The 144,179-nt window shown below is 47.0% G+C and overlaps 1 protein-coding gene across 1 annotated transcript; it reads right to left on the bottom strand.

The window, feature by feature from the left end:
• Positions 1-27,608: 27,608 nt before the first annotated feature.
• Positions 27,609-143,369, bottom strand: LOC144106654 (uncharacterized). Its single transcript, XM_077639494.1, has 3 exons — positions 143,142-143,369; positions 84,029-84,140; positions 27,609-27,802 (listed from the first exon to the last, which is right to left on the bottom strand). Exons 1-3 carry the CDS (start codon positions 143,251-143,253, stop codon positions 27,700-27,702), a joined length of 327 nt encoding a protein of 108 aa, XP_077495620.1. The 5' UTR covers positions 143,254-143,369; the 3' UTR covers positions 27,609-27,699.
• Between the last annotated feature and the right edge of the window lie 810 nt (positions 143,370-144,179).

Below are 144,179 nucleotides of genomic sequence, written 5' to 3'. Positions count from 1 at the left end.
CTTCAAATTTATCGACCCAGACATGTCGGCGAAAAAGGTGGCGGAGAATGCGGCGGGCGATGCAGAAGACAGACGTGCAAAGACAGCCAGACAGCTAAAGAGGAGAGGCTTCGCGCGGTGCCCAACGCAATGCAGTCTTTCCTGCGGTTTGTGCGGTGCTCCACCCCCCCAACCCCCACCCCACGCAGACGGGGTCGTTTGTGCGTTTGTTTGTGCAGGCCGACAGGCAGCCTTACTTGCAGCAGACACGACAGACTGCGTAACGGCTCGAGGTGGCGGGGGAGGTCGGCGGATGGCACGAGACAGGCTGCCAGCAGAGGAGGCGAGACTGACTGCAGAGAAGCGTTGCCTTCCGAGGGAAACCTGATCCCCTTCGACCCAACACCAACGAGGCCATCGCCCTTCCCGTCGTAGTGAACGCGGGTTCCTAGAATTTTTGCGGGTGCCCTTGGTCGGCTGCATGAGCCGCGACGATGAAAAATTGTTGGGCGAAGATCACCCAGGGAGAGAGAGAGAAAGGGAATCTCCGGAGAGACGCGGCACGGGCAGCGGAGCTAAATAGGAGTCGAGCAGAGACGGGCGAGGCGAACAGATGCACGATCGCGCTGGTTGATAGTCAGCGAGGCCGGATCTCAGCATCAGCAGCAAACTGACCGGTAGCCGAAACGCCCAAGAGTCCTATGGCCTCGACCCGTCCCAGCACCGCCAGCCGAGACGCCGGGAAGAGAGACAGACCACGGGAGAGCCGAGGCAGCTGCGGCCCGCAGACGCAAGATGAGCGGAGTGAAGCCCCGACCTACCGGATGGACAACCAGTTCTGCTAAAAGCCAGCGGTGAGCGGACCCCAATTTTGCCTTCGGGCAGAGAAATAAATAATGTTTTGCCGGGTTACCGCCTTGTTGGCTCAATTCGCCTCGCTTCAACAGGACCCGTAGAGAGCAACAAATTAGGTTGCTTTGTGAATGACCCCCCCCCCCCCCCCGGGAAGGCGGCGAGAAAGTCGCAAGTGGTGGCAGCGGTTGGATTTGCTGAAGTTGTGGCGCTAGACATTTACCCTTGAACCCGAGGAGAAAGGGGCCAACATGTCGCTACCGCAATCACAGAATGCTCACTACGGACCGTTGGGAGCTAGTGCACTAATGCTGGGCGGTATGATTCCGACGTTCACGGGAGACGACACGGGTCCTAACCTCAGGGACTTTCTTCAATTTTTAAAACAGGTGGCTAACTTGGGAGGATGGCAGGAAAAATCAAACGATTGTGATGGCGTGATGAAAAATGGTCGCGAGGGCTCAGGATTTCGCATTGAGAGATGAAGAGGTGGCTAGCGGTGTCACATACAAATCTTTCAAAGCGCTCGCATTGAAGCGTTTTGATAACGAAACGGCGAGCACAAAAGTTGAAAATTTCTTGAACGCGCGTCAGAAATTTAGTGAAGGTGTACGCTCTGTCGCGAGCCGTTTGAAGAGAGTCGGGGCGGAGACCTTGAGGGACGCTGGTGGCGAAGACACGTCAAAGAAAAGTGCAAAAAACGAGATCCTAAATGAACAACTTCTCTCCGAATTCCTTACTGGCCTTCTTGATCCAGTCCGGCGGTTCGCTCTGTCGCGAGACCCCAAAAACTTTTCCGATGCTGTTGAAGTGGCGGCCATGAAGGAGGAAATTGAGAAGGCTTCCCGTACACGCGCTGCGGCTGTCAGGCAGCTTGAAGACTCGGGGGAGCAGGCTGGACTCGGCTTGCGTTTGGAACGTCTAGAAAGACTCGTAGACGAAAGCCTCCAAATACGCAACCAGCCCGAATTGAATGGCGAGTTCCGCCAGCGCGATAACTTCGGCGTTTGCTTTTTTTGCGGCAGGCCGGGACATTTCGCTCGCTTCTGTCGGACACGTCACACGCCTCGCTGGTCCAGGTAAGTGTCGAGGACCCAGTTTAATAACCGTCGCGACAAGGACTAGACGGCAGCAAAGATTTAGAGAAACTGAGTACGGCCTCTGTCGTCAACCAGGGCGAACAGAGGCAGTGCGAAGCAGTGGTGAATCTGTGCCGGGAGAAGAGCCCGATAGTCGAGTGCAAGGTGGCAGGCAGCTCTGTGAAGTGTCTCGTCGACACAGTATCCAAACTCAGCCTGTTAAAGCACAGCGCACTAGGAGGTATAAACTCAAACTGGGAGAATCTGTTCGAAAGGTGCGAAAGCCAGGTAATTCTTATCGGCATCACCGGAGACCGCATAGGCACGTTCGGCGTCTACCGCATACCTTTGGCACATGAAAGCCACTCGTTCATTACCAGTTTTTTTTGTGTGCGAGGACAGTGTCATGCTTCCTCTGGCCGGCATCATCGGACAGGACATCTTAAGAGACCAACGGATCAACATGTTGTTCAGCCAGGGTATGATTCGTGTAGCCGGAGCTTATATCCCGATCGATAACTGGGCGCGTGGTGGGCGCGCGATACGGAATAACACGTTCGGTGAGCCCGAAGGGACCATATCCCTCGCACTGATCGAGACTACAGTGCTTCCGGCGATGAGTGAGTGCCTTCTGGCCTTTAGACCTTTGTCGCCCGTATCAAGCGGACAGATCAAATAGAGGTGTCTCGACTGGAGGTAAATGGACTTGTGGGAGCGCCCGCCCTAAGTACAACACGCGAAAATGAGGCTATATGCGTCAGGGAGGCCAACCTAACCATTCAGGCCATACGCCTTGGGAAACACTATCTAGTCGGGAATTTGTTAGGCTTGGAGGTGGGGGAGCCTATTCTAAACGTTAACTCTAAAGAAACAGCAGGTGCAAGGCAAAATCTGCTGAGGATGCTTGAGCTCTCGTACATTGGTCGAAAGTATGATTTTGGAGAATACCTCAATATTCTCAACCAGCAGAACCGACCTCGGGTTTTGCCAGGCCATTAAGTAGCGGATACCCACTGGGGACGCTCCCCCTGTCTACCGTCGAGAATATAGGATCCCTTTCGCAAAAAGGGAGGAGATGGAAACAAAGAAGACTTGCTTGGGGCCGGCGTCATCGAGCATTCTATGTAACCGTGTGGCGCACCAGTCTGTCACAAAATTCGGCGCATGTTCGAAAAAAACCGGCACTGCGCCTAAGCAATCGCGCCCGCGCGCGGTAAAGTAAAACAAAAAAAAGCAGCGGGGATGCGCCACCGGAGCGCACGGTGCTTTTCACTCAGCTCGCCGTCGGGGCGCGGAGAAAACATAGACACGCGCGGCGTCGATTTTTCTCGAATGTTGAAGAAGTTTTTGCTTGTTGTCGACGGAAAGGGGGTAACCTTTCGCGCCAAAGGATACCCTCCCCACTTCCCTTCGCTCCGGCACCGATGACTCAGCATGCCGCGAATGACCTAGATTGTTCTAGAAGGTGGTTTCCGCGCTCGACCAATGGGGTCGCGCGCCCGGTGCAAGAAGGAGAAGGAGTTTGTGCGGTTAAAGCTGCGTGTATGTGCGCGCCTGCCTTGTCGCGAAGAACAAACAGACGCGGTCCGCGCCTATAAATGAGGGGCTGCAACCGCCGTCTGTTAGCCCGAGCCACTGTTTAAGCTTCCGAGAAGCGCTCTCGGTAGACTCCCGGGAGAACACCACTCGACCAGCCGCGGACGGACCAGCGAGGCAACGTGCGCCAGTCTGCGGTTCGGCCCTGTCGTGCTCCTCAAGTCGTCGGACTGTCGCAATGTCCGGTGATTAAATTGTGTTTTATTTTTATTTGAAATACTGCCAGTCTCTAGTTGAGACCTTAGCAGGTGGGCATAACACGTATCACAGCAGAGGATAACATTTCTAAAAGCGGCTGTGCGAAAGACAGCTATAAATTAGACAGTTCATATCACAGAAAAAAAAACTCAAAAGAAGTTGACATATTTGCTCAAGTAACTGAAGAAAAAAACATGCTCGTTCGAAAACATGAACATTAACATGGGCACAACAAACATGAACATCAACATGGGCACAACACGTCGTGTACTCCTTAAAATAGACAAAAATGCAGAAAAAATCTTTCTAACCACTCCTCTAGTTTTAAAACACGGCTTCTAGTTCGGTACACAAATTTGGAAATGAATCGGCGTTAGTTATGGATTCGTCTAGATGGTTCCATTCTCTTGTTACTAGCGGGAAGAAAGAATTTTTGAAGGTGTCACTGTGATAAGGATATTCGGTTAGCCTATACGCGTGCTGGTTTCTTAATGCACGTTTTAGTGACAGTGAAATGTACTTTGATGAATCGATCTTAAAATTGTTATTAAGGAGCTGATAAAGAAATTTTAGTCGCGCGCGCTTTGCCCTTGTTGACAGCATTTCAAGCCTGGAGATTTCAGCTAGTTGTGTTGGTGAGTCCTTTTTTTGTATCTGTTGTGAATAAACCTCACTGCTTTACGTTGAATTCTTTCAAGTCGCGAAATATTGGTTACAGACTGAGGAAACCAAACAGTGTTAGCATATTCTAGTACAGGCCTAACAAACGTTTTATAAGCTAAAAGTTTAGTTTGTGTTGGCGCAAGACGGAGACACCTTTTAAGAAAGAACAGTTTTCGTAATGCAGTTGAAGTAATGTTGTCAATGTGTTTGCCCCATCTAAGATCGTTAGTTAATGTAACTCCTAAAAATTTGTGTTCATTGACGAAGGCCAGTGGATTACCATTGATTTTGTACAAGAAATTTGATGGTTGCTTTTTTCTAGTCACTGCAATTGCTACCGATTTCACTTTGTTAATTGACATTTGTCAATCACTACACCAGTCCGAAAGTTTTTGCAATGATCTGTTAAGTATGGCATGATCTTGATGGCTTCTGATTTCTCTGTAAATTATGCAATCGTCTGCAAAGAGTTTGATTTTACAGGTAATTTCGGTGGTAATGTCAATAATAAATAGAAGAAACAGCAGTCTCTCTGTGTGTTAGTGCACTTTAGGTGCAGGTGTTTGTTAATTTGTAATCTCTCTTCATTGTGACTTTGCATGAGTTGCATTGTATTTGTGAATCTCTTTGTATGTGCTCCTATGAGTGAGTGTGAGATCTCTGTATCGTCTCTTAACTGTATAAACTGTTTTGTTGTGTGAACATTTGGCTCCGACCCATTCTCTGGCTTGCGACCGGCAAAGCTGGGCACCAAACGACCAATCCCCTTGTCACTTGGTCGCTGGTCTTCGGCTGAGCTTGCCACGCTGAGTCTAGGGCATCTTCTTTGTGACCGAGACCGCTACCCCCACACGCTCTAAGGGTGTCTGGGAGCGCACGCAAAAGTGCGCAAAGTGGTGACACAGCCTTACTGGTAGCGAAGCCCGATTAAAGCTACCGTTTCGTGGTAGACTATAAAGACCTTAATAAGGTCACTAGGGTGGACCACTATCCGTTGCCAAGCATCCACAAGACCCTGTCGCAGCTCGGGAAAGCGAAGTATTTCACTGTTGTGGGCATGGCGAGTGGATACTGAGAGATAGAGATGGATCCCCGAGACAAAGAAAAAACAGCTTTCAACACTCCTTTCGGGCACTACGATTGGAGCCTTATGCCGATGGCACTCGTAAACAGCGCGGCAGTATGGCAGAGAACGGCTGACGTCATACTCGCTGGGCTTCTGGGCAAGCTTTGTCATGTGTGCCTCGATGACATTATTATTTACAGCGAGTCCTTTGAGAGCCACTTGCGGTATGTGAAGCAGGTGTTCAGTCTTATTAGCGAGGCGGGCCTTAAGCCGAAAGCAACCAAGTGACAGTTCTTGAAACTACAGGTTAAGTACCTGGGACATGTTTCAGCCACAGGTGTCCGGCCTGATCCAGAAAATTTGGAATGCGTGAGGAGTTTTCCGCGACCGAACAGCAAAACCGAAGTCTGCCAGTTCCTTGGTCTTGCCACCTATTATAGGCGTCACATTCCCAATTTCGCTGCAGTAGCCAAGCCACTGACAGCACTAACGAGCAAACAACCTTTTATTTTCATTCTGATATAGCTTTTCAGGAACTAAAGGACAAACTTGTGGAAATACCTGTTCTTCGCTTCCCAAATTTCAGCAAACCATTCATACTAGCCACCGATGCATCTAAGCATGCCCTCGGCGCAGTCTTGTCACAGATGCACGACGCCGAGGAACTTCCGGTAGCTTACGCGAGTAGACAGCTTAACGCGGCTGAGCAGAACTACGGTGCGACCGAGCAAGAATGCCTAGCAGTGTTGTGGGGAGTGCGCCACTTTTGTTACTACCTCTTCGGACGCCCTTTCAAAATTATTACTGGCTGTCAACCGCTGTAGTGGCTAATGAATGTCATAGACCCGCACTCTAGACTGGCTCACTGGAACCTTCTGCTACAGGAATATAGCTTTGAAGTCCTTCATCACCCGGGGAAGACAAATCAGAACGCTGATGAGCTCAGCCGCTCTGCCGTAACTCGCTTAACCGAGTTTTTCCCTTCGGCGAAGTGGGCCTATATACACGATGAGCAAAGGAGGGACCCGTCAATTAGGAAAATTGTAGATAAGAGTGAGACCTAGGAGGGAAAGGAAGATGGCCGATATTGTCTTGAACAACAAGGTATTCTAAGGTTCAAGGAGAGGGCACACGACTGGTTGGTGCGTTGCTCGGTCCTCTATGAGGGCGGAAACCCTGCGACTGCATACGAGATACCCAGCGCGGGCCACCTATGCTTCCCGAAAACCCGTCAGAGGGTCAGCAAAGGGTATTTATGGCCTTGCACGAGGAAGGACATCGCTCAGTATTGTAGGAACTGCGAATACTGCATTCTTCGAAAAATCCCGAAAGGAAGTACACAGACCGTTCGAGAGGACTGCTATGAATATCATGGGGCCTTTGCCGAGCACGACTTCCGGCAAGCGCTACATTCTCGTATTTGTGGATCACCTAACGCGGTGTGCCGAAACGTTCGCTCTGGAGAACCAAAAGGTTGAGACTGTGGCGAGGGCATTTGTCGAAGGGGTGGTATTGCGTCACGAAGTTCGTTCACAGCTACTCGCGGACCAAGAGACTAATTTCACCGGGAAGCTAATGAAAAGTGTTTGCCGCTTGCTGGGCGTCTAAAAACTCCAGATGACAGCCTACTATCCTGAATGCAACGGGGTCGTCGATAGGTTGAACCAAACGCTGATTAACATCATTTCGCACTATGTGCATAAAGATCAGCGTGATTGGGATTTTTGGCTGCCATTCGCAACATCGGCATACAATTCTTCCGTGCACGATGGAGCTCAGGAAAGCCCCTTCCTTCTACTTTACGGAAGGCAACCAGTGCTCCCCGGAGCCGCATACGAGGAACCGAAAGGCCACTATGGCACCTTAGACGACTACCGGGCTGAGCTCGTGCAAAAATTGAGTGACGCACACAAGACGGCAAGAGAGGCCCTCCGGCCGGCCGCAGAGTCACGAATAAGGCGTCCGGAAAGCGCTAGCAGGGAGGCAGATTTAAAGACAGGCGATAGAGTGTATCTGCGCTCTGGGGTCCCAACAAAGGGGCTCACGAGAAAGCTGTCGCCACAGTGAGTCGGCCCATATCGAAAAGTGGAGGGCCTGTGCAACGTGACCGATCGCTTTCGCCACACCCAGCCTGGAGGCGAGAAGAAAGTCCATGTTAATAGGCTGCGTCATGCCGGAGGTGCCGAAGATTCTCAAAGTGCGCTAGGAAGTTCGGCGCGACCACGCCTGACAATGAATTCCGGGTCTCCGCCACTCGATGTCTTTGAAAATGGTTTGCAGAGCGTCGCACCAGAGGTATTGTTCCAAGATGAAACTCGCGTTTTGATGATACTCCCGCCAACACACGACTACGCCCTAAGAAGTCGCGGGCCGCCTATATACGCTCCATAATCACTTATGAACTCTCTATTAGGTTTTGGCAATCTGGCATATTCCTACGAGCTGCTGCGATTATATATTTTTTCATGCTAATAGAATGAGAAGAGCGTTTCCTTTCACCTGCTCCCGTGGCTGTCCTGTGGTTGCGTGTTTTACTTGAAGGGAAGAGTTGTCCACAGTGTGAAATTTACTCCTCTGCCTGGTGGGGACTGAGGGTCCGCCCACATTGTGTCGTGCCAGCCACCTAGTGCCACTTTTGCGCGAGGACGATGTTTAGCGGTTTTGCTGTACTCGCACTGTGACTGAAAAATTGAGTTGCGAACTTTGCTACGTACTGCCGGTTGTGAAAGGGAGGAGTCCAAAAATGTTTCGTTGAAAATTTCTTTCTAAGAAACGTGGGCTGTGAAGGGCCGAATACGGGAGGTCCAGGCAATGCTGAAAAGAACTAACCCGGCGAACAGTGCCCAAAACATTTTCCTGCCTTTAAATTTATCGATCCACACATGTCGGCGAAGATGGCGATGGTGAATGCGGCGGGCGATGCAGAAGACAGACGTGCAGAGACAGCCAGATGGCCAAAAAGGAGAGTCTGCGCGCGGTGCCCAACGCAACGCAGTCTACCCTGCGGTTTGTGCGGTGCCCCCCGGCGCGCGCTGACGGCATCGTTTGTGCGTTTGTGTGTGCAGGCCGACAGGCGGCCTTACTGGCAGCATACACGACAGTCTGCGTAACGGATCGAGGTGGCGGGGGAGGTCGGCGGATGGCACCAGACAGGCTGCCAGCAGAGAAGGCGAGACTGACTGCAGAGAAGCGTTGCCCTCCGAGGGAAACCTGATCCCCTTCGACCCAACGCCAACGAGGTCATCGCCCTTCTCGTCGTAGTGAGAGCGGGTTCCTAGAATTTTGGCGGGTGCCCTTGGTCGGCTGCATGAGCAGCGACGACGAAAACCCATTGGGCGGAGATTACCCAGAAAGAGAGAACGGGAATCTCCTGAGAGACGCGGCGGGGGCAGCGGAGCTAAAGAGGAGTCGAGCAGAGACGGGCAAGGCGAACAGATGCAAGATCGCGCTGGTTGATAGTCAGCGAGGCCGGATCTCAGCACCCGCAGCAAACTGACCGGTAGCAGAAACGCCCAAGAGTCCTATGGCCTCGACCCGTGACAGCGCCGCCAGCCGAGACGCCGGCAAGAGAGACAGACCACGGGAGAGCCGAGGCAGCCACGGCCCGCAGAAGGAAGATGAGCGGAGTGAAGCCCCGACCTGCCGGATGGACAACCAGTTCTCCTAAAAGCCAGTGGTGAGCGGACCCCCAATTTCGCCTTCGGGCAGAGAAATAAATAATGTTTTGCCAGGTTACCGCCTTGTTGGCTCAATTCTCCTCACTTCTGCATGACCCGTAGGTAGCAACAAATTAGATTGCTTTGTGAGTGATCCCCCCGCCCGAAAGCCGAGAACGTCAAACCAGTAAGCGAAAACTTTCTCAAAATGGCGGAAATAAGCCAAACATATTCCTTCTCACCTGTACATTTAGCACGAGAAATACATCATTGCTTTATTATCTACACGCTTACGTCATTGCAACTTTGCCAAATTCAGCTGAGCTTGAAAACGCTACCTTTGACATGACGTCATTTTTTATTTTATACTCATCTGAAATTTTAGCATTTTTAGAAAGCGGAATTCATGGTTGGGCTGCTGAAGAATGTGTGTATAATATATAAAAGAGTCAAGAAAATTAAATACTGAAATATTTAGGCAGTTTGATCTCTCGTGGAATCACCAAAAGCACGCTTTTTAACTAATAAAGTTAGGCATTTAGTTGCAATTAAGAAATTTGTAGCCGATCATTTGTAATAGTCATATAAGTTTTTAGAATTTTCAAAACGGTTTTACCCTTTGTGCTATGGCTCGACAAATTTGGCTTTTTTGACTAGCATAATGGACTGGAGCAGTTGGTTTTCCTCATGCTTTCAAAAGCACATGTATTTTCACACGATGCAGTCAAAATTTAATGAGCCTGAGTGACGAGGGCAATCGTGTTTTGTAAATTCTAAACACCGATATGGCTACTACAAACTACAGGCTACAAATTCTTATTGGAACCAGTAACTTAACTGTGTTAGTTAAAAGATTATTATCAGAAATTATTTAACCAGCTTATTAAATAAAATTCACTGGCTTTCCGGTCTCCGTAACACTGGCAATACTATGCTGCAAAAGCCATTTTTTAACACAAAAAGCGTATTTTTGAAAATTACTTCGTTCTCTCTGAAACACCTGGTGTATATACTATTACTGCTCACTTTCCTGTCGAACAGAGAAGTGAAATAATTTCTTCTGTTAAATTGAATGTTCCATGAGCCACACAACAAACCTTTGGAAAAAAACTCTGTTCATGCACACACATACACACACTGTGAAGCACTGTTGCTTAAACAATAAGAAATCAAGGCTGATTCTCTTTCAGCTTCCTGACATGCAAGTCAATGCAGAACAGCTGACGCAGCCAGAAAAACTCGTGACAAAATGAAAGATGTGAAACACCCAGTAGCGAGCTCGGAGTGCTGCAACTTAGAACTGCAGACGTGATTTGCTTTATGTAAGTAGATGTGGAATTTTACATTTGACAAGCGTCAAAGCTACGTGCTTTTTTTCAACACTTGACCGCACGACGATATGCACATTTAGACTCAATATTTCTAAGGTTATGATTGTTTACCTCTCTAAATACATAAAAAATCTTTCACAGTGAAACAGTACTTACACTTCTTAAGACTGACATTCAAGGCTGCGAACACTAGTGAATAAAAGTCCTGCTAAATACATGCTAAAAGTCCACAACCATGTAGATATAAAGCTTTGAGGTGATTTTAATAAACTTACATTATCACAAGGATACTGAAGTGACCTGCTTGGTCCACTATTTGGTGCGCCATCCTGTCACTTGTCCGCAATACAAGCTAGCCCACTTGTCGTTACTTGTCTGCATTACCAGCTGGAAGAGGTAGCGTCCTAGTCATGAGATGTGTGGATCAACAGCACCAATAGGTACCTTCCTCCATGGCGGAATGCAGCGTCAAGAGAACTGCTTAAGAAACAGATTCCAGGTATACAGTTATAGTGAATTCTTTCATAATGAAACCTTGCAGAATCAACAATCAGCTAAATGTGCACTAAAACGCAGCACTCATAGCATGTTTCATAGTGTTGCTGAGTACCGAGCACTAAAACGCAGCACACAGAGCAAGCTTGATAAGAGTGCTGAGTAACAGCACAAGCAGCAGACACAATAGAAATATATGCAATGCTTCCTTTAACAAGAAAAAGCAATAACATGCTGTTGTGCTCACTTATGCCCCCACATTTGAAGACTGATATACACAGGAAGTGATAATCACATGTTATGCCTATTTGGGCTATTATAAAGAGATATTTAGTTATTCCAGTCATTTGAAGATAACTTGCACACCACCACCAAATGTGAAAATGGTTTCATGTTTCTTCACTGGTAAATACCAAACTTCAGGCAGCTTTTGCTCTCAAAACGGTAGCTCAAACACACTGCATTGCAACTTGTGCACGTTTGTTTCTCTTAGAGAAGCTAGGAGAAAGTAAACCAACTTTACTTGCTGTTCAATTTATTTACCTCTCTGTAGATAATGTATCACCATTTGCTACTATAACAGGTGGGGGGTAAAATGTATGAACAAATAGTACGCAGGTGAGCAAGGTGGTCGGAGAACCAGAGTGGCCCCTTTTAAAGCAAATCAAAATATTAAGGCACACACTGTGTCAGATAGAATGCTTATAATTGAAGCTACACAGACCTACGAGCGAGGAAAGCCTCAGCAACGTGCCCCTAAGGGAGCAGCTGGACTGACAGTTCTTTACATGCCCCGCAACACATCACTCCAGTGCTAAGGTATGCTCAATACAAGGGAAACAAGAAAAGAAAAAATGGGTTCTAAAGAAGATAAAAATGAGCACCCAGATTGTTCTTTAGGCAATTACATGCCGCTAGTTGCAGCAATAAATGCCTCGTGGAAGTAACTGAAATAATTTGCACAGCTTATAGCAAAAGTTGATGGCTCAGGAGGGGGCAACGACAAATGTGTCGTTTCAAGTAAAGCTTGGGGCATGGTTAAGGTCATGGCAATAATTGTTGACGTAAGCTTAGCTAGTATAATGCAACCAGTAATAGGTTGGTATGAGTACAAACAAGAATGAACAAATATTCAAAAGATACCAAATGCATTTCAACTGTGCAGTGCAGTCAGTTGTGACAAACGGAGTGTGAAAGAAAAATAATCTCAACACCCGTGACATATCGAACAAATGCCTTCATTCTGTACAGCTTCAATATAAGCTTCACACGGTTTCATGTAATGCAAGGATAATCTCGTGCGGTACGAATTATTCATGCTGGCCGCAACTGAGCTTCTAAGGCGCAGTGTTCCACTTGAACGATAACATTCAATAATGTATTGCCCATTCTGCTATGTCTATCAGTTATCGCACCACTGGTTCACTTCAAACTTGCCGTGCCCTGTAACAGGTAGGTACTGGTGAAGTAACGCTGTGAAATTTAATTGGTGCTTTTACACTGCTGTTGAAAGGTCATGAAGCACATATATTTTTTTGTGTATACTGTGGGCAAGATTCCCAAGCAGGAGAGGCATGAGCATAAAAACTAAAAAAGCATTACACACTATAACACAATGCATTTGATTAGAGCGGTGCTCTCATGACGCCCACAATACCGTTATTCTTTCTTCTTGGTGCTCTTTCAAAAGATAAAAAAGAAACAAATGAAAGAGCGAGATATCCTGTACCAGAAGACTTTTGTCAGGATACAAGCAAAGACGACAAAAAACAAGTGTCTGTGATGCCCACACATGCCTACTCTTTTACAGCTGACATGCTTGATATCCGGTATCAATGACTGATAGATAGGCTGCACCAGCAGTTCAATGATGCCATTAACCTCAAGTTGATGTATCGTTGGCTCAATGACGGATGAAAGGAGGTGCAATAGCAGCATCATGATACCGGTTGGGTTGCTGTACAGTCCTTCACTGCGGACGCATTTGAAGAAAGGCTGAATTAGAGAGATGCTTTCGTAGCCATAATCAAAGAACCAACTTCCCATTATAGGCTCTAGCGGTTCATTCCAATGTGTTCAGGAATGGAGGCTAATGAGTAATTACCTATGTGCCCATTAGTTTGCAGAAAAATTGTTTACAAAGCCAGTCATATTTTTCTTAGAGCTATTATTCGCGAATCACGTTATACTTTGATCGCTTCAGACTGAGAATGGCGAACGACATTCAGTATATTGAACGTAATTCAAATAAAACACCAACAAAACTTCCAGGCTGCCATTACCTCAGCTGCACTGCAATGAAATGGTTCTGCTATTTTTAAACGTAGTATCGTTGACCAAAGGTATTAATAAACGTAACACTTCATGCGGCTGCGACGTAGAACGGGCAATGTTATATATCGAGTAAACTCAGGCAGCAGAATCAAAAGACGCACGCCGCTACAAGACCTTTTCGTTCTAATGGTCTACATTTTACGCCCTGCTCCTGCTCAGTCAGAATAACGAATCAAGCGGCACCTCAGAGTTCTCAGCGTGCAACCAAATTCTATCACATAACATTTTAGCAACGGTGCTGACGCAAATAGCGCTAGAGGGCGAATCTGAAAGCTGCATAGCTGGCTCGCGAGCGTGTGCATCGGGCGCCAGGCGCCGTAGCGGTGTTGGGTGTGGTACGCCGGAGCAGTTTTTGAGACCTCCATGCGCGTAAGGTTGTCTTCCGTAGCGCAAGGGCCATCTGTCAGCTTCCGAGTTCAGTCTAACTACCACAACACTAATAAGGCTGCACATTCCATAAAAACAAGCTGAAGAAAGCCACCACAACTACAACCGCCAGAACTCGACACAAAGACTGCGTTTCGGCGTACTAAAAAAGGTAGTGTAGCACACGGCCGATAGAACGCATGGGGCGCTCAACCCCGCCACCAGCGAACGAAAAGGCAGCGCTAAAGTTGCATAACGTTAAACGCTTTAAAAGAAAACTGGTAACGTTATGTTTGCCACATGCGTGGTGCAACAAACGACGCAAAATTTTGTTTTATTTACGAAGGCAGTCGAGCGTTAGTGATTTAGCCAAAACAATGCGACTACTCGCAACCAGCAGTTCCTGGCAGCGCTGCGAACGAAAGCTTTAGAAAGCGGGGCGCGAGGTAGCTGCAGGTGCCGCAGCTTGGCTCATGCGGAGAGCCGCGGTCGATGCACGGCGGCACAATCTATCTGAATCTAAGGCTTTAGTTGTTTCCCCGTAACTGCGTCGCAGAATTGAGAACGATGACGTTGGCCAGCTCCACTGGTTTCGGCTTTTAATTTTTGCATATTGCGTGGCTTACTCTACTCTGCACAGCTTGAAAATGAAAATTCGTTTTGAGGAAAGCAAATGGCGCAGTCAGTCTCACTTATCTCACTGGTCACCCGAACCGCGCCGTAAAGAAGGGATAATGAAGGGAGTGAAAAATAGGAAAGAAGAAAGAAATGTCATAGCGGAGGGCTCCGGAATAGCGCACTGGCGCCTTTTCCGTTTCGCCTCCGTCGAAACGCGACCGTCAGTGTCGTGCCTCATGCCATTTACTGTGCGTGTGTGTACCCTGAGAACGCGAGCGTCCGCGCGCCGTCCTAGAGCGACATGCGAAACATGATGCATGCCGGCGCTGCCGCATTGCCTCTGTTTTGTGCGCACGTGCATCATGCCATTGAGTACCTCGCACGCTTTTTGCTCGAGCGAGACCCGCTGGCACTCTCGCTACCGTAGTCTTTTGTGCGCTACCCTAATTATTGCCTCTCCCTTTCGTGGTCCTCAGCTCTGCGTCACGTCCGGCCCACAATATGCAGTATTTCTTGCTATTCGAATGAGTAATAATAATATTAATGGGTCTTTCGGGAAAGGAAATGGAGCAGTATCTGTCTCATATATCGCTGGACACCTAAACCACGCCGTAAGGGAAGGAATAAATCAGGGAGTGAGAGAAGAAAGGAAGAAATAGGTGCCGTAGTGGAGGGCTCCGGAATAATTTCGACCACCTGGGGATCTTTACGTGCGCTAACATCGCACAACACACGGGCGTCTGACCTTTTTGCCTCCATAAAAACGCAGCCGCCGCGGTCGGGTTCGAACCCGGGAACTCCAGATCAGTAGCCGAGTGCGCTAACCACTGAGCCACCGCGGCGGGGATTCGATGGAGTATAATCATGAATCAAGGGAAAGGAAGGCATTATTTAAGTAACGCTGCTTACCACGATGAGGGGGGGGAGTGCGGACATGCGCACAAAGTTAAACAAAACGCGCGCACGCATGCGCTTCACACACAGACACACGCACACACATATTCTTCGTGTGAAGGCACTACTTAACGGAGTGAAACCCTACTAAGGTTATCTTGTGTGAAGCCTCAGAGTGATTCGGGTAAGCGCGGTCAGGTTAGTTCGTTGGAGCGTCGAGCCAGGTATAGCCAATGGGAAGAGGACCTCACGCCCGCTGCTGGCGAGTGCAGAGGGTGTGATGATGAAGAGCGATGGAGAACCGCATTTGTATGCATATGCAGATGCCAGTAAGGAGAGGCGAAGAATGAACCCATGCTTTCGCACATCTACTCTGTTTAAACGTTAAAACTGCACACTTATTTTCCGGGTTCTTCAGAGTCATTGCAGTACGGGAAAATAGAAAATAGAACTATCACCGCATTTTCTCTCGCCACATCTTCGTACTGTGTATGCGTTGAAGGAGATGCTGCTGGAAAGGCAGAACACGTACTGCGCCGGTGCTTTAGCTGTGCTCAAAGCGGGTCCTGCAAACATTCTATATTATGGGACCGAAGCTCTTACAGCTTTTTCGATACTCGAAGCTCCTCTGTCGCTTTGAAACGCAAAAGGCGTCAGTGTGCTGTTCGATTTCAGTGCAGATTAAAGACCCCAGGAGGTCGAAATTCCTCCGGAGACCTCCACTAAGCCACCTCTTTCTTCATTTCTTCTTTCACTGCCTCCTTTATCCTTTCCCTTACGGCGGGTTTGGGTGTCCACCGAGACATATCAGCCAGTTACTGCGTCACTCTCTTTCGTCAAAAGCAATTTTTTCTAGTATATTTCTATTGACAGCAGTGTATAGAAAGCAGTAAAAAATTATATCAACTTCCTATCAACAAATATTAGTAGAATAAGCTCTGCTATGAGACTGTGACTGCTAATATTTGTTTCGTGTGCAAGGTTGCTTTAGTTGTTTGAAATGTTAGGCTGCAGTACTTAATGTAGGCATTTGTTTGCATGATAAAAACTTTCTCTTGGTATCTAGTATATTTCTGCTCACGACAGTACATAGAAAGCTGTAAGAAATTTGTACCAACTTCTTATCAACAAATGCTAATAGAATATGCTAGGCTAAGAGAATGTAATTGCAAATCTTTATTTCGTGTTCAGGGTTACTTTAATAGCTCTGGATTGTTCGGCTGTAGTACATGATTATTTTAGGCGTTTATTTGCATGACCAAACACGTTTTTTATTCGGTTTCTAGTATATGTTTTCTCAGAAGAGTGCATAGAAAGCATTAGGAAAAATTTGATAAATAAGAATATCTTCAGTTTTAAGACACTTTTGTATACCCTGATTTGAGTCCGAATGAATTTGCTGCGAAAAACGCTGGACGCTTTTCGATATAGGGAAATTGTTAACTAGCTGCAACAGATTTAACTAGGCACTCAAGTAAGATGTCACAGTTATGCGAACAAGAGTTTTAACCACCTTAAACCCCATGTAGTTTGTTCACTCATTTCCCTCGATGTGGCGAACTGTACCAGTATTTTCTAGTAACTTTCTATTGACATGAGTATATACAGAGAAGTAACGTTCTACTAACATTTTATTAACTAGGATGCAGAGAATGTGAACGTTATTTTCTAGAAACTTTCTACTGACAAGAGTACGTACAAAGAAGTAACTTTCTACCAAGTTTCTATCAACAATTGTTGATAGAATGTAAAAGTAACGGCAAGGTTTCTAGAGCGCATAGAAACTTAATACAAATTATAAAGAAAGTTGATAGCCATTTTTGTAAGGGGATTTTTTGAACGCGGTGCGTCAATGATGCGTCGGACAGCGGAGCTCTGCGCGTGCCAGCCCAGCGTTGCGCGTGTGCACATGCGAATGGTGTGTGCGAGGCGACGACTACAGCGAGCGTGCCGAACACGAGGAGCGGAGAGCTGACGTGTCACGAAACCGTGTTGTGAAGGGAGACAGCGCAGCGGAGGTCGTGGCCTTCAAGCGTGGAGGTGGCAGCCGTCGGACGTTGGGTCTGTGCTGCCGTGGACCTCCCTTGGATCACCGACGCAAGCCTCCTGCGTTGCTTGCAAGCGTGGAGGTGGCAGTCTTTGGACTGAGGGTCCGTGCTGCCGAAAGGCACTCTTGGTAGCCTGCTTTAAGCCTCCGGAGTTTCGTGACGCCGTCGACGGGACCGGGCTACGTTTTTCTGGCTGCTTACAAGTTCTTTGGGCTCTTGACGGGAGACCACCGGCGTCTCCCTGTGTTCCTCCCCGCTCCTACTACCACCTGGCTCCCTTCCGCCATTCCTTCGACGCAAGACCAGCGACGCGTCGCACTACAACAACCCGCGTCCGCCCTGTCACCCAGGCATCTCCGCCTCTGCTGGGACGCTCAGTACCCGGTGAACTGCTTCCTTTATTTTGTTGTGTTGTACGCGTGTTGAGTGTGTAGTTTTTTCTTTTTCATTTCGTATCGGCTCTTTTCTTTTAAATTATAAATAGGGCTTCGTTTTGTTTTGACTGTTCTCTTTGTTTCGTTCGAACCTGCACGCGATGGCGTTCCCCTTCGGAATGTCGGGGATGCGCTACCAATTTGCGACACCGTGGAAAGTGGAAGATGAAGATGCTGCAACCGCGCTCGAAGAGCACGAAGCCACGCAGCCACCGCATGGAAAGAGTGCGAAGCTGAGTGAGTAAGTGAAAACTTTTATTGATACAGTCAAGAGATTCGCGGATTCGAAAACTCCGTCGTCTTCGTTCTTGGCGCTGGCGATCGGAGTCTTCTCTTCAGCATAGGTGGGCCCCTATTCCAGGGCTCCACTGAGCATTGCTGCATTGCCCGCGTGCCTCACTAAGGCCCGTTGGGCCGTGAGCTCGCTGCTGGTGAGACGGCTCTCCCATTGCTCCGCACTCGGGTGTTCGTGTTTGTGGAATGCTTTGTTGCGTTCGCACTCCCAAGTAATGTGATAAAGTGTGGGTGTGGCTCCGGGGCAGGTGGCCCTTTATTGTGATGGGAACATTTTGTTGAGTATGTGTAGGTTGGAGAAGGTGTTTGTAGTCTACGCCAGATGGTGGCCTCCTCCTTTGTCAGAGCTTTGTGTGGTGGTAGATACTTGATTCTGATCTCCCTGTGTAAGTTTAAAAGTTCTGCGTATCCCCCCTCGCAGGCTTGCAGATGGAACTCAGGGGCGTTAGACTGTCCTGCTCGGATTGCTTCGCCTCGAGCTAGGCTGTCTGCCCTTTCGTTTCCCTCTACCCCCGCGTGGCCTGGGATCCAAATCAGATTGTGTCTAGGTTTGTTTAACTCGGTATGGGCTGCCCCGCTGATTATCCTGAGGGCCGTTTTGCTAATTCTGCCCTTCGTGTAGTTTTTGCACGTTTCTTTAGAATCTGTTAGAATATTTAGGGGGCGGCCGGTCCTATAGCCTTCTGCTTCCGCCAGCGCGACGGCAATTTTCTCGGCCTCCGCTGCGCCAGCGACTTTCGCCGTGGCGCTCGTCACTAGGTGTCCTTCGTTGTCTACTACCACCAATGCGGCTGCATGTTCTGCTCCGCATGGATAGACGGCAGCGTCTGCGTAGACAGTGTTGTCTTTTGGGACTAGCGTTCGTTCGACGTATTCTTCCCTAGCCTTGCGTCGGTTTGCGTGGAGATTACGGTCCATGTTCTTTGGCATAGGCCCTATGTTAAAGGATTTTCTGAGGTGGTCCGGAACCTCCGCGTATCTATCGACTAGTCCGCGCGTGTCCCGACCCAGCCTTTTCAGGAGCGCCCGTCCTGCGGAGGTGCCTCCGAGTCTGATGGTCTGTGCACCCAGCAGCGCTTCCGCGAGTTCGCTGAAGGTGTTGCTGACGCCCAACTGCAGGAGTTTCTCGATGGACGTGTTTCTGGGTAGGTGGAGGACTGTCTTGTAAGCCTTTCTGAGGATGGTGTCGGCTTGCTCCCTTTTCGTCTTGGTGGTTGCGTGGTACGGCAGGGAGTACGTGACTCGGCTGACGATGAGGCTGTGTACGAGTTTGAGGGTGTCTTCCTCTCTCATTCCGTGTCTTTTCTGGGAGACTCGGTTGATCATGCGGCCCACCTGTTCCGCTGCCTTGCTTAGCAGGCTGATGGTGTGGCTGCACTGAACAGCAGCCACCGTGTTGGAAGAGGATGAAGCCACGCAGTCTTCGCGTGAATAGGGGACGAAACTGATGGCGCGCGAAAGACGTTAAGTTGCCGGTGCTCTTCATTTCGGGCCCCTGACTGTACCCCTATTTTTCAGTGAGTTTTTGGCTATTCAGTTGGCCGTAATAAGGATTCACTGCAGTATCTCTCTGGTTAATATACTTTCAGACAGCCTTTCCGTCTTGACAGCGCCCTAAAAATCTAGGGGTACTCGTTTGAGCTATTCCCTTAATTAATTTTCTATTCTACTATATATTAAAGAAGCACGCTTTCACTGGGTCTCTGTGCACTATGGCATCTCTTCTAATGAAAGGGGTGATTTTTGCAAAGTGCGTCTTTGGTGGACCGCTTTTCTTGTAAGTCCCAAATAATGTCTGACTAGAGCACGCATTCAACTAATCGAGCGCTTCCGCTACTTGAGCTATGGGCCTCTCCTTGCTGCAGCTCTTCTTGCTTCAACACCTGGCTTTTCTTTGGAATGTGCGGGTGTGCAGTTCAAGGCAATGTGAGGTGTCCATGACCCTCTTGCGGTGCTGAATACGGCAACTTTATGTTTATTTACATCGATCGGGTTTACCTATGACCAACCTTTGTAAGTCTTGCGTTGAAATTGAGTCCATAGACCATTTTTCCTCTTCTTCTGGCGGTTCTCTTCTCACTACAGAATACACTTACAGATCTTCCATGCTCGAGTAGGGCTTTCTTTGTCTATTGCGATTCTCCTCTCTTTTGCGGAAAGCGCCACGGGGTATGCCCTTAACGCGTGTGCGATTATCTCCATGACTATATAATTACATCAGGCAGATTTCTCTGCTAGAATGAGACTTCGCTGCTTTTTCTACAAATTTTTATTTCTTTGCCCAAATTCCTGTCCAGTACACAATATTATCCAATTACTCAACTCCTTGCCGTTGAGTGCGTTTGTATCCGCAATGCACCCTGGCCATTCCCCTGCCGCGGGTATGTGCCATTAAGCCTGAAGTCATCACCGTCATATTCATACATTTGCCCCATTCCGCCCAGCCTTCACATGTAAATAAGCCCATTTCATCCACAGCAATAATTCGTGGCGGTCGGCTGGGTATGCCGTCTTGCATCCCCTGGCCGGAGCTTATCCGCATTGCCACGACTCCCGCCAGAAGTCAGCATCATGTCCACTCAGCAAGTTCAGACTCAACCTTCTGTTCCACGCAATGCTTGGCCACATCAGCAGGAACCTCGAACTTTTACGGGTGAATCTGACGACGACTTTGAAGACTGGCTGAGGCATTATCAATAAGTCTGCAAGTATAATCATTAAGAACCGACTGTTCAGCCGAGTGATGTATTCGTTCTCGCAGGGACCACCCTTCTGTGGTTTGAGAACTATGAGTACAACCTGACCATTTAGACCCAGTTGTGGACAAAGTCGCCAAGTGTGGCGGCGATACTGTAGCCGAGAATAAAAGAGCTGAACAGACCCTTTACAGAGAGCTCAGGTCACAGGAGACCACATGCAAGGAATAGATCGAAGAAGTCCTCCAACTCTGCCGGCTTGTAAACGGGAACAGGTATTATGTACGGGTACGACGGGAACGAACTACAACAGGCTAATTCTTTTACAAAATCGCTTTCTTCTTATGTACAGTAATTACCATGGCCGTGACACTGATCTTGCAACAGCTCCATTATTCAAGCGTTATTCACTTTTTTATGCACAAAAATATTATTATCAGAAGCTTCGGCTTACAGTACACAAGCAGAAATTGTTGTCTAAAACATCCGATCCACATACATCTCGGCACCTTGTACGGCGAAACATCAGACACATGAATAAAATAAGAAGAAATTACGGAAAGCAGACATTCTTATATAAGTCAACTGAAATATTAAGCATGGTTGAGGAACTGTTAGATTTTAGCGCTTTATGGGGTACTTTCAAAAAAGAACTTACTGCATTGCTACTAGCCGATGCTGTTTCCTTTTCTTGATCACTGTAATTCTGTTCCTTTTCTGTTTTTTGATATGTACAGGCGCAGCCAGAATAATACGGAGCGCAGGAACGGTCGCAGATCAACGGAGAACTGCTTATGCGCGCTACCTAGTATGAGCGCCGGGAACTATGCGTGTCGGCACGCGCAGAGGTGCGCCGGGGCACGGAACCACTTTTTTGCCGCAGGCCATTCACGTCACTGCTTAGCGTATGGTCTGCATGCCTGCAGCAAAGGAAAGGTTGCGCGCTTCGTAGCGCAACACAGCTTGGCACTCGGCGCACGACATCGACGATAAACTCAGCCCGCTTGGAGGAAGGCATCACCTGGCGGCATTGCTCGGAACAGCTCAGCATCTTCCGAGCAAAGATAACGCCAGGGTTGAAGCAAACAGTGGGGCTCGGTGGCCGGAACTCTCGCTGCGCGCGGAAAGCTGTGTTTCTTTCTGTCGTTGATAGGTGGTTCTTAGATGCAGTTTCTCCTAAAGTCACTGGAACGGGAAAAGTACCGCAACCAGCCGCCATATTTGGTCCAGCGCCGCTTGCTGTGCACGTTTATCTCGGCGCATACGAGCAAGTGCAACGTAATGCTCCGGATTATCCGTGTGCCGGCGGCCGCGAGAATGAACCGAGCGGACCATTTATGGCGGGCAATGACCGCGTCACCGCGGAGAACGAATCGGGAACGCGCGCGCGCTGGCCGGCCGGCGCGGTGGCGAGAGAAAACGAATGCGGTACTTTTCCCGTCCCAGTCACTTTAGTGTCTCCTTGATGCGTCGCCTGTCGCGTGCTCCGTATTATTCTGGCCATACCTGTATGTATATCCGTTCACAAAATGAATATATAGAGTCGAGTTGTGCTGTATGTGCATTGTGACTGGGCAATTTGTATTGCATACAAGTGTGATATTTGTTTACTTATGAAAATTTTATACTTTTGCCTTTTATACGTATTTTCTACTGTTATCACTGCTGTCGTAACCGTTTACTGTAGGGGGCTGGGACCTTTAGTCAGGTCCTTGGCACCTTTAGTCCCAGTCTCCACTCGCCATGATGAGAAATAAAGTTCATCCATTCATTCATTCTAGTGGACAAAATAGGCCACCTTTTAAAAGGGACTGTCGAAGACGTCTATAGGTTTCTCACTACAAAGAAAACCTTGCCTCTGCTGCGGACATGATGCAACATTGTCGTGCTTTTTAGGCACTGAAGTCGCGGCGGATTTCCCCCTAAGTTTATCGGCTATCCCATGTCACAAGTCTCGCGAGCGTCGACCTGTCTGGATCAGAAGATGTTGCCTCACTGGTTGGGCGGATCGTGCATGAGGAGCTGACGTCTTAACAGCAAAGTGTCACTCAAGATCATGCGTGCCACCCATGATCCCTGGTTGCGCCACATATGGAGAAGCCCACTCCCTGCCCTCGATGCGCCTAACGAGCCGCACAGCATTTATGGAACAGGAGATCGGGCTCTCTTTTCCGAACCCCGATATTGAACTTGCAAGTGCCGATCTGGTGGTCTACCTAAGACCGTGCCTTCTAAAACACCTCAACGTGCACATACAGGACATTCTAAGTCGACGCGCCCTCCTGTCTACTCCTACGACAATAGACAGGCGTCGGTCTGTTATAGTTGCAGCCTGAGCGGACACATCTCAGCTATTGTTCGCGCCGTCGATCTGCGCGCCCTTCCTAACGACGCGCTAACCCGCTTCCGAGACGACGCAATGTGGCAGCGCCTTGCTTCTCTTCACCAGCCGCCTTTTCCCGATGGCTCTGAGTCTCCCGTCTCCGAGAGCAAAGTGACTCAGCCCGCTCTGAGACCCGGCCATTCCCCGTCGCCCCGTCGCCGTTCTAGAACGTCGCCTCAGGGAAACCATCTGGTGCGACAGATAGAGGTAAAGTATTCGGACGGTCAACTTCGCCGATACCTCTTCCCGTTCTCATGCTGACGAACAAAGTGCCTGTTTGCGTGAACACTGTTAAATTAGTGCAGTTTCTTTGACAGACACTGGTGCCGCTGTGTCTGTGATGACACTTTCGTTTAGGCATCGCCTTGGGCAGAATTTTATGTCTGCCTAGGACCCAGCTGCCACTTTTTTTGGTGTGGGGGGGGGGGACTTTGGTCCCTGTGGACCTTTTCTCCGCCTCTGTAGTACTGTGTTGAGAACGTTTCAGGACATAATTTATTGCGTTAGAACGTGGTACACTTGATGTAAACAGGGGCTTCGACTTTTTGAGCGAGTGTCCGGCTACACTAGACATTCGGCACCCTCTCAAACACCAGAAATGCGGCGGCAAAGCTTTGATAGCTTGTTGGGGGGTTGGGTCCTCAACCCTGCAGCACAACCGGTGCCTCATCCGTCTGCCTTTAAGCTCATGATATATGACGACTATATTACCGACACTGTCTCGGCCGTTTCTGCATGTCCCCGAAGGGCTTCTGAGACGCCGGGCTATTCTGCTCAGTTGCGACACGCGATCATGCAGTCGCTGCCCTCTCCCGAGCAACGTGCATTTTAGGACGTTCTCGCGCTTCATGCCCACATGTTCCACTTTCAGAAAAGCATGTTGTCGGGCAAGTTGGCTTTGCAAAATATAAAAGAAGCGGGCCAAAAACCTGGACAAGGACAGAGAAGAAACACAAACGACTGACAAGCGCTACTACTACTGTTTAATGGGATGTGACACAAGGAATATGCCGCGAAAATACGAGCATACGTAAAGACAGTGGAGACACACACGTCAAACAACCACGTTACCATTATGGCAAAAAGGAAGTGAGATAAGCACATTCAGCGGTATATATCTGCAAAGATGCATCACTCACGCAGCGATCAGATGACGTTTTAATATGGAAGGCCTCCAGCACAAGCCGATCTTTTACAGCGGTGTTCCGGCCTAGGATCGTAATGTTCTCAAATCTAGCCCTGCACGTGCTGACACAGGAAGAAACATGCCGTACAAAATTTGAGGTTCTGCCGTTATTTTCTAAATTTTCCTCATAATCCCGTAGCCAATCATTAATGCAACGGCCAGGTCGGCCTGCATAAGACCCACAAGAAAAGGGTAAGCTGTACACAACTCCTGTAACGCATTTGACTTAAAAGATACAAGTCTCCTTTTTACAGCCACCCTCGCAAACGCCATAAATGCGGCGGCAAAGCTTTCATAGCTTGTTCGGGGCTGAGAAGACCAAAGGTACGTGATGCCTGCCGGGCACCTTCTTGATGTTGTGCGACACTCGGTGCATATATTGGGCAACCACCGGCTTTGAAGACAAGAGATCGGGTCTTATTTTTTGAGCGCCCTTTTGTTTTTGCAGGAGGGTTTCAGCGACAGCAGAACTAACCGGACCAGAGAAGCTTAACGTCGAGAGGCGGGAGTCCTGATTGTTGAGATTCTCCTGCATGCTTTGAAGTCGCGACTTTAGAAGGGCAGACTCCAGGCAGACGGACGCAGGGGCTCTTTTCACAACTTTGAAGTTTGATGCATTGTATCACAACAACTCTTTGTTGGCGCGGGTGAAGTACGTCCAGCAAACATGGCTGCCAAAGAACCTAAGCTCTAAGTCCAGGAACTGTAACTGTTGATGATCAGGTAGTGTATTTGTAAAAACCTGCCCTCATCCTAATTGATTAAAAGCAGTTGAAATCAGCAAAACAACAAGGTAAAATGACGTAAAGGTCCCAGCCTTTAAAATATTTTTAAAAATCCTCTACATATCCAAACACTTTTAAAACAGGACGGTCACGTAAGTTAATTTACAACAAACCCTGAAAGGCCTTCGTTGTTTCCTCAGCCTGTCGCCATATTTCAGCCTCTTTAATTCCCACGTTTTTGCACCCTGCACAACCCCTAACTTCTCTTCCGCATAATGATTCGCAGTTTGTGCGGACACTTGAATATGAATTGTCTTTCAAACGTCTTACATTATCTCTGACTTCAGCCCCCTTTTGCGTCACTTTGATCATACCGTGTTCACACCGCTGATGCAAGTGGTATCGGCCTTAGGGCGGTGCTTGTCCAGATCCAGATTGCAGTGGTGCCGAACACATTATTGCGGATTCTAGACGCCCATTAAGGAAATCCGAGATCCGAGATTACCTTCACTGTAATTATATTAGAATGCTTACCTGTTGTCTTTGTTGTCCAAATGTTCCGCGTGTACCTCTATGGACGTCCCTTTACGATCGTGGCCTATCACAATTCCCTATGCTGGCTCATAGGGCTGAGCGATCCATCTGATCGTCGGACGCATTGGGCACTGCGCCTTCAGGAATTCGACTTTTTTTGTCGCCTATAAAAAGTGGTCACACCTGCACTAATGCCGACTGCTTGCCGCGCCAACCGTTCCCGCCTACATCTCGTTTATGGTTTATGGGGGTAGAGCGTCCCAAAGCGACTCAGGCTTTTGGGGGACACCGTAGAGAAGGGCTCCCGAAATTTCGACCTCTGGAGTTCTCGTACGTGCACTGACGTCGCATAGCCCACGGACATCTATAATTTCGCCTCCATCGAAATTCGGCCACCACGGCCGGGATCTAACGCGCGTCTTCAGGGCAAGCAGCCGAGTGCCGTAACCACTCAGCTACCGTGGCAGCTCCGCCTACATCTAGCAAGGTGGAGGATTTCGGGGATGTTTGGCTTCGCCCACCCCATCGTTCCCAGACAGAGAAGCTATTCGGCGAGAACAACAGAAAGACCTAGCATTGCAACCTTTTCTGCTCCGGCTAACACGGAAGCACGGTCTGGTCCGCTCACGGTTCAAGACGGGATCCTGTGCACGAACTACTATGTAGATGGGGCCGCCATGATTTTGATTGCCCCAGAAAAGCCCCCCTGCAATGATGTGCTGCGCACGAAGTCCGACGACATCATATCAGGTCACCTTGGGCCCTCCCATACACTGTACAGACTTCGTCAGCTCTTCTATTGGCCCAACCTAAACAAGACAAATAGACAATACGTCATGAGCAGTCTCCAGTGTGCCAGTGTGATCCTATATAGCCTTGCCCACCTCCTTCTGCAGGCCTTCTACAGCCGGTCAAGCCACCATCGGCACCTTCTGAAAAAGTTGTCATTGATTTCGTTGGCCTTTTCCTCCAGTCTTTAAAAGGACGCCGCTGGGTTACAGTCTGTGTCGACTATTAGGCGAAGGCAACTGATGTGTTATCTTTTCTGCTGCACTCTAATATCCTACGCCATGGTGCTCCCCCTGTTATGTTGGTAGGTAGGTATGCCGCAAACAATGCTGGCACATACCCACCGCGGGGGAGTGTCCCTCCCCCCTGCTACCATCTGCACCCTTTACTTCGTCCTTTTCAAAGCGGGTGCTGCGAGGTGCGTCGCAATTTAGCAATTTGCACGTGCGCGCGAGCGCGCACACGCACACGCACACACCTGAGCGGGTTGCCACCTTCCCGCCGGAGGACCAGGACAAACGGCTTTTTCTCCGAATTTCGGCTTGAGTGCCAGCGCACTAAAAAATGTAAATCAGCCAACATGCCTGCAACTTTGGATACAAAATAATTATGTAATTTGCAGAACACAGCGCGAATAATTTAAAGCTGACGTCTCCAGTGATTTTCCTGTGCACCACGCAAACATAGATTTGTTCCTCAAAGCAAAAACATCCGCAATGTTGCTTCGTTCAGCTGGCTCAGAATAGTAGGTTTCTTTATTAGCTTAAATCATACCTATAAAAAATTAACACAAAACCCTCACTAAGCTGCTGTTGCAAATCGTTCAGATAACTTCCATATTTATTTAATGCCATTTCCACCTGACCTGCTGCGACAGAATAACGGTTTTACAGCACAGTCCTGCTGCTTTTGATACTTCAAACGTTTTTTTTTCAAAAATCATTGCAGTAAACGACATTCTAAGAACCTACAAAAATGCTGCTTTACAAAAAAAGTACAAATGAAAAGCCCTGTTAAGAAGCGGTAAAAAGTACATTTACTGTGTTATTGCAACATCTCTCGCATCATCTTCATAAGTGCGAAAATAAGTTGTTCTCTTCTGTTGGTTCTTAGCCTCTCTGGGAACATGTATATTCTGTGACTGCGCTGAAGCAATGTATAGGTCGGCGCTCAACGCTGGATTCCGAGTAACAGTGATAAACAAGACAGTCTCAAGTGGATATCGGCCCAACTTTTTGCATCGTGGCTCATTCATGACAGATAAAAAGTGTGTCGACAAGTTCCTGCGAACTATTCACACCTTTCGTTTACGAAAATTTTTGCACCGTCTTATCGAACATAAATAATACGCCTTTTTAAGAAAGCCTTTTATATCGTATTCAAGGCGCAGCGTTTATTTCTTTTTACATTTTATTTTAATGTCTTTGAAATCGGTGCAAGGTTCGATGACAATCCGTGTCTACGAACTAATTTTTCTTTGCTTCTATATCAGCGGGTCCCAGCAGCAAGCAGGAAAAGCAACACCACCAACTCGAGCTTTCTTGCCGCGAACATTTTCTGCCAGTCCCAAGTTGGAAGAGCCGCACCTGAAAAGCAGGAAGAGCCACCAGTGCTTATCAGGACACCTGCTGAAGGGCTGAATTGTAATATTTGTCGTAATTCGTGCACTTTGACTCCAACATTTATGATTTCTGGTATCAGGTTTGTATAGCTCAAGCATCGTCTCTTCCTCTGAAGCTTGTTCACTCGATGCTCCCATTACTCTGTTTTTCGCCATCTCTCCTGCACCCTCTCACCGCCAACATTGTATAGTCGGCAATGAAAAAATATTACGCTGTTTCCGCAGTCACATTCAGCACTTTTGCTGCAAAAGTATTACTAGTGTGAGCATGCCAAATAGCCGACGTCTGTCTTAGCGTCGGGATGGGAAGCATGCGCGGTCCAAAAGCCCTCGTTTCGATCCACCTTCCACAAGGCCCGCTGGAAGCCCTCGCCGCAGCAGAACGAAACTGCAAGGATGAAATGAAATTCAAACAAAAGCCAGCTCCTGCCCACTACCCACACCCTCGACCCCTCCCCGTCGGCCTATAAATATCCATTTGCGTCTGTGAAGCCTCCGCTTAGACGAAAATCATCCATTAGCGTAAAAGCATCAAAGGAATCGTCGACAGTAAATGCAATTGCTTTCGCAGAATTGTCGCAGTCCCCTGTCTCTTCATCTTTTATTTCCTCTCTCTCGCTTGGTAGAAAAGCAATGTTTCCTGTTCAAATCCGCGATAAGTATAAACTGCCTTACAATGCAGTAAAAAAAGCAGAAGATTGTCCTCTAGCATACTTCCATTTAGACGCAGAGTATGCTGTCCAAGTCACACAGTGATTTTAGGTCACTAAATACAAAGAATGCTTGCTATTGGAAACTGAAGCATATTCCCACCTAAAAGGGAAGGAAGGAACTCTTTTAAAAGCGGCACCGGAGGTATGAATTTAGCAGTTGGAGGAGATTAAAACCATGGTTTAAAGCCTCGTAACTGCTAAGTCGTCTTTATATTTGAAGAGGGAGGGTGGCTAGTCCGGCTTGTTTGTAATTCATGACAGCTGTAAATGCAAGGCAACACATCTTTTAGACAAGTACAAAGACGGGACACCTGCAAGCCGACTTGCAAAGTTTCTTTATATCGGGAAGGAAGAGCATATGTAGGCAGAAAGGGCGAGGAGGCACGTGCACAACTACTCAGTTTTCCTACGCAGCACAAGATGGCAAAAGGCAACATCAACAGAAAGGAGATAACAATGCCAGAATATCTCATAAACTTAATCAATGAACAGAAGTCTTGCTCACACACTTCTCACCGGCTTCTTTTGCGTGAAGGAGTTCCAGGGTTTCCCTTCTTTCGTTTGTGCTCATCCTTCCCAATGTTACAGTATGTTTCCATTCAGGTATGCACAATGGTTTGTAAGGGCACCGCCTAAAATGTTCAGCCTGGCGGCCATCCACAGCAATGCCTGAAACCTTCATCTGGTGCTCCTGCAGTCTTTCATTGAGAAAACGGGCAGTTTGTATCAGATAGCGTTTGCCGCATTGAAAGGGGGTTTTATAAGCGACGCCCTTCTCACAATTGACGGCTTTGGCTGGGTGTCTTATGGTGCAGGCACTGCCGTCCTTCTTACCGTCGTTGAAGGCCCGGCATAGCCTGCCCAGATTGTTTGGTGTCGTCTTCAGAACCGAGGAGCAGTTTCTTTCCACAACTTCTGTATTTCGGTGCGACAATATCTGCATGTACGCAAAGGCTACCCCCCGTTTGATCGGCTTGGTCTTTTCGTTGTCTTTGGAGCATTCCCCGTTGTCGACCTCTTTTACAATTTCCTCGGCTATGGAGGCTACAACATCAATAGGGTAGCCAGATTTTCTCAGCCGTGCTACCCCCTCATTGAGGCTGTCTTTAATCTAGTGAGAAAAAGACTTATTGAGAGCACGACACATACAGTTCCAAACAATGCTCTATTTTTTACTAACTTTGAATGGGCCGAGTAATAGGGTAATTTTTTTATGGAGCCGATACATCCCAAAGATGAGGTTTATGAAGGAAACTGTGCATATCAAAGAATTTCAAACAGCCATCGAGGGAGAGAGCGCGCGTCAACTTTATTCCCCCTGCACCCTTGAGAAACACATTGATCACTTTCTCTTTGTTAAACAGGGAGCGGATGCTATTGACTTCAACAAGTTGATTTCGCTGATTTAAATGAGAATTGAGTGCCTCTAATACTATTCCGCGAATTACTCTAGCTTCTTGAATAAAAGCTGATGACTAATATAGTCAAACGCTTCACTGAAATCAATTAGAATTGCTAGCGTGAGCAGCATTTTTTTCGAAATCTTCAATATCAGTTCTTTTCATTTCATTTCATTTCATTTCATTTTAATACCTTAAAGACCCACTGGGGGTATTACATAAGGGGTGGGTACATACAGTCAAATGAACAAGTGTTATGTTGAAAAATGGTTGGTAACAGCTTCGGCGAATGTGGATGGGCATGAGATGGTAGCGATGTCATTGGAGAGGTCGTTCCAGTCTACAGAAACACGGTGAAAAAAAGAAGCGGCACAGGTAACAGTACGGGCACGGGGGCGAAACACTTGGAAAGGATGACGAATGTGGTGGGATATGCCGGCTGGCGGGGCAATGTAGGGAGCGCAGCGCAGCGAACTATGGAAAAATTTATGGTATAGGCAGAGGCTAGAAATACGACGACGAAGTGAAAGGGGCGCTAAACTGGATTCCGCTTTTAAAGATGTTACACTGATATCGTACGAATAGGAGGAATGAATGAATCTGGCTGCTCTGTTTTGAAGTGACTGGAGCGCATTGATAAGGTAAACTTGATGAGGGTTCCAAACTGGCGATGCGTACTCTAACTTTGACCTGACAAGAGTTTTATATGCTAGTAATTTTACCTGTTGTGGGGCGTGGCGAAGATGACGTCGTAAGAATCCGAGAGTTTTATTAGCCGAGGAAATGACGTTAGTAACGTGTGTAGCCCATGATAAGTTGTTACACAGTGTGACGCCTAGGTATTTGTATGATGAAACGGACTGCAGGTGAACGTTAGCGACTACATATCGGAAATCAAGCGGGTTACGGCGGCGGTGGAAGGACAAACGTTTACATTTATGAGGGTTCAGTTCCATTAGCCAACGGTCGCACCATTCCTGTATGCGGTTTAGGTCATCTTGAAGGTATGTTGGGTCGGAGGCGTTAGTAACTGTGCGATAAACGACGCAGTCGTCCGCAAACATGCGAATATTATAGCACACATTGGTCGGTAAGTCATTAATATAAATTAGGAATAGAAGCGGGCCTAGTACAGAACCTTGAGGGACGCCTGATGTTACTGGTAGCGGATTGGAATTTTGATTGTTAACAACGACAAACTGTGAGCGATTAGTCAGGAATTCTTCTATCCATTTTACTATGTCGGGGGGCAAGTTCAAACGGGAAAGTTTTAGGATTAAGCGTTTATGAGGTACCTTGTCAAATGCTTTTGCAAAATCCAGGAAAATGGCGTCGGTCTGTAGGTTAGAATCGAGATTAGCATGTAAATCATGAATGAATAGGGCTAGCTGCGTTTCACAAGAAAAACCTTTCCGAAAACCGTGTTGAGACGAATGGAAAAAATTGTTCGAGTCGAGGAAGTTTATAATATGAGTATAGATGACGTGTTCTATTAGTTTGCAGGGCACACTAGTAAGAGAAATGGGTCGGTAATTTAACGGCGAATCTTTGTTACCTGATTTGTAGACTGGAACGACCTTTCCAGTTTTCCAATCGTCCGGTAGTTGTCCTGTTGAGAGTGACTGGGTAAAAAGTAAGCATAAGAACTCGGCACAAATATCATTAGTGTTCTTTAGAAGTTTCGAGTTAATATTGTCTACACCAGATGAAGATGAGATTTCCATGTTTCTAATTAAGGACGCAATACCCAGTGAGGAAAGTGCGACTACCGGCATAGCATGCTCAAAGAGTAAATTAGATGTATGAAGTTGCGTATCGATTTCATTAGTTAAGACGGATGAGAACGCTGCGTTGAATAAAGTAGCGCACTCAGAGTCGGTCATAGCCATGCCTGATTCGTCTTTGAGGGTAATCGTGTGTTCATGATGAGGGTTAACGGCTTGGCAGAACTTCCTGGGGTTATCGCTGAGCATATTAGGAAGGTCTTGATGAAAAAAGTTGTGCTTGGCGTTATGGATAGCAGATTGATACGATTTTTCCGCAGCGCGGTACTTCGCCCATGCGCTTTGCGCTCCATGGGCTCTTGCTGAGCGGAACAGGCGTTTCTTTTTATTTTCCAACCTTTTAAGACTTTTAGTAAACCATGGTTTGTGTGGATTAGCGTGGAAAGTTATTTGGGGAATGAATTCATTGACTAGGGCATCAAGTTTATTCTTAAATGCTAGCCAGTTCTCATGAATACTTCGTGAATGAAAACTTGAGGAAAAACTTACGAAAAACGTTGTCAGTTCGGCATTCATTATATCATAATTACCTTTGTTGTAAAGTCGCATTGTTTTATTGTATTTTGGGCGCCTAATTGCTTTAAGGTCGATGTTGACATGCATAGTTTTGTGATCACTAATCTCAAGGAGGTACGTAATGGGCTGAACGCTATCTGGGCAATTAGTCAGTAATAGGTCTAAAATGTTCGCACAGTTTTGTGTTACGCGCGTAGGTTTGGATATTACTTGAGTAAGGTTTAAATTGTAGCAGAAATCTAGAAATTCCCTTGCTTCGCCATTATTAGTTGTCGGTGCGGGCTGGTGCTGCCAATCAATATTAGGAAAATTAAAGTCGCCAAAGAGGAAGATGTGTGCGTTAGGGTGCTTCGTGATAAGTTTACTTACGGAATTATTAAGCTGACAGGAAAAATCACGAGAGTTATGTGGAGCCCTATAACAGACACCGAGTAAAATCGTGTGTGGTACAGCGTGGCAGTGGAGCCATAAGATTTCCAGGTCGGACGAGTCGTCAATTATCGACATTGATAACTGCTGGCTCACCGCTATCAGTACTCCCCCTCCTCGTGAGTCCTGGTGGTCTTTCCGAAAGACTTGGAAGTCTGGCAAGTCAGTTAGTACTTCGCTATCTGCAATGGCACTGTTCAACCAGGTTTCGGTTAGTATCAGTAGATTGCTGCTAGATGACAAGACAATATTGGAAATAAGTTCGCGCTTGGAAAGGAAACTACGTATGTTGGTGAACACAGCGGACAGGGGAATATTTTTGGGGCGGGTTTTTAGTTGTTTGCGAAGAGATGATTGCTAATCTGATTGTGGTGTAGCAATTGTTATTTCTTTCACAGTTTGCCAGATCTCATCAAAAATGTAGCGCCTGGGACCGATATGTAAGGTTTTGTAGCGTAGGGCAAATTTGTCGGAATTAGCTTTAGCAAAGGTGACTCTGCTTGCGGACGCTACGAACTCTGTGGGAGAAGTCTTCGCCGACACTGAATTTCGTTCCTTTAAATTTGCGGCCGTTAGAGAGTATTGTGTCTTATTTTGTACGAATTAAATTTGACTATTATTGGTCGAGAGCGGTTGGGTTCATGGCGGCCGAGTCGGTGGGCACGTTCTACTTCCTCAGGATGAATGGTTAAGCTCAAGTGTTGAGCGCAGTGACGAATGACCTCTCCCTCAGAGTCCGCAAACGTTTCGGAGGGGTTAGAATCCGGAATTCCATAAAATATGAGGTTGTTACGGCGAGATCTATTTTCACTATCGTCAATGCGGGTCTCAAGGGTTTCAATCTGACGAGATAGCCGAGTATTTTCAGATTTTATTATTTCTAACTCAGATTTTATGGCTGTCATGGCTTCCAAATGTGTCTCAATATCGGTCATGCGCTTACTTAAACCAGCTATAGCACCGTCAGTGGATATAAGCTGGTTTTTGAGACCTTGCACTTCGGAGATTAGTTGAGTTTGACCGGCGGATAACTTTTTTAGTTCTGCGAATACAGCCTCGAGATTGTTAGGTCCTGGGTTAGTTTCAATATCGCCTGCCAAGATCAGCAAGCAGCGAACAACATGAGCGCATTCAAGCACAAGAAAAATGCAGCATTGCGGGCTCGGCAGCTGCACTAGGAAATAATTGCCACTCTTTTAGCATACAAGGAATGCGGATAACTAACCTGCATAATGTAGACAAACGGATTAGTGGTGTGCACGCTTGCACAGCCACCGAGCCCACAAAGCGGCGAAGGCGGTCGATCGCTGCTTATATATCCCGTGGCTGATGTTGCTGGTGATGAGGCTTTCCAGGATGGGCCGGGGAAATGGTATCCAGGGGGAGGCGCTGCCGGGCATGATGAAGTGATGACGTCGGGTTGGGGCCATGCGAAGATGCGATCGTCACTGCAGTAAACTGCAGTGGATGACGTGCTTGCTGGGGGAAGGGCCAACAACGCCGGAAGCGGGGCATTAGCGACGAAGGCGAACACCTGCATGATGTAGACAAACGGATTAGTGGTGTGCACGCTTCCACAGCCACCGAGCCCACAAAGCGGCGAAGGCGGTCGATCGCTGCTTATATATCCCGTGGCTGATGTTGCTGGTGATGAGGCTTTCCAGGATGGGCCGGGGAAATGGTATCCAGGGGGAGGCGCTGCCGGGCATGATGAAGTGATGACGTCGGGTTGGGGCCATGCGAAGATGTGATCGTCACTGCAGTAAACTGCAGTGGATGACGTGCTTGCTGGGGGAAGGGCCAACAACGCCGGAAGCAGGGCATTAGTGACGAAGGCGAACACCTGCATGATGTAGACAAACGGATTAGTGGTGTGCACGCAGAAAGCATAGTGACAGTAACTTAGGAGATTGCTTTTTTTCTAAGATATCAGATATTTGCCGCGTAGAGAACTATAATGAACGCGCCTTCTGTTGCCTCAATGGCAGACGAAGAAGTTAAAGACGAAAAGCAGGCGCGCGGCTCCAGATCTCTGGCTGTTTAATTTCATGAGGCGCAACAAGGCGATTCCCCCGGCTGCCAACATTGAATCCCTCGTTCAGTCCCCTGCTGACATCGCAAAGGCCTTAGAGGATATTGCGTGTGGCCTAGAGCTTCGCTTTACATCTGCTCTACCTTCTCCTGCTATATTCACATGCACCTCAATTGGTTTCACTGAGGTCTCTATGCCTGAGCTGTCGCAAATTGTTCTGCGCTTATCCCCAGCGGCTCCTGGCCCCGATTAGGTCACTTCATCTATGATCAAAATTTTGTTCAATGAATCTCATGCAGACCTGTTGGCTCCAGTTAACCATTCTATTAAAGGTCCTTGGACACCTCATGAGTGGCGTCTTGCTGAAATAGTTCCATTGCTTAAAAAGCAAGGGGAGGGCTTACCTTTAGACAACATATGCCCTATTTCATTAACATCGAACCTAGTGAAATTGCTAGAAAGGGTCCTTCTCAGCCGTGTCATGTCATTCATTTCGAAAAATGCTCTCTTGAATCCATGTCAAATTGGTTTCAGGCCGGGTTGTTCAATTTGGTGTGCTCACACTGACCTTGAGAGCCGTATTAAATTAGCTCGCAATAGAAAACAGTTTGCTGCGCTTGTCAGCTTGGATGTCAGTAAAGCATACGACAGCGTTGAGCACTCGACTCTGTTACTAAGATTACAGGAACTGAACTTCCCAAGCTATTTTGCAGCCTGTATTCCTGTTTTATTGGAAAATAGAGAATTTTACTGCTGCCAAAATGGTGTTTCCTCAAGGAGATTCGCACAGACAAGAGGTGTACCGCAATGATCAGTTCTCTCACCTGTTCTTTTTGAGATTTTTCTAAGCTCCATTCCATGCATTCAAAATGTGAAAACTTATGTGTGCGCCGATGATATTGAATTTTTTGCATCAGCAGGTGACATTCACACTCTTTATCGAACCCTGCAAAATTACCACAATGTTCTTGACAACTGGTTAGGAAGAATTCATCTGTCCCTCAATGTGAAGAAATGCGCATTATTAGTATTTCCGGTTTCTGTTCCTGTAAATAACTGCCTGGTCTATAGAAAGAACATAATACCTCAACTTCAGATGGTGAAGTATCTCGGAGTAATATACGACTCTACTGTATCCTTGCGGCCTCACATTGAGCAACTTTCTGCAAAAGGAGTTCGGGCCATTGGCATCCTATGCAGGCTTTGTAGTGCTAGGCCAGGCATGAGAAGGCGTACACTTCTGATGATTTATAAAATGTACGTCCGCCCAATTTTGGAGTTCGGGTGTGTTTTATTCTCAGGAGCTCCTGCCTATACACTTCGCCCTCTTGTGCTGTTCGAGCGGGAGGCGTTGCTCCTTTGTCTGGGGCTTCCAAAATATGTCGCCAATGCTGTTCTGCATCTTGAGGCGCGAATCCCATCGTTATCAGCTAGGTTTCGCCTTTTAACACTTCAAACATTTTTAAAATTGTGCAACTCACCTCTTCACGCTTCCATTATAATATTCCTTAGTCAACCTTCCGGCTTTTTTAGTGCCGCCTGCGCTCGTTTTCATACTCCGCAGTTATGTCACGTGCAGAAACTCCTTAATCCCATAAATATTCATTTCACAGATGTCCAACAAATGTATAACAACTCATCATCTGTCCAGATTGAATTCGATGACATTTTCCATCGAATTCAAAGCTGCAGCCCTTCCCGCTTCTTCAGGCTTTGTTGCAGATTCACCTAAGGTCATTTCCCTCTCATGTTCTTAATGCTACCGATGCCTCGCAGGATCGCGAAAAGGCAGGTCTGGGAATTTTTTCGCCTTCACTGGATTGGTCTTTTTATCTCTGTCTTCCTGTCTTCACTCCAATTTTTCTGGCTGAATTATTAGCAGTAATCTTAGCCTTACGAAAATTAGAAACTACCGTTTCCAAGGTCGTGGTTATGACAGACTCTCTGTCCATTTGCTCTTCATTATGTTCACCCACTGAGTCTCGGGCATAACGCCTCTTTAAGTTCCTGATTCCGCTCTATCTAAATTAGATAAGGTTGCTTTGGGTACCAGGTCACATGCACTTTCACTTAAATGAGGTTGCAGATTCCTTAGCAAGAGCCTCTCTCTGCGGCCCAATTGTTGCTGTCCTGCCAACGAGTGCATATACAGCGGCGGTGAGGTTTCGCAGCTACACGATACTTCAGGAATTTGCTGCCTCGGCTCTTACATCATCTCCCGAATATCAGCATCTTCTGCATCCTTGGAGTAGCAAACACTGGCGCTGGCGCTGACTAGAAGTCTCTTTCACGCGTTTGCGTTGTTGGGGTCCCCTTCTAAATTTCTACCTTCACAGATCTGACCTGGCGGCTTCCCTATTGTGCCCTTTTTGTGCCGAACCTGAGACAAAAGATCACTTCCTGCTGTTATGCCGCCGCTTCTCTCATTTGAGGAAGCATCTTTTGCAAATTCCATTTCATCAACTGGGCTTGCCTGTGTCCTCCGCGGTTGTTCTTTCCATTGGCGCTTCTTTGCTTGGACGAAGCGACAGGAGTGTGCGCTCTACTGTGCTGCCGACCGCTCAGCTCTTTATGAACTGTATCGCCTGATTCACTGGTGCACGAACCTCCTTTCATCTGGTGGAGGTTGCGATCATCTGAAGCCCTTGAGCTTCGCAGCCGTATTGTCCCGCCGATCGCCATGCCTAAGGACTCCATGCCCAGCCTTACCCCACTCACCACGACCGCTCTCTGCGCTGGAGCGTTGCGCCAGCGTGACCCCTCGCTCACTGTCAGCAATGCGCCGTTGCCCTCCCTTCGTTGAAGAAGGAAACTAAGCTTCGCAGTTCCGGGGGCAAGAACAGCGTGCTGTTCAAAAAGCTCAAGGCCTCCGTTTTCTCCACGCAGCGTTCTTCAGGTCATCGTCGACGGACTGCCGGTACATGGGCTAATTGACACGGGTGCCTCGGTATAAAGGATTCACGAAAAGCCCTGCCGCCGCTTGCGTAAAGCCACGCCGTCATTTCCGGGTCTCTCGCTCCACACCGCAAGGGACACCGCATTGCCCCTCTTGCAAAGCGCGGGTCATCATTGACGATATATTAGATACAGTCGAATTCTTGATCCTGTCCTCATGCTCCCATGATGTGATTCTCGGGTAGGACTTCCTGTCACAAAGCAACACCGTCATCGATTGGGCCCCGCTGAAGTGGAATTTTATGCTTTGTCTGACGAGCTTACTACTGAAACCTCTGCCCCCTAGCCACTCAAGATCACCATCGTTGAAGATGTCGAAGTTGCGCCGGAAGCATCTGCCCTTGTTTCCCTGTCATGCCGTGACACGTCAGATGACACCCTTTTATATACGCTGTCTGCTTCCTTTGTACGTCGCAAGAACCCGCCGCTACCTTCTGCTGTCTACGATGTCCGCCAGGGTGTCACAAAGCGGCTGCTGTACAGTCGTCCCCATATCCCCTTACCCTGCTCCATGGTAACTCCCCTGGAGTTCAACCTGTCTGCCTTCTCTCTGGCATCAATGTCCAAGAGGTTGCCAGCAGTCCTTCAGTAAACTCTACGCACTCAGAGCCCGCTAGTGACCCTGAGCCTGAAGAACTTTTCCGCGCTGCAATCGACGAAAATCTTCCGTCTACCTACCGTGAGCAGCCCTCAGGCCTTCTCCACACGTTCCGCTACGCTTTCAATGCAGCCCATCAACATTTAGGCCGTACATTAACCGTATGTCAACACATTGAGACCGGCTTTCACCTGCCTTTTCTTCAGCGGCTGTATCGCGTGTCTGCGGCTCAGCGTCAAGTAATAAGCCAGCAAGCTTAGGACATTCTGCACCATGGCGTCACCCGTCCCTCTCACAACCCTTGGTCTTCTCCGGTAGTGCTGGTCAGGAGGAATGACGGTTCCATCAGATTTTGCCTCGATTACAGGAGTTACAAAATTCGGCGCATATAAGAAAGCGAGGGCGCTGCCCGTAAGCAATCGCGCCCGCGCACAGTAAAAGAAAACTAAAAAACAGCGGAGAAGGACCCCCGGAGAGCGCGTAAACCTTGCGTGGGCTTTTCACTCAGCTCGCCGGCGTGGCGCCAAAGTAAACATAGCCACGCACAGCGTCGATTTCTCTAGAATGTCTGAGTAGTTTCTACTCATCGTCGACGGAGAGGCCGTGACCCTTACCGCGCTAAAGTGATACCCTCTCCCCTTTGCTGTCGCGCCGGCGTCTTCGCATGCGAGAAGGAACCAGAAATTTCTCGAAGGTGGTCTCCGCGTTCGACCAATGGGGTCGGGCACCAGGCGCGAGAAGGAGTTTGTACAATTGAAGCTGCGTGTATTTGCGCGCCTGCATTGGCACGAAGAACAAACAGACGCGCTCCACGCCTATAAATGAGGGGCTTCAACCGCTGTCGGTGAGCCCGAGCCGCCGTTTAAGCTTCTGAGAAGCCGCCCGGGAGAACACAACTCGCCCAGCCGCAGACCAGCCAGGCAACGTGCGCCAGTCTGCGGATCGGCCCCGTCGTGCTCCTCAGGTCGTCAGACTGTCGCAGTGCCCGGTGAACAAATTGTGTTTTGTTTGTTTGTCTCTGTGTTAGTGCAGTTTAGGTGCAAAGATTCTGCTGTATTGTAATCTCTCTCGGTTGTTACTTTGCACGAGTTGCATTGTATTTGTAAATCATTTTGTATTCGCTCGTACGAGTGATTGCGAAATCCTCTGTATCGTCTGTACGCTGCATAAAATTTGTTTTGTTTTGAGAGCCTTTCGAACCTTTATAAACACTGTCTGGCTTGCGACCAGCGAAAGCTGGGCAGCAAACGACCATCCCCCTTGTCACTTGGTAGCTGGTCTCCGGCTGAGCGTGCCACGCTGAGTCGAGGACATCTTTTTTGTGACCGAGACCGCTACCCCCACATGCTCTAAGGGTGTCTGGGAGCGCACGCAAAATTGCGCGAAGTAGTGACATATTCTGGCGTCCGCGACAGGACGTTTGGTGCTTTGTACGCGCAGAGAGCGGAGAAAGATTTGGAAGGAGTTTACGAAGAGGTTGTAAACTAGTGTTCAGCAGCAAAGCGATATTGTGAGGTGCCGCGCTGAAGCGGTTAATGAGGTTCACAGTGTCCAGGGAATCTTTGTCTTGAGGAGTTTTCTCCAAATATGAGCTTGAAGGAGCTAGTTGAGATCGGCATCCAGATGTGGATGACCGGAGCCGAATTTACGAATATGGGTGCACGAGGAGAGAGATAGAGAGAAAAGAAGTGTGCTAGAGAAGCCGCTGAGAAAGAGGGACAAAAAAATCAACGAGAACAAAGAGAAATAAAATTTCAAAGAGTATGCAATCCTTGAGAGGAAGCTCGCTGAGGTTCGGCGTTTGAAAAACGTCAGGGAGCCAGTGAGCTCAATCACGGTGAGGCCGGGTGGAAGACTAACGAGTCTAATTTATTGGAAACCACAAAAGAGGTTGTAGCTAACTCCACAAGTCAGTTTGGTTAAGGAACAGCGAGTTCCTGCTGCCGAAATTAAAGAGGCTGAGGACCAGACCACAGTGTCGCTTCCTCAGGAAAGTGATAGTGTAGCTACTACCGAGGTAGTAGGCACTGAAGAGACGGCCAGCCTGGCGCTTCACTCAGAGGGCGCCTTAGGGCAGTCGCCTAAAGATGGAGAAGAAAGCAGGAGCTTCACCGAGAAGTCAGAGTGCTGCACGCCAGATTGTTGCAGTAGTGACCATCAGGCAGAATGTTCGAATGTCAAAAAGGACGAAAGCTTCGGCGCACTTGCCGCTGAGGAGAGCACCCTCAGTGAATAACCGGAATCTGTTCTGACTGACCCCTCGAGCAGCGAGGAGGCCTTTCCCGGTGAGGAAAGCGAGGTAAATCTCTCCTGTGGGGAAGCCGAATGGGCAGTGGAACGATAGCCTTTCTGTGACTGCACTGAAAGTGACCATCTGAACGAAATAATTGAAGAACGGAGTGCAAGTCAGGAGAATGCGTCTCCAACTTCTGGTGAGCCGTGCCCTCAGCACGCTACACGAGGCAAAGTCAATAAAGGACCACAATAAAAACATCTGGCCGAGAAGAAATTTCAATCCTCGAAGAACAAAACCGGACTGAACCAGTGGCTTCATCACGAGAACTAGTCTCGAATGATGCAAATCTAGAAAGTAATGGGCTTGCCCCGAAAAAGAATGAGGAAGGAAGTAGGACGAAAGAGAACCAAGCTGAAGACAGCTCAGTCGGGAGCAAGAAAGCTGCACGAATGTTGCAGCAAGGTGAAAAAGAAGCTGAGACGATCGAGCCCAACATTCAGAACGGACTCAGCGTGGAAGCGGAGCGCAAACACAAGAGCGCACTCCAGCAAGAGAACAACGACAAATGGAGCCGTCATGAGCGAACTGGCGTTAAATATGTTCGAAACAGACGCGCTAACAGAAGGAAAAGAGGAAGGGCTCGAATTTCGAGCAGAAACACACAGTGGAGTACGAGTAGAAAACGGAGTCAAAGCCGCGTTCGCAAGAGAAGTCTCAGTAAAATGCTTCGGAAGAAGAGCAGAGCTCGCGACAGGAGGAACGGCCAGAGTCGCGTGCGAAAGAGAATCAAAACCGCGACCGAAAGCTTGAGGGAAGCAGTGCAGAGCCCACTGTGTAGGCCGAATCTGGAAGTATAGGTGCAAGCCTGCCTCGAACTTGAATGCTCCCTGTTTGTATTGTGTTAATCTTTTGCCCTGTGGCGGCTTGTATTAAATTTTACCAAATCTCAAGTGTTGTGTGTGCGCAGACACCATTGTAGTGATGTGTGTATTTTGGCATTCGCCATTAAGTTTGTGAGAGCATGCATGTGCGCGCGAATTTTGTGTTTTGTGAATATTGTTGCACAATATTCTTAAAGGAAGGGCCAGTGTCACAAAATTTGGCGCATATTAGAAAGGGCGTTGCGCGTAAGCAATCGCGCCCGCGCGCGGTAAAATAAAAAAAAACAGCGGGGAAGGACCCCCGGAGAGCGCGTAAACCTTGCGTGGGCTTTCCATTCAGCTCGCCGGAGAGGGCGTGACCATGACCGGGCTAGAGTGATACCCTCTCCTCTTCGTTCTCGCGCCGGCGTCTTCGCATGCGAGAAGGAACCAGAAATTTCTCGAAGGTGGTCTCCGCGCTCGACCAATGGGGTCGGGCGCCCGGCGCGAGGAGTTTGCGCAGTTGAAGTTGCGTGTATGTGCGCGATGCCTTGGCACGAAGAACAACACACGTGGTCCACGCCTATGAAGGGCTTCAACCGCTGTTTGTGAGCCCGAGCCGCCGTTTAAGCTTCTCAGAAGCACGCCCGCTTGACTCCCGGGAGAACAACACTCGCCCAGCCACGGACCAGCGAGGTAACGTGCGCCAGTCTGCGGATCAGCCCCGTCGTGCTCCTCAGGTCGCCGGACTGTCGCAGTGCCCGGTGAACAAATTGTGTTTTGTTTGTTTGTCTCTCTCTGTGTTAGTGCACTTTAAGTGCAAAGATTTTGCTAAATTGTTATCTCTCCCTACGGTTACTTTGAACGAGTTGCATTGTATTTTTAAATCACTTCTTCTCTGCTCATACGAATGATTTTGAAATCCTCTGTACCGTCTCATTGCTGTATAAACTTTGTTTTGTTTTGTGAACTTTTGGCTCCGACCCATTCTCTGGCTTGCGACCGGCGAAAGCTTGGCACCTAACGACCAACCCCCTTGTCACTTGGTAGCTGGTCTCCGGATGAGCTTGCCACGCTGAGTCGAGGGCATCTCCTTTGTGACCGAGACCGCTACCCCATAAGCTCTCAGGGTGTCTGGGAGCGCACGCAAAAGTGCGCGAATTGGCGACAACCGGCGACTGAACAAAATTACTCACAAAGACAATTATCCCCTCTCACGCATCAACGCCGCTCTTGATTGTCTCTAAGGCGTAGAGTACTTATCATCCTTTGACTTGCGTTCTGGCTTCTGGCAGGTACCGATGGCCGCCGCTGATCGAGATAAGACCGCATTCGTTACCTCTGAAGGCCTTTGCGAGTTCACCGTTATGCCATCCGGCCTGTGCAAAGCACCAGCTACATTTGAAAGAAAGGTGGATAACGTCTTGCGCAAGCTAAAGTGGCACACGTGCCTCTGTTACTTGGACGACATCGTTGTTTTTTCGCTCTATTTCTCGGCTAACCTCACGCGCCTGCAGCAGGTTCTAACTTGGCTCACCGACGCTGGCCTACAACTTAATCTCAAGAAGTGTCGCTTTGGCGCCCAGCAGTCAACCATCATCGGTCATACTGCTTCCAAGGAAGGCGTTCTCCTTGACCCGGCCAAACTCCGCGCGGTTGCGAAGTTTCTTAAGCCGACCTCAATCAATCGGCTTCGGAGCTTTATCAGTGCCTGCTCCTACTTCGAGTGCTTCGTCCGCAATTTTGCGTCGATCATTGCGTCAGTCACGACACTACTTGTAACAGACAACCTTGTAACAGACAAGAGTGAAATCACTTATTTCAGGGAAATTGTACCACGGCAGCAGTGAACATCGCCTTCGAGCAATGTTTGGCAATATGTCCAGTATGCCGAGGTTCTGGCACATCTCTTCAAATCGCTATAGCAGTGGCTGAATAGCTAGTGGTTTAATGTTAAAGGTTATTCTGGATGGGCAATTTGTGACAATTTGGGAGAGATGTGTTTAGGTCGTGAACGCATTTAGAAGGTAGGAACACGTGAGCATCGTTCTTTCTGTAAGTGTTGGTTCGTTCGTTTCTACATACAGACTGTTTATGGACGACGTCCTCTACGCACCAGTGGAAAGACGCAAACCTATATTATGCACCGGATGCAGTCGTATACGATACGTTGGTCTCGCTGACTCGTTAAATATACCTCCATAATCTAAGGTAGAGCGTATTACAGAGCAATAAATTTCCAGAAGGCATGTCCTATCATAACGCCAGTGTTTTCAAAAAAAGTACTTTGAATATGCTCAGGGTTATAGAGGCTTTCTTTTTCAACGCATGAGCCTGAGGCAGGAAAGTTACCTTTCTGTCAAATGTAATACCTGGAAATGTATGTTCATTTTCCGCGGGTAACTCTATTTCATTCAGGTGTAGGGTTGGATCTATATGCATGCCTCGTTTTAGTGAGATAAGAATTGTCACCGATTTTTGTGAGGAAAACCGGAAACCATTTTTGTCCTCCCATGTTGCCAGTTTATTTATTGTTATTTGTATTTGACTTGCACATGTTGCTATATTGGAGGATGTACAAGCTATTTGAAGGTCGTCTACATAGATTGAGTACGTAGAGGACCTTGGAATTATCTTTCTAAGAGAGTTCATTTTTACAACACAGATAGTAGTGCCTAAAATACACCTCTCAGGTACTCCATCATCCAGGCTTAAGCTCGAAAGGCACCTAGGCGCACTTGCAATGAACGGTTGGATAAGAAGTCTTTTAAGCAATTCAACATTCTTCCTCACATGCCAATCTCGGCAAGGTCATGAAGAATCCTGAACCGCCAGGCCGTGTCATATGCCCCTCCAAATTGAAAAAAAAAACAGCAATGCAGTGTTGTTTATGAGCAAAAGCCTCTCCGACAGCATTTCCCACATGAACTATGTGATCTGTTTTGGAGCATCCTTTTTTAAAACCGCACTGGTGGCTGTCAAGAAGACCACAGTGTTTGAGACATAACTTAATCTTGTATTTAGCACAAATTCAATTGATTTGGCTAGGAAGCAGGTAAGGGCAATGGGTCTATAACTGCTAGGAGATGTTGGTGGCTTCCCGGGTTTAAGAAATGGTACAATATTTCCTTCCTTCCTGTCTTCGGCTATATTCCCCGACACCCCTACTTCGTTAAAGAATCTTAAACGTGCCTCTACAGCAGGCTGGGAAAGATTGGCCAGCATCGCATAGTGTATTTGGTTGGGTCCTGGAGCAGTGTTTTTGCCTGCAGACAGTACTCTAGTGATTTTATGGAGGGTACTTAAGCTATTGTATTGTTCGTTAGCCCCTCCACTTCTTGGGAGTCTGTTTTTCGGCCATATTTTTGTATTTCAGAAATGACAGGGTATAATGTGACGAACTAGAGACTGCAGCGAAGTGCACCCCTAATATGTCTGCCTGTTACCTTATGCTTGCCTGTGTGTCAGGGATCGTTAACAGAGGAAGTGAGAATGGTGAGAAGCTCCTGTTTAATTTTCTTACCCGCTCCCAGATTTTTTTTATTTGGTTCAGCTGTTTATATAAGAGACGTAAGCTTGCATGATGTTTTCGCGGCTTTGCGCCTAATAGTCCTTGCTTGTGCTCTGGCTTTTTTGATAAATATAAGGTTATCGTGTGTTGGGTTTCATCGAAAGACTTCCAAGCTTTATGCTGTCGATTTTTTTGCCTCCTAAAATCCTCGTGAATACCACACTTTGAAGTTCTGGCGCACCAATCCTATGGATTTAGCATGTTCTGTACATGCATGTTCTGAACATTTTAATAATCGCATCTCAGCTATGATTTTCTAGAATTATATCCTCTAAACTGACTTTTCGTGTAAACAGTTCCCAGTCGGTTAAATGTTGTCTCCAACGCCCTGGTTTTCTCTAATATCTTTTGGCGAGGACAAAAGACTTATTATTACAGGGAGATGATCGCTTACATATGGATTATCTAAAACACTACACTTAAAACAACTAAAAACAGATGAAAGACTATAAGATAAAACTAAAACACTCATTTCTCCCGAGGTTAGGGGTTTACGAGGGTGTTGTCTCGGGCTAGTTGTTTTAGCATGGTTGAAAGGGAACAGCACAAACACAGGACGTTCCTCTCTTCGTCCTGTGTTTCCGCTGTTCTCTTATAACCATGTTACGGGTTTACCCGAGTTTAGCAGACAGACATAGGTGACTAGAATAAAATCCTCTATAAGCTGCCCTCTAGGGTCAGTTTTCTCACTTCCCCCAAAACAAGAATGTGCATTAAAGTCTCCTACTACAAGGTATGGCTCTGGTAGCTGCTCTAAAAGAACCTCTATTTCATGGGAGGTCACCTTCAGCTGTGGCTCAATACATACAGAGCACATTAATTTGCTTTTGTGTGCAAGCAGAGTGGCTGCTACAGCTTCAAGTCTTGTTTTTAGTTTTTAGTTTGTTTCAGCTCACTAGCCAGGACACCGTTCCTCACAGTGATGGCGACACCTCCTGAAAGCCTGCTGGCCTGCTCTCGGTCGCGATGGAAAACAGTACAATTTTTGAGAAAATTACTTTTTTGATGCCCTAAATTTTTCTTTCATAGACATAAACCGACAGAATTGTGTGCTTTTAGGATATCTTTTATGTGACTGTAGTTATTTAGAAGTGCTCTACAGTTTCATTCAATTATGAAAGCCATCTTAATTTTGTTTTCGATTTAGAGAAAAACTAGATCAAGTTATTTATGGCCCTTGACTCGGGGCCTACCTTTTTTGGCCGATCCAGAGAGCGCCACCGACTGTCCGACGTGGATGGCACGGGGCTGCCCTGGGTCGTGTCCATCGCTTCTGAAGAATCGCTGGACGACCATGCAGAGGGCACGTGGATGTTAGAGTTAGACCTCAACCTGTGGAAGGACGTCTTGCTGGCCACCGACCCGAGGGTCTACGAAACCTCTTTTGGGTTGGCGTTGTAGTGTTACCTACCCCACCGGGGTAGCGGATAGCCCCGACACGGTCTCACCGCTAGTGGTCTGGGCAGGTGCCGAAGCCTCGTGTGGTGCGCCACGCCCACGCACCACATCGGCGATTTTTGTTTCTGCGGTGAAGGAGAATGTGCTTGTTTGTGCGTATCGCCTTCTTGCTTCTTCGAAAGAAGTGTTTTCAGCAGTTCTCAGTGAGAATATTTCTTTTTCTTTCTTCCATGACGGACAGCCCCGGAGCATGCAGCATGGTCTCCTTCACAGTTCGCGCAGCGTGGGGCGCTGTCGCAGTTATCAGAAGAGTAATCTTTTGAAGCGCATTTCGCGCACGTTTTGCGTCCGCGGCAACTCTATGAACCGCGGCCGAACCTGTGGAGGCTAAAGCATCGTCGAGGGTTAGGAATGTAGGGTCTCACATTAATTTTCACATAACCCACCTCCATTGAGTCTGGGAGAGTACTATGTGCAAATGGTCAAGATTAGGAGTTTTTTTTAATTTCTTTGCCGTATTTTTTTTGATCCTGCGGACAAAAATGATGTTTTTTCAGCAAGTCCTTCTTTGATTTCTTGTTCAGTGAGGTGGAGGAAATTTACTTCTGAAATTACACCCCTGACCGTATTGAGGGATTGGTGGGCAGATATGGAGGCCGGTATGTCACCTATGTGCACAATGTTCGAAAGTTTTGAGTTTTTGGAGGCTATCTCAGAATTCGAGTAAGAGGTCTCCACTGGTCATTTTTTGTAACCTTGTAGCCTAAGCCCAAGGTACCCGTCAAGCTTTTATTCTACATTGAATGGGGAGATTCTTCTAGCAGATTTCACCGTTTGTTCGCTATGAATCACCTGAAAATTTGGGAAACTTGGCTTTTTTTTGCAGGCACTGTTGAGTTTCTTCGGTCGGCCCTCTTTTGAAAGGGCGATCAGTTGCTGAGAGAAGGTTAGCCATAAAACGTGAGCGTTTTTTGGCTACGTTGCCCGCCCTTCACCACTGAGCCCAACATCGGGACGGGACAGGAATTTGGTAGCAAGTACTGCCCATGCCCGCTGTACACCCGAACTATAACCAAATATGACGCAACTTAGGGTGGTTGGCCACACAAGGTTATCCCTCACCATCAGGAAAATGGAAAATCTAAGAAGTGAATAGGAGACAGGAGAGTTGTAAGAAAGAGAAAGGAAAGCAAAAGATCGACGGGAGGATAGGAAAAGGCGACTGCCGATTTCCCCTGGTCAGGTCAGGCCGGAATGCGTCTCCAAGAAGCTGCGGCCAAAGTGGTGTTTTGCCTTCGCCGAGGGGCCTTAAAGGTCCAAACCCTCGGCATCTGCTCAACCACCAGGATCCCCTTTTATCCGGTCACAGTGATGCAACGAACGGCTAAGCGCGGGTGCTCGAGTCCGTGGTGACGCATTGCTCACCATCATCCCCCTGCGGATGCGAAGTACCTGCGGATGCTCGAGAACCCGTAGCGTCGCCACTCACCAACGTCTGCACGCTGCAGACGCCCCCCCCCCCTGCGGTGAGAGGAGGAATGTTTAGCGAGCGTGTGGGCGCTCATGACTCTTCGACCCTATCTGTACGGCCACTAGTTTGATGTTGTCACCGACCATCACGCGCTTTGCTGGTTGTCGTTCCTAAAGGACCCGGCCGGCCGCTTCGCCACATGAGCTCTCCGCCTTCAGGAGTTCGACATCCACGTTGTATATCACTGTGGCCGGATGCACATGAGCGCAAACGCTCTATCTTGATCTCCTCTTCCGAGCGCCGCTGCATGCTCATCGGTGGCAGATCCCGTCATCTCGCCTCTTACCGCCTCTTATATGCTGGCGGAACAGCTAAAAGACCCATGGCTTGCGTCGATCATCGACGTTGTGACCAAGGCCCACACCGCTGTGTCTTCGCGCACTCTCTGCCGCCAAGCACCGCAATTGGCCCTCCGCGGTTGCATGCTCTAGCGCCGTAACTACACGCTAGATGGTCGACGGTGGCTCATGGCGGTTTCTCGCCATTTACGCTCTCAGATCTGTGCCTCGTTTCACGCTCACCCTCAATGCGTCCACGCTGGTGTTTTAAAGACGTTCGAAAGAATCGCTCAACGCTATTACTGGCCGAGAATGTACGGGTACATTTGCCAGTACGTCCGCTCCTGCATCGCCTGTCAGCAACGCAAGTCTCATGCGCCCTGTTCGAGTGGCCCCTTGCAGCCATTACCCCTCCCGGCCCGGCCATTTCATCGTGTTGGCGTCAACCTCTACGGCCCGCTCCCCTGCACGTTCTCTGAGAGCCACTGGATAATTGTTTGTGTCGGCAAATAATCCGATATGCAGACTGCCGCCCTACCTGCTGCCTCTTTTCGCGACGTTGCCCTCTTCCTGGTGCACAATTTTTTTCTTCGCCATGGTGCGCCGCGCGAGTTGCTAAGTGACCGAGGTAGTGTCTCTTTCGCAAGTGGTGGAAGCCCTCTTCAAGGAATATCACATCATTCATCGGCCACCAATGCCTACCGCCCTCAAACTAATGGGCTGACTGAGCGCTTTAATCGCACTCTGGGCGATTGCTCACCATGTACGTCTCGTCAGATCTGTCTAACTGCGACGCTGTCCTTCCTTTTGTGACGTACGCATACAATACCACCACCCAGTCAACCACTGGATTTTCTCCTTTGTAGCTGTTACATAGGCGCGAGGCGTTCTCCACAATGGACGCGATCTTGCCGTACACTCCGGACGTCTTCGAATGCATGCCTCTCTCCGAACTCTCCAAGCAAGCCGATGAATGACGCCAACTGGCCCGTTCATTCACCTCGGAATCCCAAGGTCCCGGAAAGCATGACCACGATGCATATCAAACCCCGCATGTTTTCCCTCCTGAATAATTAGTTTGGCTTTCAGTCCCTTCCACTACACCGGGACAGTCTTCGAAATTTCGCATAGAATATCATAGCCCTTACCTCGTCGTCGAGTCAACGTCCCCCGTCAAATATATCGTAGTGCCGCTCACTCCCTCTTCGAACTTGCGTCGTCGCGGAAGTGAACTTGTCCACGTCAGTCGCCTCAAGACTTATTACAATCCGCTCCTCTTTCCGTCGCCTTAGGTCGCCAGGATGGCTCCTCTTCCTTCCCGGGGCCATTGTAGTGAACTATATGAACGCGCTTGCTGTTGCCTGAATGGCAAACGAAGAAGTTAAAGAAGAAGTGCCGGCGCGCGGCTCCAGATTTCTGGCTGTGTGGGCTAAGTGCGGTCCTGCTGCAGGCCGCTCAACTGTTTGTGAACTCTATCACCGGGTTCACTAGTGCACGAACCCCTTTTCAGCCAAAATGTTTATTCAAGTGCTTTGGAGATAACCGGCTGTAAAGAAATGGTCTTTAATTAGATATCGCAGTTTTATTACCCATTTTAAACAGTGCAAGTGCGCCACCGATCTGCTTTCTAGCAGGAAATATTTGATACAAGACAAAGGTTGCATACGTATGATAAACCCGGTTTTATGAACTCCAAGACATATTTTGCAGGTGTAATTGGCATTGCATGGATGTCGCTAGACGTAGCATTACGTAACTGAGAAAACAACTGTTTCGTAATAAGTAAGGTAAAAGAAATGGTGTCAGGGCATCTGACCTTAATATAGCGGTCGGTATTTATATTATTACGTAGTGAGGACAGCTATCAGAAAGACAGCGGAACGGGCGTCTAAAAGAAATTGTTTATTCAGCCGACCTGCGCCCACAAAGATCTGAATGACTCGGCGGTGGGTAGCAACAAGCGTGTTTTGCGGTCGTCGAACAGAACGCCTCCAATTCTTGAACGCACTCAGTTTAAAAATGGCAAGGAAGCTTCGGGATAAAGAACCTAAAGCAACTGCAACAATTTCGAAAAATGTTGAAGCACTTGGATGTGGTCACAATAATCGTGATAAGTCTGGTCGCATCTCCGGTGACAAACAAAATGATAAAGCCGCGTGCCCGGCAGCTTTGACCATCAACGAACAAAACAGTACAAATATTCGCGGCATTACTCCCCACCATAGAATAAGAGAGACAGAAGTGCCGATGCTGAAGCGTTGCAATACATTCGGCAGGTGCGATTGCGCTACACGAACGCCCAGCGTGTCTTCGGCGCTCAGTGTTGCGCTGTACTCTCTCCCTCCGCTCCCCTCTGCTTGCCACCGCGGCTTTGTGCACCCTTTTTGTCACCCTATCGCCCTTGCAGAAATACCCTCATTGAGGCTCCACCTACGGACTGTGCCATAAGACGATATGGCGTTGCCATGGCTCGCGCGCACTAGGGTGCCTCGATGCCAGCGCCGCCGGGGTGGAGACAACTTCAGCGGCGCCGCCATATTGAATCACACGGGATCAGCGGCGCTAGCGTCTGTACGGCGCCGTTCATGCTCTCGCCGCGCTTCAAAGTGCTTTAACTTGAACGGCCTTTCGCAGCGAGAGCTACAATGGGCTATCAGTCGAGCATTTCGCGGTACATGAGAGAGGCCAGTTGTGATTCAATATGGCGGCATCGCTCAAGTTGTCTCCACCCGGTGCTGGCATCGAGGCACCCTAGCGCGCGCTGATCCAGGCTGCCGTGCCGTGGCGCACAGCGGCCAAAACGCTGAAGAAATACGTACCGTCTTCGCGCGTCGAGTGCCAGCCGGGAAACGTACAAATGGAATCGTGCTTATCGTCGAGCGTGCGATGCCCTTTTCAAAGACAACACTTTTCCTTTCATGAGTCGGCCGATGAAGCGTTAGCAACAAATGAAACGCGCACAACAAAACTTAATCCCGAAGAGCAAAACGAGACCATCTTAGCGGCGAGAAGCTCAGCACAAGCGCGGGCTAATTTAACTCTAAAGCATTGCGTACCGAAAGACCATAGGTCGTAGCTTCAGTTGGAGGCGTAGGTGACGGGTAGCCAAGAGCATGCTGGACTGCTTCACGGACGATTTGCAGGAGGGTCGCTGCTTGAAGCTGGTTGGAAGACAGTTCTAGCCTACGCAGCTCTTCTTGGACAATGTTGCGGATCCCATCCCGCAGGTTGTTCCCGATTTTTGTGCTGTGCAATAGTCGTGCCGAGGCGACTTCCAGCGTTTTTGAGTAATAGCGGGCTTCTGCGTCAAGGGTTTCTCAGTCATGGTCGCTTCCTTGGTGAATCCGGTGATGGTCATATGTGGATTGCGAATAAGGCTAGCGAAAAGTGCATCTTGTTTCGAGAACACTGACAGTTTAATTGAAAACGTTTCGTGAGTAGGCTGTGTTCCAGATCGAAGCAAATAAGAAAACCTGTAAGAGATACCCAATCAGCACCAGAGGTGTTAACATGCAGTTTAACTCATCGAACTGACTGTTCAAGTCTGTTCAAGTCAGCCTCGCTCTTTACATGAGTGCTACCTCGCTCTTCCTTTCTAATAACGATATTTCCACCGCGGTGCCAGACGAAACGAAAGTCATTCGCTTTCGCCCATTCCTTAGCCTTGTTAAACAGAGCTCTGTTGTGCGTGGTCAAGTTTAAAATTACATGCAGGCTAGATTAAAAACTTGGAAATCACTCCCTTTTTTCTAAACACTTATCTCGTACTGACTGGCTCGCAAAATGTATGATGCTACCAATAATTCTATCCGGCCTAGCTAGCCGCCAGTGAATTGCAGAAACCGACTGATCCATACAGCATGTCACGGTTGAGCTTGGATGCAATAACGTTCATGTCAAAAAGGAGGCATTCACCTTGAGCATGAAACTTAAGATTTGGCTTCCTGCTCTGACGCTCGATATCATTTATGGAAGAAACAACGCGCTTCAGTTCGCTATCAGAGCCGGCCGGCTGTTTTGGCGACATTTGAAGCTCTGTTGCCAAAGAACTCATTCGTGTTTTGTTTTTGTAATCATGTTTTTATTCCGACTTAATAATGGCTTTCTAGGTTAGTGGTCTCCTGTAGTTAGCCGGCAGGTCACTGCACGAAGACCGTGGGTCCAAGAGAAGGCAAGCGTTCCGAAGGAGGCAACCAAAACTTTATGTTATCCCAATTTTGGTCGCCGTTCTTTTCTCACTTTTATTGAAGTCGTCTTTAGAGAGTAATTATGAGTAAAGTGAGTAAACAAATTTAAATACGTTTCTTTTACTACCAGCGGCCAAAGCACGCGCAGTGCAAATGAACTGCTCTATCGAGTCTGCCGTACAGCAGTGTGAGCTGGGACATATTGATGGTTACTGCTTATTTTTCTCGGCAAAAGTCCGCATCGATTCTGCCCTCATTGAAATCGCTATTTATCATAAAATGCACTCGGGGCTTTGGGGACGCACATATGGGTCGCTTTTAGCTCAACCACCACGGAAGGCTGCGTGAAGAGTGTAGGTTTGCTCTTGCGAAGCGTCGCGACGTTTTCTCAGGAGTGGCGCGCCCTTCCGTGAACATTCATTAACCGCTACATCAAAACACCTGAAACGCGCAAGCATGAGGACCTTCTCTCGAAAAACGTACGGGGCCATTTATGCAATATCACATCCAAAGTACGCGATGCGTGGCAGTGCCGCGACGCTGTTAGTTCCTGACACTCATTTCCCCCTCGAGTTCCCGCTAGCCGTCAGCTTCAACAATTCTCATCTCGAAGTAGGCTGTAAAAGCGCAATTGGCAAACATCATTTTTATTTTGGAATTGTCGCAGCGTCTGCAGGAAATGAGTCGCTGCGCCATCTAAACGCACATGGCCCCCGGTCCACACAACTGAAAGCCAAATCTGAGCACAGTCACAATCGTGAGCTCCCTATAATCGCTTATATACACCCTTGTAAGGAATACTTTTAAACATGATCCACAACAGCGCTGCAAATAAGGACAGAAAGGAGACTTAGACAAAACAAGCGCTGACGGCTAGCCGATATTTCTTCAGCCATCTGATGCCAGCCATGGCCTTCGTGACATTGTTAATTTATTCAGTGCGTGTAGTCGGGGGTTGAAAATCACCATTGAAGTAGCGGCTGATGGCAGGATCTAATTGTGGACTCTGCTGGCTCATTCTTTATGATCCCTTCTGCAGGCAGTATCGTCCAAGAACTGCGAAAGCTTTATAAGACGATAATTCAGGTCACTCAAAGCTAGTACGGGACGGTATTGTGGTGTCTTGTGGGTAAGAAGTTTACAAGTCTTGTTCCCAACTGATCACTGACAGCCTGTCTGAGCAAATGGCAAGGCTAAACAAGAGTTGTTACCCGGATCACCTTATAACCAGAGCGTGTGACAAAGTAATCAGATTGGTGAAAAGAAGCACAAGACCGCAACAGATAACAGTGATCGAAAAATTAGGGATCACTGCGGCTAACCGCAGTGGAAGAATGCGAAAGCGTTGACGCCTCCTCGACACTGGTCGCCTTTCACAGTTGACGCCATAGTTGTTTTCTCGTTCACTTGATTGATTGGTTATCGATCAACTCAATTCAATTCATTTTATTTCGCGCTTGTTGCAAGAGTACAAAAATGCGAGGGCAAGCAACGAAAAGCTGCTGATTGGCAGCTTGACGAAGGTTGCTGCTTGTTGCAAGAGTACAAAAATGCGAGGGCAAGCAACAAAAAGCTGCTGATTGGCAGCTTGACGAAGGTTACTGCCCCTATATATGACAGGTTGAAGGGCGTTAACATACAGCTCTCAATGAAACAATTATATATGACTGGATTAAAAGCAGAGATCACTTACACATATGTTGCAGACACTCTCATTGGAAACAATCAAGCTTGCTATTCATAGGCGTACATGGCGGCATATTACAAGCAATAAGACACAACTAAATACACTATTGGACATACATTGGTGCATATTTTACACAGTGCAATGCTACCCAAGCCCTTGACATGTCATGTTACTACAATACACATAACAAAAATGCACCATGTGAATTCTGCTGTAATCTCACAGCAGAAAAAATAAACAAAGTTGCGTAAGACTTGATACAATGAAATGTAAGGGAAACCATATAAAGCCACTACAAGATGAACGACAGAAAATTTATCGGTACAATAGCAACAAATTGTCATTTAGGACCTGAAGTTAATTACATTGCTAGGCTAAGTTGCAAGATCTTTGCTGGAAATGAGATTTTTTCCAGTCTTTTCTTGAGATATTCTCTATATCAAGATTTACAACCTCTAAATTATTTACCAGTTTTCATTTGCTATCCTCTTGCACGCTTGGTTAGTTCTAGAAAATGGCAGCGTCCAACTCGTTCTGTGTATGATGTCGTAGGAAAGTCGCGATGTTTTTGTCAGGTGGCACAGTGTGAGAAAGTAGTTGAGAGAATTTTTCAAGCTGTGTTTGTATTTTAGCAAAAGGTTGAATTGGTATATACGCTTGGCAGGAATGATATCAAGAAGTGCAAATAATTCGCTTCCGTGGGCGCCGTACGAAACGTTTGCGATGTGAGGGATAGCTATTTTTGCATAACAAATAGTTTGTGAAAGTTCTTTTGGGATGTTGCGCCCCGTACAAGGCTGCAATAATTTAGATGAGGAGAGAATAGGGCGTTATACAATAAAACCTTAATCCTTGCACGAATAGTGTAGCGAAGACGAGATAGTATACCGCAAGTCTTCGTGATTATACCCTGCTTATACCCTCGCGATTAACTCTGGTTATACCCTCGTGTCATCCCGGCAACCATTTCGACTTTTCAAATTTTCCGCCACGCTTCGTTCCCGCCCACTCACTATTTACCTGTCTATTACCTCTGGCTTTTCAATAATTACTGAATTCCCTCTAATTTATCATTTTTTCAATTTCCTGGTTACGTATCGGTCACTTATCCCTGTTCACGTGATTGCCCATTTTGAGTTTTCAAACATGTCGCCACGCTTTGTCTCCGTCCTCACTTCTGGTTTTTTCAAATTTGGCGCTACGCTGTAGCTCCGCCTACTTCCGGCGGTTTCAAATTTCGACCACACTTTTGCTTTGACCCGCCCACTTTTTATACATTTTTGGCTCTATTTATTTAACTGTTCATTTGATTTCGAAATTTTTATCGGGCAGCATCCTCACATAATCCTCTTTCCATTACAGTCACTCGTTTGACGCTACCTCTTCTGAGTTGCCAACTGCTGCCGAAACATTTTGCGGACACGATCCCCACCGACACAGCATAGTAAAGGTTTCGCTTTAATAAGGTAGCTGTTATACCGTATGTTCACAGGTTGTCCTATAGGTGAAAGAAGATATGGGTCAAATGCGGATTTAAGGGTGTTTTCTCGGCACCTAGTTATTTGAGTGACACATGCTCACAATAACAGAGGATCTCGGGAATAAGCTTGCATGGTAAAAGTTGTAGATGTCAGGTCAAGCTTTCTCAGATGTTCATTTCGCACAGAGTTGGAGTTCTGTACAGATTTTCAATTTTTTGCGGTGCTGTATATATTGGAGTGACCTAACAATTCGTTTATAAAACACTTCAAGAACACTTTGATTCTTGCGACAATAACCCGTCAAAATCGTGCTTTTATCTTGCCGTGCACCGTCGTTCATGTGGTTGCGCCCCCCACCCCCTACCCCATTTTTTTTTAGTACAGCCATTTTATTTAGGCATAAGAAACAATAAGAGAAATTTCGAAACCATTTTACATGTATAATACCGGAGACACTTGCGTCAGTAGGCTATCAATGCTGCTTCCACGAAATGAATTAGATTTCCTAATGAGTGCCCCAGTTGATAGCGTGAGCAAGGACCCGTGCAGTGTTATCTTCCCCTGACCAGTGGAAAATAAAAGTGGAAAGTTTTTTCTGTTGGACACGTGAGTAAATATTTAACGCCTTTTATGCCAGTTTTATTTTTACAAGAATATTGTTGTATATATTCTTCTCTTCCAGTAATGAAGCTCAGTTGATCTCAGTGCATGTTTTGTATAATTTTACCTTCTGTGCTTATTTGCTGCGCTGTTATGAATTATGAATATATACCAACTCGCGCAACATTTCTCACTATCATTACTTTTAAAGCTTCAGAAGACAACCACGTTGCTTTTGCATGAAGGCTACAAAAAAAATTCTTGATTTAATGAGAGCTGTCACCCTTGTACTGGGGTTCGCATTCTAAGGCACTTCTCCTACCTCCATGTGTTCATCTGTGCAACTCGCAATGCGCATATCTTTGTCAAGAATAATACGAACTGGTATACAATGTCACCTATAAAGAGACTGAACATCAGTAAAGAATCTCAGAGAACCGTTTAGGAGCATTTAGCTGAAACGTATGCTGCGGAGCTCTGGTTGTGATAGCGCAATTTAAGCAAGCCACCACTGCCCGCACAGATGAAAACAGACAAGTGCTCAGGCCGCCGATCGGAAATTGTCTTCATGAGGTCTTCAGGATCAGCTTTAGCGGCCATTATTTTTATCACGTCCTTTGTTTTCTCTAGAAGCCGAGCTTACCACATTTTCCAGAGCACCTTACCTTGCTTTGAAAAATGCTTAAATTTTCAATTCCACCTTTTACCCCCATTCCTACTCACTGGAAAAGGGCATCATGCGCCTTTCTTGAGCCTAGCAGCCCCCTAGCAAGCAACAAGTTGGTACATACTTCAGCAAGACAAATGCCCAAAAAAATGCAGAGGCGAAAAGAGCCCAAGGACGGGCGCATGCGCGCGTCCCTGTGCTCTTGTCTCAGTCTATTTTGCGCATTTCTCTTGGTTAATTTTGTACGACCGACTCGCCCAACAACGTGCACTCTTAAAACAGATTGATGTGCTCATTTCGCCAGTAGCTTCGCTCAAAAACAACAGATCAGGTGCATCATTTGATGCACTTCAGCTGTACTCTGACTTCGCTAAATGGACCCGGAGAGCTTTCACGGCAAAAAAAGAATGCACAGTCGTCCACATAGAGTTTGCGCTGCCGCTATTTCCACACGCAATTTGTGACTTTTCCCGCGCCGTCCTTTGCCACATTGGGACACCGTATTATCGTCTCTAGTACCGCAACACTGCGAAACTGTCCCAGCAGAAGCGTGCTGCCAACAGCACACTATCATTGTGTACTAGCTGCTGTGAAGTCTGAGTTAAACACGACCGGTCCACGTGGTTGCGGTATGGTCTATCAAAGCCAACGTCACGGAGTGCATGCTCCAAGCCTCCATCATCTACGATTTCTTAGATAATAAATGTACATGTACACAAAAATCAGCCTATTCTGAAGAGTTAAACAACAGAAATTGCCACAGGAGGAAAGTTACGCAGGAAAAGTTGGGTGACCTTAAAATTATAAATAACAGCGTAAAAGGAAAGGAGCAGAAACGGCAAGGAAAATGAAGGGCTCGTTACCATGTAGTATATACGGAGGACGCCAACAGACTTTTAAACCAAGGAAAATATAGGAGTGTCTCTTTCTATTTGCTGTCCGGAATAGTGGAAAATAAGCGGTGTAATTGTATTATCAGCTATTCCAAAGATGGCAGAAAGACAATCACAAGCCGCCGGTAGAATCCGAATCAACTTCCTATTCATGTCACGTACAGCACTGTAACAAGTGAGCAACAGAGACGGCTGTCCAACCTTCTACTTTCAAATGTATAAGCACTGCGTGTAGGCTAACATTGATAGCGTTCACCGCCGCCACCTTTGACCTTAGCAGAGGAGTTAGGAACGCCATGTGATAGCGCAAGTCCTAGGTGCGACGTATGACGTACGTGCGACGGGGAGAAGCATTTTTTCAGAGACCCGTAGCCTGGCGCTGTTGAAGGGGAAGGGTGGTAGTGTCGCGAGAACCCTCTTACGCTGCCTATGGCTTATCAAGACTGCTAGAAGTGAGGTAAGCTATCGAGCAGACAATTGATGGAAATTTAGGCGTGTTACGATACGAAGACACCTGTCGTGAAATAAAGGGAAGCAAACTTTCATGTGTTTTCGTTATTTTGATTTGTGATGTAAATCAGTGGGAAATTATCAGTGGAATCGTCATTTGGTGGAGCTTATAAGAAGGCTCGCAATAAATTCAATGCTGTGCTCTTGAGTAGGCAGACGAAAACACTTTCAAAGTAAATTTTCTTAATCTAGAAATAAACCTTCTGAGGTTTTGTTGGTGGTTAACGAATTGAGGGGCCGTCCCCAGAAAGGTGCGTATTGCTTAGAATTTTCGACCACCATCTATAATGTTAGCTGACCAATTCAATGGAGAACTTGCGCTGAAGTTTTCGGTGCCGATTGCAGCGCCATAACACACTGCCTAGCGAAAAGAGCAAGCAGTTTTGGGTAGTACTCGTAGTACTTTTCCGCGCCACCTTCAGGCGCTTATTGGCGTGAGCCTCGCGCTCTGTCGAAGGCGCACGTGTCGTGCGTCAGCTATATGAGCTACGCCGAGAGAAGCTAGGCAATGAATACTGTCAGCCAAACGCGGGTATCTAATCACGCAGAATGTGTTCTCGCGTTTGCAGCGGCCCAAGCGGCTGACAAAAGCAGTTTTGAGTCATCGAATGGAACAATTGCAGTGCCACCTTGGCAGCGCAGGTTTCTCATTCCCTTTTCTCGTCAGCCGCAACAAGCTCGCCTGGTAATACGGCTAGTTATCGTGTGCCACAGTCGGCGATAGAGTCTGGATTTTTGCCACAGTGCACTGAAGATGATATTTGTCATATCTTATTTAACGTCAAACAGCGCCAGTCAGAGGAAACAGATAACTTGTCTGCGGACGTTCTTTGCAGAAACATCGACGTCCAGAAGAATTTTTTACCAATCACAAATAACGTCGTGGCAACAGAAATCATGCCGCCTGGCATCAAGGAAGCTCTTGTAGGTCCTCTTTACAAACGCAGACAAGTTAATGTCGCAAACTACAGACCTATTTCTATAATTGCGTGCATCGCTCTCTTACTTCAAAAGCATATTTTCAATGTAATGCAAAGCTTCGTTGATGCACGTAACATATTATCGCCTAACCCATACGGATTCACTTGAGGGCGTACACTAGGTAAGCATTAGATGAATTAACTAGTTTCCTTAACAATACTCTGGAAAACAGTGCATTTGCTTGTGCATAATTTTTAGAAGTATAAAAAGCTTTTTACTCTGTGAACCATGATATATTACTTCGTTAGCTTTATAGCCATGGCTTCCGAGGGCCCTTCTTAACTTTCCTTGCGAATTATTTTCATGATCGAACCCAAGTAGTAGTTATCCCAAATGTTAAAATCAAGCCCAGACAGTGTGCCGCTGGTGTTTCTCAGGGATCGATTTTAGCCCTCCTTTTACTGAACGTGTACGTTAATGACCTCAGTCAGGCCATTCTTCTTAGCCGGATATTTCAGATGACACGTTTTTAGTATCTCTAAATACTAATTACGATAAGACCGTGGTTGATTTACAAATTGACACTTTAAATATCATGAGTTGGCACTGCAATCGCTTAATTCCTATTAACCAAGATAAAACTAAGTTTTGTTTGCAATATCCTCTCAAAGTAGTTCCTGTCACCACTCCAGTGTTCCTTCATTCTCGTCACTGTGTCAATTATGCCTGCTCTCCTAATCCATACCTTTCACGTTTCAATAGCCTTGGTGTTTGTTCACTTCGATTCCACGATGGCCTGGAACAATCCTTTGGGCAATGTTTGTGCAAAAATGCGCCAAATAGCTTGCCTACTATACTCTATTAAAGCATTATGCCTAAATTACGTAAGGAAAATAATAGCACATGCCCTGGCGCAGCGAGTGCCGAGATGCGGAATTGGTTATTTTATTTCTGCACAGTACTTTGGCGCAACAAGGTTGATTGCTTGCTGAAATCTATAATCCACGCTGTGATACATGGTGTGCCAATCAACAACAATTTCAGTCTCTCCTCGTGCTCGAGTATGCCTTCATTCACGTTGGTATTTAAACTGTTAGTCTTAAGTATCTGTCGAGTAAGGAATTCTGCCTCCCATATGTTCCCGCTCGAGCATTACGTCCTAGCGATCGTGTTTTGCCCGCTTACCAAATCATGTCTTCTCTTTAAGCAGCCGCAAAAACGTCGTATGTTATCTTAGATTTTTATGTTTGATATAAAAAAATTCTCTCTCTTATTTCTCTCTCTCTTTTCTACCTGCCTATTTCTCTGTTTTACTCTACTTGTTTTGCGATGTGAACTAAAAGTGCCATATGGTATGACCTGACCCATGCTGCCGGGCACTGCCTCACAAGCCCTCTGTTGGCTTGAGCGGGCCTGTATGTGTACCATGACAATGCACCACAATGAATGTATTATTATTATTATTATTATTATTATTATTATTATTATTATTATTATTATTATTAATATTATATTATTATTATTATTATTAATTTTAATATTGTTACAGGTTCTATTTACAAATAATATTTACAAGGCAGGTCGAGAGGAGCCTGGTGCGCCGGCGGCAGGATCCTTGACTTCCTCTTCTACTTCCAGCCGCCGCACGTCTTCTTTATTCCTCAGAGCCCATGCGCAGCACGTGACATTTCCCCGTTCGCAGACGAAGCCCTCTGGGCCAGTCAATCAATTGGGGTCCCGAGAGTGGAATGGCTTCAGCCGTGCGACATGCACGACCTGGGTTGTCCTTGAGCGGCGTCCTTGCGTTGATTGGGGAGAGATGACATAGTTGAGGTCATTGAGGCGAGCAACAACGATGAACGGGCCTGTGTAGTGGGATAGCAGCTTTTCTGATAAGCCACGCTTGCGTAGGGGCGTCCACAACCATACAACGTCACCGGGGAGGTAGGAGACATCCTTGCGCCGGTGGTCATAACGCTGCTTAGAGCGATGCTGTGATGCCAAGGTGCGTATCCGGGCAATCCGACGGGCTTCTTCAGCCCGACATAAAGTGTTGGCAATAGAAGGCTCGGTGTCGAGAGAGAAAGGTAAGATGCTGTCGAGGGAGCTTCGAGGCGGACGGGCATAAAGAAGGAAGAATGGGCTGTAACCAGTTATTTCATGCCTCGACGTGTTATAGGCGTATGTAATGAAGGGAAGCACGTCGTCCCAGTTCTTATGGCGGGAATCGACATACATGGCCAGCATGGTCGTGAGTGTCCGATTGGTACGTTCAACCAGTCCATTAGCCTGGGGGTGGTACGGCGTCGAGTGGCGAAAATGGCATGCACTAAGACGCAGAAGCTCTTCCACAACGTCTGCCGTAAACTGGCGACCGCGGTCACTGATAACAACTCGAGGAGGTCCATGCCGGAGGATGACAGCACGAAGAAGGAAGAGCGAGACCTCAGCAGCGGTGGCGCAAGGTAGGGCGGCGGTCTCACAGTAACGGGTGTGGTGATCAACGCACACTATAATCCAGCGGTTACCGTTGGACGAGCGGGGAAACGGACCGAGCAGATCGAGTCCAACTTGTTCATATGGCGTGCTTGGAGGTGGCAAAGGATGCAGGCGTCCAGGCGGAGAAGTCGTGGGAAGCTTGAACCGCTGACACTGCACGCAGGTGGCCACGTAGCGCTGAACCATGTGACGCATTTTTGGCCAGTAAAAACGTTCTTTGATGCGGTTAAGGGTCCTGGCAAACCCCAAGTGCCCAGCCGTGACGTCATCGTGCATTGCCTGCAGAACAGAGGAGTACAGAGTAGCCGGAACGACGAGGAGAAAGCGCGCACCTCCAGGCGAGTAATTCGTTCTGTAGAGTAAACCGTCGCGAACGCAAAAAGGGCTTGCGGATGTCGGGTCACGGGCTTCGGCAAAAAGCGGCGCCAAGTGCTGATCCTTGCGTTGTTCCATCTGGAAAGTGCCAAGATCTGGAAACTCTTGGGAGACGGCAGCGAGATAGTCATCGAAGTTTTCATCATCGGAAGTAGTAACCGTGAGTGGCAGCCGCGAGAGGCAATCTGCGTCGGCGTGTTGGCGGCCACTTTTGTAAGACACTTTGAAGTTAAACTCTTGGAGGCGTAACGCCCAGCGGGCCAACCGACCGCAGGGGTCGCGTAGATTGACCAGCCAGCACAGAGAGTGATGGTCTGTGACGACTGTAAAAGCACGTCCATAAACGTACGAACGAAACCGTTGTACGCCGAAAACAACGGCGAGACACTCTTGCTCTGTTACAGTGTAATTGCGTTCCGACTTGCTGAGGGTGCGACTTGCATAAGCGACAACGTGTTGATTGCCCTCATGGCGTTGGATAAGCACAGCACCCACGCCGATGCCGCTGGCGTCAGTGTGGAGTTCAGTCGGTGCTGTCGGGCAGAAATGACGCAATATTGGCCGCGAGGTGAGGAGAAACTTGAGCTGCCGAAACGCGGAGTCGCATTCGGGAGTCCAGTGGAAAGGGGTGTCTTTCTGCAGGAGACTTGTAAGCGGGTAGGCTAAATCAGAAAACTTGGGAACGAAACGCCGAAAATATGAGCAAAGTCCTAGGAAACTCCTGAGCTCTTTCACTGATTTGGGTTCTTTGACACTGCTTACAGCTTCAACCTTCTGCGGGTCGGGTCTGAGGCCATCCTTGTCAACGAGATGACCAAGCACAGTAATTTGGCGTTCACCGAAGCGACACTTCTTCGAGTTCAGCACGAGGCCCGCTCTCTCTATGCAGTCTAGGACAATGGCTAAGCGGCTGTTATGTTCGGCGAAGGTCCTACCAAAAATAACAACATCGTCCAGATAACACATTTAAACTTGCCACTTCAGGCCACGTAAAAGCGTATCCATAAATCGTTCAAAAGTGGCAGGAGCGTTGCAAAGGCCGAAAGGCATAACATTAAATTCATACAACCCGGCAGGTGTCACGAATGCTGTCTTCTCTTTGTCTTGCGGGTGCATCGGGATCTGCCAGTACCCGGACCGTAGATCCACCGAGGAAAAGTAGGAGGCTGAGTGGAGGCAGTCAATGGCATCATCAACGCGCGGGAGCGGGTAAACATCCTTCTTTGTGACAGTGTTAAGCCGGCGGTAGTCGACACAAAATCGCCAAGTGCCATCTTTCTTTTTGACAAGGATCACTGGAGCAGCCCACGGGCTTGAAGATTCCTGAATGATGCCGCGGTGCAACATGTCACGGACTTGTTCATCGATTATCTGACGTTCGGAAGGCGAGACGCGGTATGGCTTCTGGCGAATTGGCTGTGCAGATCCAGTATTGATCATGTGATGGGTACGGGAAGCTGGAATCGGCGGTGGTTGGTCGCGAGCAAAGTCAAACACGTCCGCATGCTTCATAAGAACGGCCACTAGTACCTGGCGGTCGCTAGTGGGTAGGGATTTGTTGACCATGGCTAGGAATTGAGAGTCGCTCAGATCGCGGCGTCTAGTTGGACGAGACACGTTGTCAGTGATCGCGGCAACTGGTACAGAAAAACGTTCTTCAAAGCCAGCAAGTTTTAAACCACATGGCAATACTGCAGGTTCGTTGGAATGATTGACAGTCCAAAGAGTGGCATGGCCCTTGGTCACATGGACGACGCTGCGGGGTACTAGCACACTTTTCTTTGCGCAGTTAAGGGAACAAGGTTCCACCACAGCATCGAAGGCATCAGAAATCGTGGTCGAGGACACAACGGGAACGAATATGGCAGACATTGCTGGAACGACGGTATCTTCAGAGACAGAAAACACTTGGGCAACCACTGGCGAGTCTTCTATGAGAGCTGACCGAAGGCCAGGACTTAACGATATGCCACCACTGCGGAAGTCGAGAGTAGCGCCGCACTGGTGCAAAAAGTCAATACCGAGGATGATGTCATGCGTAGAACGAGGGAGCACCGTGAATTCAGTTCGGAACATGTGGCCAGCGATCACTACATTCACAAAACAAATACAAATCGGAACCAATGATTCTCCCCCTACACCCCGGAATATAACAGCACGATCCCAAGCGAACATTATTTTACGACCCAGACGGTTCTTGAAAGTTGAACTCATTACTGACACCGTGGCACCAGTGTCCACTAAGGCCATGACGCAAATACCGTCCACTAAAACTTCAAGGCGGTTCCTTAACATAACAATGGGCAGAGGAATTGGCACTATCGATGATCCGGCGACCGCACCTCCATCGGCCGCACACGCTAGTTTCCCGGGGACGGTGGGGAGCGACGTTGGGGGGAAGGCGAGCGGCGAGAGCGGTGCGAAGGTGGAGTCAGACTTCGGTCAGAGGCAGGGGAGTCGTTCCGTGGTGGCGCGTAACTGGATGGGCGCTGAGACGATGTGAAGACACGGTCATGAACAGGCGCATTGAAACTCAGGCGAGGGTTCGACCATTGGCGCTGGGAGCGGGAAAACTGGCCCCGGCGACGGCAGCATCTAGAGATGTGACCGATCATACCACAGCGGTAACAAAGTGGTGGGTCGGGGGGGCACTCGGGATAACACTCCTCGTAGCCAGTGTCGAAACGACCATCGTACTCCGGCTGCCGCAGGTGGCGTTGCGGATGAGCTGGCGCCCTGGGGCCGGGGCGGGTGATCCGGGGAGCGTCGCTGTAATCAATGCGAGTAGCACTGGTAGGGGCCTGGGCAGACAAACTCCAAGGGGAGGAGCGGTAGGCGGGAGCCGCCTGCAGAGAACAGCTCCCATACGGGACCTCACTGCGGCGCGCAAGATCTTGATGCCGGAAGAGTTCGTCACGCACGATTTGACGAATGACGTCAGGGAGAGTCGCCGCATTCACAGGCTCGTGGAAATCCACGCTGGCGACGGTGGTGACGTTAGGCAGGCGACCGAACTTGGGAGTAATTCGACGCAGTTTTAGAGCTTCAAAGGTGCGGCAGTGCTTGATGATATCCGTGGGCGAGTCTAAATTTTCTTTACTAATAAGAAAGCTGTAGACGTCCTCTGCGATGCCCTTGAGGAGATGACCAACGCGATCTTCGTCGGACATACTGGGATTAACGACGTTGCACAGCTTCAAGACCTCTTCTATGTAAGTCGTGCAGGTCTCTCCAGGCACTTGCGCTCTCTGAAGCAAAGACTGCTCAGCGCATTTTCGTTTGGCAACAGTATCCCCGAAGCAGCTGCGGAGCTCTTCCATGAAGCGGTGCCAACTTGTTATTGATGCCTCATGGTTTTCGAACCAAGTTAGCGCGGTGCCATCGAGAAAGAAGACGACATTGGCCAGCTGAAGAGTGGCATCCCAGCCGTTGTATTTGCTCACCCGCTTGTAATTGGTGAGCCAATCATCCACGTCTTCGCCAGCCTTCCCGGAAAACGTCCGCGGCTCACGGTAGTGGTGCCAAGCGGGCGTTGCGGCGCCGGTCGGTCGTGCGTCGGCTTCCTTGGGCATTTGCACGGGCAACGGTGGCAATCCGGCGATTCTTCGGCTGCAGCGGTTGCGAGAGGGATCCGTGGTGATCGACTCAGCACCTCCACCACACTGTTACAGGTTCTATTTACAAATAATATTTACAAGGCAGGTCGAGAGGAGCCTGGTGCGCCGGCGGCAGGATCCTTGACTTCCTCTTCTACTTCCAGCCGCCGCACGTCTTCTTTATTCCTCAGAGCCCATGCGCAGCACGTGACAATATTATTATTATTATTATTATTATTATTATTATTATTATTATTATTAACATTTTTATTATTATTATTATTATTATTATTAGCGGGCCCACCATAAAGCGAAACGCCCTGTGCTGGATACATGGGCCGATGAGTTTCGCCGCTTGCGTTTCCTTTGCAAACACTTGTACAAGCGGGATCATGAGTCCTATCTTGAATATTTAGAAAATAGTGCCTCTTATCATCCTACTGAATTTTGGTGATATTTTCGAAAGCGTTCAAATAAATTTGATAGTCATATTCACTTGGTTGACTCTCATGGGAATGAAATCCGGAATGTCGCTGACGGCTTTGCTCAACACTTTTCCTCCGTGTACAAATCTCCACGTTGCGATCCCTTATGCCTTCCAGCTGGCGCACCTAATCCCGTTCTTTTTGACGAGAAGTTAGTAAGTGAGAGTCTTAAGTGTTTGAAACCATCTTTGTCCCCTGGACCTCATGGCATTCCAGCCGCCATAATAAAAGCCTTCAATAGTACCTTCGTCCCTGTTTTAACCACGATGTTTAATAACTGTTTGAAAGATTCTGCCTTTCCCCGCGTGTGGAAAACGGCTCGAGTTTTCCCGGTCTTCAAATCACGAAACAAATCTGATGTTTTGAACTGCCGCAAATTTCTCTTCTTTGTGCAACCTCTAAGTTTTTTTTAATTAGCTTTGCACAAAGTACTTTCCTTCCACCTCAAACATGTAATCATACATAATCAGCATGGTTTCATAAAAGGTCGTTCTACTACAACTAACCTTGTGACTTTTATGACGTATTCATCAGCTGAAGTCCTTCAGAGGAGTCAGGTAGACGCTGTGTACTGTGATTTGAGCAAAGCTTTCGATGTTGTTACTCAATCATTACTTCTTCAAAAGCTTCTGCTGTTTGAGATCGACGTTTCAATTGTAGCCCTCCTACGCAACTATCTTCTTGGTCGGTGCTGCTTTGTCAGTGTAAATGGACAGACCTCATTTGTTTACACTCCAACCAGCGGAGTTCCTCAGGGCTCTGTATTAGAACCGCTTCTGTTCTCTGTTCTTATTAATGACGTTTCCTCCATGGTCAAAAACTCCTCGTTTCTCCTTTATGCGGACGATATAAAAATGTTCAAGGCAATACATACTCTTCAAGATTGCTTGTCATTGCAATCGGACATGTCCGCCTCCTCTGATTGGTGCTTGAAGAATGGGCTCACTCTCAATTCATCTAAAACCAAGGTTCTCATTTACGGGCAAAACATACAGTCTTCTCTACTCTTATTCTGTGAATGGTAGGCCGCTGCCCAGGGTTCATGAAATTAATGACCTCGCCGTACTTTTCGACCGTAGCCTCAGCTTCTCTCATACAAAACGCATTGCTGTACTGGCTATGCGTACACTCGGCTTCATCTGCAGGCTTTCGAGAGAGTATCGAGCCCCACTTCCTGCCTTAAAGCTGTATCTTTCCATATCCTTGCCGCTTTTGGAATATGCGTGTGTTGTTTGTAGCGGCACTTGCCAGTCGGACTGTGAAAAAATCGACAGAGTTCAGCTAACGTTTTTACGCATATTTCAACATCGGTTTTGTTGCAAAAATTCCAGCTCTCGTCCCAGACGGAGTAACTCACTGGAGCTTCCTTCTCTTAGCTGCCGTCGTGTGAGGGCAGATATAATGTTCTTGTATAAACTTTTTAATGGTCACATTCTATGCCCTCAGCTCCTAGCGCGTATCCTTTTGCGTGTACCGCGAATAGCATACGGAAATTCATACCATTCCAGGTTTCTGCCCTCCTGCACTCCATCTCCCCTCTGGACAGAATGAAGAAGGTGTTTAATTCTCTTTGTCCTCACCTTGATATATTTGAAAATTCTCTCCCATTCTTTATATTGGATGTCCGTGACGTTCCGCTTTGAGCACTCCTTTTCTCATATATTACTTCCCCTTTCAAGCATTTTGTCTTTACTACACTTGTGCATTTTCACCTGTATCATATTGTTTTTCTCTTTAATTGTTCACCACTTCTACTTGTTTTCATTAATATTATTTCTTTAATACTGTGTACTCACGCCTGACTGTCTGTAACGCATTCACTAATTACATTTCTTATTGTGTATGATTGTATTTCTAGCTTGTATTTCAGAGGTTTCATATTCGTTCATATTAGTATTGGCTTTATTCTTGTTTTTATTTTGCTTTATACTCTACTTGGCTGTTATCAGTCGTTCTTGTGTTCATTCCCTTTGTTTTGTTTTTCTATTAGTTATTTATATGTCTGTTGCCTGTTCTAGTTGTTTTCATTTACCGCTGTGCTCGCTGTTTTATTGTTTTAGCTTTTTTGCTTTTCGCTTGCTGCCACTCCTAGTTTATGTGTCTTTTTTCTATCGCCTTGACTCCGGCAGTACCTCACTTGAGTGTTTTCCTATTCACGTTTTTGTGTGTGTGCTGTGGTGCTGCCTTCACGTCTGTGCAGTTTTTTGGTAATTTGTGCTATAATCAGAGAGGCGCCGCTCCCTTTTTGCCACGGCGGTGGAAGTGGAGGCTGCTGTGCCTCTATTGGAACCCGGTGAGTCGGCAGCAGCCGCCCAGAGGAAGCGCCTGCTCCGCCAGAGTGACTCGAGCAGCCAAGGCACTGTTGTGTACTCGGTGCCAAGTGAAGACTCCTCGTCCTCGGCCGACGACGGTTTCATACCGGTTGTTGACAAGAAGGCCAAGCGCAGACTGCGTAGACAAGCCGAATCATCCTCATCGAGCACGTCAACGGTGTCCTCATCAAGAACGCCAACGATCATCACGGCGCGAAGTTCCTCAGCGCATACAGCCTTGTTTGTGCCGTTGAGCTCAACGGACAACTTGAACCTACTGAACAGGCAAGCCATCTCTATATATCTGGAGAGTCTTGTACCGGGAGGCATAAAAGATGTCAGAATCAACCCGTTCAAAAACGTCATTGCCATTGATGTGGTGGAGCGCAGTTCACTAGAAAATTTAACCGCAATCACAAAACTTGGCAACATCATTGTAGGCCCCCTTATTCTCCAGGACAGCGGCACTACGGCTGTCGTAATCTACAACGTAGATATTGTCATCTGTGATGCAGATTTACCCATGTTGATCAAGCCGGCAACCGACGGCATTTCCATCATTCAAGTTCAGCGGTTAGGCAGATCTCCATGCATCAAGCTGACCTTCAAGGGTGACTGCATACCATCGTACGTGAAGGTTGGGCACTTTCGTCATCCAATTCGACCTTTTGTGCCTAAGCAACTTCAATGCAGGAAGTGCATGAGGATCGGCCACGTGAGCGGCGTCTGCATCAACTCCATCGTGTGCCCGCTATGCTCCTAGTCACACAGCGGTGATGTTTGCCGCGCGACTGCCTTGAAGTGCGCCGACTGCCACGGCCCTCATGACTCTTCCTCGAAAGACTGCCCCCGTCTAAAGACCGAGCGGGCGCTACTGAAGCAAATGGTGCGAGACCATTCTACGCACAAACAAGCCGCCGCAAAGGTGCGGCGACGTCGTTCGCGCCGCCGAAGGTCGTCAAAGAAAGCAGTCACATTTGACAATAATGCCCCAAACCCAACTGCAGCTTGTCTGCCCCACCAAAACCGAACCAAATCAACGGAGCCCGGCGCTTGGTGAAGCTGGACCTGCTGCCTCAGATGCAACTTGGACACCACTGGCAAAGCCTTCTACGCCTATTGCGTCAGGGATGTTGGCGCAATCAGGGCAGTGTGCTGCGCCTACGACTGATCCAGCCAACAGGCACGATCAAGGCCATGGCCCAGATATGCAAGTGATTGCAATGCTCACGACACTAATGAATGCCCTGCGTGCTCTGCTTTCCAGTCTTCACACGCCAGCAGCACATAGCGCACTTCAAGTGCTGGACGCGCTACATCCAGTTCTTACCGCTCTACAGTGGACGGCATCATGGGTCCTTCGCACCTGTCTTTTCAAAAGAAAGTCAAGCAAGCTTTCATTTTCCAATGGAATGCTCGTGGGCTCCAGTCCCGGATTTCCGATTTACGGCGCTACGTCTACGAGAATCACTTCCCCATTCTTGTGATTTGTGAACCGAGGACCCGGCAATTTTGCGAATATTCGGTTACGAGGCATTTTCATCACCCACGTGCAACAGATCCAGCAAAGTCATCGTCTACATTCCACGTGAACTTACATATGTGCAACATTCAGTTCCTCCGAACGAAGACAATCAGTACGTTTGCCTGACAGTGAAGAGCCGTGACCTGACGTTTACGCTACTGGCGGTGTACTTGGCGCCATCAAGTCGTTTCGACGCCAGAAGGTTGAGTGGTTTGATGGCAGCTACACCTGCTCCGTGGGCTAATATGGGTGACTTCAATGCTCATCACATCATGTGGGGAGGCGTTAGGATGGACGTTAGGGGAAGACAGCTTGTGTCCTTCGCCTCTGACCATGACCTCCAGTGCCTGAATGACGGAAGCCCGACCTATATATGAGGGGTGACTTATAGCAGCTGCTTGGACTTGACTTTCGTTTCAAAGTACCTTAACAACAGCGTCCGGTGGTTTTCGGATGTAGAAACCCATGGCAGCGACCATAACCCAACCTATCTGATTATTACCGGCCATTCCACATTTTCCCCAGCCACATGTAGGCAACACAATGACTGGACAGTTTTTAAATTACTCATGGAGGCTGCTTGCGCAGAGGGCTTCTCTACCGGTCTTGAACAAAACATTAAGGAGGCCATTGAACACGCCACCTGCCCCTTTAACCCTGTCGATAACTACACCAATTTTGACTTCGAAGTGCAGCGACTGCGATCACAGCGGCGCAGGGCATAGCGCAGATACCGACACACAAAGGCGCGCCTAGACCTAAGAGATGCTAGGAGCATACAGAAGAAGATTGAGCGCAGAATTCAGGCACTGCAAACACAACGGTGGAGGACATTTTTCCAAACACTTGATCCACGGAAGCCTTTGTCACGCGTTTGAGTGTAATTCGGGGTCTTCGCACGTACCCTCAACAGCGCTACCCGTTCAAATCCGTAGCGCTCCACGAAAGGCGCAGTGTGGTTAAGATAGCTGAAGATTTCTGCGCAAGAATAACAGGCCCTCCGAATCCAGGCGCAACGCTGCAATGCAACAATGTTCCACCCTCACGGGATTCTCGGATGGATGCACTATTCTCCATGGAAGAACTTGATGCTGCGCTGGCTTGTTGTAGAAGGTCATCATCACCAGGGCCCGATGGTGTGACGTACTCCGCACTTGCCAACCTTGGCAAAGAAGCTCGACGGGCTCTTTTGGACACTTATAACAAGTCATGGACTGCTGGCATAGTTCCTCATGATTGGAAGACCAGTCGTCTGGTTCCACTTCTTAAGCCGGGGGGGGGGGGGAATCACCGCTCGACCTTTCATCATACCGTCCAATTGCACTCGCCAGCTGCGTCGGCAAAGTCATGGAAAGAATGCTGCTCACACGCGTGGAATGGTACTTGGAGCGATATCAGATTTATCTAACCTTCATGTCTGGGTTCTGACGGGGCCACTCTTCAATCGACAACGTGGTTCACCTTGTAACGTCGGTGCACCACTGCAAAAGTTTTAAAAGATTGACCGCGGCATTGTTTTTGGATATCAAGGGCGCGTACGACCACGTAACGCATCAGGCCATTTTGGTCGCAATGGAAGCTGCTGAGATCGGAGGCCGCACGTTCAGCTGGATACGCAGCTATTTATCAGAGAGGTCGTTTTTTGTCCAGACTGCGGACGGACCAACGTCCTTACACCGAAATTCGCGCGGAGTCCCTCAGGATGGAGTGCTGAGCCCAGTTCTCTTCAACGTTGCTCTCATCGGCCTGGTCGACGTATTGCCACAATCTGCTCAGATCTCGGTATATGCAGACGACATCTGTATTTGGGCATCAGGGGTGACCCGTCCTCAAGTTCGTGCAAGACTTCAAAAGGCGGCATCGATATTGACATCTTATCTTCGCTTGCAGGGCCTGAACATTTCGACCGAAAAGTGTTCACTTGTGGCGTTCACACGCAAAATAATGTCACGCTACACCATTCGCATTAATGGTGAAGCCATTCCCTATGAGAGAAGCCACAGATTCCTTGGTGTTGTCATCGACAGGAACCTCTCGTGGAGTTCACATGTCTACGACATGAGAAAGAGACTAATTGCGATTGTCCACGTCCTCTCCTTCCACGGGGGAAAGTCCTGGGGCGCATCAGAGCGCTCTATGTTGCAACTGTACCGTCCCCTTTTTTGGGCTACATGCGGTACAGTCTTCCGATATTCAGTTCCATTAGAAAGACAAATATCAAGACTCTTCAAAGTGTGCAAGCGCAAGCTCTCCGTATCTGCCTTAGACTGCCTAAATGTGCATCAACAGCAGCAACGGTTTTTATTTCACAGGAACATCCTGTTACTGCATACATTGCTGTTGACACCATGAAAACACATATTCGGCACCTCACACGGGTTCCCTGTCATCACCTTGCAACACTCCCAATAATTAGGCCGCGTACTGCATTCGCCAAAGTCATTGAAACTCATCGCGCATATCTTCCATCGGAGTTCACCCCTGCGTCAAGACCGTGCTCACCCTTATGGAGTCTTCATGAACCTCGGGTACACCTCTATATTCCTGGAATTACAACGAAAGCTGGTGTATCACTACCCGCTCTCAAACAACTGACATTGAATCACCTGCATTCTTACCACAGTCACCGCATACATGTTTACACAGATGGATCAGTTCACTCGACCAGTTCTGCGGGGTCGGTGGTGATACCGGCCAGATCCATCTTCATGAAAGTGAAGACGACCTATCCAACATCTTCAACTGGTGCGGAGCTCGCAGCCTTACGGGCTGCGGTAGAGTTCATCAGTCAGGAACCTCCACATGACTGGACGGTTTTCACCGACTCTAAAGCAGCCCTTCAAGCCCTGCAAGCTGCGCTACGCCGCGGGTCGCAGGAACAACTTGTTGCTGAGATCCGTCTTCTGTACCACGGCACCGTTTCCAAAGGTCATGACATCATTTTTCAATGGCTGCCAGGACACTGTGGTATTAACGGTAATCACCAGGCCGATGCGGCTGCGCGTTCGGCTCACAACGACGGACTTCCAGTGAGGATCCCAATATCAAGACCTGACGCTGCGTGTGGGCTTCGCCCTTTGGCGCTGTAGCTCACACTTTTAGCGTGGAACACGGGGGAGTTTTGCAACCTCCGCCTCAAGGCACTGGACCCTGGACTGCGCCTTCGTCTTCCACCTAACTTAGCACGTCGCGACGCAAAATTGTTATGCCGTTTATGGATCGTCGTTGCTTTTACCAACCACTATGCTTTCCGGATGGGGATGGCCGACAGTCCTGCCTGTGAAAGCTGCGGTTGTGAGGAGACCATCGCTCATCTCCTCTGTGAGTGCCCTGCATTTGCGAGTGCAAGACATACACTGTGTTGTGCCCTGGACCGCCTCGATCCTCGCCCATTATTAGAGCAAAAGATCCTCGGTCCGTGGCCACAGGAGTCGACTGCCCTCAAGGCATACAAGGCACTCTTTGCCTACTTGAGAGCGACTGGATTGAGTGACAAATTGTGACATCGTTGTGCGTGTGTGTGTGTGTGTTAATGCCTTTTTCATTTCTCTCTTCCTCCTTTTAGCCCCCTAATCCCTCTTCCCCAGTGCAGGGTAGCCAACCGGAACCCCTTTCTGGTTAACATCCCTGTCTTTCCCTCCTCCTTTTTATCTATCTATCTATCTGCATGGTGTACCAGTACCAAGACCTTTGGGTTGTTCTTGGGCACCGAAAAAATAAAGATTGATTATTATTATTATTATTATTATTATTATTATTATTATTATTATTATTATTATTATTATTATTATTATTATTATTATTATTATTATTATTATTATTATTATTATTATTATTATTATTATTATTCCCTTCTAAGATCATTCCCGTATAAGATCGTAAGGGAATTCAGACCATTCCAAGTTTCTGCGCTCCTGCACTCCCTTTCCCCTCTGGACAGAATGCAAAATTTGTTTAATTCTCTTTGTCCTCACCTTGATATATTCGAAAATTCTCTCCCTTCCTTTATATTGGATGTCCGTGACGTTCCACTTTGAGCACTCTTTTTCTCATACATAACTTCCCCTTTCATGCATTTTGTCTTTACTACACTTGTGCATTTGCACCGGTATTATATTGTTTTCTTTTCTCCTTAATTGTTCATCACGTCTACTTGTTTTCATTAATATTACTTCTTTATTACTGTGTACTCACGCCTGATTGTCTGTAACGCGTTCACTAATTACATTTCTTATTGTGTATGATTGTATTTCTAGCTTGTATTTCAGAGGTTTCTTATTCGTTCATATTAGTATTGGCTTTATGCTTGTTTGTATTTTGCTATATGCTGTACTTGGCTGTTATCGGTCGTTGTTGTGTTCATTCTCTTTGTTTATTGTTTCATTAGTTTACATGTCTGTTGCCTGTTCTAGCTGTTTTCATTTACTACTGCTCTCGCTGTTTTCTTCTTATCGCTTTTTTGCTTCATGCTTGCTGTCACACCTGGTTTATGTTGTTTTTTTCTATCGCCTTGACTGCTGCATTACCTCCCCTGAGTGTCCTTCTTTGTGGTGAAATAAATTTACATTTTGTGCGTGTGAATGGTGTACCAGCACCAAGACCTTTGGGTTGTTCCTGGGCACCGAAAAATATAGATTGATTATTATTATTATTATTATTATTATTATTATTATTATTATTATTATTATTATTATTATTATTATTATTATTATTATTATTATTATTATTATTATTATTATTATTATTATTATTATTATTATTATTATTATTATTATTATTATTATTATTATTATTATTACAAGGAAGTCGGCGGCGGTTACGTTGCCCAACGCTGAGACATTGCATTTCAACAGGTAGCGTGTCTTTTTCGTTGCCTGCATTCTTAATTTGAATTTGATGCCGACTACACTCTGTGTACGCTCTCTACATGCTACAATGTCCAATAATACTACTGAATGCTTTTCTTGCCACGAAGAAGTGCCCGATGATGGCAAGTTCATGACCTGTGCGAATTGTACGCTATCGTACCACTTAGGTCAGACATGTTTCCGAATTTCACCAAGTACCTTCAATACAATGGGCCCAGCCAAAAGGGGAATGTGGGTGTGTAAAACATGCAGAGCAGCAAAAAAACGCGCTGGTAGTTCAGCCTCTCATGTAGATGCTTCCGATGCTCATTAAGGTGCACACATGGATTCACCTTTGCTTTTGGAACTGCTCGAGATAATACAAAGTCTAGAATGTCTACCTAAGCTTAACAAAAAGGTTGATTCATTGCTCCTCTTGAACGACAAAGTTGTCAGCTTAACCCAGTCAGTTCGTGAACTGGAGGACTCGATGACTTTTCTAACAAAACAATATGATTCGATTCTTGATAAAATGAAGACCGCCAAGGAACAAGCCACGTCTAGAGATTAGGAGATCACCGCCCTCCGAGCAACAGTTCAGGCACAAGCCGAACAGCTAGAGCGGCTGCAGGTTGACAGTATTGAAAGCTACCAATACAGCTGCAACATCAACTTGGAAATCTATGGTCTCCCAGAGAAAAAAGAAAACGAAAATCTGAGGGAAGTGCAATGTGATATAGCTGAAAAACTCCAGAAACTTTTCCTGTCGGAGGCAGAGGCGATTCATCTTCTGCCAGGGAAACGTGACTCTAATCCTAAGGTCCTTGTGTCCCTCACTTCTATTGCTGCCAAAAACAATCTGTTCGATGCCCGAGGAAAGCTTCAATAAATCTCCGAAGCTGGGTCGCTTGAAAAGATATTTTTGAACGAAAAGTTGACAAGACTAAACCATGACCTATTCTGGTGTGCTAGGAGCAGAGCAAAACAAATGTAGTACAATTTTGCCAGGGTGAAGCGTGGTAAGATTTTTGTGAAAAATAGTGAAGGATCGTCTCTTCTTCGAATAATCAGACAAGCAGACTTGGAAAATATTGCGTAGCTATCATGGCTAACAAGTGCTACCATCTTCCACACTTTCAGCCATTCAAGAACACTTTTGGTGTGAGCGTTGATAATAATATCACAATTTTAAATATCAATATCAGGAGCCTTCGCAAATCCTGGGAAGAATTCAAGCTTGTCGCTACGTCAGGAATAGGATTTCTCGATGTATTTGTGCTGAAAGAAACCAATATTTCAGATGCTTGCTTGCGTACATTTTCAGTGCCAGGCTATCAGAGTTGTTTTGTGACAAGACCTCGTCGTCGAGGTGGTAGAATCCCCATCTTTGTAAGTGACAAATTTGATTTTTCATCAATGGACGTGAACTTCGCGTGTGCGGAATGTTTAGCGTTGAAGATAACTTGCGGCGCCCGGTGTCTATGTTTGTTGGCTGTATATCGGCCGCCGTGCTTAGTATCACCCGATTTCTGTTAGAACAAGAAGAAATTTTACACCTCTGGAATTCCGTGGAAGAAATACGTTTAGTGGGCGACTTAAACATAAACACATTGTGCCCTACAATGGCACCGTTTCTGATTACTTTTCTCTCCTGTCCTCATGTGGTTTAATAAATACAACAACAGTTCCCACTCGTGAAGAAATGGTTAACGATCATTTAACTGTTTTATGTATAGACCACATTGTCTTACGTACTCTTAACTACTCCTTTGCATCCAGTGTTATTTTACAGCGTTTCCCGGAACACTAGCTAGTTGCTTGTCGTTCGTCTCCATCTTTTCCTTCATCAAATGCTTCACAGAATGCTGTACCAAATAACACCTATATCACAATAGCTGACCATAAAGTCTTAGATAGCTTAATTAGCAGTTCTAACTGGTTAGCCATAAATGATTCTAATTAAGCAGATAAGGTCTATATTATATTTTGTGACCAAATCAAAACGTTTGAGGCAATTATATACGTGTTGTAATAAAAAGTGCCGGAGAGAATATAACTGGTAGACCGCTGACGAAATGCGTGCCATTTCATATAGAGACATTCTTTGGAGACAGTGCAAACGTTTAACAAAAAATCAAGCCTTACTTCTGGAGTATAAGGCCGCAAGAAATAGGGTGGTCGCTCTGCTAAGGTCCACGAAGTGCCACTACTTTTTTCAAGAATTTCGCCAGTCGTCAAGGGATGCCGCTGAAACGTGGTCACTGATAAACCATCTTCGTGGAAAAAATTCTGCAAGTACCTCCCCGCTTTCTTTCTTTCCGGGAGAGTGCATCGAAGTCGCAAATCGTTTTAGTTGTTTTTTTCACTGGCCTCAGAAAGGCATCTTCCAGTCAGACATACCAATGCACTTTGAATGAATCAAACTCTGCGTCCGCTTTTCTAGCCAGCATTACAAAACAAGAACTGCGTGATATAATATTTTGCTTCAAGCAAAATAAACCTCCTGGTATTGACTGCTTGTCAGCAGATTCACTCCAAAGAAACTTCTGGGCATTGTCTGATGTACTGATTTTCATGCTGAATGGTTTTCTGCGCACTGCGTTTTTCCCGGATGAACATAAAACTGCTATAGTTAAACCGCTATTTAAAGGAGGACAAAAAGACGACATGAAAAACTATCGACCCATCTCGATCCTACCCATACCTTCCCACATAATCGAAATTTTTTCTTGAAATCAATGTCATCCTTTGTTGAAACATTTTCCATTTTGTCTACCCGTCAGTTTGGTTTCGTTCCCGGTCGCGGTACCGTAGCTCTTCTGGAAAAGTTCTCCGATGGACTTTTTTCAGCTTTAGATCAAAATTTGTTTAGTGATGCTTTATCTTTAGACATTTCTAAACCTTTTGAAACAGTTGATCACGGTATTTTATTAGAAAAGCTATACTCTATAGGTTTCAGAGGTACGTTTTACGATGTGCTCAAGAATTATCTTTCCTGTCGATCACAAGTTGTTGTTTTACACGGGATGAAAAATGTAAATAATAAACTTCCATTGAAGGCCGGTGTTCCGCAGGGCTCCATATTATCACCTCCTCTGTTCAATTTGTTTGTTAATGACTTATCTGAAGTAATTTTCAAAGGTCTAATATTTCAATACGCGACGATACTGTTTTGCTTTCCAAGCACTTTTCGTACAACATGGTCATTACTAATCTCCACAATAATATACACAAAACAATGACTTTGCTCACTAATAACTGCTTGGAGGTTAACAAGATTAAAACAAAACTCGTTTGCTTCAGATCCCTATTAATACTAACAGCTATAGATGGGCAAGTTTTTCTACATGCTCACGGCTGTTTTCCCTGTCGGTGTGTGGCAGACACCCACGTCAGTTCAGTAAAATACTTGGCAGTTTTCTTCGGCAGTGATATGTCTTGGCACAGCCAGCTATCACACGTTCGTGATAAGCTTCGGAGCGTGGCCTAGTTGCTTTTCCATACAACATCCATTTTTCCTTTTCACACAAAAAAAAAACTATTGCGATGCTCTGGTGTACACCATTCTCCAATATGGGATTACTGTTCTTGCTTTTTGCACAGCAAGATGGCAAAACAGAGTTGACACTTTGTTTAGAAACATACTAAGATATGTAGCATATAATCCACTTTTTCTCTGTGCGATAATATTTTTGCAACCCTTATTCATTCATGCTTTCGAACGCTCTTTGTACAAGCTGAAGTAATACGACATTTCTGGGACAGTAATTTCAAAATATGTCGTACAGCTTCCCGAAGCCTGCGTAGTAACATTCGTTTTGAGGTACCGCGCTCCTCAGCAAGGTATGGGGAAGCAAGGCGCTGTGTTTATGTTCCCTAAATTATTAATGATTTGCCAGAAGAAGTGTTTTCCGCAACATCAAAAAACAGTTAAAAATTATGGTTTAATCTTTCTAACACGGTTCCTATATGACTCAAAAATATTCATGATCACGCACGAAGTGTTAAATTACTGTTGTCTTAACGTAAGTTCCTAAGCTTTTTATGTCCATTTCTTGTTTATGTTACTTTTCCTAACCTGTTACACCTTGGTCAATATTCATTTCATGTTAGTATTGAGCTGAGATATGTTGTGTTGATATTATCAGTCAGTCAGTCAGTTTTCATTTGCAGGAAAATCACATCGTCCTGCGGGTGGCAGAGACTAAAGGCATGGTTGCCTGACGAGGTCTCCGCCCCCGTAACAAAAGGAGCAACCTACAGTCGTACAGCACAGAGCTGGTACAAAAAAGGGAAGCATCGTTATAGATAGTAAACACTCACATCATATACAACATGGCTGTACTTAAGCACTATGGACAGTTTTTTTTTCAAATCACATTGAAGATTCGCTCAAATATCACAAAAACACGTAAAAAGAAGTCAACAATTGAAAACAAAATTTTCATTTATCATTGTTACATGACAATCTCAACGGAAAACAAAATTGCCCGCAGTTCACGTTTGAACCTTTTTCTGGGTAGGCAGAAATATAATATAGAAGCAGAGTTATTTACCATATCTATAACCTGGTATTCCAGATTTCCATAATTTGTTCTGACTTTTTTATTTCTGCGTTTGGGGTTACAGATATCATATTGAGCCAAAACAGGTGTGTGAACGCTGTGGAGTTTCTTTTTATATATTCGCTGTCCCAGTATCCATAAAAAGACTTTACTTGCCGGTAAAACATCAAATCTGGGATAAAGTGGTTGCGTCGAAAACAATCTAATAGGGCCGCTGTGGTTCACAAAAGTTCGGAGGACACGTTTTTGCAGCAGTTGTAGCCTATTATAGTTCCCTTTTTTTGTTGTTCCCCAGACCAGAATGCCATACAAAAGTTTAGAATAGAACTGGGAGGGATATAGTGATTGCTTTAGCTAAAGAGGTAGAAGAGAAGCTATTTTTCTAATACATCTAACAGACTTCGTCAGTTCGGAGAGCAGATGATTAACATGAGGGGTTCAAGACAACTCTTCACGAAACCATACCCCAAGGAATTTTTGCTCACTTCCTTGTTCTATGATGTGTCCTCTGTAGTGTAAGTTAATTATTTTTTATGCTTATTGATTGCCTTAAATATCATGTACTTCGTTTTTACAGCATTCAACTGAAGTTTGTTGTGTTGCAACCTTGTGGATAAATCATTTAAATACAGATTGGCCGATTGTTCAATGTCATGCAGTAGTTTACCTGAAAAGAATAAACTAGTGTCGTCTGCAAACGCGGTTATTGTGGGTGTTCTTTGTAGCTCCGTAATGTCATTCTCATACAAAAGGAAAAGTAACGGGCCTAATATCTAACCTTGCGGGACACCTAGCTTAATGTCAAGTTGTTATGAAGAAGTAAAGTCTACTTTAACAAACTGGCGCCAAAACGATAAGTAGCTCTTGATAAGGTCCAATAGAATGCCTCGAATCCCATAGCAATCTCATTTTATAGCTAAGATTTCGTGGTCAACGGAATCAAAAGCTTTGCGTAGATCGAAAAATATTCCTAAGGTGAAGAGCTGATATTCAAAATTTCTAATTATTTGCTGCTTGACGGCAAGAACGGCGTCCTGTGTTGTCTTATTTTTCTGAAAACCATACTGCTAGGGTGATGTTACATGATACCTGGTTAGAAATTTTGACAGCCGGTTATTGATTGACAATTCGTAAATCTTTGAAAACACCGGTAGCACTGAGATTGGTCGGTAATTCGTAATATCGTCAGTTCTATCTCCTTTGTGTATTGCAATAGCTTTGGCCAGCTTTATTTTATCCAGGAAGACTCCAGTAGAAAACGTGAGACTAATGAGATAGGCTAGGACAGGGCTGATTATTAATGACACTTGCTTTATAGGTTCAACTTTAATTTCATCATACCCACTTGCGACATTATTTTTAAGTGTATTGTAAGACCATTGATGAGACCATTTTATGAGACCATGTTCATATTTTATGTTTGTATTGCACGTCCGTCTGCCGACTTTGCCGGCCCAAGTCCTTCAAGTCACTAGAGGCTTTGAGAGACAGGTTTCATTGCGCTGTACATGTTATGTGCAATAAAAATTTATTATTATTATTATTATTATTATTATTATTATTATTATTATTATTATTATTATTATTATTATTATTATTATTATTATTATTATTATTATTATTATTATTATTATTATTATTATTATTATTATTGTCGCTGACGGCTTTGCTCAACACTTTTCCTCCGTGTACAAATCTCCACGTTGCGATTCCGTATGCCTTCCAGCTGGCGCACATAATTCCGTTCTTCGCGAGAGAAGTTAGTAAGTGAGAGTCTTAAGTGTTTGAAACCATCTTTGTCCCCTGTACCTGATGGCATTCCAGCCGCCATAATAAAAGCCTTCAATAGTACCTTCGTCCCTGTTTTAGCCACGATATTTAATAACTGTTTGAAAAATTCTGCTTTTCCCCGCGTGTGGAAAACGGCGAGTGTTTTCCCTGTCTTCAAATCAGGAAACAAATCTGATGTTTCGAACTACCACCCCATTTCTCTTCTTTGTGCAACCTCTAAGCTTTTTGAATTAGCTTTGCTCAAAGTACTTTCCTTCCACCTCAAACATGTAATCATTCATAATCAGCATGGTTTCATAAAAGGTCGTTCTACTACAACTAACCTTGTGACTTTTATGACGTATACATCAGCTGAAGTCCTTCAAAGGAGTCAGGTAGACGCTGTGTACTGTGATTTGAGCAAAGCTTTCGACGTTGTTACTCACTCATTACTTTTTCAAAAGCTTCTGCTGTTTGAGATCGACGTTTCAATTGTAGCCCTCCTACGCAACTATCTTCTTGATCGGCCCTGCTTTGTCAGTGTAAATGAACAGACCTCCTTTGTTTACACTCCAACCAGCGGAGTTCCTCAGGGCTCGGTATTAGGCCCGCTTATGTTCTCTGTTTTTAACAATGACGTTTCCTCCGTGGTCAAAAACTCCTCATTTCTCCTTTATGCGGACGATATAAAAATGTTCAAGGCAATACATACTCCTCACAATTGCTTGTTATTGCAATCGGACATATCCGCCTTCTCTGATTGGTGCTTGAAGAATGGGCTCGCTCTCAATTCATCTAAAACCAAGGTTGTCTCATTTACGCGTAAAACGCACAGTCTTCTCTACTCTTATTCTGTGAAAGGTAGGCCGCTGCCCAGGGTTGATGAAATTAATGACCTCGGCGTACTTTTCGACGGTAGCCTCAGCTTCTCCTCTCATACAAAATGCATTGCTCTACGGGCTTTGCGTACACTCGGCTTCATCGGCAGGCTTTCGAGAGAGTTTCGAGCCCCACTTCCTTTCTTAAAGCTCTACCTCTCCATATGCTTGCCGCTTTTGGAATATGCGTCTGTTGTTTGGAACGGCACTTGCCAGTCGAACTGTGAAAAAATCGACAGAGTTCAGCTAAAGTTTTTAAGCATACTTCAACATCGGTTTTCTTGCAACACTTCCAGCTCTCGTCCCAGACGGAGTAACTCACTGCAGCTTCCTTCTCTTAGCTGCCGTCGTGTGAGGGAAGATATAATTTTCTTGTATAACCTTCTTCATGGTAACATTCTATGCCCTCAGCTCCTAGCGCGTATCCTTTTGCGTGTACCGCGAAAGAGTATAAGGGAATTCAGACCACTCCAAGTTTCTGCGCTCCTGCTCTCCCTCTCCCCTCTGGACAGAATGCAAAAGCTGTTTAATTCTCTTTGTCCCCACCTTGATATATTCGAAAATTCTCTCCCTTCCTTTATATTGGATGTCCGTGACGTTCCACTTTGAGCATTCTTTTTCTCATACATAACTTCCCCTTTCATGCATTTTGTCTTTACTACACTTGTGCGTTTGCACCGGTATTGTTTTTTTCTCTCCTTAATTGTTCATCACATCTACTTGTTTTCATTAATATTATTTCTTTAATACTGTGTACTCACGCCTGATTGTAACGCGTTCACTAATTACATTTCTTATTGTGTATGATTGTATTTCTAGCTTGTATTTCAGAGATCTCTTATTCGTTCATATTAGTATTGGCTTTATTCTTGTTTGTATTTTGATATATGCTGTACTTAGCTGTTATCTGCCGTTCTTGTGTTCATTCCCTTTGTTTATTGTTTCATTAGTTATTTATATGTCTGTTGCCTGTTCTAGCTGTTTTCATTTACCGCTGTTCTCGCTGTTTCCTTGTTCTCGCTTTTTTGTTTCATGCTTGCGGTCGCGCCTAGTTTATGTGTCTTTTTTTTCTATCGCCTTGACTGCTGCATTACCTCCCCTGAGTGTCTTCCTTTGTAGTGAAATAAATGTACATTTTGTGCGTGTGAATGGTGTACCAGCACCAAGACCTTTGGGTTGTTCCTGGGCACCGAAAAAATAAAGATTGATTGATTGATTGATAATTATTATTATTATTATTATTATTATTATTATTATTATTATTATTATTATTATTATTATTATTATTATTATTATTATTATTATTATTATTATTATTATTATTATTATTATTATTATTATTATTATTATTATTATTATTATTATTATTATTATTATTATTATTATTATTATTATTATTATTATTATTATTAACTAAAGGGTCTTCTTATCGAAATTAGACGAAAATAATTATATATCACCAGTCGGATGCGATCCCCCTATATCCGCATTTCGCGCACAGTTGTGTACCAACAGAGCTACGGCGGCGGCTATCGAACATTCCACTTTCGAATGTGTTTGCGTTGCCTGTAGCCTAATCTGGGGAGTGCCTACTCTTGACAGGTTCAAATTCCACCGGTGACATGTGCTTGTATTTTCTTGCGCCTATTATCATTTAGCCAAAATTCCCACTATTCAAAGCAATAAAACATATTAAAAATCATTCCCCCTATGCGTTCCTTGCATGAAATGACTGCTGGCTTCCTTCTTATGTATAGCGAAAGAGAAAGGAATTTGTCACAAACTCCTCGTCATGTCTCCTACGCGGTTATTTATGATTTATACGCCTCACTCGAGCAAAGCAGCTGAAAGTTATTAGCGACTCATGAAAGATACTCCATTCATTGGCATTCTTTTGATCTCGCACGCTTACAACAGAGCATGAAAGGATAAGGTAAAAACTTGCGTCACTATAAAACGTGCATCGAAAGGCAGCAACTGTTTGTATAGCTGCCGTTGATCCCAGGAACAACGAAAAAGAGGAAATGAAAGGAGAGCAGTGCCATCTGCAGCTGTATTCATAGCGAATGCAGCTGCGGCGCCTTAAACTTACCGCTCTATTTGCAGTATTTCACTATCTGCGTCGCATGTGACCTGTACGCAATCACCTGATGGCACGATGCTTTGGTCTTGCTCAAGCGCTCCATACGGAGAGAGGCATTTGCCTGCAGGAAGAAAAAAATGTTTCCATGGAGGAATTTTTAAAACTTCCAGCAGCATTTTCATTCTAAATCTGTCACTTTCGTATTATTTCCTTGTCGCATTATTCGTTCACCGTAGTGCACCGAGACGTCATAGTTCGGATATCAATGAAAACGCGAGCCCTCTCTGTTCAGGTAAAAGCACAGATCAAAGGAAGTAAACAGTCAGGCTTTGCGTTCGCTTATTGAACATGTACAGACTGTCTCCTTCAGAAATCTTTCCGTTCTCTTGCCGCGGAGCTTACTTCACGCAAAAATGTCTTACTATAGGTCTTCGTGGTCAAATTCTCTGCTGCTTCATCGTAGTTCCGGGACATTTTTTCCATTTTATCATGACAGCGTCCGGGCTTCGAAACCAATATTTTTTTTTGCTCTTCTTCCTTCCTTCATGAGGAAAAATTTCCCCTGCTGCGTTATCTCTAACGCAGAAAAGGCCCACTAACCTAAATGATGTCCGCCTATTTTAATATCTTCTAGATTCTACGAAACATCAAGAGGCTATGCATGATATCGTACCTGTGCGCACATGCCATGCTTTACTAAGACAAAACATTGCCAAGAAGGAAAGCGCGCATTGTAAATAACCATGGATAAAGGCAGGAACATTATTCGGTTCAGAAACTAACGCATCCCTCGCGCTCCGTCTTGCTTGCTCTCAGGACCTAGGTAAACAGAATGATCGACATTTTGAAAGCGCTGCCGTCCATATCACCTAACATGCATGCGTACACCAGCCATGCAGGATGCAGATGCCCACGAGCCTTTCGTGACACAGTTCTCGTATAGGGAATAGCTGTTATAGGGAGCATGTGCGCGCTGAGCTTCACTAGTGCGTCCGTAGGCACAGGCTAGTGAGCGCGCGCCGCACCCCCACCCAAAGGTAGCGCGAGGCGCCTGGACGGGGGGAGGGGGGGGAGGGGGCGCCAACGGTCCCTCGACAGCCTCAGTAGCCGATGATGGAGCACAGTTTTTCGATAAGTGGCGGCGTCCACTCCGGCACTTAGCGGGAGACGGCGGCTGTGATGGCACACCCTCAGGTACACTATTGCATCCACGATACTAGCTGCCCGCATGGTGGGCCGTACAGCGACTAATATAATTACATTTGTAGGCAGCATTGTAGCCAAGAAAGTTCTTTATCAATGAGCCATGATCTGATGTTTGCCCCTCAAAGCTCAGTTCTGTTCCCTATGTCTGATGTATGATAACTGTGCCGACAAACGCCCCACACAGTCAACCGCTGTCAGAAGTCCGGACTGTACGAGACAATTCAAAAATCCATAAGGACACCAATCTTTTCTCCTCTGCCGGCACTATGACGAAATTAATACGACCAACGACTCTGTTGCTGCAAAATCACGAGACAAAATGATTATATCTAGACAGAACGACCCTATGAAAACGTATCAAACAGCGCAACCAGCAGCTGCCTCCTATTGATTGCAGCGCACTGACGATGCAACGTCGCCCGATTATCATTACCCGCATTACCCCCATTATCATCGCACGAACAGCTACCGCTAATAACGCAGACGCAGCAGCTTCAGAAGCCGCCGCGGTGGCTGAGTAATTATGGCGCTCGGCTGCCGGCCCGAAAGACGCGGGTTCGATCCCGGCCGCGGCGGTCGAATTTCGATGGAGTCGAAATTCTAGAGGCCAGTGTGCTGTGCAATGTCAGCGCACGTAAACTAACCGCAGGTGGTCGAAATTGCCGGAGCCCTTCACTACGGCGTCCCTCATAGCCTGAGTGGCTTTGGGGCGTTAAACCTCATAAACCAAACCAGCAGCAGTCTCAGAAGCAAAAAGACCAGTAGCTGAACTCACCGCTGCGCCGCCAACGGCATCGCAACATCTGCTCATAATATGCGACGGCCAGCGTAGAGCGAGAGCCGTGCACGCAGCCCTCAATCTGGGAAAACCGACACACTCAAGGCGGCTCTTCAACTAAGCCCTGCTTCCTCCCACAAACCGCATTCTTCCATTCCCCGACCTCAAGACTGCATTTTAGGACTCTAATTTACGCAGCAACACAATATAAACAGCACATCCACCATGTCAGTTCTCTCACAACGCAATCAATAATACACTGAGATTTTTCGTCCTTTCGAGACCAATTAGAACCGTTAGCCCCCGGAAACAAAGCTTCGCCAGCAGAAAAGACTCTGTAACGAGCCAGCTCTGTGTAGATTGTAACTAGAGAAGGGAAGCGTAGAAAGAGGCGGCAGAAACGAACTAAACACAGAAAGAGCTGGCAGACGTCTCAAAATGTATCGGGAAACAAGTTTTGATGTCTAAAAGAAGCTATTAGACGTTTACAAGCCCTCCTGTAGCTGTGCAAATGATAGGCTTGCAGATGACTTCAGATCTTAGGTGGACATTTTCAAGCATTTTTAGGCGTTTTTTTCATAATTCGGAAATGAGTGCCGGGAATATTTTACCCATTTAAAGCCTAATTTCAGTGCTGCCTCTAAATCCTCTAAAGCTTTAAAAATGTTAAAGAGTTCATAACTCTGAAAGAACCCGCTTAAAAGTGCGCTAAAAGCTGGTCGGCAATGATAGGAACAATGAGACCACATTATGGGGAGTGAACAGCTGCACTCAAGAGCCGTAAATACGAACGATATGTTAGAAAAGAAAACATTATTTTAAATCGCTGCATAAATCTTTATTAAATCCAATGCACATACACACACAATACAGACACCAACCGGATATCAATGTTAGTAGGCACCGAGGAGGTAGGTAGACTGGTTTGGTAGACATTAAAATCGTAAGCATTTAGATGGGACGAAACTATTGAGTGCTGAACAATTGTTAAAATAAAAAAATGTTTCGGCCCTGCTAGGGGTGCATTCCTTCTTTACAACGGCTGTTTTATGAGGAAGTTGCTCTAATGTAGAAGGTGGCGAACGCCTTACTCGGCGTTTCCAAAATCACTTCCCTAGCAAGGAAGGTCACAACTAGGCGGAAACATGGGGAAGTTAAATCCAGCTCTGTTCATCGGCCTGCAGAAGCGAAAAATATTAGGTGGACTGACGCCAGCGCCGCGAAGCGTTGCGCGCTGTTGCCGAGATAATATCTCGGTACGTTTGCGGTGGCTGACGATAGCTGGAGCGTAGCTCGATTTGACTACTCACTTTGTTCTTTCGCTTGTATCTAGCCGGCGTGATGATTGCACTCGCTTGACAGTTTCGCGACTTTTCTCTGCTGGCCGCGGCTCACGCGGGCGCAGAAAACACGTTGCGGTTTGTTCATCTCCAAAAAGCGTTGAAGTGGCGCGGTTTCATACCTCTCGAGCGTTTTTCCAGGTCGGGCTCAAAGCAGGTGATCTAAGGAAATGAAGATTCAGAAAAGCAGAGCAAACATGGGTTTGTGGCGTTTGTAAAGATTGGACAATAAATTTTCAAATCCGATGGCATCGTTGTGCAGCTTCATATCTCATTTTCTATGACAGCGTGCGTCGCTGTGCTCTCGCAGGTTAAAGTCTGGCTTCCTGTTTCGCCCACCCTGAACTGAAGATCCAGTGAAGATGCGTAAGAGCTGCTCTTGTCATGAGCAAGAAAGACATCTCGATGCAATTCAAACTAAGAGTTTGATGTCTGGCTATTAGCGAGAAGCGCTATGAATAGCATCCCTTGGGATAAAATACACTCTTTAGCAAAACTTGGTTTGGTTTTCTGATATCTAATGCCCCAAAGCGACTCAGGCTATGGATCCCGTAGTGGGGCGCTGCAGATAATTTTTACCAACTTAGGTTCATTAACGTGCACTAATATTGCACAAAACATAGGCGTATAGAATTCCGCCTCCATCGAAATACGGCCTCCGCGGCCGGGATCGAACCCACGTCTTCCGGGCCAGCAGCTACTAGTGAGATACCGCGGCGGCTTTATTATGCAGACTAGCAAGACGCAACGAGTCCAATGGTACAAGCCGATGAAGAACGCCGGTTGGCTTATAATCGATTGCACTTTGGGATATTCTGCAGACCATGCAAACTGTGGCCGCGTGCTCATCTCCGGGCACTCTTGATGCCATCTTTACCAAGTGACTCTGGCACGGCTTGCATGGCGCATGATTTTGCACCACGATTGCGATCAAGAAGAAAGAATACTCTAAAATGGCGTTGCTCGTGCACGAAATTCGTCACGGGCACAAACCACGGGTTACAGCTCAGGGATCTTTGTGCCAAGCAGCCTATACATTGATAATTAGAGAGCGCGAAGGTATAAGAAAGCACGAAGCGGCGCGTTTTCAGGCAGCTAACAAGATGGAACAGCGCGATAGTGCTTAGGCCGATAGAGGCGCGGTGACTGCCAATGAAATTTACGATAGTTTGGAACGACGCTAGACCTGAGGTGATATAAAGCTATGCCTCTAAGAAGCGTCTGTTAAAGATGCCTCGACGAGTACCGAGAGAAGAGCGCCGCGCTTTACATAGTTTTCGCGGACGTCATATACGAGGGCTTCTGGGATACGTGCCGTCCTCTTTAGGTACTGAGCGGAACCGCGGGCGAAGAGCGCCAAGCCACGCAAACCAACAGTGGACGCGGTCCGTCCGTGCGTTCGTATTTCTGGTTCTGCGCGGTGTCATCATGCCGATGTGTGCCATGTTCGGCTGCGCAAGCAGAAGCAAGTCTTCTGCGCAGAAAACAAACACTGAGCCGGGCGTTGGACTTCATTTTTTACCGAAACTGATCAGCTCGCAGTGCAAGCGCACGGAGCTCCTTTCGGAGAAGCGCCGAAGCCTTTGTCTCGCACGGATAAATCGGAAAGACTTGAAAAACCTGGACAACATTCGCGTATGCGGTCGGCACTTTATCACAGGTAAGAAAAAGTAAACTTTATTGATTGACATAAGCCTACATACGGTCGCTGTCGGAAATGTTTACCGCGGCAGCTGCAGCTGGTAATTAACTGTGGTACACGAGCCTCGCCGTAGCCTATGTGTTTGCTGAGACGGTGTTGTTCGTAGCAAAATGAGCCAATGTGTAACATTGTGCGCACGGCACCAATTTTAAATTTTCCACGAAGGCCTTCAGGCCTTATGGACGAAGCTAACCCGGACTGGGCGCCGACGTAGCACCTGGCTTACGGGCCCGTCGAAAGACCAGCTGTTGGCATGTCCGCCCGTTTTGCACGAACGAAGACGCGGCAGAAGAAAGCAGCTGCTAAAGCTATCGCTGATGCAGTGGCGCGCCAGTCATCGGAGGACGAATGCACTGCAGAGGTGACGCCTGCAGATGACCCGCCGCACAAAAGCTGCAGCTTGCGCCTGGAGTAGAAAGCAGGTCGGTTCTGACACACAAAACACAATTTTCTCTTAAGCGAGATATTACAATTTCTGTAACCTGTAGAGCTAATAATAATTTTACTTCCCATGTTGCAGAGATAGCAGTAAAGACTGACATGACCAAGCTGTTGAGGGCGTGAACAAGCGACTTGCTGCAGAGCTGCGTGCCACAAGGACAGAAACAAACAAGCTAGAGATGTCAGAGTCATCATTTCACGGTGACGACGCTAAGGTTACGTTTTATACGGGATTTAAAAGCTTTTTCATGCTGTTTGCTGTTTTCGAGCTTGTTGAATGTCATGTAAAGCACACTGCACAAAATGGCCTTGGAAAGTTTGAGGAATTTATTGTGTTCCTCATGAAGCCTAAGTGGAATTTCCCTGTGCAAGATCTTGCATATCGTTTCTCTGTTCCAGGATCGACAGTGAGCAGAATTTTAGACAAATGGCTGCACGCACCTTTTTGGAGTTTGAACTCGCAAATTAGATCGCCTTCGAGACAGGAGATTCAAAAGACTATGCTACAGGCATTCCTCGATTATTTTGGGTCAAAGGAGGGAGTCATGATTGACTGTTTTGAAATAAGGATTGAAAGGTCATCACCACTTGAGGCAAGGAGTGAGACGTGGTCCAACTACAAGGGCAGCAATACCTCAAAGTATCTTATTGGAATTTGCCCACAATGAGTCATATCCTTCATCTCAGTAGGCTGTGGTGGCAGGACAGGTGACAAACACAACACTGAAAACTGTGGCATTTTTGATAATTTAACATGAGGTGACGTTGTCCTTGCAGACAGGGGTTTTGATATAGCCGATACTTTAGGGCTTTACTGCGCTAAACAGCACATTCCTGCCTTCACTAAAGACAAAAGACAGCTTACTGCTTTATAAGGGGAAACGACCAGATGGCTTGCCAATGTACGAATTCATGTAGAACGGGTGATTGGTCTGGTACGGAATAAGTACACTATCAAGAAGGCTGTACAGCTAATTGACTTTGTGCATGCAAGCCGGGACACAGGTACTCTCCACTAGACAAAATTTTGTTAGTGTGCAGTGCCCTCACAAACATGCGCCCATCCATAGTATCTGCAAACCTGCAAGCATCCACATGAATTTTTGAAACTGCGGATAGTCTGAGTTGAGTTTCCCCCTTTAGTTGGCGATGAGACGAAACACCTTGTTGATGATGAAATCGGGTTTCTTGATGACCCGGTAGTTATAACTCGGAAACATTCATGTTACTCTAAGAAAGGAGAAGGCTAATTATTTATTTACAACATAAATAACACAAGAAGAAACAAAGCAAGGAGAAAACTATTTACATGACTAAATCGTTGATCAGACGAATTCAGCCCTCGTTCAACCCAGCGCGCTTGTTTTTAAACCCTCTGTCTCCGCCCTTAGCGGGCACAGCCACCAATAAGATTACAAGCGACACACCTCACCAATCAGTGGTCAGGGAAAGGAAAATAAGGTTTCCGCCAACTAATCACAGATTGGGGAAAGAGTGCTGATTAAACATTTCGGAAAGGAGAGGTTGAAATCAAATACACAAACAGCACAAACGCGACCACCCTCTCCCACGGCACCCACGACCCAACAGTTACCACTTTCCTCTCTGTGTCGCACACGCGACAAACATATGCCGACGAAAGGATCCCTAAAGTATTTACTTAACACACCGCAAGAGACGAACACAGTCGTTACGGGAATAGTGGGTTTCCGGTCACTCGGCTAATACTCAGTTGTATCTCGTGCGCCCCAGAAACCTCGTCAACACCTTAACAACGGCCACATGTCGACAGCTGTCCATAGTTATGGTTTTTAAGACGGGCCAAGCCCGTGACGGCGCGGAGTAAACAAGGACGTCCGCCGCAAGCAGGGGAGGCCGAGACGGAACGGGTCCCTTTGTTGGCGACTTCCGACCCCACTGGAGCGGCCTTCCTTGCGAAAACAAGACCAACGAATTCGCGCAAAGGTCAGCGAACTCCACACTTTCCAACCAAGAATGTCACGCGGACACTTGCTGTCAGTGTGACATAAAAGTCCGGCCACAAGGTTCCAAGCAGCACTGCGCGCACACACACAGCCTCAATTCGTTCCTTGCACACAAGGTTAGGACACCAATCTGCACGTTCCAGAACTTGCCATGTCCGCTCTCTGCATGCTAACTGCCAAGGTTGTCTCTAGCCTCCATTTCCCACATTACATCTAGTGGTTACTTACGCATGCAAACATTGAGCACTCGGAGAACTCGAATGCTTTAATCTCTTCAGCCGCGCCCGGCTGGGACGCGATCTCACTGGTGCCGACCGGTCACAAAAAGGGACAACTCCCGCGCCCCCTTTGCAAGCGCCTCCGCGTTTCGGTAATAAACCTACAAAGGCCCGGTAGCGCGGTGATTGTCGAATGGTCCGGCCGTACAAAGACTATGAAATGAAAGCGCCGTTGCCTGTCAAGCTTTCCCCCCTTGGCAGCAATCGGCAATCTGGCGCGCCCGATGATCGTTTTTGCTTTCTAATGCGTGGTGCGCGACCAGTTAGCCCTGACTGTCGCCTGCCAGGTACTCTCCGTTTGGGGCGGCGCTCCAGCCTCTTCTGAAATCTTTTACGTCGTGATTTCGCTCGCCCCTCTTTTTCCGTGCACACTGCTGTTCCCACTGTATAACATGCTACGCCACTTCCCGCCTGCCGCTGCCTATCCACGACGTGAACGCCTCTTGCGGCCGAGAAGCACGCCTTCACCTTGCCCTTCTTGTTGCTACCGTCTGAGTCACCCGCAGGCGTAGTCTGAGAGGACTCGGCTTTCTCGCGTTTATGATACACTCGGCGGCGAAGACTCTTTCTAGGTGTTCAATGGTTTCCTGCGTGCGCTTCCTTTGTTCCCGAATCATGCATAGAAACCATCGCTGAATCCTCACGCAGCTCTTTGCTGTCGCCCGGCGCGCTCAACGTGTCTGCCAATACCAGTGTCCGAGTTAGCGCAACCTGCGTTCTTTGTATCGACAGCTCGACCGCCACGAGCGGCGCGTCCTCAGCTGCCAGTGACGGCCTACAGGCCACCTCGGCGAAAACTTCATCTGAACTTGCTGTCACCTTTAAAGTTTGTCGCGCGCTTTCGCAGTTCTGGGGAACTAATCTGCCAGTGACAGCGACGTCAGGCTCAGAATTAACATATCTTAATTCCGGCCTCGCTCTCTGTGTTTTCAGCACCTGCACTTTTTCTGTCTCGCTGGCCTGTTCTCGTGCTATACGCTCCAAACTAAGACGAAACGTTTCGCGCCTCAGTTCCAGCGATTCCCTCTCTACTTCTGCGATCTGCAACCGCAGTTGCAGTATCGCTAACCGCGTCGATGTCGCCTCTGGTGCGGCGCTCTTCTGACCTCCGCCAGTATAGCACGCGGGTTCCAATGGGTACTTTTCTGGCATAGGAGCCAGTACCGTTTTCAATTCATTTGCATAATCGCCCCACCGTTCCCCATGTTGTGCATCCGCTAGTGGCGGATGCTGCATTTGCATCAATTTTATTTCTTTAAGCTCAATTTGGAGCTTCAACTTTTCAATTTCAAACATTTGAGCCCTGCGCTCCTTTTCTTTCCACAAAGCTCGCTTCATGTTTCCTAGTGCCTGCTCTGTGGACGCGAGTTGCTCGATAGGCTATAGACCATTCCCCCTCGCGGCATCCATCCCTGCATCAGTTATTTCAATGCTACCGTATAGCGTACCACTATTACACACACATGGCAAATTCGGAGAAAGCAGGAAGGTGTCCTACCTTTTACGATGCTCCGACGACCGCAGCACTGTCGATCTCAGCGTGATGACAGCGGGCTCCTGGGAACGTAGACGTCCACGAGTTTGTCCTGGTCCTTCAGCAGATCACCGCTTTGAACCTCGCTTCACTTGGTCGCCTGGTTACTTTTCAGCAGCTAGCTGACTCGAACCCTTTCGAGGTGGACGCCTGGTTCTTTTTCAGCAGTTCACTGACTCGAACCCTCGATGGCTTGTCGTTGCCCGGCTCCTTCAGCTCCTCGCTGACTTGAGCCTCCGACGTCCTCTCGCACTCGACCCGTGATCCTGAAGCTCTCGACGTCGTCTTTCAACGCAGCTTCACGTTTTCTCCTTTAGGACAAACAGCTTTTCCACCGGCTGTTTCTTCTCACCTTCCGTCCAATGCCTCGAGTAGAAACAACTTGCGGTCCTGTGTCGACTGCGCCAGTTGAGTTTCCCCCTTTAGGTGGCGATGAGAGGAAACACCTTGTTGATGATGAAATCGGGGTTTCTTGATGACCCGGTGGTTCTAACTCGCAAACATTCACGTTACTCAAAGAAAGGAGAAGACTAATTATTTATTTACAACATAAATAAAACAAGAAGAAACAAAGCAAGGAGAAAACTATTTACATGACTAAATTGTTGATCAGACGAATTCAGCCCTCGATCAACACAGCGTGCTTGTTTTTAAACCCTCTGTCTCCACCCTTAGCGGGGACAGCCAACAATAAGATTACAAGCGACACACGTCACCAATCAGTGGTCAGGGAAAGGAAAATAAGGTTTCCGCCAACTAATCACAGATTGGGGAAAGAGTGCTGATTAAACATTTGGGAAAGGAGAGGTTGCAATCAAATACACAAACAGCACAAACGCGACAACCCTCTCCCAAGGCACCCACGGCTCAGCCGTTACCACTTTCCTCTCTGTCGCACACGCGACAAACGTATGCCGACGAAACGATCCCTAAGTGTTTTTCAGAACACAACGCAAGAGACGAACACAGTCGTTACGGGAATAGTGGGTTTCCAGTCACTCGGCTAATACTCAGCCGTATCTCGTGCGCCCCAGAACCCTCTCAACCCCTTAACAACGACCACATGTCTACAGCTGTACATGGTTATGCTTCTTAAGACGGGCTAAGCCCGTGACGGCGCGGAGTAAACAAGGACGTCCGCCGCAAGCAGGGGAGCCGAGACGGGAAGGGTCCCTTTTTTGGCGACTTCCGACCCTACTGGAGCGGTCTTCCTGCGAACACAAGACCAACGAGTTCGCGGAAAGGTCAGCGAACTCCACAGTCTGCTTACTTGCTTTTATAGCCTGTGTCTGCAGTAATGTTTGTGGTTACTGCTGTTTGAGTGCCTATGTTTAATCGTGTAGCCATTAACAATTCCTTGCTCATGAAGCCATGCAGTGTGCTTGTAAGCTTATCTGCAAAACATTTTCATGAAGTGTGGCTACATGAGTGCTTCAGCTGGAGACAAATGTTTTTCTATGTGCTCAATATCGAATGCAAACGCGTTCACAGTGAACCCGCAAGTTTTCTTCCTTATATAATTAAGTGTGCCTTCATACAAAGCACAACACGGGCTTAACGATTCAGGTATTATCTCTTCAACAATTGCTGAATGTACGTTTCCAGCACCCCCTGGTTTGCACTGCTTATGAACTGAGCTTTTTTCACTTTTTGTGCGTTGCCGTTGCAACTCATAAGCATAGCTATATGTTCATATTGCATTTTTGTCCATTGTAGACTGAAAATGGTCACCTGCAGAGTGCTCTAAATCAGATAAATGTCTTTTGTTACTTTTGCATGCATTCCTTGAATTCTCTTTAGTGATGCTGTTTGTGTAGATGTGTACCCATTTTATTTATTTAGTAAAAGTGGGCTGAAAATGGCCATCTTCGTAGTGCTCTAAATGAGACATATGTCTACTGTTTTGTGACTACTGCATGCCTTGCGTTTGAAGTCTCATCAGTGCTTCTCTGTATACATGTGAACTCATTGGAAAGGGGTGAAATTTTGTTTCCTTTGTTTTCTAGTTGAAGTGAAAGCATGGAACAAGCTGACCTAGTAATTATGAATCTAATCTGATAAATGTATGCTGCATACATATCAATCAATATCTGCAGTGCAGTACTTTCATTGATCTTTGTTATGAACAACTATGAATTAACTAACTGAATTTATGTGCTTTTGACCAGGAGGAGAAGTACAAAAAAGGCCAAGTGGTGTCATGCTTGTTTGGCTTGTTTAGGTGTTTTTGGCTGCAATGCATGGTACGTTACATGAGGCTATACTTCAAGTATATGCTATGTTTATTAGCAATACATGATGGCAAGCGTAAAGCTCTGCAGCTGGAAACATTAAAGAAACAAGGCAAACAGCTCACTGCAAGACATTATTCCTGCCTGTGGAACAATCTTGGCACAACCATTTTACCCCTTTGTGGCTCGCTTAATCCCCAAGCAACTGTAATGAAACCGCACATATCTGCACTGTGTGCCATCACAAGCAAGCATCTTCCCGGCCTCCGGACCTTGGCCGTAGCAGAATATATTGGTGTCAGCTGTTGGCTTTCTTGTTATCCTTTTTGAGAAGTTTCGAGATAAAGTTTTGGCACTATTGCACGAGTGAAAAAATCTAATGTTGTTGCCACAATATTCTCAAAAAACGCGTCATCTCTCTCCACCCTTTTTATAAATACTGACAATGTAGTACATACAAAAAAATCAAAGTATGGAACGCCACACACTACCATCTGCGTTTGCAATTGGAAAAATAAAAGTGCTGTCGCTTTAAACGCAAGCAGCCATCAGTTTCCTCCAAGCACAAGTTGCGGTCCTTCACAGCTTCTAGTATCTTACAGTTGCAGAGCGAAAAGGGACATTTCACTTCCACAATGCCCCTTCCGCAGCATGTACAAGAGCCATAGCTGTCTGGACTAGCTGCCATATACGGGTACTTCACACTCAAATAAACTCCAGTCTTTTCCTCGGCGTAGCTTGCGATTGCAGCAGCCTCGTGTTGTAATCCCAACGCAGTGGCTGGAGTGGAAAAAGTGTGTTGCTCTGGATAGCATCATTTATGGTTCACGCACACTTGTGAAGCATACATTCCTCATGACTGAAGCAATGATCCTGCCTGCACGATAAGCGTACCATTTTGCACACTTCGATTGCTCCCGCGTGCATTCCTCAACGCTCTTCACCATCTCTTTGCTGATCGAAAGTTCGGCAACAGTTTCCTCAGCACGGCAGATCAGTGCAGGCAGGTCTTCCGGTTGTGCCTCTGAACATAACAAATCACGAAGTAGAAGAGGTTCTCTTCTGCATGGTGGCTCAAACATGGCGCTGTACTGTAGGTGCAGATTGAGGAATGCTGGTGTAGCACCAGCATCCGCAAGTTCACTGTGAAATGCCTTCGGCTCTTCTGTTGGGGGTGGTACAGGTGGTAATGCTTGTGCTAGGCCTTCAGGTACGTTTTTAACGCCTGGCTTCAGGCGAATACTATCCATACGTTGCTTCTTTTTCTTTGATGACGAAAAGTCAATGTCTCTGATCATCTTATTGCCAGCCCCAGAGCTGTGCGCAGGAAGCCACATGTTCTTTTTGTCCGTGCACACTCGTCAGTCTCTGAGACGTACTGCCGTCTCAACAGTGAACAATGTAGCACCAATGTGAGAGCAGGCTTCGCCTTCACCTGCCATGCAATTGCAGTGCGCTGTCACGATGGCTCCGTCAGGTTCAGCCAGAACCCTCACCTTCAGTGGTGCCTCCCTTAGCCTTTGTCAATGGGTGACCTGAGAAAAAATGACCAGCAATTAGGTGCTGACAGCCATCTACATCCTTCATAAGATGTCACTGATCTGAAGATTGCTAGTACGATTCCGGCCCTGGCAGCCGCATTTCTATTGGAACAAAATGCAGAAACATTTTATCGCCCAAAAACGTTAACGGGATGCGTGTCCTCATGGAAAAAAAAATACTGTACACCACTGCCTCGCGACCCAGTTGCCTGGTAATGTTACCAGCTCATGAAGCATGCGCGTTCATACACTCTGTCGGACATTTCAGATCAGTGGCATGCGTGACTCTACGGCATGACTAGTTGCCCAACTGCAGCATGAGCACGTCAAACACCAAACTACGAATTTCATCAATAATTTAAGGCTACAGTGCATTCAAGCATTTAATGTGAGGCTGTAAGCGTATGCCGATAGCTCCATTTCTTTCAATTGCAATCATTTTGCCCTCGCACGTATCCTACATACAAGAACATGAATCTGCCATTCGAAACAACGCGACCGCACAATCTAATGCGTGCTGCGGGCGGCACGTTAGCCACAAATATTAGAGTACAAATCAATATCTTAAACACATGGACACAGAAACGCGCGCTTCCGCGCATACATGCTTCGACGTTAAGGAAGCTCACCTCGTTCAGAACGAGGGCACGCTTCGATGGCACTCGCATGGCAGTCACACTTTTAACCCGTCCACTGGTGAAGTGATTATGGGCCTCAAGAGACTTGTATGCCTTCATCTGCTGAAGAGATATGTAGCTAGTTGATAACACTAGGTAATTGATGATATCAACGTGCGTCGTGCTTGGCAGCAAGTCGGCATCGGGAGCGGAGTCCGTCCCAACGCGTAGTGTCTAGGGGTCCACTCTGCCGCAGATTTCCACTTTGGATTCGAACCGAGCCTGCGTAGGCCCCACAAGCTCGTCGAAATAGGAGCGGAAAATCTCATGCCGGTCGGCGTTTGCCATCGTCTTGCGTGGAACAGAGCAGCGAACGAGCGTGCAGGCGCCTCGAGCAGAGCCAGTCTAGCCCCGCTATCTTCACTACCTGGCAATGGCGGACATCCGACGGAAGTGGCTAGTGGTCTGGGCGTCCGCTTCGGCGGCGGGAGGTGCTGGTTCGAAACCCACCGCCGGACATCCACCGGTAAAAATGGGTACAAGCCACCCCCGGCCCGGCGCTCGGCTCCTTCAGGGGTGTGTGCTTGGAGGAGGCTCCGCAAACCCCGCTGCGCCCCTTCGGGGGCAAACCCAGTTTCGAACAACTCAACCTGCAAAGGTGGTTCGTGTTTCACTCTCCAGTGAAGAGTTCGACTCAAGACTCGTACGCTCTAATCAGCGTCAGGTTCAAACACTATGGTCCTTCGTCCGAAGCGATTCAGAGTATCACTACGGTCATGGGCTAGTCCGGCTTTTCGGCTGTCCGGCTTTGTGAGAAAAAAACGTGACGTGAAAGCTATGTATAGCTGACATGGCCCGCACAATGTGGCAGCGAGAAACAGTTGCTAAAGTTGGGCGGCCAGTTTGGATTGGAAAATCCAAACTTTCCAATTTAACCAGAACAAAATCCAATCCAACCAGACCGGATATGAAAATTGATTGTCCAATCTTTGCAAACGCCACATGCCCTCGTTTGCTCTGCTTTTCCGAATCTTCATTTCTTTCGATCACTGGCTTTGAGGCCGACCTGAATAAACGTTCCAGCGGTATGAAGCCCTGTCACTTCAACGCTTTTTGGAATTCGCAAATCGCTACGTGTTTTCCGCGCCAGCGTGAACCGCGGCCAGTAGAGAAAAGTCGCGAAACAGTGAAGCGAGCACACTCATCACGCCGGCTAGATACAAGCGAAAGAATAAGGTGAGTAGTCAAGTCGAGCTACGCTCCAGCTATCGTCAGCCACCGCAAACATACCGAGATATTATCTCGGCAACAGCGCCCAACGCTTCGCGGCGCTGGCGTCCGTCCAAGCCGCTCCCGGCCATTCTTTCCGTCATTCGTGTTAAATGTGCTGCGTCATCCTTGTGCAGAGCTTTCCATCGGTCGGTGCCCCCCCTTGCATAAAATTCTACAGCTTGTGGTAGCGCCTAATTTTCAAAGGCTACGCTTGGGCTCAAGTAGGGCCACATCAACCTGCCAGCAAGGTGGGCGCAGACAATTGGCTCGCAAACCAAGGACTGCTTTCTAATTTCACTTTTGACAGCGTGGTGCAGACTGATCGAGTGTTGTGCACTAGCGTAACGCATATTGTACTCAGAGAACATCCTGAGCTATATGTTATATAGAGGCTTTCTCTTACCTGCCCGATGTGCTGTAACAAAACTGGTTAATGGCTGACATCCGGCACCATCACACGTCATAGCACAGAAAACATAGCACAGATGTCCCTGTACTGATGATACTTGCATCACCGCAATATACGCCAGAGGTGAGTTCAATATTGGATCTTACTTTGCGAGCCACACGGGGCACATTAAACTTAAGATACAGTTGCATACGTACAACGTATCAGGCTATTGGCACTGCATCACCAAACAGGTCTCTCTTCATCCGTTACGATGCAGCTCACATGAGGAAACTGCGGGCAAGAGATTACTTACACCACTGCACAAGAAGAATTTGTCTACATGCTCACCTCACAACTGGAAGAATCTACAGACTATGCCATAACCATAGCCTCCTCACTGCTATCTAAAAAATCGAGCACAACGTGCTGCGATTATTTGCACAAAACTAGCCCGATTCTTTGGTCGTCTGGCCAAAAGTAGGGGTCTTAAACGTCAAACAAACAATGGGGCTCATAGAACAAACATTTCCAAACAGTCTGCACCCACATAAGAAAGTAAGAAGTGAAAGAAAAACAGCAGCAGCTGCAAAGAGCGCTTACCAAAACTTTAACAAATTGAGCAGACCAGGAGGTCTTCTGAAAAGCGCTGCATAAAAACATCATAATCATCTTCCTTTCTATGGCCAATTGTTCAACAACCTGTCCCAAAAAGAAACAAACAAATTGAAACACGAACAACGCCAGCTGTGCACGGTGCAATGGTTTACAAAAAAAAATCAAAGGAGCCCTGCCTGCCAAGGGCCTACTTCATTACATAGTCAGATAGCCTGCACACACACAGCGCAGTACAACTGAATAGACTACTTCAATGCCGGAGCTCGCAATCATAATCAAAAATAAGCTTGACAAGTCAATGCAGTACCGCTACCAGATTTCCCCGATTTTCTCAGCTCCTTTTTTGCCGCTGGGTTAATAACTAACCTGAGACCTCAGTCAAATCCCAAAGCTTGCACAAGCTTTAGCAACTGGGCATATAAAAAGGCGAACAGCTGATGAAATAGCGCAGGGCCTCTCCGCACAAATCAACATAAATCAGGCAATCACAGTTCATGTACTAAATATTCTTCCATATTCTCATCACGACCTGCAACTAAACAAGTCATCAAAAATATATTGCATAAGTTCTTGGTGCTAGGAAAAGCGTGGCACAAAAATATACGAGCAGTGAAAAGGACTCCGGTTTAGTTTGCACGACCAGTGTTTCAAAAAACTGTGGGATACACAGGTATCCCCTCCTCGTCCCCCGCGCCAGCGGCGACCGTTACTTACACGGGCACGCTGGGCACCAGGAATGTGGAGAGAAGGCACCCCTGCGACTCTGCTCACTTCCGCCCCAGCACTGACGTGACGTCACGGCAGCGCGCTGCCTTCTGCGGAGAGGGTAGCATGCCTAAGCTTGACGGCAACGATTTGCTGCCAGGGAGGCAATGCCCGAAGGGATAAAAGGGGGGAACGCGCGGCGGGAAGCGACTCTCGCTGCCGGACCTTACCTAAGTGCCCCACGGACCCCTTTCGCTGCCCGCCGGCCCCCGAACACCAACGCCGGTCGACGTCAACGACTTGGTGAGCTACTGAACATCTATTTTACGGATAGAACATTCTTCCGCAGTGTGCTTTACCTCGCGTTAGGATAATAAACTATTTCCTAGCGTGCCCTGCCGTTGCCTACTTCGTCTGGACCTGCCGTGGCTGCGACTCTGCGCCACGGGTTGGGGAAACGTGTTGCGTACTTGAATAACGCCTGCGTGTAGCTTGCACGGAAGCTCGCCTTCCCGGCCGGCTGGACGCAGAGTGACCCCATATCTTGGCGCCCGAACGTGGGGCGAACTAGGCAATCGAGCAGTGACCTTTGTTGGAGCGAACGACTACCGTCGCCCTAACAAAGGATGGCAGCCGACAGGAGTGACTTGCAGTCTTTGTTTATGCTGTCAGAGCCAGCCGAACATAACCAGGGCTCCCTACTTGACGCGCCGTTGGATAAGTTTGAATTTGTGAATATTGGGCGTTCCACGCAGAATAGCCGAGAAACATCCCCTGACGCGTTTATTTATTTATTTATTTATTTATTTATTTCAGTACCCTCAGGGCCCGAGGACATTACAGAGGGGAGTGGGGTACAATAGACAAAATAACAAAGGAACAGCAGTCACAAGTAACACAAAAATGTGAACAAGAATATGGCTCGCGCAAATCAGCAAATCAGTAGGTTACAGCAAATACAATCAAACGAATTAGCAGTCATTTAACACGAAATTATGAACAAAGAATAAAAGATAGCATAAAAGTAAGCATACCACGCAAACAAGCATACCACGCAGACCAGGTCTGTTTTAACTACCACATAAGCTGAAAAGAATAAACGGCAAGGCGCAAGAATTACATGTACTATGTTACCATCAAGTTAGTTAAAGCCGATTTAAACACAGAATGGTCACTTATTTCGACGACCGATCGGGGAAGGTGATTCCATTGTGCCGATGTGCTGGGGATGAACGAGTTGTAAAAGTGGTTTGTTTGGCATGAAAGAATACCAACTTTATGACGATTATATGACGGGTAGGTCTTAGGCCTGGCATGGGGGGCTCCACATCGGGCGCCTCGCCGCTCCGCGGCGAGAACAATGAGGCACCTAGGCCTCATCATTCGACGCCATCAGCGGCTGCGCCCAACTCCGGGGGCGTTAGTCCGGAATCATCCGAGGGGCTCTTGCAGAACGCAATGCAGGTTATGCAGAGTCTAGCGGGTATTTTGCAAAACAATTTGCAAGCCCCGGCCCAGTCACCACGTGTTCGGATAGACTTGCCTACCTACACGGGGTACCACGACACTACGGGAGCAAATGAGTACCTCGACCGTCTGCTGCATTATCAGCAAGTGACAGGAATCATCATCATCATCATCATCATCAGCCTTACTACACCCACTGCAGGGCAAAGGCCTCTCCCATGTCTCTCCAATTAACCCTATCCTTTGCCAGCTGCATCCACCCTTTGCCTGCAAACTTCTTAACCTCATCCGCCCATCTAACCTTCTGCCGCCCCCTGCTACGCTTACTTTCTCTTGGAACCCACTCCGTTACCCTTAAAGACCAGCGGTTATCTTGCCTTCGCATTACATGCCCTGCCCAAGCCCATTTCTTTTTCTTGATTTCGAATAGGATGTCATTAACCCGTGTTTGTTCCCTCACCCACTCTGCCCGCTTCCGATCTCTTAACGTTACACCTATCATTTTTCTTTCCATGGCTCGCTGCGTTGTCCTTAACTTAAGCTGAACTCTTTTCGTTAGCCTCCACGTTTCTGCCCCGTAGGTGAGTACCGGTAAGATTATGCTGTTGTAAACTTTCCTCTTGAGGGAAATTGGTAAACTGCCACTCATGATCTGCGAGAATTTGCCATATGCGCTCCACCCCATTCTTATCCTTCTAGTTATCTCCCTCTCATGATCCGGATCAGCTGTCACTACCTACCCTAAGTAGACGTATTCCGGCACAATTTCTAGGCTCTCGCTGCCAATTGTGAACTGTTGTTCCCTTGCTAGACTGTTGAACATTACCTTGGTTTTCTGCATGTTAATTTTTAGACCCATCGATCTGCTTTGCCTGTCTAACTCGTTGATCATGATTTGCAGCTCACCTCCTGAGTGACTCAGCAAGGCAATGTCATCAGCAAATCTCAGATTATTTAGGTATTCTCCATTTATTCTTATTCCTAACTGTTCCCAATTCAGGCCTCGAAATACCTCCTGCAAACATGCGGTGAACAGCATTGGCGAGATCGTGTCTCCTTGCCTGACGCCCTTCCTTATTGGAATTTTACTGCTGACTTTATGGAGGACTATAGTAGCTGTGCAGTTGCTATATATATCTTCCAGTATTTTGACATAAGGCTCTTCTACCCCCTGATTACGCAATGCCTGTATGACTGCTGAGGTTTCCACTGAGTCGAATGCTTTCTCGTAATCAATGAAAGCTATATATAGAGGTTGGTTATATTCTGCGCATTTCTCTATCACCTGATTGATAGTGTGAATATGACCTATTGTGGAATATCCTTTACGAAAGCCTGCCTGATCATTTGGTTGATTAAAGTCTAACGTTTCCCTGACTCTATTAGCGATTACCTTAGTAAATACTTTGTAGGCAATGGATAGTAAGCTGATCGGCCTGTAATTTTTCAAGTCCTTGGCGTCTCCCTTCTTATGAATTAAGATAATGTTTGCATTCTTCCAAGCTTCTGGTACAGTCGAGGTCATAAGGCATTGCGTATACAGGGTGGCTAGTTTTTCTAACACGATGTCCCCTCCATCCTTCAACAGATCTGCTGTTACCTGATCCTCCCCAGCTGCTTTTCCCCTTTTCATTGCTTCTAAGGCTTTCTTTACTTCATCTTTCGTTACTGGCGGGATGACGCATTGCTGTGCACTGCTGTCTTTCTCATTAGCGCTCTGATTACATTGGCTACTGTACAGGTCTGTGTAGAACTCTTCGGCTACGTTAACTATCTTATCCATATTGCTAATGACATTGCCCTGCTTGTCTCTTAATGCATACATCTGGTTTTTAACTATGCCTAGTTTCCTCTTCACTGTTTTTAGGCTACCTCCGTTCTTTATAGCAGGCTCAATTCTCTCCATATTAAACTTCCTTATGTCGGCTACCTTGCGCTTATTTATTAACTTTGATAGCTCCGTTAGTTCTATTCTATCGGTAGTGTTATATGCCTTCGTGTTTTGGCGCTTCTTAATCAGATCTTTCGTCACCTGAGATAGCTTCCCGGTATCTTTTCGAACTGTCCTACCGCCTACTTCTACTGCGCACTCCGTAATTATTGATGTCAGGTTATCGTGCATTTTATCGTGCATTTTATCGTGCAGGTTATCGTGCAGGTTATCGTACAGGAATCGCAGACGCCGAAATGCTCGCGCGTGTTGTGCCTGTTTCTTTGACGGAGCAAGCGGCCCGCTGGTACCGACTAGCCGGCAACCGAGCGAGGACAATGGAGGAGTTTTGCGCAAGCTTCCGCGACGAATTCCTTCCCGCAAACTATGAGTGGCGTTTGAGGAGAGAGCTGGAGCTCCGAACCCAGCATCCCGACGAGTCTCTCTTAGAGTACGTCCGAGCGATGGACGAACTTTATCGCCTCGCTGACCCTCGCGCCACGAACACGGAGAAAGTTGAGCGTGTCACGAGACAAGCGCACCCGACTTTCACGGCTTACCTGAGAGGAGTCAGGTTCAGAGATTTGAATGAGCTGGCAGCTGAGGCGAAGCGCATTCAGGGAGACATCCTCTCTGCGCGAGCGTATCGGCCGCCCCCACCCGCATCGCTGTCACTTGAGCCGCGCTGCGCGTGGAATGGCAGCTCAGCCTGCAGCCCCTCCAGAGCTGAAGCGTCAGCACGATTTGCTGACGAGCGTGTCCCAAGGGGTTGGGAGTTGTCCGACGGCGCTTTGGACCCGTTCAGCTACGCGTCGCGAACAGCACACGCTGCCGCAGAGCGGAACGAACCGAGGCGATATCGCGAGGCCGACACGCGGCCCCCACCAACCGCGCCGCGAGTTCGAGATGACCGACCGGAACGGGGCGACCAGCGCCTAGCCCGTCGGTGCCCGGGCAACCGTTGCTACCGGTGCGTCCAGCCGGGGCACTTCGCCCGGGAGTGTGGCCGCCCTCCCGCCCGTGACCAAACACGGTCGGGAAACGGCCAAAGCCGCCGGTGATCGACCTTCGATCCCGCGCGGCGTACACAGAAAACCCTGGTTTGCTAGCGCCTTTGGCATGTCGCGTAGGAAGTTCTGTTGACCTGTCAGCGCCGTTCATTGAGCTAACGATAGCTCGAAAGAAATTCACCGCGTTACTAGATACAGGAGCAAGCGCTTCTTTGTTCGGTGACGAGGTGTTAAACCATCTCCGCGAGAACAAAATCCGGCTGAGAGAGTGCGACACCACTCTTCGCCTCGCGAGCGGCACAGCGCAATCAATCGGTGCAGCAAGAATAGTGGTTCGCTGGGAAAGACGCGTGCGGCGACAACGCCTCGTTCATATTCCCTGTTTGTCCGTTCCTGTAATTCTTGGACGAGACTTCCTAGCCAAGACAGGTATTGTGATATACATCAGCAGCGGAGGCTACAGGGAGCACACGTGAGGCGCCTTGAAGCCTTTCGCGAAAGCGCCCGCGGCGTCGCAGACCATTCAGAGTCCGAACGCGGCGCGAGCGGGGGGAGACCGTGACAAATCCACCCCGCCAGCCCGAGATCCAGGAGGTGAGCGGACCATCCCCGCCGAGGGAGAGGGCAGGGAGAAGGTTGCCGCTGTAGAAAGCTGCTCTGCCGCCCAGGGAAGGTCAGCACACCCCTTGTTGTCGGAAGTGAACAGCGTGACGGAGAGGGAGAAGGCACGTTTGTCATCGCTCCTCTACGAGTGCAACGCGACATTCACTGACCGCCCGGGCCTCACTACCCTAGTCAGGCACCGAATAGACACGGGTGACGCACTGCCTTGGAAGTGCAATCTTAAACCAATTAGCTTGGCCAAGAGAAAAGCACTGGACAGCGCCTTAGACGAACTTATCGATACTGGCGTTGTTGAGAGGTCTAACAGCCCTTGGGGCTTCCCGGTAGTCTTGGTTCCAAAGAAAGACGATACATATCGACTTTGCGTGGACTACCGCAAACTGAATGAGGTTACGAGGAAAGACGCCTACCCTCTACCAACCATTTCTTCCCTAGTGTCCAACCTAGGTGGGGCGAAGTACTTCACAACGCTCGATGCTAGCCGCAGATACTTTCAGGTTGAAATGAATGAGCGGGACAAGGAGAAAACTTTTGGTTTGGTAGGAGCACCCGCTACTTATCAGCGCCTAATGGACCGTGTTCTGGTAGATGCGAAGTGGCAACATGCGCTCGCGTACTTAGAAGACATCGTGGTGTACTCGAAAACGTTCGAGGAACACCTGCGCCACTTGAGGGACGTCCTAGAGAGGCTGAGGTCCGCGGGAATCACTTTGAACCCGAAGAAGGCACAGATCGCCGCGACCCGAATAACACTGTTGGTGTTCACGATCGACAGAGGCCGCATTCTGCCGTGCGACGATAAGCTTGAGGCTTTGCTTAAGTTTCCGTCGCCCACAGATATAGCCGGTCTCAGGCGCTTCCTGGGAATGGCGAACTTTTATCGCGAGTTCATTCCAGATTGCGCAGCGCTGCAGGCGACTTTGACAAAGCTTTTGAAGAAAGGCGAGCGCTGGAGTTGGGGTCTCGAGCAAGAGGATGCACTGCGCAACCTCACCAAAGTGCTCGCTGACCCGGCTGAATTGCAGCTACCCGACCAAAACAGGGAGTTTGTGATTCAAACCGACACAAGCGACCTGGGCTTAGGAGCAGTGTTGCTTCATGAGCATGAAGGCGTTCTCTGTCCGGTAGCTTTCGCGAGCCGTTCGTTGACGCCGGCAGAGAGAAACTACTCGCTGACAGAGAAGGAATGTCTCGCGATAGTTTTTGCTCTGCGTAAGTTCGACTACTACGTCGATGGGGCAGCATTTGTGATCGAGACGGATCATATGGCGCTCACCTGGCTGAGACGACTCAGCGAGCCGAGCGGCCGCCTAGCGGGTTGGTCCCTGTTGTTGCAGTGCTACGACTTCACCGTGCGCTACCGCAAAGGGAAAAACAACGCTGTGGCTGACGCACTCTCGCGAGCGCCTGTCCAGTGCGAGAAAGGTCACGCGACCGACCGTCCGACAGCCGGAGAGAGTGAGGGACAGACCCGAGCCGTAGCCCATGTAAGGAACGCGGACCAACCGTTGATCCAGGGCGAGAGCGTGAACCATGTGGACTACGCGAGTTCCGTGGGGATCGTGTTCAGCAGAAAGGAGCTGCGCGAAGCTCAGCAGAAGGATCCGTTTTGTCGAAAGGTGTTCGACGGACTCCGGGAGCCGGGCGGCAGGGCCGCCGCGCACATGGAGACAGCTGGTTTTGCTGTCGGTACGGAGCGCTCGGAAACAGCTGGTAGTGCTGTGAGCGCGATGGATTCGTATCTGCTGGATTCCGACGGCGTCCTGCTGAGGTATATCCCCTCCGAGAACGACACAAACGAGGCGTTCAATGTGGTGATACCGCGAGTATTGAGAGCAGCACTGTTACGCTACTTTCACGACTCGTGTATCGCTGGGCTTGCAAGCGGCCCCAAAACTTACACTAAGTTGTGTCGCTTGGCTGATTGCCATGAAAAGGGACGTAACACGCTACGCCCGCTCGTGCCGTGTGTGCCAAAGTGTGAAGCCCCGAGGCGGACGACCACCCGGCCTCATGCACCCGATTAACAGCCAGACTCCCTGGCAAATCGCGGCGTGTGACATCATGGGACCGTATCCTATGACACCGAGTAGGAACAAGTTCTTGCTGGTAGTCACGGATCACTTCAGCAAGTGGGTTGAACTTTTCCCCCTTAGAAAGCTGACGGCACGAGTGATCATGGAGAAGCTGATGGACGTATTCCCCAGGTTCGGTTTCACAGAGCAGCTGATAACGGACAACGCGTCCTACTTCACTGCGAAAGTGTTCGTTGATTCGTGCGCTGCACTCGGCATTAAGCTCAAGAAAACGACCACCTATCATGCTCAGTCGAACCCCACGGAACGAGTCAATCGCAACGTTAAGCACTTGCTTGCCGCGTACTCTGAGAGGCACAAATATTGGGACTCCTATCTGCCGGAGATCGCGTTTGCTTTGCGTTCGACCGTTAACCGCTTGACTGGGTATGCGCCGTCTTCTCTCAATCTGGGTAGAGAGCTGCTAAACCCGATGGACTGGATTCTATCGGACAGCAGGAAGACGCGAGTCGCTTCGTCAGCACGAGCTGAGTACGCGACGCAGCTGCGCGCTAAGATGATGGAGGCCTTACGCAAGGCTCGCCGCAACCTGAGCACCGCTAGGGCGCAGCAGAAAGCACAGTACGACCGCTTGCACCGGGATGTTAACTACGAAGTGGGCGATCTGGTGCTTTGACACCAGCACGTTCTCAGCGACGCTAGCAAACAGTTTGCGGCCTCGTTGGCGCCGAAATGGATCGGGCTGTTCCGCGTGCGAAACTTTCCTCGCTCGTTTACAGGCTCGAGGACTTGCGGTCGAAACCGACAGGCGGACCGGTGCACGTATGCGACCTGAAACGCTACGTGCAGCGAGATGAGTGGGTAGAGGACACAGCCCGACCCATGCCGCAGTCGGATAACGAGCGCTGCGATCAGCCGGTGAACCCCGCGTCCCGCTATAACTTGCGCCCTAAGCAGAAACAGAATCTGCCTGCGCAGCCTAGAGCGAGGGCGCGAGCCGGCAGGCAGTCTCGTTAGAAGCATGAACGTACGGGCCGCTCATGCCGATCAATGGCACGCAAGACTGACTTGCGTTAACCCGCATGACTCTCGTGAGGGTCGAACAGCCACGCAGCACGCGCTGCCGGAGCTGGCTACATCTGTGTTGACCTTTTCCAGCGCAGATGGAAAAGAAGCAGGGCACATCAGAACGACACCGTTCCACTACCAACTACCAGCCACCATCCAGCTTCGGCCACGCGCCGCGCCCAAGGCTCGACGCTACGCCCCGCCGCGACCTGCAGTCGCCAACCTGGCCACCCCTGCTACCTGTCACATCGCATCGGAGCTGCCCACCCGCCGACTGTGCGCCACCGCCTGCGGGGCCCCATTACCACCGCAACCCTGGGTCCTCGACTGCTGACCAGGTATGCCAGGGCAGCCCAACCGCGGCCTCAACCATAAAGCGCCGCAGCCTTGGCCCCTGAAGCCACCTGACCCAGTACCTCAGCGGCGCAGCCATGGACCTGGCCTCCAAGTCATCGCAGCCGGCGCCAAGGAGGCGGTCTACCGAATTCATCGGAACGGCGCAGCCGCGCGCACTCGGGAGACCGAGACAGGGAGCAAGATGCCAAGCGTCATCGTGCGGGAGGCCAAGCCCTCGGAGCGAAGCAGCTGATCGGCGGGGGCGTGGCGCGGCCATCAACCGATGCACCTGCGGGAGCTGAAGAACTTCGAACTTCGATCCCAGGATGGCGGAGAAGATCAAGTAATGTTGCCCCTGTTTCTGTGTTCGGGAGGCTTCTTAAGGAGGGGAGGATGTGGGATACACAGGTATCCCCTCCTCGTCCCCTGCGCCAGCGGCGACCGTGACATACACGGGCGCACTGGCCACCAGGAATGTGGAGAGAAGGCACCCCCGCGACTCTGCTCATTTCCGCCCAGCACTGACGTGACGTCACGGCAGCGCGCTGCCTGCTGCGGAGAGGGTAGCATGCTTAAGCTTGACGGCAACGATTTGCTGCCAGGGAGGCAATGCCCGAAGGGATAAAAGGGGGGAACGCACGGCGAGAAGCGACTCTCGCTGCCGGACCTTACCTAAGTGCCCCACGGACCCCTTTCGCTGCCCGCCGGCCCCCGAACACCAACGCCGGTCGACGTCAACGACTTGGTGAGCTACTGAACATCTATTTTACGATAGAACATTCTTCCGCAGTGTGCTTTACCTCGCGTTAGGATAATAAACTTTTTCCTAGCGTGCTCTGCCGTTGCCTATTTCGTCCGTACCTGCCGTGGCTGCGACTCTGCGCCACGGGTTGGGGAAACGTGTTGCGTACTTGAATAACGCCTGCGTGTAGCTTGCACGGAAGCTCGCCTTCCCGGCCGGCTGGACGCAGAGTGACCCCATAAAACATACCGCCCTGTGTGTCCATCTTCCACAGTCGCTTCTTTTACGCTACGTTGTTCCCCTCAGTCATGAACCAACAAGCTGATGAACCATCTACCCCTCTTGGTATGCTTGGTTAGCGCATGGAAGCACAGAATTTCATGAAACATTAAAACTTCTGCTGCATTCTCACTCGTAAATTGTGGAGCTTAACATCCCGAAGCGACTCATGGACCATAATAGAAGCCGTAGTGGAGGGCTCCGGTTTATTTTGCACTACCAGGGTTTCTTAAACGTACGCTCACTTCGCACAGTACACGGGCGTTTTTTTGTCTTCCGACTCTATCCACATACGAGCACCGCGCTCGCCACGGAATAACCCGAGACCTCGTGATCAGCAGCTAAGCGAAACATTCATCCCGACGGGTTTTACGACCACTTTGTGATATTGAATATTGCGCATTCCATTCCGCAATTATAAACATAGTGCCACTGATGGCAACTGAAACAATGCTAATTGGAACACTCAGGCGTGCAGAAGAGATCTCTTGGCGAGAATAAAATCCTGTCAGAATGCAATCAAGCATAGATTTAAATGATTGTGGAGAAAAAAATCTTCGCCTTTCTTCCCTGTGTTTACGCCTTTGTCGCTTGCCCCAGTCGCGACAAAGGCGTAAACGACATCATCACGTTCAACACAAAGTAGCAATCGATCCTCATCGCTACGAAGGACAAAATAAAGAGGAATAAATACTCAGCGACCAGAGAGCTGACGATAGGCAAGGAAAAGGTGAGCGTCAACGCATACGTGGCGGCACCGGAGAACAGCGGAAAAGGCGTCATATACGACGCCCCTCTATTCCGGACTGAAGACGAAATCAAAGAGAGACTGGAGTACTTCAGCGCGAAGAACCCCCCAATCCTAGGAGTGAGAAGACTGGGAACGGCAACGAAGGCCGTGCTTATCCTCTTCGAAGAGAGCACGGTTCCAAGGCAAGTGTACCTTTCACCCACGCCGACGAGATGCGTCCTGTACAAGAAAAAGTACGAGGTATGCTATGCGTGTGGCCGAATGGGGCAGAGATTGGACGTGTGCCCGAACCCAGACAAAAAAAACGTGCCGAGGATGCGGAGAAGAAAACCCGCAGGAAGATCACCAATGCGAAGCCAAGTGCCAGCTCTGCGGAAAAGAGCACCTACTCGGCGACATAAAGTGCAAAGAGCTATACCGAACACCGTAAGAAATCAAGAAAAGAATCTGGGAGATAAAAAAGGACAAACAAGAAGAGCTGGCGACCCAGCAACAGAAACCCCCGGCGGACGGAGACAAGAAACTGGGACAAGCTGGGAGGAAACAGCAAAGGAAACCCGCCGACCCCCGGGAGCCAGGAGACCAGGGGACGTAGGAGATTGAGATCAAAGGACACAAAGGACCCCTGGGACAAGAGAAGGAGCAGAAGCAGGAATCCAAGCAGAGAACCCAAACAAGTAAGCTTTGTAGAAGGGCCCTCCCAGGCTAAGGATGATAAGGACAGAGAAATAGAACAGTTAAAGAAAAAGTAGATGAGCTTCAAGGGTTCATAAATAACCTCATGAAAGCACAAAAAGAAACAGAAAACGCAAAATTCCCCCCTCCCCGCACACAACCCGCACAACCCATGCAGGTAGCTCAACAAACTACCCCCCCCCCCAACACTCAAGCGGCAGGAGATGGTAGGAGAGAAAATGGAGGAGGCAGAAACAGTCAGAAGACCCCTACTTACACGAAAAGGAGATAATGAAACAGACATATGGGTAGAGCTAAAGAATGAATGTGAAGCAAATAGGAACGCGATAAAAGCGATGCAGACAGAACAAAGAGAATTCATGGCGCAGGTCATGGCTGCACTCAGCCAGATACAAGAGAATATAAATCAAAGATTTGAAAGCATAACAGCAGAACTGCAGGCGCAGAGAACCGAACTGCAAACACAAAGAACCGAGCTGATTGCCCTTGGAGAGCGACAGAAAAACTTAGACGACACTGTTACTCAAATTCAATATGGCCAGAAACGCCCAAAATAAGTCTATCATTTGGCAGTGGAACTGCCGAGGATTCCAACGCAAGCGAGCGTTACTGCAACACTACATAGACACATTAGTAGAGAAGCCGCTAGCAATAGCGCTGCAAGAGACCGGGAAATTAGCATTCCTCCCAGGATATCAGGCGTTTCACAGTGATAAAGGGGAAAAATCGCGGGTAACAACCCTAGTGAAAAGAAACATAGCAACAATTGAACACGATATTCAATCCAGGGACATAGAGGGAGTCTTAGTGGAGATGCTTACGGGCAGGAAAGAAGAGCCCGGTCTCTTTCTACTCAACATCTACTCAAGCCCTAAACAGAAAAAGATCAGGTTCAGGGCGATCTTCCGAAAAGCTCTAAACGCAGCGAGAAAGAACCCCCTCTTAATCGTAGGAGACTTAAATGCGCTGCATGAGGAGTGGGGATACAACAGGAAAGACGGCAAGGGAAGGCAGCTGTGGGAGGATATACAAGAACTGAGCCTCTCACTATACACCGACCCAGGAAACCCAACTAGAAAAGGAAACAGTGTTACCGCGGACACCACACCCGATCTAACACTCCCCAAAAACACCAGAACAGTAACGTGGAAAAATACAGGACAAGACTTAGGCAGCGACCACTATATAATTGCCACTACGCTAATGCAGGGAGTCAAAGAAAAACGGTTAAAACAACCAAAAGTCACAGAATGGGACAAATTTATAAAGCGGAGGGAGGAATCCTCAGCCGCTACAATCACGGACCTAGGAGAGTGGACAGACACACTCAAAAGACATGCCGCCGAAGCAACGGTAACTCTAGAAGGCCAAGACGTCCCACTCATAGCAGACAACAAACCACTGCACATGTGGGAGGCAAAAGGTAGTCTAGAAAACCGGCTCAAAAGACAGAAATGGAACCGGAATCTAAAATAGAAGAATAGCCAGATTAAATCGAGATATCAAAAAATACGCACTACAACTATGCGAACAAAATTGGTGCAGCAAATGCGACGACATGAAAAAGGCATTAGTCTAGCAAAAACATGGAAAATTCTAAGACACAAGACTCGACCCAATCCAGGTCGCAGACAAACATAAGACTAGCCAAGACGCGACATTATTACGACGGAACAGACGAGAGCTTCATGGAAGAAATCAAGCAAACATACATAGGAAACATGACTCGCACCAGCCAACCAGAATATTGGGGACCCCCAAATGAGGAGCTAGACGCACCCATAACGGAGGCTGAAATGACAGCGGAAATAATCAGGCTTAAAACGAAATAAGCCCCAGGACCAGATGGAATAATGAACAAAATGCTGCGAAATCTAGACGATGAGTCGATCACAGCTATGACAAGATATGTACAGCAGGTATGGGAGAAGGGTGAACTTCCGAAACAATGGAAAGAAGCTAGCATCATACTAATCCCCAAACGGGCAAGCCCCCTAAGCTTGAGAAAATCAGGCTGATTTCCCTCACATCGTGTGTAGGGAAACTAATGGAACATGTAATCCAAACGAGGCTAACCCGATTCATGGAAGATAATGAACTATGGCCGAATTGGATGGTCGGATTCCGGCCGGGCCTAAGCACCCAGGATGTGATGTTGAGATTCCAGCACGACATCATAGACTCGCGATCGAGAGATATAAAAGCAATCCTAGGTCTAGACCTCAAGAAAGCTTTTGACAATGTCAAACACGAGGCAATCCTGATAGAACTTCAGAAAATAGGCGTTGGAGGCAGAACCTACAATTATATAAAGAACTTCCTGACAGACAGGACAGCAAAGATAAGATACCAAGATTTGGAATCGGAAGAAATAGAGCTGGAAACAGAGGTACCCCACAAGGATCGGTACTCTCCCCACTCCTCTTCAATCTGGCAATGAGGGGTCTCCCAGCTAAACTTGGGAGAATAAAAAACCTAAGTTTCAGCATGTATGCTGACGACATAAACGTCTGGATAAACAAAGGTAGCGACGCAGAAATAGAGAACAAGCTGCAAATGGCTGCAGATACAGTGGTAGAGTACGTAGCAACTAGGGGGCTTGCCTGCTCACCTGAAAAATCAGAACTCTTAATGTACAACCCCAAATCATTAAGGCTGAAAAAAGACAGCGATCTCAACATCATGGTCGGAAACAAACCAGTACCCAAAGTAGACAAAATAAGAATATTAGGTCTTTTCTTTCAAAGTAACGGATACAACGACGAAACCATAAAGAAATTGGAAGGCTACGCAGCACAGATGACTGGGATATTCAGAAGAATAGCCCTCAAGGGAAGAGGGCTAAAGGAAAGGAGCCTAGTTAAGCTGGTGCAAGCGTACGTCATCAGCCGACTCAGCTACGCTACACCATATCTAAACATCCGGGCCTCAGAAAGAGATAACTTGGACTCAGTAATCAGGAGATGCTACAAACGAGCACTCGGAATACCCATAAGCACCTCCACCGAAAGACTCCTAGCAATGGGAATCCATAACACATGGAAAGAAATAGCTGAAGCAGTAAGGACCGTCCAGCAGGAAACACTCAGCCAAACATACACAGGCAGGGCCATTCTAAGCATGGTGGGACTGCAGATGAACAGAGGCATGCAAAAGAAACAGGATATTCCAAGAAAAATCAGGGAACAGCTGAGGATTGACCCGCTTCCCAAGAACATGCATCCCACATTCAATAAGGAAAGGAGGGAAAAAAGAGCTGAAGCACTAGTCAAACGCTTCAGCGAAGTAAACAGCGAGACAGTGGCATACACAGATGCGGCGAGCGGCAAACTGGGAGCAGCAGTAGCCTCGGTAGTAGATGGCCAAGGTAAAGCAATCTCGGCTGCAACAATACGCAGCCGCAATCCAAAGGTAGCGGAAGAAGTAGCAATAGCGCTTGCTTGCATAGGCACCAAGGCAAGTTACATAATAAGCAACAGCAAAACAGCCATCTACAATTACGGAAGGGGCAGAGTAGCACCAGAAACGGTGCGAATACTAGCTGGAAGGAAAATTGGTAAGAAAATTAGCCTCATATGGGCACCAGCTCACACGTCAGTTCCAGGCAACGAGGCGGCGCACCTCTTAGCCCGAGATCTCTACCTTAGGGCAAGAGCAGAGCCGCCCGATTGCAAGGAGCTTGGCGAAAGACTACAGACATACACAGTGATAATAGAAAACTACAGATTACAGCGAAGAACTGTCCCTCCACCGGACAAAGAGCTCGGAAACAGAGAGGCAACAACTTGGCGCAGATTACAAGCAGGAAACTACATAAATCCGGTATGGGCATCACACGTCCTGAAAGACGAAGACATAGACGATAAATGTAAAGAATGCGGGGAGAGGGGGACCCTCGACCACATAATCTGGCAATGCACACACTCCTCAGGGGTCAATGAAGGAATAAATAGTAGAGAAGCCTGGGAGACCCTTCTGCAAAGCGCGGACCCCGCCATGCAGAGGAAAGCCATCCATCTGGCGATAGAGGCCGCAAAGAGCCAGCAACTCATTGCCTGCATTTAGTCGCGGAGGCCCCGGCCCCTGCGCCTAGGCCTGCGCGCCAGGGGTAGGGAGTAGGGGGTCTCCATTTCTGATGGAAATAAAAGTTTTTGGAATGGAATGGAATTCCCTATGTTTAAACTTTAAACAAACAGGTCGCTTTGAAGCTATGTCACGTTGCCACGAATAATGTCAGTTGATTTTACTAGGGTTCAAGTTTATTGACAGCCTTCGTAAAAAACAGCTGATTCGGAACGCTAATTACGAGAGAACAACCTAGCTGTACCCACTTAATGAGAGCTGAACACATGCAACCGCACTGTATTAATACATCAAATGCTACACTTTGGTAAGTAAAATACTGGCTCGTACTTCTTTGTGACTTGCACATCAAAGGACCTTCACACTATCGAACAGTTCAGTCAGGCGCAATAGAGGTTTAGCCGCAGTAGAGCTGATGCTTTCACAATCGAAATAAATGATAGTTACTTTTGCGGAGAACGAGGTTCACATTCCAGCGCAGTGCTGCTATTAAAAGATATTGCAGGAAGTTCCAACGACGATGCGCACAGCGAAACGTTCCTGTTTGAAAACACATTTCCTTCATAATAAGCGCAGCGCGAAAGAAACGTGGTCTGCTATTAATCTCTTTGGCCGCAATCCTAAATGATCGTCATCTGAAACTCTCGCAAGAAAGTTTGTGGAGGTTTCCACTGCTGCTAAAGACTTGAACACATTTCTTGTGCACGTACCTAACAATGGTTAGGTGAATTGCTCTCAAGCTCTCAAAACAATTCTTAGCAATGTTTAACTTGCTATTCTGCTCCCGTAACTATTACTGACTTGCATTTCATTTTGTTCGCTTTCAGCTCTAAATGTCATAAATTTTTCCAAGTTGCGTCAACATTTCTGTAGCTACAACGGAACTACAATACAGTGCAACCAGAAATTCTGCAGATGATCAATGGCTTTAATGATCACTCGTTCACTCCTAAATCTGCAACTGTCAGACCATTGCATCAAGGTGGTTCGCGGCACAAGATAGAGAACTACAAGCCTATTTCTATTTCTTCATTTTTAATGCAAACGCCAAAAAACACCTAAACCTTACTATGACCAGTTTTTGGAATAGCATAGAATTCTTTCCGATACTCCATACGGCTCCACTGCAGGAAAGAGCGCATTCACAGTTTAGGATGAATTTTCAGATTTATTATAACTGAAGTGGCATGAGTTCATTTTCTTGATGTGAGGAAAGATTTCAATAGAGTACATCATCAGGCACTCTTGGCGAAGCCAGATGCTCTGGAAGTTAGAGGATAGTTCAAGCAACATTTAAAAAGTTACTTCCAGCACAGGTCAGAGATTCTTCAAGCTGAGTAATTGTTTTAGTCACAGCATTCTTAACTACACGTGTCCCTCAGGGTTCTGTTCTGTCTTCCTCTGCTTCTTAACTTCTATACTAATGACTTACCCGTAGATGAGTCCCGGTACCGCATATTTGAGTATATTGACGGCATTGTGCTTCTCTCTTAATCATCATTATACGAAAGCTATCATACACATTTAAGAAGGTACCGTCTGAGTAGTTGAGCGGCTTACTCTTAATACGCACAAAATAATGCTAGTTTGCTTCCATAACCCACACAAAGAGCTTGCACTTCATTGACCACTTTTTCTTCATACTTCCTCTTGTGTTCTTAATAGAAACATTGAAAAACATTTGGGATTTTTTTTACAGTCATATGACCTGCAATACTCATTTTAAAGACGTTAGTAACAAACCTCGTTCAATGGCTTACGTGGTATGTATTCTCATTTAAAACCGGATAAATTGTACTGCATGCTCTTGTTTATAATGTACTTAGGACTAGAATCACTTTACTACCACTGCTGTTCTGCGTGGTGATAAAAATTCACAATGTTTTAACGGACATTCTATGCAGCATTCCACTCCATTGAATGCCACGTCATGGGTGTCGCTTTGCGCTCTCCGGAGCGAGCGCTTTTCCAATGGCGAGGGAAAGGGCCCAGATCTATTGAGCCGCCGCAGCGAGGGTAATCACATTTGCATAAATTCTAATATATATGGCTATTATACTAAAGGCCGGCAACAAATCTCTAAGTAGAATCAGGCACCCATCGGTAGTAGTTATAAAGTTAACCATTAGATCACTGTTAATCCCCTTATTATTTAGCATCATTCCCCTGTTTTCTGACGTCCACCAACACTGCTATTATTATGCCACAATAAGAATATCTTTCCATGAAAAACGAGTTGTAAATATTAGTCCTGAAACGCCCGGCGTAGTTTCTGTTTAGACGACGGGATCGCATGGTTTCACATAGGTTTGATCGTGCTGAGTGTGCTTGTCGGTATCGACGTTCTGCTAGTTTCACAGGAACAATATTATTCACAGCCATGAAAAATAAAAGGGCCAAGAGTTTTCGGAGAACATCAGGCGCCCTTAATCAAAGTAGGTGCATCTTGAGAGGAAAACCGTAAGATAGCAATTCACTTTCACTTAGCTCCGAGTAGGCTGCCTTGGAATAATTTTCAGCAGCAGAGGCTTTCGCTCGCGGTGTAAAGGAAACTTGAAGCGCACTGAGATACTTGGACCCCAACTGTGAATTCTTTGATTCACCATTCAGAAAGCCTTCTTTGCGAAGAGGTGGCCTGTATTTATTTTATTTTAGGGCGGAACATTATAATACGAAATTCAATGCAGTCAAAATCGAAGGCGAGCCCAGTTTTAAATTTTAATAATCGGCCTTTAAATTGTAAATAACGAGCATCTAAAATACATACTTGAAAGCGGGTCCAAGTTGTTTTTCCGCGTTGCCAATTATTAAATTGATCTCGCTGCTCGTATTAACGTCGCCAAAAACACGTTAACTGCTCCTACGTCAAAAAAATGGCAGTGATTTACCTCTGGTTAAACCAGGAGTGACGCGAGAGCTACATCCGGCCGAGTGGAACTCGCTCAGTCGAATTGCAAAGTCAGTCTCTCGCCGCTCCGCTCAGCCGGGCGTTCCTTCTTCATCTTTCTCCCTGGACGTGGATTCACTCTCTCCCTCTCTCCACTTCTCCCCTCACTCTACACAATGCACGCGCACAGCTGTTGCATCTCGGTTTCACCGGCGCGCCATGCCGCAGGCAGCAGCAGCTGCTCCGCACCACGTGACCACGGCACTGCCACGGAGCTCAAGGGGTGCCACGCTGAAGGCTCGAAGAGCTGGCGTAGTGTAGCTCTCGCTACAAAAAAAGAAACAGACTATGTATTTAATCTAATATAAATGCGAGCGACACCATTTTATGGAAGTGAAACACAGAAAGTCCCGCTCAGTGAACTTTCAGTTTCGTATTTTTGACGCTCGATATTTCAAAACACATTGCCGCTGACGAAAATTTTAAAACTCTGCTAATCTTCTGTGTTGAACGTCATCAATAATGCAGGATATTCTTGTCCACTAAAATAATACAGTTCCTCAGTTAATTCTTGTTACTTAATGGTCTCTTTATTTGCACCTCTCACGCACACAATTTTCGCCATCTCGTACAATCCTTCTTTATCGATCGCACCGATGCATCTCACACTTTTCAAAATAAAAATCTCTAAACGTTAAACATATCACCGGTTGTAAAAGGTTGTCGGTGCTAACTTTAACACTGACCTATGTATATATAAATATGGTTTTGAAGTAATTTGAACGAAATTCAAATCTTAAAATGCACAAATTAATCCAACGACAATTACGACTTTTGCAGCTAGACTGCCTTTGCCGATAGAACTGCGATCATCAAGGCAACGAAGGGGAAACCGAACATTGGTAGAGAACGCACTGTAGGACTCACAGCGCCTTGACACCAAAACGATGGTTCCAGGATCTGCGGAACCTAGGAATTCTCTATACTGAGACCCTTTTGCATGGACGTTCTCATCAAGATGACGCTGTTTATGCTTATCGAGTGTTGATGATGAACAGGTATCGGGAGATTGGGCTGTCGGTAACCTCCCTATATATTGATCTCGAATACACGTATACGACTGATTCACCCGGCAGGCTTCATTTTGTAGGCATTGGTATTCCCTGAATGAGATTAAGTAATCATTTGCCTTCAAAGAGAAGCCTATTGATGACGCTGCAGTTTCATACGATATCTTCTGCAGGGCAGCTCATAGGGTTATTGAACTGGGACGGCAGCAGCAATATTATTACCAGTTCCATGGCTTGATGGTTGCAACTGGTATGAACTCGTTGGACTTTGCAATATGGACAATCATCGAATATGACGTAACATCCACGGACCTGAAGCGAAAACATTTTGATGAGACCATGTAGCTTCCACATATCGGTTAGTACCGGTACGGCGAAGCCATGAAGAAACGAAAAGTGTTCAACTTCAAATTAGGACAACTCAGTGAGCTATGGAGAGTGCTAGGTGTAACGTTAGCAGACAGCAAGAGAGCTGAGTACATGCCGGAGCAAACGTGCTTAATGACAACCTACTCGTAATAAAGAAGAAATGCGCTTGGGCAGGGCATTTAATGCGAAGACAAGATAGCCGGTGGTAGCTATGGTTGACGTACTGGATTCCGAAAGAAGTCGAGCGTAGTAGGGGACGCCAGATAGTTAGTTGGGTGGTCATATTAAATAGTCTACGGGGATACGGTGGCCATGGCTGGTATAGGGCAGGGCTACTTGGAGAGGTAAGGAAGCCGGCATTGTCCAACAATAGGCGTAGTCAGACTGATAATGATGATGTGGGATCAAGCAATGTTGCCAGAGCTGTTGCACGTCTACATGTTTGCGGTCGTACTAGAGCAGCTCACTCGCAGAGTGAAAACGAGGCTGCCTCTGCATCTTTCTTTATTAATTTCCATTGCAATAATATTGGAAGCAGTTATAAAAGCACTTGCCACGCAACGTGAGGTGCCCTCGATGTCATTTACATGCAGCAGCTCGCACAAGCAAGGCATACAAACTACACCGAGACACTTTCACAAACGAGCTCTACGTCCAAATAACGAAGAGTTCAATATTCAAATAATGAACCTGAAGCGTGCGCAGGTTGCCTTTTTGTACAAAACATACTGCAGTCTTATAGAAGACATTAAAAAGAATATTACATTTTACGCTAGAACGTATACAGTTCATTTGGTAGAAAAGCCGTCGGCGCCATAGCAGTAGTTGTAATCACCGCGCGTCGGAAATATTCGAGGGATGCGTACAAATCATTCAGCAAGCGCACTCAAATCAATAAAACGGGGGTCGTGGCCCGATATCGAATCAGGGCCTTTGGCTTACAAGACGGGGACGCTTCCACTCTGCCACGAGGGCTGGATGGCTGAATATGCATGAATAAAGTCGCGTCTAGTTAATGCCCGGGTTTCTTAAAAACGTATCTTCGAGATCTGTACTGAGGCGTACATGAGTACTTATGAGCATGTAAATTACAGATGTCGGAATTAAAGAGTAACATCCCTTTCCTGTAAATTTCCACCGTGATTGACGTGCAGTCGTAGCGCCATCGTGTGGCACCCATTGAAACACTCTTTCGCCATGCACGGCGCTGGCCCGGTAGATGGCGCGCATGTAGGCCATCTTTCTGCGTATGAGTACTGTCATTTCTTTCTGAACAGGTGTGATGGAAGCGCAGCCGTCTACGAGTGCTAGTGTGGAGCGGCGTCTGTGTTGCTTTCAGAGGCCTCCTAGAGACTCCAAGTGATTTGTACGACGGGCAAGGCGATGGCGTTCCGCGGACTCCCTGGCGGTGCTCCAACCCGCTAATGCATTCCACTGCTAAAGGCGAAGCTTAAGCGTCCTCCAATTTTTATACAGTGATTCTTAAGTATAGGAACTTTTGGATCGCCACAAATTCTGGCGGGATCATATTTCAGATATCAAAGCCTATTGATTTAGGGAACCTAATAACCTCGCTAAATTATTCTGCAGCATTTTTTTGCTGTAATTTGTCCTTTGTCTTATAACGTTCCACATTTCTGAGCCGCATGTACTCTAGGCAGGAACATTGGGATGCAAACTGGCGATCTCCAGTGAAGCAAAATTATCTTTCTTTGTACTGAAGTAAAACTCTCTTATGAGTCGATGTGTACAAGCCATGAATTTTTCACATGGTACCCCTCGAAGAAAGAGTTAGTTTTTATCATTTGCAATGGTTTAATGTCCCAAAGCGACTTAGGTTATGAGACACGCCGTAGTGGAGGGCTCCAGATAATTTCGACCATCTGGAGTCCATTATTGTGCACTGAGAGCATACAGTACACGGGCGTTTCTGCAGTTCACCTCTATCAAAATGAGCGCTATGAGGGACGCCGTAGTGAAGGACTCCGGAAATTTCGACCACCTGGAGTTTTTTAACGTGCACTGACATCGCACAGTACACTTAAGCCCAGTAGACGCGCGAAAGAAAGTTGTGTTGTGTTAGGTATAGGGGCGCATAAGCATCTAAAGTTGTCACGTGCAAAACACAAGGTATATTAATTTTTTTTGTGCAGAATTATAAAAACAATAATCAAACATCGGTGGTGTAAGAGTCTAAAAGGCGTTATTTCGTACCACCTATGTGGGTAAAGGACAATTTTTTTAATGCCTAATGGTGAAATGCCTAATGGTGTGTGTCCTATGCGGAGACGTCATACAATTACTCCTATAAACCGCCCCTGGCGTATACAGGTCTTCCATTCTCCGAGTATAGGCTTTAGAATGTGAAGCATATTGTTGTTTTTTTCAGTCTTCCAAGTTGTCTGCCAATTAGCTTTCAAATTATTATGTATTAATTTCATGCGGTCTTTACAGGGCATTCTGACTTTTTTGATTTCGTGACTGCGACCTTCTGCAGCCCAAAGGACGGCTCTTTAATTTCCATCCCTTCCAACCTGCTTTGGCACCCAGCAAAATTTTATAACATGTCCGCATGTTTTAATTTTTGCTACGTTGTGTATTAAGCTTCCTAGTAATAGTTGGATTGCATTTCAGTACTTAAACGCCGCGAGGACGCTAAGTGAATCCGTGTACATAATGCTGTTTTGAATACAGTTATTTAGTATTCTATCTAGAGCTATAGAGACTGCACAACATTCTGCAGTAAAAATAGATGCGCAGTTTGGCAGGCTTACTATCTTTTGGCAGCTTCCATGCACTACCGCGCTTCCGACATAATCTGCTGTTTTGGGCCGTCTGTGCAGCTGGCATATTTTCTTGTAGTGGCCGGTATTCCTGTAATATGTGTTCGTGTGGTGTCTGTTTTTCCGACAGTGTGTTAATGTATAGTGACATACAATGGGAAGACTGTACCACGGGGGCAATGGGTCATGCCTTGCGGCGAGATCAGGAAGAGAAGCCAGTATTTCTAAGTTATGAGAAATATCCTCGTAGTGGAGAAGCAAAGGTCTGATTGAATGCGGTTTGTTGTCGAACAGTGTCCTTGAGGGGTACTTGGTAACTTTGGGATAACAGAGATGTTTCGGGAGTGAAGAGATTCTCAGGAATATGTGCACGTGAGCATAGTTCTTCTGTCTGTAAGAAAGGGTTCATTGATTTGGACGTATAGACTATATATGGAGGATGTTCTGTATGCGCTAGCTGAAAGACGTAAGCCAAAATTATGCACAGGGTCCAGTCGCTTTAGATATGGTGGGCTCGCGGACCCATACACAATGGATCCATAGTCTAGGGTACAGCGTACTACAGACCGATAGATCTGTAAACGATGTCTTCTATCAGATCCCCAGCGTTTCCTTGACAGTAGTTTTAGTATATTCAGGGATTGGGATTCTTCCTTTTTAATGATGTTTATGTGTGGCAGAAATTTGAGTTTCTTGTCAAATAATATGCCCAAAAATGTATTTTCTTGTTGTACTGCAAGTACAATTTCATTTAACAACAGGTTGGGTTTAGTCTGCAAACCTTTTTTAAGCGAGAACAAAACAGCAGCTGTTTCTTTTTTAGAGAGACAACTTAAGCGCATTTTTGTCTGCCCATACCGCAAGTCTCTTTAGTGTCAGTTCTACCTTTCGTTCACTGGTTGACAGGCTGGAGGGCGTGCATGCTATTTGAAGGTCATCAAAATATAGATATTACATAGCGAACTTCGGAACTATTTTAGCTATGGAATTCATTTTCACGACAAACAGGGCAGTACTTAAAACACACCCTTGCGGTACCTCATTCTCCTAAACGAATTTTGTAGGAAGGGTGTTGCCTAGGAGTACATGGAATGAACGCTCAGAAAGAAACTCTTTTATGAAGTTCAGCATCCGTCAATGGACACCTAAGTCTGCTAGGTCGCGGAGAATCCCAAACCTTCAAGTGGTACCATAAGCCTTCTCCATATCAAAGAATACTCCTAGGAAATGTGTTCTATGAATAAATGCTTCTCTGACTGTTTTTTCAAGGCGGACGAGATCGTCAGTTGTTGTACGAGATTTTTTTAAATCCACACTGGTGGATATCAACAAGTTCACGAGATCTAAGAAGAATCATCAGCCTAATGTTCACAACACTTTCAAACGATTCACCGAGACAGGTTGTAAGAGCTGTGTTTCTGTAACTGCTAGGGGAGGTTGGTGGTTTTCCAAGTTTAAAGAATGGCACAATAACGGCCTTTTCCAGGCTTGGGGTATTTTTTCCTGGCGTCCATATTATGTTCAACACTCACAAAAGCGCTTCCATAGATGTCTGAGAAAGATGTGCCAGCATTTCATAATGAATGTGATCAGGACTGGGCGCAGTCTGTTTGCCGGCAGATAAAACAGTTTATTTCAAGAATTGTGAATAAACTATTGTGTGCTTCGTTTATGCAGGTGTCTGTAGGAAGTCAGTTTCTCAATGGTGTTCTTGTTTGTAATTTAAAAAATGTTCTGTGCAGTGCGAACAGCTGGAAACACTTGAGAAAAATTCACCAAGGATGTCTGCCTGTCCGTGTACACTTATTTGTGTATCGGGGGCTGTAAGAAAAGGAATTGTGAAAGCGGAGAAATTGCCCTTCAATTTACGGGCTTGCTCCCACATTTTTTGCATGTGATTGAAATGTTTATGGAAGATATGTAATTTTTCCAGGAAGCTTTCTCGGCACTGCGACGGATACGCCGTGCATTGGCTCTCGCCTTTTTAAGTTTATCAGGTTCTCGTGCGTCGAGCACCTGCAAACAATTCCCCAGGCCTTACTTTGCTCTTTTTTTTTGCCTCTCTACATTCTTTGTTGTACCACACCTCGTGGTTCTGTCGAACCGCTTCTGAGGACTGAGGGATAGCTAGGCGTGACGCAGCAATGACACAAGATGTAATCATTTGATTCAACTCATCAATACTGAGATCATCTGGAAATAATTTTTCAACAGCGACCTTTTCCCGAAATATTTCCCTGTCAGCTACGTGAAGCTTCCAACAACGAGTTTTACATACAATGATTGGTGGTGATGATGACCAATTAATTACCACAGGAAGATGATGACTTCCGAAGGGTTAATTCAGAACATCCCAATTTAAAATCGACAAAAACAGACGAAGAACTAAAACATTGGTCTATGCAGCTCATTTTTCCAGAGCTTGGAGAGCAGTACGTGGGTTTCCCTGTACTAAGCAGGCCGATATCATAGAACAGGATGAAATCCACTAAAATATAAGTTCTAGCGTCTGTTTGTTCACGTCCCCAAACACCAGAGTGGCATTAAAATCTGCAACTAGATATGGCTCTGATACCTGTTTAATAATTGCGTCAAGATCGTGTACTGCGACTGATAAGTGGCTCGAGGTATATGGAGCATATTGTAATTGTTTTTAAATGTATAAACGTTACCGCAACAGCTTCATATCGAGTGAGTTTTATGTTTGACTTCACGAATTGCAACACCACTCTGTACTATAATAGCGACACCTCCAGAGAGCCTTCTTGAGTGCTATCTGACACAACGGAAAATTTTGTTTCTTTAAAATGTTCTTATGTTGTGGTCCTAAGTTTTGTTTCTTGTAAGTATACCGCTAAGATAGAAAATGTGCTTAAAAGGTCCGTTACATCGCTGTAGTTCTGCGATTGTCCTCGGCAGTTTCAATAAATTAGGAATGCCATTTTTACTGTTTCTTGGGCGGGGGATGCTGTTAAAAACATAAGCTCCCGCTTTATTGGTGCCTGTGATCTGCATTTTTGGTTTCCTGGTATGCTTAGTTGAGCTTTTCTGCCCCTTCATTTTGGATGTGCGGCAGATTGCGTCCATTGCCTCACCGGAGGCGCTGGAGTGCTGCGAAGAAGCCGCAGGTGTGCAAGATGCAGACCTCCCTCGGGAGGTGAAGTCTTTTGGGCTGCCGACTCGAGTGCTGGCAAGCCCTTTTATAGAAATGGCAGGGCGGCCTTCGCCGCTTCTGCCGGGGACCCAGATGGCCCTGCCGCAGTCTCACTGTGTGTGGTCTGGGCAGGTTTGCGAAACCTGGTGTGGCATCCCGGCCCACCGCAGCACATCGCCGAGTTTAGTTTTTGCAGTGAAGGAGGACGTGTCAATGGTATGTGAAAGTCGTTATCGTGCTTCTCTGAGTGAAATGCTGTCCTTTGTTTTCAGAGTGATTACTTCTTTTTTCGGTTTTCCATGTTGGGCAAGGCCTCGAATAAGCGGCGTGATCTTCTTCACAGTTCACGCCGCCGGATGCTGCGTCACATTTAGGCGCATTTAGCGCATGTTTTGCGGCCGCGGCAACTTTGTGAGCCAAGACCGTATGACTGGCAGTTGTAACACCGCCGCCAGTTAAGGGTGGAGCGGTTGACATTTATTTTCAAGTAGCCAACTTCTATTGCTTCAAGGAGTGTACTTGAATTGAAAGTGAGGACAAGGTGCGTTTGTTGGTATTTCTTTGTTTTCTTTTCTGTTTGCGATGCGGTAGACATTGACGACATTTTGGTTCTTGAGACCCTCCAGCATTTCTTGTTCGGTCAGTTTAAGGAAGTCGGCTTCAGAGATTACACCCCGGATGGTGTTTAGGGACCTGTGTTTAGTTACTGACACTGGACTTTTGTGTGGATAGTTTTAATGCTGGGTACTGTTTTTGACCTCTAGTGGAAGGTCATATCTAGGCATTTTTTTCAGCTTGTAACCCGTGCCCAAGCCATCAGTCAGGCTTTTTGCAACCAAGAACGCGTATATTGCTTGGGGAGTTATTTCTGTCTCTTCACTGTGCACAACGTGGAAATTTGAGAAGGTTTCTTTAGATTTCTGAAGCTACTCGGCTGTCACATTGGTCCGCACTCCTTTTTTGAGGGCGATCGTTTTGTTGCGAAGAGGGAGCCATAAAATAAGTGTATTGCTCGGCTACAGTGGCAGCCGCCCAAGGTGGAGCCCAACTAGGAGGCGGGACAGGAACTTGCAGGCAAGCCCTGCCTACGCCAGCTGTACACCTCAAATATAACCAGCCAAACATGAGGCAACACAGGGTAATTGGCCGATCAAGGTTAATCCTAGCCGCCTGGAAGGAAGGAAAAACCAAAGAAGAGAGGAGGAGAAAGGAAAGCTGCAAGAAAAAGATTGCAAAGTGAAAGATGAAAGGGAGGACAGGAAAAGGCGACTGCCGATTTCCCCTTGGCGGGTCAGGTCGGATGTGTCGTCTACAGGAAGCTGGGGCCAAAGTGGTGTGTTGCGTCCGCCGAGGGGCATTAAAGGTCCAAACGCTCGGAATCGGCTCAACCACCAGGACCCCAATTTTCCTCGGACACGGCTGAGCCACGCACGGCTAAGCGCGGGTGCTCGGGTATGTGGTGACGCGCTGCTCACCATCGTCCCCCTGTGCGGATGTCCCAGCGGGTGCTCAGGAACCCGTGGTGTCGCAACTCACCAACTTCTGCGTGAAGCAGATCCCCACTGCGGGGAGCGAAAGAAAGTGTTCAGCCTAATTGTCTCATTTTCGCTTTGCTGGGTCGTCGGCGCGTCTGCCTACTATATTAGGCAGGTTAAGCCGTGGTCGAGGTTAAGCTCACCTGATTTCACCTGATCAAGAATTTCAAGACCAATTTTGTATGACAAAATATATCTTTACCAAGTTGTCATAATTAATGCCGCTGGGCCACCCCCTCTCTTCCTTGACTGTGGATTCACTGGTGATTGTAGGTTCCCCCTTTCTTTTTCTTCTGTTATGCAAAATTTTCTTTTTTTTTCATCTGGCCACAATTGTTTACATTATATTGGCTTAAACCCGTTGTGCCTTCTGGCGGTGCGGCCCGGCACTATAGTTTTTCTTTATTTTTGTCTGCCCAATCTATACTCTGTCTCTTTCTGCTATCTAGCAAAACCACAGCCATGGGAACAGGCTTGGCAAAATCAGCGGGTAAAGAAGACCCTGTTGAGCTTGACTGTAGTATGACTCGGTGAATTGGCATCAGAGATGAAGCATAAGTAGGAGGTTGCGGGATATATCCTCGCTTCGGCGGGGTCCTCGAAAAAAGTTTCAACAAAGTATTCCTCTCGAAAAAAAAGTTCCCCACGTGAGGGCCCTTTGAGCTTTCCGCGAAAAAGCAAAACTTGGTTGTTGTTAAAAATTGTTAAATCAAAATATAAACAGGATAAAATAATAAACCTTGATGAGAACATTTCACTATCTTTGTTCTTTAATATGACTTTATTAATAAAGCCCTGCAAGAATTTTCAGCTTTTCTTGGAATTAATTAAATACTTTTCTTACGAATATGTTCAGCAGACATTCCTGTCTACATATTGAGACTGTTTTCCGTTGTTAATGCTTTTCGCTTGGCTCCCATATTAATTACAGGACTTAATTTTATGGGCCGCAGTGAGCTCATTGCGTTTGCAACCACTGGTTTGTCCCAACAGCGAGTTCCAGTATTAACGGGGCATAAATACCTTGAAAATGTTTGTCCCCAGAGAGCGCTGTCTATCATTCAAGAAGCCCATATTAGGGGGTAGTACTATTAGGGCACCGCTGTATATACAAATATGCCTTTGAGGAAAGTAACCAAAACGTAATTTTGAGTTTTTCATTGTATGAATGATGCGCATGTCAAACAAACTTCCACTCTTTGGCGTCGCGCACCTGAAATACTGTTTTCAAAAGCAATACCCTGGAGAAAGTATTATTCTTTGACAAAAACATTGCGACACCGAACAGGGTGAAAGAAGGAACAACCTAGTGCAGGATAACTTTGATATGATCATTTATTCTGCGAACTATAGAACAAAAGCTAAATAAATGTGCAGAATAAGCACTCAGCTGCAAGCTAGCTCATGTGTCATCTTTTACACCCTGGTGTGTTTAAGCTCTCTTTTGTTTCAATAATTGAAGTGCTGTGAGGTTTGTTGTCGTTTTTTTGAGGTGGGGGGGGGGGGGGGGGGGAAGGTGTGCCTTTTGCAGGTTTCAGCATGTAGAGACGTGACATTGGCTCCTTTTCGCGTTTTCTTCTCACACGCTGTATGCAGAGGAATTTCTCGGGCTCCAGTGTTTGTCACATGGTGACCAACCTGGCGATATTCTTTCCAAGGAGTCTAAAGCACAGCTCAGTGGGATGATATTTTCTCTGTCATGGACAATGAATGTGCTTTAAGCGCTTGTGTTCTGTACTGCTCTGGTTCGCGCCTGTGTAATCTGCTTCAATGCGCATTGAATGGCGCAAACACAGTGAGCGCCATCCCTTCTGCATCTCATTTTTTATGGGGTAGACTCATTTTCTCTGCAATAAATGCAATTTTTCCCGAAATGAGATTCATGCCATAAATAATCATTCATTCATTTTATAATTTATATTTGAAACGGTACTAAATGCTGTAGAACTTATGTCGTGCTACTGAAATTTTGAAATGTTCAATTGTCGTTATTCTGAACCAGTTTCATTGCTCGCATCACAGTGGTATCCAGCATCTGGGTTTTATTATAGCAATTTGAAGACTAAGACATCAAAGCTCGAGTGCTGTCTAATGTCTTTGTGACAAATAACGGTATACAAACCACATTTACGCTGAAAACGACAAACAGCGAGTCTGCCTTCTAGTCACATTCAAGTATTATTTAACATAATTGCTAGATCTTCATTTGATGGAGACATTTTCTTGCAATTAAAATGTTAGCTGTCCGTTTTCATGCCTATCTTTCAGAATAGGATATTTGCACTTAATTTGTCATCGATTAACACCACAAACTGAAAAAAGACATTCCCCTACGACTTCCTTTGTTTCGGTGACTGTTGGCTCCTTTAATAAGGAAAGATTAGGAAGATATAAAGGTGGCAGTCTCTTTTTTTCTTCATGAGAATACGTTTTCTGTATAACTATGGTCTGCGTCAAGTGATCTGTCACAAAAACATTAGGCAGCATTCGCGCTTTGATATTTAAGCATTTGGAATAGTAGGAATAAAAGGCAGATGGCGGATATCACTGAAATGCGAGTAATAATGGTTTTAGAAAAACGACAGTTCAACGTCATTTCTATATTACAGCACCACAACAGTTGTTTATGAACGTTTTAATGATTTTTCAGAATAATTTTTAGGATCCTTAAAACAATATAATGATAAAACAACAAAATATCAACTCAACAAGAAATAACGGAGTTTCAAGGCGGTAGCTAAGTTTCTCCAATTGGATTACAACAAAATTTATCCCTATTTCTCCACGTTTACCACAATACAACGCATTTTCAAAAACACTTTCAAGACCCAGCTGCGTAAATGCCGTACGACAACAACTGTGGCTGATATGGCAAAAAAGGGCGCACACGTAGGCAACGAGAACGTAGCACAGCGACGAAAAGCACCAAAACGCTTGAAATTAACACTGATAAAATGCCAGCAGCCTCACGCTTTTAAGTCACGAAATGACGAGATACGCCGGCCAAGGCCAGCAGTAGCCGAAAGCTAGAGGGCAACTAAGCCGCAGAACAGTCAAGGTGAATGGCATAACAGCCGCTGGCCGCTACATTGAGACAAGGCGAACATATTTTATTAAAAAGCGTTGTGCTTTCAAACCAAATGCATACACTTAAAATATTTTAACGAGTAATTAAAATTGTGTTTACATTTTCAAGTATGCCACCAATTATATTTCTCTTATTTATTTTTGTGCGCAGACTGTTTTCGAGCTCCAGTTCCACAACCTTACTGATGTCGCTGGCTCTCAGTTATAGATCACGTCCTATCTATGTAAGACTAACGCTCCACATGCATCACTCACCCGCACCCCCCTCCGGAAACAGCAGCGGAACGAAGACGAAATGGGAAGGCGATCGATCAATGCGATACCGAAATGTGTAGCTAACGCACATTTGTCACATCACACCGTATCATCACCTGTGAATTTTCCCTCGTACTAGAGCATAATGGAAAGGGTTTTCTCGCGACGTAGCTTAACCTCTTAAAAAAAATTGAGGCCCAACCAATTACTTTAGTGCGAATACTCTCGTAAGCTCACCGACACCGACCATGAAATTCCATTTTTCTTGTGCCGTTCCCTAGCAACAGCGACGCCATGTAAAGCTAAGTTAGAAGCAAATTAATAAGTATCCGCCACTTGGAGTCGAACCCGCGCCGGCCCGAGGTCTGCTTCGCAGGCTGCTGTGCGAGAGCACTAGGCGATCTCCGCAGCCGAGCATGCTCCTGTTAAACTGCAACACACTTGTTGTTGGTGGTGTTTGCCTCACACAATGGCACATACCCACAGGGGGGATTGGCCTGAACCAGGCGGTGACAATACACTGTCATCGCACGTGCTATGCATTGCATGTCGTCGTCTTCAACTGCCAACTGCGGCGCCGCTTAAACCTTGATCATCATTTAACCTGAGTCTAATATCGTCGCCAGACGTACCGCCGACCCATCAAAGCAAAACCATGAGCCGACCAGGGTAAACACACGCTTTCGCACGTATACGCCGTTTAATAACGTTGTACCACACCTTTGTTAAATGTCGTGACCCGACAGAATTTACTGAATACAAGAAGTATAGAAATATGGTGAACTCGCTGGTTAAACAAACGAAAACTCCGTATTATGAGCAGCTATTTTCAAAAATAAGAAGCAATGCCCGAAAAATATGGAATGAAGTTAGAAGCCTAACCAATCAACAGAAACCATGTGTAGACTTGCATATTACAACGCCGAATGGCACCTTTGTCTGGCTGCGCAGCTACAATCGCCATGAATAACTACTTTTTTTTTTTGCTCTGAATGTACCGACCTTAACACAAAACAAAAAATAACTCTGCTACTAGTTGTGCTGACTTGGCAAATTCGATCATGTTAACTCTGGTGACACCTTCCGAAGTGAAACGAATAATTATTACGTTAAAAAACAATACAGCTGCTGGCTATGATGATATTTCATGTGGACCGATAAAATATGTTGCTGATTTAATATCTATTCCTCTGGCTCATATCATGAATTGTATGTTCGAGATAGGTGTGTTTCCAGACTGCTTAAAGATAGCACGCGTACATCCGATTTTTAAGGGTGGGAACAGCTATGCTTTGACTAACTACCGACCAATTTTAGTCATGCCGATCCTGTCCAAGCTTTTTGAACATGCCATCAACGTCAGGATACAAAACTTTTTCGATAAATATCATGTTATCAGTAATATGCACTACGGATTTCAAAAAAAATCTACAGAATCAGCCCTCCTTAACATAAAAAATGAGATAACAAATTTTGAACAAAGACAATGTACGCTTGGACTATTTTTAGGTCTGCGTAAAGCATTTGATTCTGTGTGTCACGATGTCCTCCTAGTTAAACAGAATATGTATGGGATCCGCGAAAAAAAACACTAGAATTAATAAAAAGCTATCTGTCAAACCGCTATCAATATATCAGTTTTAATAAATATTCATCTCCAGTCCTGCCAGTTAAAAAAGGCGTTCCACAGGGATCAATTCTCGGGCCTTTGCTGTTCATAACATTCGTAAATGAGTTAGGCTCTATTCCTAATACCCCGAAACTAATCACGTATGCAGATGACACAAGCGTATTTTTCTCTAGCCATTCATTCCCGGATATTGAACATGCTGTCAATAACTATTTGTTCCACTTGTCTACTTGGTCAAACACAAATAAATTATGCTTGAACATTCAGAAAACAAAATACATAATGTTTGCACCGCTAAACAAGCCTAGGAAATCTCCCATAGAAATTTTGTTTGATGGCAAAGAAATAGCTCAAGTCAAGGACAAAACATTTTTAGGCGTGTGGTTTGAAGAAAGCTTATCGTGGAATTCTCATGTTAACAGCCTCATAGCTGACCTAAGTAAAACAATTGGATGTCTCTTTAATATTTCTCCACAAATCGCTCAATGGTTACGAAATGTATTTATTAGTCACTCTTTTACTCCTCGCTTTCCTACTGTGCTTTAGTCTGGGGTACCAATACAAGTCACAGTTACAAAAGATTAATTAGCCTGCAAAAAAAAAGTGTTAAGAATATTTGAGCAATATTACGGCCCACCGGAACTACTGCGGACAAGGCCACTTTTCCTGAAATACAAAATGCTAAAGGCGAATCAAATTTATTATTTCGAACTGCTTCAGTACATAAAAAAAGCGAAGCTTTACAGTGTACAAAAATCCAATGCAGCTCCAGCGTACACACTCCGTAAGGAAACTTTACGGCCGCCAAAAATAAGACCTAATTATGGACGACAACATATTGAATATCAAACAGCTAACCTTCTAAATAAAATACAAGAATTAAGAAATCTGAGTGCTAATGTCTCTAAAAACACGCTTAGAGCTCTGCTGCTGAAAAATAACTTAGAACTCACATAATCTGCCATATTTCTGTCCGAAATTCTATTTTTTAGGAGTGCATTATTATTTTGTAGCTTGCTGTTGTTTTGTTATTATGATGCTGCAATTTTGTTGTTCCTAAGCTTGCAACAACCATGCTCAGAATTTTGTTATATTTGCAATCTTGGTACCAAGTATTTTGTGTCGACATGTAGGAATCATTGTTTGTTGTATAGTGTTATTTTTCTCATTACATGACTTATTTAGCTTTTTCCCCCTTCTTATTTCCCCCAGAACGTTTTGGTGTGAAACTTTTTTAAAGCTATGTTTAATGTTTGTGCCAAACTGTATGCGGGGCAAGAGCCATCGTCAGGCGTTTCGCCTTTTGCTCTTGCTCCTCTTTCTGCATCAGAAAGAAACAAATAAATCAAATTAAATAAAATCAAACCCCTACAATTTTTTTATTCCTGAAATCCCATCTCTCTCCTAATACTCCCCAAGTCCAATATTTAAAGGGATAAAGACAAGTGAAACAAATGCTGGTGAAGAGGCCTTCCTACGTCCGCCCTTTTTGCCAGAGCTCGTAACGCTCTGTATTTTAATTTATTTGTGATCCGCCTCCCTAATTCAAAGCGTTGTGACAGGGCCTCGCGTTTCATGAAATGTACTGTCGCTAGCCTCATTATAGAAGTGTGGAGAAAAGTGCATACCTGGGTGAATTGTAAAGCTTATGGTTTTATGGCTTTATGGGGCATCTAACGTCACAAAGCGACTCAGGCTATGAGGGACGCCGTAGTGAAGGGCTCCGGAAATTTCGACCACCTGGGGTTCTTTTACGTGCATTAACATCGCACAGCACACGGGTCTGTAGAATTTCGCCTCCATCGAAATTCTACCGCCGCGGCCAGGATCGAACCCGCGTCTTTCGGGCCGGCAGCCGAGCGCCATAACCACTAAGCCACCGCGGCGGCTGAATTGTAAAGCATTCATATCGTTGAGATATAGCGATGAGTATAGACGGAGATCGAGAGACTTGGACAGATATTGTGTTGCACAGCCGCGCTCGGTTGGCGTGAGCCTGTAAAGCAAGCGAAAGGCTGGCTGAGCTTGGGTTCGCAAGAGCATGGATGAGCTCTTACGCGAGGCAGCCATATGAAAAATAAGGCTAATCTTTGCTCCCTAAAGGCGATATGGCGCCTCGGGGCTGTCGATTATTTGGAACTAGAGAACCGTGGCCCGAACTAAAACATTAGCAGTTTCACTGATAATTGGCTGGATTGACAGGTGCGCAGTTGTCGGCTGCCGACCGGAGGGTCGGCTACCTGGACTTAGTCTAAATCTCTGACCGGTGCTGTGGAGTAGTAGGCTTGCTCCGAGTACGGCTAACAGTGGGAGGGTTACCATCCTAATGTTACCTGGCGCGGTGCTGGCACTGGCGATGAAGGCCCTATCTCTGGCAGTAGTTGCGTGCTGCTGTAATCCAGTGAATAGGAAGCGACGCTAATGACTACCCTGGGAAGGGCTGGTGGCGACCCTTTCCTGGGACCCGAAGCGAGAGAGTTCATCCGCCATGGCAGCCTAAGCATAGGCTGCTGCGGCTGTCTCAAGAAGCTTAGCTCTATTAGCGCGACAGGCCGTGCTTTCAGTTAAAAGTTACCTTCAAGGTGTTGGGTTGACTCTCTCGGTGGAAAAATCTGGCTTCGTCCTGTTTCCAGGTAGGGGACGACGGTATGCGCGGCTGAGCACAGACCTTGATCAGTCTTGCCTTCGTCAGGTTAACCACATACGTTTTTTGGGCGTCACTATTGACTCACGTCTACAGTGGCGACGAGCTGTGGACTCTATTGTCGCTTCACTATCTTCGCGTCTCAATGTGCTTCGTAGAGTTGCTAGTGAGCAATGGGGAAACCATCCTGCTTCAATGATCAGGCTTCACGATGCCCTGGTGGCAAGTCGCATAATGTACCAGCTGCCTTTAATTTCCCCCTCGGTATCGCAGCTGGAACGCCTTGAGGTTTTGCACAGAATGGGACTAAGGAGGGCACTCGGCGTTCCGCAGGCTGCTCCAAACAATGCAGTACTGTATGAGTCTCAATCGAAACCTCTTCGGCTAGCCGCTTCACAAAGACTTTTGCTGCAAATTGGCCGCCTCAGAGAGACTGTTGCCGGGAGAGCGCTTCTACAGCGCCTTCGAAAGAGATCTGAGTCCCGGGCGTACTTGGCTTTAAATACTCTTCGTTCTCTGGGTCTCGACCTTCGAGATCGACCTAAGACGTTGAAGCCACCTTGGTCCATTCCGAGCCTCGATTGTTCCTTGACAATTCCCCACGTTCGCGCTAAGCGGAATTCTCCTTTAGCGGCAATGCGTTCGCTAGTACTGGAACATCTTGAGACCGAATATGCCAGTCATCTTCAAATTTTTACAGACGGCTCTGTGGACAAGGTCAGAGGATCTAGTGCAGCTGTTTTTCATATTCCGTCTTTGAAGTATGATTGGTCTGTTCGTTTTACTAAAGTCGTGTCCTCCGCAGTGGCCGAAAGCGTTGCCATTGAGGCAGCTCTAAAGAAGCTACGGTGTTGTACGCCTCAACCTACTGTCATAATTACGGATTCAAATTCTGCCCTTCAAAGGTTAGAGTACGCGTTCCCCACTGATGCCTTGAGTCTTAGATCCCTACGTTTGGTGCAGAATCTACATAGCAAAGGCTTCTCTATACGTCTTCAATGGGTGCCCTCGCACATAGGTGTCTTAGGCAACGACATAGCAGACAACCTCGCCCTTACAGCTCTCTCCGGGATTCCAGTACATGGAGTCCCTCATGAAGTCAAGCAAATGTTCAGAGATGTGGTGTTGTGCCACTTCAGTTCTTTGTGGAGCTCTCCTCATCAGCCATGTGTGACCAAGGGTCTCAAAAGGTACCAAGCCACTTTGCTACACCGCGTTCGCACGGTGGATGTTCGCCGGCGTGGATGTATAAGACTCGATTAGCGTTGTCACCATTGTGTTCAACGTGTGGTGTGTGTGGTGACATAGAACATTACCTCTTGTGCTGTACTTTGTACAACGCGGAACGGGCTGTGTTATTCGGATCCCTCAAGCAGGCAGGAGTTCCTCACAGTTCTCTTCAGGGCATTGTTTTCCCGCGCGGGAGCCAGTCGAGTAGAAGGAATGCTTCTCGCTTTCTTCTACTTTACCTGCAGGACACGGATTTGGCCTCCACATGGTGACCTCAGGAGTGTCTATTTGGGTTTTTGCGGACAGTGTTTCTGTGATTTCTATTTAAGTGCCGCTACGGTGGAGCAATTGCCGGCAGCAACTGCAAGGCTAATCCCACCGGTAGTTTACAACCACGCAACTCAACTCAAGTAGAATCGCTGCAGAGAAATCCTCGCTGACTGAAGTCACCAGGAGTAGGGGCGTCCCTGTGTAACCCAACCCCTTGGATCAGTCCGAAGCACTGCTTGGGTCGGTCCTCATTTCCTCCCCTTATAACCAGGCCCACCTCCGGGAAACACTGAGGCCTTCGGGCGTTTCAGCAGGCTAAAGCGTGACCCGCATGGAGCGTTTCGTCGTCGGCGTCGACGGCAGCGGAGCGTTTTTTTTGCCGCCGGAGAGGACGTTTTTGCCAAATCGTCGTGTTCTGGCGGAACAGAAAAAAAACCCCGACGCCGCACCAACGCCGGGAGACGGCAGCGACAGAGGGCCAATGAGAGCTGGAGCGGGCGTCACGTGATTCTGGACGGAGCCGCGCCGGTGCACCCGACGCGCTCGCGTGGAGGATGCGCGCTCGCGAGCATTTTGCGCGCGAGAGCCAGCGGCTTCACTTCGCTTCCTGCGCATCCGTCTGCCTTCAGTATGGATGGGGGCGCGCGCATCGCACAACTGGGCGGCAAAAAAATGCCACTCGGCTGCTCACCATGCCGGAGTGAATTCGTCGTCGCCGGAGAGGGCCTCAGGCACGCGACACTATTTCGCGGGCAAAAAACGCTCCATGCGGGCCACGCTTTAGAGAGCGAGGGCAAAAGCGAAAGCAGAACTGGCGCTTCCGTCCCTTGAGAGTCTGTGAGTAGTACCGCTAAGAAACCAAAGGGGTGTGGGATGAAGCCCACACTCGCGCTTGCGGTACGTAGGCGGTAGGTCCTGACTTAGTACACCAGGAACGGCGTTAAATTCAAGGCGCTTAAGAAAAGTTGATAGGATCGGGCTCTCGCTGAAGCGCGGCCAGAAGAGATTACCCGAAGTCAAGGGCGCCTCGGCATCTGGCAAGGGTGCGCAGGCCAGAAGCGCACCATGCGGAGCAGCGACTCCGCCTGTCCGAAGCTCGTGGGTTGGACCCTCGCACGACCAACAAAGTGGCAGTAGTTGAACGGTCCGCCACGCTCGCTGGGAGGGCTTTCGAACCTCAGAGTGACCAAATCTAAATTGGTACAAGAGCAATCACAGGTGTGGGGGTCCACCAGTACGAGCCCACATTGTTTTGTTTTTTGTTTTTTTGCGTGCGAACGTTAGTGCATTCCGTAGTTAACATCCCCATATTTCATATTCCATAAAGTAAATTCCTGGGCTAGTTGGTTCATATTGCGCAAAGATGGGACCAGCTAAACAGACGCAGGGCAAGAATAAGGAGACACACAACAAGGAGGCACATTCCATTCGGTTTTAGATAAGCTCGCCTAGTTGCACGTTCCGTCTATTCCAATAATAATCCACCACGCTCGCTAGTCGTCTCCATTTCCTTTCAACACACGTGGGTTCAGTTTTGGGTTTGGCTTCCGCGACTTCGTTCTGGTTCTCTGTGTCTTGGTTTTGTATTCTGGTTTAGGCTTTGTTTTTGTTTCGACTTTTTATTTCGTTTTTTGCTAACTAGGCAGCCAATGCTATAATGGCCGCGTACACTAGAGACGACACACTTTCTGAGCTTATTTTTCATATTTTTAGCACCAGAGTGCCAGCACGGACCAAATTTGAAGATCACTATAGATATCCCTGCATAGTATAATTTTGAAATGGCACCACTGTGTGCTCTGCACCAAGAAATAAATACCCAGATGAAAGTCCATGTCTGCACATTTCTCTAAATCCAAGCGTTTGCATAAAGAATGTAATCAAATAGACTCCAGCTCAAATGTCAGTCCTTCTGAAACATCCAACTCCAACTCTCCGGCAGCACCCTAGCCTGATGCTCTCGCCGACGACCAAACACCTGATTCTCAGCTATACCATTCGGCACCAACCTTCCGGCATCGTGCTCTGGATCCGGACTTGGCTCTACAAGTTTCGATCTTGAACCTCTCCCAGCTCCAGGTCCCAACCTTTAACCTGCACAGCCTCCAAGATCTGCAGCCTACGTCAGGTCTACTCAAGGCCCATGGACAGTCTTAGAATATGAATCCTTGGAACACTTGCAGGTCACCTTAAGACCCGTGAGCTCCATTGTGGACTCTGAAATCCAGACACCCCTTCCAGCGGTCAAGAGAAGCTGTTGAAAAAGCCAGACGTCAGGAGAAATACCAACGCATTCTACAAAGGCTGCACGCAGAACCCCATCAGCTGGGATCCCGGCATATGGACGGTCCTACGGCTTCCACTCCACCGCAATAATAATAATAATAATTGGCTTTTGGGGACAGGAAATGGCGCAGTATCTGTCTCATATATCGTTGGACACCTGAACCGCGCCGTATGGGAAGGGATAAGGGAGGGAGTGAAAGAAGAAAGGAAGAAATAGGTGCCGTAGTGGAGGGCTCCGGAATAATTTCGACCACCTGGGGATCTTTAACGTGCACTGACATCGCACAGCACACGGGCGCCTTAGCGTTTTTCCTCCAGAAAAACGCAGTCGCCGCGGTTGGGTTCGAACCCGGGAACTCCGGCTCAGTAGTCGAGCGCCCTAACCACTGAGCCACAGCGGCGGGTCCGCAATATTTCCGAAATGCAATTTTTCCGAACTGATAATTTATCATCCTTCATTATTCTGCCACTGCCATTAGCGTGAATCTAGCGGAATTACTCTCGCTTTTTTTGAAGCCGAGCTCAGATATGTCGATAATATAATGATGAACTGCATAAAAGATTCCCCTCTTGCTCAGTTAATGCTGTAGCCCAGGAGAGGCAAAAGAAAACTTATCAGGATGCGCTCGCTTAAGCATTGGCGGCAAGAGTTTCTGAGGCCCCCAGCCTCTCATCATTCTCCACGCAACCACCTCGTCCCGAACACCTGACTATCGAGTTGGAGGAAACTATCAGTTGTCTTCGAGCTGCTTGCATCGATGATGTTGCCCTTGCTTCGTCTTTGGCCTCTTTTCCCTTAACTGTCTCCGTTTTCAAGAAGATATACGAACTATTTGCAGTGCGTGTGAAGCTCCCAAAGCAGCGTAGCCAACCTCTATCTTCTGTAGCAAAAGGTAATCTCAGCCAAGAACAACGAGCACCGTTTGAGGATCAGCAACCAATCTATGCCCTCGGTGCCAAAGTACTTTGGTGACCACCTATTGCTAGGCGCTAAAACGTGGCGGCTGTGCTATGGCTGATCTCCACGCCACTTACGGCCCAAGATACGGCAAAGAATCGGCGCCTGTCAAAGACCCACTTCAATCCTAAGCCCAGCTAGAAATCGAGGAATCCCTATACTCTGAGGACGATGTTTTGCTTGCGTTTAAATCTCTCTCATCTAAAACAGCTAGAGGCCCCGACGCGGTCACAGTTAGGAGCTTGGCAAATACCTATTCCAATACTGCAATTAATCATGAACAGCTGGCTTACTTTTGCTTTTATCCCACAAGAGATGAAGGAATCAAGAACCACATTCATCCCGAAGTACCTTCGCCCGAAGAGTGCCGGCGATTTTCGCCCCTTTTCTGTTTCCCCTGCCTTTTATTGGTTGTTCTCGAAGCTTATGCTCGTTCGCTTAGAGGCAACCAACAAATTCAACTCTTTTTCAGTGTGGCTTCTCCACTGACAGTTTCACTTCACCCAAAATAATTCTTCAGAGAATAATGAAAACCCTGAAGAAACAACGTAGTTCTTTCTTTTGTGTGAGCCTTGATATAAGAAAGGCTTTAGACTCCGTATCACACCAAGCAATCTTTTCAACTCTGAAGGCTCTAGCGTGCGCTTTAGAACCTCCTGTATTATTCAAGAAATCTATCGGCACTGCGGCACTGTGTCCCAGTGTGCTGGGATCACATACAATGTTCGGGTACCCCTATGTCGTGTTATCAAACTGGGTGACCCTAATCGCCCTTCTCATTCAAGGCAGTCTTGGATCCACTGCTCGACAAACTCAACGACCTTAATAATAATAATAATAATTGGTTTTTGGGGAAAGGAAATGGCGCAGTATCTGTCTCATATATCGTTGGACACCTGAACCGCGCCGTAAGGGAAGGGATAAAGGAGGGAGTGAAAGAAGAAAGGAAGAAGAGGTGCCTTCCCAACGACCTTAAGGTCGGCGTACATATTGGCGACACTTCTCTTTCGTCAATGGCGTTTGCCGACGCTCTTCTCTTGATGTCGCACACACTTGAGGGCTTGCGCTTCCTGTTGAATACAGCTTCTGAATACCTAAATAAGGTCAACCTTCATATTAACTCTGCAAAATCGTAATATTTTGGTTGCAGGCCCAACCACTACGCCAAGAGTTTTTTATTATAATCTTCCCGAAATAGAATCGCAGGCTGCTCCGTGAGCAGCAAGAACCCTAATGAACCGACTAAATGGCTTGGCATATCTTTCTTTGTTAACAAAAATACAAAGCTCGAATCTACCAACGCGGTAGATTTACTCGACTCCATATCTAAAGCGCCTTTGAAAGCGTTTCAGAAACTGGACTGCCAGCCCCACCTGGTCTCCCCAGCTTTTCTCTATGGCGCCTCAAACTCACTTTTACTGGAGTCAGAGTCAGCGCTCTTCGACAAGCCTCTCCGGAACAAAATTTAAAAGATTTTACACCTTCCTCGAAGTTTCCCATGCTCTTACATCTGGATGCCCTCGAAGTGTGGTGGGCTTGACATGATTCAAATGGAGCGCACTGTGATTAGTGTGCACTTTAAGGCACACTAGAGACTGTTGCAACTCAAGGAGCCCTTTATTGTGTCTCTCTTCGACTCTGTCCTCCAATCCCACTGTGACTGAATCGTGAACATATTTCAAGTTCCGGCTCGCATCACAGCGACCGCCGACGTCAATGCCGCCCACAAACAAGCCGCCTCATTATGGTAGAAGAAATACATCGAGAAATATAAGAACATTGACCTCTTTGCTCACGTGAATCAACCGCTAGTCAACAAATGGCTCGGCTATCATTCTAAATATCTCAAAGACGATGAGCGCATTCGTGCAATGCGGCTTCGAACCGAACTGTTGCCAACGCGTTCGCTAACGAACAAGCGTAGTTCATATCCCGACGGCCGCTTGTGTCACAGGTGTGGCGAAAGAAACGAAACAAGTTTCCATATCCTGCACGAATGTAAATCCGTGTCTCTACCACGCACTGAGCGCCCCAGCTTCATAAGCCGCCAAATAGCTCGCCTCGCCAGAGACAACAACGTAATGCTATAGTTAAAGAGGAACCAACGCTGATTTCACCCGATGGGGTGAAATTGAAAACCTACGTAGTTCTAATCACTTCCACCGAAGCAATAGTTCTCGATGTTGCCATTTTTTTACGCCAATGAGGGCGTGCTACTGTCCAGATGTTCCGAAAAAGACAACAAATTTGCGTGTCTGGAGAGACACATTCCTAACCAACAATTCCAGTCTCTAGATGCGGCGTTTGGCGCCCGCAGCATCTCCTGTTCAAGGACGCTTGATGCGAGCCAACTCCTGGGCCTCTCTCATAAGGATGTGGTCAGGCTAAGTGCCAGAGTTTTACTGGGGCAGCCTCATTTGCCTCAACCATTTAACGAAGCGCGTCCTTGCATGAATTTATTAATACACACAACCATCTCTTAACATCTTGATCGCCTCGGGGCTATTTATTACTTTTATGCCTATTTTTCATTTTTGCTATCATTTTATATCTATGAAGGCATCCTTGAATATATATTTCCAATCTCCCTCCTCGGTTAGCGTAACGGCAACCTGGGAGGCCAGTGCAGGTGCAGCAGGCCAAAGGCAGTGGGGATTCAGCCTTGCCTGCTCTGGCCTGCCAATGCCGCATTTTTCACATTCCCATGACCCCTTTTATTTATTTATTTATTTATTTATTTATTTATTTATTTATTTATTTATTTATTTATTTATTTACTTATTTATTTATTTATTTATTTATGACATACTGCAGGCCGTGACGCCCAAGCAGGAGTGGATAACAGAAACAGGTCACAAATTGAGCAAAATTACTAAAATGCAAACAGAACACGAGCAGCAGGAAATGACATGGAAAGGCAAAAAAACAGCCTAACAAAACAAGCTAACACAAAAAATCTAAGAATGGTCGCGTATCAGGTCAATAGACAGTACACACGAAGCGGGTAAGCTGTTCCACCCCACTAAGTCGTGGGGAAATTTTTTTTTTATTCCTGTCTTTCGTTTCTCTTATTTTAAACGTTAAGTTTCGCTAAATTTTATCTAACGGAAAACACGCTTCAAGGGGTATTTCCACTGCGTATAGAGCGCTCTGAAGATGTTTGTTTCTCCTTTGGAACATGATCCATGTCTCAGACAGTGGCTTTATGCATGCCACGGCAGAGTAAGCGCTGCGTCCTTAAAAAAAGACTCGATTTTGAACAAGTTTAGCTTGCCATAACGAATGGAATAAAAACAGTAAAGTTACCTTTACTTACTGGAACTTGCATTACGAACACGGATGTAGCAACCTGGCCCAGGTTGATAAGCCCGCATATAACCGCCACTAGAAGCAGGGTTCGTGCAAACTTAAAGTTCATTGCTCGGATGTTCTCGACCAAGCAAGTATTCTGCAAAACGGGGCGCCGCCGAAAAGCAAATAGTTTTCTCTGTCAAGAGCGCCTGAAATCTAGCCTGCTTAGGTCTGCAACGAACCGACCACTGCTTCGGCCAATATTTGGCATTTAGCGGGGCTTTTGTCGTGATATCAGCGCGAGCAGACAGACGAGCATGGGGCAGAAAAGGTTGGTTCTGTCGAGTCTTTTTGCATATGTGGGATAGAAGAGCGCTGAATCACCTAATTCGTGACTGCCTTGTACTCCGACATTCTATGGGCTCCTTCATAGCATTGAGACCTGAAACTTGCTCATTCAATAGCCACCTTTGAGCGTGGAAGGCCCTAGGAACCAACTGAGATTTTGCAAACTGCGGTGCCTGAAAGAAAATGCGAACCGACGCTGTGCCCTCTCCCACGCCTTGTTTATCTGAATATGCATGGCGAAGGGTCACAACTACTCAGATATCCTACAAAACAATATTCCTCCTGAGATCGGAGAAAAGGAAGGTTTCAATGGAGGTTTTACAGAAGACCGTCAAATTTCAATGCAAAAGCCTAGATCCAACTCTCATAACCTCGTTAGCCGTCGTTCGCGGTTAGCACTCATTTAAATTGCAATCCGTGGAGCTTCCATGTGAACAACCGTGCACAAAAAGAAACTTCAGAGCCGAGAATCGGCGCTGACTGTTTCAAACGCTGCACTCACCATTGACACTGGGTTCTGAGAGCTCACACGCATACAAAAAATATCAGGTGAAACAACAAGCCACGTCTGTCACAGCTCTAAAACTGCACGCCCACAGCGTAGTTTCTGTGATGCAAAGGGGCGCAAAAATATAACCGAAATACCGAGAAACGCCGGTGTGCTCATGCACATACAACGCAAGTCTGAAAGGAGGCTAGACAAGC

This window comes from Amblyomma americanum, chromosome 1, assembly GCF_052857255.1.
Source record: "Amblyomma americanum isolate KBUSLIRL-KWMA chromosome 1, ASM5285725v1, whole genome shotgun sequence".
NCBI lineage: Eukaryota > Metazoa > Arthropoda > Arachnida > Ixodida > Ixodidae > Amblyomma > Amblyomma americanum.
This window is presented reverse-complemented; position numbering and strand designations above follow the sequence as displayed.

Coding starts and splice junctions, on each gene's coding strand:
- LOC144106654 (XM_077639494.1), bottom strand. CDS start 143,253: ATGAACTTTAAGTTTGCACGAACCCTGCTTCTAGTGGCGGTTATATGC. Junction 84,141..143,141: donor GCAAGTTCCAGTAAGTAAAG/GTAACTTTACTG, acceptor TTCTTCCTGCAG/GCAAATGCCTCTCTCCGTAT. Junction 27,803..84,028: donor GAAATACTGCAAATAGAGCG/GTAAGTTTAAGG, acceptor CCTGCTTTTCAG/GTGCGGCTCTTCCAACTTGG.